Source organism: Meriones unguiculatus, chromosome 6 (assembly GCF_030254825.1).
Source record: "Meriones unguiculatus strain TT.TT164.6M chromosome 6, Bangor_MerUng_6.1, whole genome shotgun sequence".
Classification (NCBI taxonomy): Eukaryota; Metazoa; Chordata; class Mammalia; order Rodentia; family Muridae; genus Meriones; species Meriones unguiculatus.
Window position 1 is genome coordinate 64,435,412 of NC_083354.1, and position 109,285 is coordinate 64,544,696.

The 109,285-nt window shown below is 40.9% G+C and overlaps 3 protein-coding genes across 8 annotated transcripts; 1 reads left to right on the top strand and 2 right to left on the bottom strand.

Moving 5' to 3' along the window:
* Positions 1–977: 977 nt before the first annotated feature.
* Zscan18 (zinc finger and SCAN domain containing 18) lies at positions 978–13,441 on the bottom strand. The gene is made up of 7 exons (XM_021657631.2): positions 13,251–13,441; positions 6,714–8,575; positions 6,056–6,205; positions 4,967–5,073; positions 4,635–4,713; positions 3,724–3,813; positions 978–2,653 (listed from the first exon to the last, which is right to left on the bottom strand). The coding sequence occupies exons 2-7, from the start codon at positions 8,473–8,475 to the stop codon at positions 2,112–2,114; spliced, it is 2,730 nt and encodes a 909-aa protein (XP_021513306.1). The 5' UTR covers positions 8,476–8,575; positions 13,251–13,441; the 3' UTR covers positions 978–2,111.
* A 25,958-nt stretch (positions 13,442–39,399) lies between these two features.
* Znf329 (zinc finger protein 329) lies at positions 39,400–70,268 on the bottom strand. 5 transcript variants are annotated; one of them, XM_060385565.1, is made up of 3 exons: positions 69,815–70,084; positions 59,442–59,502; positions 39,400–46,326 (listed from the first exon to the last, which is right to left on the bottom strand). In XM_060385565.1, exon 3 carries the CDS (start codon positions 46,250–46,252, stop codon positions 44,705–44,707), a length of 1,548 nt encoding a protein of 515 aa, XP_060241548.1. In that variant the 5' UTR covers positions 46,253–46,326; positions 59,442–59,502; positions 69,815–70,084; the 3' UTR covers positions 39,400–44,704. The 5 variants fall into 5 exon arrangements, 4 of the variants coding, with proteins under 4 accessions (XP_060241548.1, XP_060241547.1, XP_060241549.1 ...); XM_060385564.1 differs by lacking the exon at positions 59,442–59,502 and having other exon boundaries at positions 69,815–70,083; XM_060385566.1 differs by lacking the exons at positions 59,442–59,502; positions 69,815–70,084 and adding an exon at positions 54,117–54,186.
* Positions 70,269–70,290: 22 nt separating this feature from the next.
* Positions 70,291–85,635, top strand: Znf274 (zinc finger protein 274). Of its 2 annotated transcripts, XM_021657633.2 has the most exons (8): positions 70,291–70,635; positions 70,811–70,890; positions 71,675–71,801; positions 72,626–72,721; positions 79,018–79,500; positions 81,572–81,660; positions 82,820–82,946; positions 83,832–85,635. In XM_021657633.2, the coding sequence occupies exons 2-8, from the start codon at positions 70,858–70,860 to the stop codon at positions 85,361–85,363; spliced, it is 2,487 nt and encodes an 828-aa protein (XP_021513308.1). In that variant the 5' UTR covers positions 70,291–70,635; positions 70,811–70,857; the 3' UTR covers positions 85,364–85,635. The 2 variants fall into 2 exon arrangements, with proteins under 2 accessions (XP_021513308.1, XP_060241537.1); XM_060385554.1 differs by lacking the exon at positions 70,291–70,635 and having other exon boundaries at positions 70,653–70,890; positions 71,497–71,801.
* The last annotated feature ends 23,650 nt before the right edge of the window (positions 85,636–109,285 follow it).

The window sequence follows — 109,285 nt, forward strand, 5'->3', positions numbered from 1 at the left end:
ACAAGTAACAAAAGAGAGCAAGCTCGTAGAATGCTGGGATTAACTGATAAACTGGAGGGAAAATCACTTTGTAAACTTCATGGTAAGGACTTAATTTGGGCAGTTGTCAATGAATGACAAATACAGGGCTGGAATTTTTAGTAGGATACTTAATCACAAATATCTCCCCATATATTGCCTGAACACTCCATACAGGTGAGCAAAGCAGGTATCACAGCAGGAGGCATATGGGCATTGCATACCCTCAAGACAGACAAGGAAGTATATACACACATAAAACATGGGTACACTGGGTAAAATGTTAGTCACGGCAGGTGTGGGTAAAGAATGCACCCATATCCTTTACACTCTTATTTTTGTGCCTTTCCTGGAAGCTCAACTTTAGAACATGAACACAGATCTCCCACTGATTTACTTCACAAAAGAAACTAAAAAAATGAAGTACTAGGATGTAGCACAGGAAAATCTCTCAATGACAGTAGGAAAAAACAGGATGACAGGTCTGTACTTGCAATGAGTTAAAAAAATTAGACTTTTATTTTTTAACTATATGAAAATTTACCTCAGCTTAGCAGAGGGAAGCACCTAAATAAGCAGTGCCATGATCCTTACAGGTGATGGGGCCATCTGATCAGTTCTCTCTAAGGCAGTGGTTCTCAACCTTCCTAATGATGTGACACTTTAATATGGTTGGTGAGCCCCAACCATAAAATTATTTGGTTGCTACTCCATAACTAATTTTTACTGTTATGAATTATAATGTAAATATCTGATAAGCAGGATATCTGATTGTGACCTCACAGGTTGAGAACACTGCTTTAAAGCTTTGTGAATGGAAGTGATTTGTGTCTTCTCCCAGGTAAAGGGAACATGTTCCAAGAGTCCTGTAGAAGAAAGCTACTGCAGGGAGGAGAATGTCCCTGTCAACAGCACTCTAGGAAACAGCTGCATAATCACAAAACAAATACAAAATAATATGAATGAAGAAATAAATACTTTATTAGAGTAAGCCTCTGATTTTGTGGTTACACAATTGCTTGCTCAAACAGAAAAAGACACCCTTTCTGTATCTGCAGGGCAATTACATTTATGGTAAGGCAACAGAAACAATGTTGTATTCTGAAGTCAAAAGGAAAGCCACAAGATCACCTACAAGGGCAACTTTTCATTGTGTTAGCTCAGATACAGACTTGTTCCTTAAACCTTTGTTAGTATTTTTGATGTTTTGATCATATCCCCTAACAAATACATTTAACATGGTAGCCTCCTCTCAGATACTCATCTGATAGGTTTCACAAAATAATACTTGCCTTTATTACATGATGCATTCTGATCTACTTTATTCTACTTTATTGTTTTGTAATGCCAGTGGCTACCCACAATTGAGTCTTAGGCTAAACCCTGTCTGAGATCAGCATAGTTTGTGATCTTTGTAAGCCACTCCATATATGAAAAGACTTGTGACTTGAACTAAGAAACAGTTTTTGCTCTTGAGGATTCAGAAGTAAACCTGAATCATGTATTTGCAAAAAGGCCAAAATAGATGGCAAGAATTGTGTGTAAACAAACAGAATGTTCAAGGAGAAGCAACTGAGGCAAGGAGGGATCAAGAAAGCGCCAACAGATAGCACACTTTAAGGCAACTCAACACTTTGTACAATGTCAAACGACCAGAGTATGAGTAGTATTAAAACACTGCAGAAATGGAGTCTTCCCTCACATCTGATGGCTTACAGGACAGAACATCAGCCCAAAGTGTGTTTTAAAGATGAGGGCTTCCTGTGGGCCCTGTCCTTTTCCAGGTGTTTTAGCACATTAGCATCCAGAAAATCAGTACAGATGTGCCCATAGAGATACCACAGGAAGCCGCAACCACACATGAACCTTAGGATCACTAATGCTACATGACACTCATGTCATGTCATAGGACACTCATAGGAGAGTTGCTCAGCCTTAGGTTGTATAGGGAAAACCACTCACACACTAGGAGCCACCAATCCTCCCACCAGTGACTTTTGCTTGTGGCAAAGAGGGACTCGGGGCATGGGTTTTCTTTTTTAGTATCTGACTCTTGTGGTACTTGACCACAACCAAGCTGAACTGCAAGGGTCCTAGCAGCCCTGGCTCACATAACATGTCTCACTGTTGTGGCTCTTGTGATGCTCCATAAGGTTCGAGATCCATGCAAAGGCCTCCCCACATTCACTGCATGTGTAGGGCTTCCCTTGAGATGCATCAAACTCGTCAGCTGCAGGGCATCCCACAGCAGAAGTTCCTGGGCTCTGCCCAGAATCACAACCATCCACATGAAGCACCTTCTCTGCATCAAATGGCAGCTGGTAGCTTCTGGTGCTGGAAACACACTCAGGGTCCTCTTCATCATCATCTGGATGGGGCCTCTTTGTCCCAGTGCCTTGATGAAGTGTATCCTCGTCCTGGGCTGACTGCTGGATGACTGATTGCCTCTGGGGACTAGCAGGGCTTGAATCTATATCCTCAGCATCCAGAGCCTTCTGAGGTTGCTGTCCCTCCTCCAGGGCAGTATCTATCGAAGGGCTAACAGGAACATCCCCTGAAAGCCTCACCATCAGTGTCTCCCCAATGCAGACTTCCTCACACACATTTCCTTTGCTTTCCTGCTGCCTGGTGTAGTCTGAAACAAAATCACAGAGACATGAGCAGTCCTATTTCCCAGGCTCTGAGAAAGAAACTGACTTGAGCAGAAATCAATAAAATAAAGTGTGAGGCCCAAAGGACTGAGCACAGGAAAAGGGGCATCAGATACGAACTCTGACATGCACAGCCTAACCCTCTTTACAACTCAGACATCAAACAGCGCTGAGTGCAGTCCTCACAAGCCTCACAAGACCCATTATCTGTTCTTCCCCCTTCCAATCCGCATGCCCTTCTCTGACACTCTGAATGTCTGCTGAGCCCACTGCTGACCATCATTCCCAGGGTGCTTTGTAGGTTAAGGCAGCCATGTGATTATATTCCTTCCTGCTGTGGTAGACTAAGATCTAGAGCAGCCTTTCTGACTGAGATGGTTTGGCAATGAAGGATGCAAAGAACTATCAGATAGTTCAGGAGACATGTCTGTCACCAAAAAAGGCTAAATGAGTCATGGTGAGCCATTCAGTTACACCCATGACCCTCAATGAACCACAGTAGTCTCCAGCTTGGCCTTGGAATCAACTGTGGCCAATAGCACAGTAGCATACACACGAAACATGCAGAGGTATGGTGTATGCTTTTACCCTCTGGGATTCTCACCATGAAACCCAGAGGCATCTGTGAGAAAACCAAAGCCAGCCCTTTGGAGAGGTGATGAGAAAAACTGTGGCCCATGGCTTCAACTCAAGCCAGTGTTATCGGACAGTGTGTGGGAGACCATTGAGACATTTGCACCCTAGACAGGCCTCTGAATGACTGTGGCTTTGTGTGTGGCCCTAAAATCCACCAAAAAGGAGTTGAGCTCAGTCAGTTTACAGATGACAAGTGTATAGTCTTTAGAGTGACATGTTTTATATGAGTTAGTTATGCAGCAAGAAATAATGAAATGGCATTCTGCCCCTACACGGTGAATGTGGAAATGAAGCAAGTCAACACTGGAGTCTCTGCTGAGGCTAATGGAAGTGTGAGGAGCCCCACTCACCTTAAGAGAGGCGTACACTTCACCTCCGCACCAGTCCCCCTGCCTATCACCACCTAACTCAACTTTACCTGGGAGGCTGCTCCCTGGCAGCTCTTCCACTGCACCATGTCCCTCTGTCTCCAGCATGGAGGATGAACCAGCCTGGAAAAACTGATACCCTGAGGTTTAGAGGGGAAAAAAAAAAAAAGTAAAGGAGACACAGACAAAGCGAAGAGGCTTCATGTCACATTGGGTCTCTGGGACATAGACTGCAACTACAGTTTACTCTGCATGAGGACAATTCCTGTCCCCACCACTACCACCAAAGCTGCCATATAGTCAGGGCCCCTGGAAAGCTGAAAGCTGAGGTTTCTAAAGAAGGCATCAGAGACAAAGAGGAAGCTCTTATGAAAGGATGGAGGTACTATGGAGCAGGTAGGAAATGGGGAATGTCCAGAGGGGTGCAAAGTTGAAAACATAGCCTAAAATGGGCTCAGTAGCGGGGCACATGCCAAGCACTTGTGAGATCCTAGATCAGTCCCCAGTACCAATAAAACTAAAATACAAAATTAGAACCAAAAAAAAAGAAAGAAAGAAAGAAAAAAGACCTCAGGAGTCTAGATATGAGCATCTTCACAAATAAAGATTCCAGAGTAAGAACTTCAGTGAAAGACCAGTTCCCTGCACCAGTAAGGTGGGAGTGCTAGAGGCTCGAAGCCAGAAGGCCTTTCCAAATCCAGATGCTTCCATTCTCACAGACCAGGGCTGCAAACAGAGAGCTCCAGAGCCCAGATGGAAGTCAAAAGTGTAGACCAGGACAAGTGGAGAACTTGGCAAACAAATCCTAGTTCAAAGACACTTAAAACATATTCAGCTTCAAACAGTTAAATCACCCTTGGTATCCCAACTACAGTTCCTGGGACAGGGTCAGAATCCTCCATGCCAAAGTTCTGTAAGAGGACGCAGGGTGGAACATGAGCCAGTGAGAGGTAGACCTCACCCCACAAGAGCAGCTTGCTGTAACTGGTCAGGTTATCCTCTGTGGGGTCCAGGTGGTCCCATTCCGACTGTAGAGGCTCCTGTGGAAATGATAATGGTTTCTGAAACAGCAGCGCTAATCCACCCCAAGTTGTACGGAGGCAATGACCTTCCTTAGGTTCTACGCTGCAGCTTTCTCAGCCACAGCAGTATAGACATTTTGGCCCATATTCTCTGCTGTGGCAGAGTATTAATATTGAGAGAAGGAGCAAAGTCAACAGTCAGAAGGGAAAGACCATGTGAGCTGCTGGACAAGATCAGCCTCCCAGGGCCAGCAGTCGCCCCTTCACCCACCTTCAGCTCAGCTCTGGCAGAGTTGGTCTCTTCATTCTTTTCTCCCCTTATATTCTCTTGATCCAGATGCACAGACTCCAGAGTAGGCCAGGCTGGAAGAAGGGGAGCTGAGGAGACAAGTTCTCAGGGGCTGTGTAACTCCAAAATAAGCATATCCCACTACCTCCCACACAGCCCCCCGGACAAATGTAAAAAGGCCTCCTACGACACATACCACAGGTCCCAAAGCTCAATAAACACAGCATTTATCTGCAAGTGACAGAGCAGGATAGACAAACACATAGAAAACAAAAAAGAACATTCAAGCTCATCAGTGACCCTAGAAATGCCAATTCAAATCACAAAGGAAGAACTCCCTTTTTGTGTCAACTAGATTGGTACAAATGTTAAACAACATGCAGGGCAAGTAAGCGCCCTCCTATGCTCACTTTGAATGTATCACAAAAGATTCTGGATAATCACATGAATGTTAAAGTGTATGTGCCCTCTGTCACATGTGATAGAGTGCCACAGTAAGGCATGATACTATAGCTTATTTAAAAACGCAAAATGAAAAACTGAGTATATGAAATGCTGAGCAACTAAGGAGCCAAAACTTTAACCACAGCTGCCCTATTTAAATAACAAATGAGGACACACGTACACCATGGTCCCACAGACCTTCTATACACGTGTGATGTGCAGAAAGACATGAAAGGACATGCTCTAGGATGGGGTAAGAAGAAAAAAAAAATTTTTTTGGCAGTACTGAGATTTTAACTCAGAGCCTAATGCTGCTAATGGGCACCATCGTACGCTGGCATTGAATTATACCCACAATGAAATTATTTCTTGGTTGATAACTATGTAAAGCTGACAAATTCTGCAGGGCAAATCAAGCAAAAAATACATCTAACATACACAAGGACCTACAGAAACAAGTCCCCAACTGCAGTACAGACATCCACGCCTTGCTACCTGGCTTCCCCTTGACTTTTATGGTGCCTCCACCAACCCACATGCTCCCTTCTCCAACCACAGACCCCTGTCCACCTCTTCAGTGAAAGCCTGCCAAGGCTAGAGAACTGTTGCTTATAAGAGAATACTTACAAGTATCACGGCGTACCAGGATGTCCCTAGATCTTAGATTTCTGCTTGGACTCAGCAATCCTTGTGGTAGCAGCAGGGGCTCAGGACACCTCTCATAGTCTCCCTCGCTGAATGAAGATGTTGAACCACCCGGGGAACACAACATCATTCCTGTATCCAATGGAAGCAATGGTGATTCCAATATGTAGTGACACATGCTAACAACCACAAAGCAAATACACAATGGGCCAGGTATGAACCCAAGATATGACCCGAGCCTCTAGGCTCCCAGAGGCCATCATCATCCATCTCTTAGGCCCCACCCTTAGTCATGGAGGAAACCTCCAGCTACCAATGCACCCAGAATATTTACCTAGTTTTTAAGAGCCTGGTACCTGCCTTTGATTGCCCTCCATTTCTCTTCCTTCCTAATACCTGGAAAACAAATGTGAGGGCAGGAACCCAAGGCAGTGTGCTAGTCCATGAGGCAAGACTGATGGAGATGCCATGGGGCACAGAGGTGGGATCCCTGGTGATTGAAGAGCTCCCTTACCAGCTCAGGTATGGTTGTTTCTGTGCCCCTTAACACATGGGGTGACTACACTCTCAGGAAAGCCACGGCTCCAATCCTTCCAGGACCTTCTCTAAGGCATGCTTTCTTCTGGGGTGGCAGTCTCACCTGGCTCCTCCAGGATGTCAGAGAGACCCTCCACGAGGGAGGCAGCCTTCTTGCAGTTCTCAGGATACTGGGCTACCACCCAAGGACGGACCCTATCTGGCAAGATGCCCAGGAACTGCTCCAGAACCAGCAGCTCCAGGATCTGTTCTTTGGAGCAGGCCTCAGGCCTCAGCCATTGGCGGCATAGCTCATGAAGCCTGGCCAAAGTGTGGTGAGGCCCAGCTGTCTCCTGGTAAACAAACTCTCGGAAGCGTAGGCGGGAAAACTCAAGGTCAGCAGCAGATCTCTCAGAGATGGTTTCTGTTTCCTTCTGCTGGCTAGGCTTTTCCTGTTGGTTGGGTTGATCCTTCTGGCTATGCTCTTCCTGCTGGCTAGGCTCTTCCTGTTGGCTAAATTCCTCCTGTTGCTTAGGTTGGCCCTTCTGGCTAGGCTCTTCCTGTTGGCTAGTTTCTTCCTGCTGGGTAGGTTCCTCAGGCTCACTGGGCCCTACCTGCTGAATGGGCTCCCCTTGATGAATAAATTCTTTCTTTTGGATGGACTTATCCTGCTGAATGGTCTCCTCCTGCTGGATCAGTTCCTGTTGGATGGAAGCATCCTGCTGAATGGGCTCCTCCTTCTGAATGAAGTCTTCCTTTTGGATGGACTTAGCCTGCTGAATAGACACCTCCTGCTGCAACAGTTCCTGTTGGATGAGCTCCTGCTGCTGGATCAGTTCCTGTTGGATGGACCCCTCCTGCTTCAACAGTTCCTGTTGGATGGGCTCCTCCTGCTGGATCAGTTCCTGTTGGATGGATCCCTCCTGCTTCAACAGTTCCTGCTGTATGGGCTCCTCCTGCTGGATCAGTTCCTGTTGTGTGGAACCTTCCTGATAAATGGGCTCCTCCTTCTGAATGAAGTCTTCCTTTTGGATGGACTTAGCTTGCTGAATAGACACCTCCTGCTGCAGCAGTTCCTGTTGGATGAGCTCCTGCTGCTGGATCAGTTCCTGTTGGATGGAAGTATCCTGCTGAACAGACTCCTCCTGCTGAGCAAGTTCTTCCTGTTGGATAGATTCCTTCTGCTGGATGAGTTCTTCCTGTTGGATGGACGTATCCTGCTGAATGGGCTCCTCCTGGTGGATGAGTTCTTCCTGTTGGATAGGCTTATCCAGCTGACTGGGTTCCTCCTGGTAGACTAGTTCTTCCTGTTGGATGAGGTTATTTTGCTGAGCTGGCTCCTGCTGGATGAAATCTTCCTGTTGGGTGGGTTTATCCTGCTGAATGGGCTCCTGCTGCTGCATGAGCTCATCTTGCTGCATTGGTTCTTCCCACTGGCTGGGCTCATCCTGCTGCATAGATTCTTCCTGCTGCCTGGGTACACCCTTTTGGCCAAGTTCTTCCCACTGGTTGGGTTCTCGCAGTTGGATGGACTCTTCCTCCTGACTGGGCTCATCCCGCTGATTGCATTCTTGCTGCTCACTGAGTTCTTCCCTCTGGTTGAGAGGACTATCCTGTTGACTGGATTCTTCTCCCTGCTTGGGCTCATCCCTCTGACTAGGTTCTAGAAGCTGGATGGGTTCTTCTTTCTGGACAGGGTCATCCTGCCTCCTGGATTCCTCCTGCTGGCTAGGTTCTTGCTGTTTAATGAGTACTTGCCCATGGCTGGGTTCTTCCTGATGGCTAGATTCCTCCTGCTGGGCTGTATCTTCTGACCTCAGAGTAGGTGGTTCTGAGTGCAGTGGCGAGCTTCTGGGGGAGGCCAACACCCTCTCCAAAGGCAGCATCTTCTTAGGCCTCCACAGAAATGCGACTGTGTTTAGCCAAGAACTCAGTAGAGATGGCAAGGATAACAAGGTACCCAGGAGATGTCAACAATACCAGGACCTGAGGAAAAGAAGTGGACATCAATAAAACAGATGCTCACATAGTGAGACCCCAACCATGGCACATTTGGGAAAACGAAGGAGGGTGTCTGAGTATAACCATGTACCCACAATACCCAGGTCTCATGCAGAATTATTTCTAAGCAATCTGCTCGATACTGTCAGTAGATTCTAGCCTTTTACTTGTATAATTAAAAATTAAAACAAGAATTAGGAAGAACACCTTTAAATAAGATAGGATTAAAAGGATTTTTTTTTAAGTCATGGATAAGATAAATATGAAAAATTTCAGGACCATTTCTATTGTAAACCTAGATGGATATACCATACAATATGAATGGATATACCATACAATATCAGTAAATTCATTCTTAATACATATATTGTATATATGATGAATGTTGCATCACACCAAATAGGATTTATCCCAAAAAATACAACATCAATTTAACATCTAAGTATGTGTTACTGGGACTTTAGTTCCCCAAAACAAGAAGGATCTAGGTGCAGCATTGTTCTTACTATAATAACAACTAAATGTCAGGGCTAGAGAGATGGCTCAGTAGTTATAAAGCACTTGCTGCTCTGGCAGAGTATCCAGATTTAATTCTCAGCACCTACATGGTGGCTCACAACCATCTACAATTAAAGTTCCAGGGCACCTGATGTCCTCTCTGACCTCTGTGGGCACTAGACATGCATGTACCACATACATGAAGGCAAAACACTGGCATACATAAAATAAATAAACCTAAAAACAAAAACACTGAAACCCATTATTACCATTGTCCTTGACAGAACCACACAAAGGAACCATTTTCTTCTAAAAAATAAAATCTGTCCATGACCATAGGGAACAACATCAAAAATATTATTACTGTCTCCCTACGTACCACTGCTTACCCTACAGGCACCTTTCTCTGTTTTCACAGGGCAGGACTCTGAAATGGTCCCTCAAGGTCATATTCCCTGCATGCCCTCTCACACACACTGCTATCATACTACTTTCTATATGCATACTGCTTGTTTCCCACATTGAAAGCTGAGCCCAGGAGAGCAGGGTTATTTACAAGCAGCTCACTATGGGCCCAGCAGTTCTAGCTTCTGTATTTGTTCACTATACCTTCTAAAAAATGCATTTCTCTGTTGAAGAGCAAGCTATATATGTTCAATGGCCAATATGGTATCTCATACCCATCTATCTGGGGTCATTTAAGACTTACTTGAAGGATAAATGGAGAAATAGAACACCCCAGCCACAGGGTCAACCTCACCCCTACCACCTACAATAGCAGCACCCATTCCTTTTTGCCCCTGGATCTGCACTGAGAATCATTAAGACCACAATACCCACCCACTACATCTCAGCATTTTCTTACGATTTCTTTATCTCTGAGGGTTGATAAACTGCTTGTTTTCCTTATAGCTGTCAGGTACAAGCTCTGCCTGGCTCCATCTTGTCATCACCTGTCCTTATCTTCATCATCCTAACATTTTTGTTTTAAACCTGTGTTTCAACCACTTAATGTTCTAATGGTTCTTATCAAATTCTACTACTTTAAAAACAGATTTCTAGTTTCCAAAACCGACTTTACTTTGGGTTACCATCACTATCCCAAGTTTAAAAAAAAACACTCATTCTCCTAGAACAAAGGTAGCAAATATAAGGCCTCAGATAACAGTTTAAGCCCTTGAGGTTGTCTTGATGGTGACTAATCACCTTTGTCCTACAGCAAGGCAGCCAGAACCCTACAACTAGCCTGACATGTTTCTATACAACTTCCTTTCAGCCAGCCTCCAAGATGATCTGCCAACCTCCATTCTAAGCACTTTTCTTTATCTATGTTCTATCTTTGATTCCTCTGGAACATCTTTTGATATGAGGTATAATGTCAACATAGCCACATTTTATTCCACCAGGCTGTGGATACAGAACTCTATATAGCAAATGAACAGTTATGTGGTCTTATAATTTTGTTTTCTTTCCACATCAGGCATGTTCATCCGACACAGATCCTTTGTCCACAACATACTGTGAACTTGCTAAGATGTTCACACACAAAGGCTCATCCTACCAGGCCCTGCTGTGGGCTCATGTCATCTTCAGATTCTCACAAGCCTCTAAGGGTGGACACAAGGAACAAACCCAAAGAGTAGGTGGGGAAAACATTCACAGACTGGGTGAGTGCTGGCTCAGGATTCTACCTGCAAACTGACATGGCTGCTCCATCCTTCTTGCTCCAGATTCCTCATTAAGTCCTTCCTGCCTGGAGCCTCTAACTGGGGCTCCCCACCTCCCCTTAACCACTGTGATCATCATATAACCATCACCTCTGCTACTTTTCAGGTGGCACAGCACCCCTCAGGCAACTGTTTGGGACTTTTCTCCTCCACGTCCTGCTCTGAACCAAGAAGAGGTCTAAAGCTCTGCAACACAAAGGACCAAGCAGAAGCACAGACAGGCCTAATCAGTGGAGGACCCTGGCAACACGTAGGAGTAGGAAGGAGTCATCTGTCCCCACTTCCTTTGCCTGAAAAGACTACTATGGCAACAGGAGCCAAAAGCCTGACCTGGACAGCCAGCCCCCTTCATAATGAAGCCTTGGTAGTCAGGACCAGGTTGAGACCATCTTGAAAATCTCAAAAGACCTCTAGTCCTAAGCATGCTTTACTTGATTTACCTGGCCCTACCTGGCTACACTGCTACAAGGACTTACTAGGCAGAAGACCCAGTAGAACCAAATAGCCAGAATGAGGCCACATTCCCAGTACAAATAAGACAGAGATTGTGGCATACCATAATGCAGAATGACCCCACCACTTGTGGCTGCCTAAAAGTTGCCCTGGATGGGTTTTCCTGGAGTCCAGCCCAAAGGCTTCAGGATATAGAGAAGTGTGGTTCAAGCAGGTATTGAGGATTGTATTCTGGGCCTGAAATACTGAAGCTGAAAAAAGGAACACTAGTGGGTTGAGTGGATGGCTGAGCTAGGGAAATCCCATGGAATCCTCATTCTAGGCTCTTGCCTTAGCTGAAAAAAAATTCACCTTCTCAGACCCTGTAAACAAAATACCATCTTTTCTAACCACTAGGATCTGATGAGAACCCATGAATGATAATCTCACAGGGACAGTGAGAACTAGTCACAGTCTTCCCTGTTCTCACACAGAGATTAACATAAATTACAAAAAGTGCAAACATACCTTTAAAAGAATGCAAATGCACATACAGGGATCATCACGAAAATGGTCCCTGCCAAAAATATACTACTCTATATTCTCACATGAGGTCACACAGAGTCAAACAAATATGCTAAACAAACTGACCTGTGTTTCTTAAAAGAAAACTTCAATATCACAGACCCAACATCAGAAGAAAAAAGGGCTCACTGCAATATGGGGCCCTTTTCTGGCTCCAGAGTAGGAAAGGGAACTTCCACAGGACACTGCTGCTAGAATGTGGAAGAACGATCTTGTAACATTCAACATGGCCTCCAAGAGGCTGCCTGAGATACAAACCAATGTAAGGGAGATAGGAGAGGATTGAGCATGGAAGCAGTGGTGAATAAGAAAGAAAACAGACAAAACACTAAAAGGTAGAAGCTGGGCACAGAACAAGAAGAATTTCTATACCTTTGAATTGTTCTGTGTAAAAACCAACCATCAGGGATCCACAGTGTTCTTTACCTGCCCCAACTAATGTTCTGTAATCCTCCCCTAGTCGTCCTCCCTGCTGTCCTCAGGACAGCACCTAAGAGACACCATTCTCACCCCTCTGCTGTGAAAGAAGTCCCTGGACAGAGGCCCAAAGGTGTCCTCTGCCCCATAACTGAATGGACCCTCACACTCTAAAACTCCTCGTTAACCCTCAGTCCAGTAGACTCTCTCCCAGGACCCTCCCCCACTTTCCCATTCTCCTCCTGCTCCCTATGGATACCCTCAACCCTATCTCTGCAGGACACAAAAACAGGTATCCTCCCCAAGCCAGCCCTAGCCTTTATACATACTCATTTTTTCCTCTCTGTGGACGTCCCATTTCTGCCAAAACCTGCACCTAGTGGCACTCACCCACCTTAACACCCTCCTCCTCTCTACCTGGGGCAGCCTCCCACCCTGAAGGGTTCTGTGGACTTTACCCCAGTCTAGATGTAAGAAGCAGTGGCACTGGGCCTTCACCAGTCAGGATATCTTAACCTCGGCTCCCTGTACACCACACCCTTCCCACGTGTCCTCCAGACAGCCCTTCCCGACATAACACTAGTGTACTGCGCTTCTGAGCCACAATCCCACACGTGACACTCCCCACGACACACGTTAGACCCACACTTGCCCCATCCCACGCCAAACTCACACGCTGCGTGCCCCACTCGCTGCATTCACCTACAGCACTCCGGAGCCACACCCCCACCCAAAAGCCTCATGTCTCCCTCACAGCTCGACATGTGGTAACCGTCAGTCCTGCCCTCCCGGGCCCAAATTCGAGCACAGCCCAAAGGCACATCCCCACGCAAGGGCCTTAGCTCTCTTCCAGCACCTAGGGCCACACTCCCAAGGTGGGACCCCAAGGTCTCTGCTCCAGGCCCAGCCCACAAAAGGCAGGTCGGTTCTTCCGCCCGACCCTCTACACCAGCCGAACGCCCACGGTCCCGCGTAAGAGAGCTCCGGACGGCCAGACCCACCTGCTGCGCAGCGTTGCTCCCGGAGCCTCGAACACCAAGCGGCGATGGCGGCAGGCTGCCGTACGCGTGCGCGGCCTGCAGCGCCGTAAATTGCGACCCCCAGCATGCCGCGGGGCCGTTGCCAGACCCGGGCGGGGCGAAGCTTCCCTGACTGCACTGCCAGTCAAGCAGAGGAAAGGTTGGCTCCGCTTCATCTCCACGTGCGCCTGCGTCACTTCCGATGCCATGGCAACGGAGTAAACAAAAAAAAAAAAGGCCCACCAGAACCTGAGAGGCGGAGACAAAGACCGGAAAATACAGGCTTAAGAAACTCGCAGGCACCTTAAGACCTAAACAGTGAAGATGGAGTCTGTAAGTCCAGAGATGAGACACAAAGAAACTGAGGAGATGGAGACCTACATACAAATAAAATGGGGACCAGCACAAATGCAGACTGAAGATCCTGAACAAAAGACAAGTACACAAACCCAGTATGGGCAGACAGAACTAAATATCCATTATAAGAAAAACACCCTGAGGCAGGATTCAGGGATGGAGATTCAGGCTTGGAGACACTGAGGTCAGGGACACTGACTAGCTGAAAACAGTTAAAGATCCAGAAAGCAAACTAAATTCAAACACCTTCCCAAATCTTTGCTAGTCACTACACTGAGGAACAAGAAAAAAAGATGGGACTAGAGGAGGCCATTCCTGCAGATATGGGAAGGAAGCTGCTTTTCACAGAAGAGCTTCTTAAAGTCATTTGTGTCGTCTGGCATGGTTTCTAAAATGTATACCTAAAAAGCTAATCACTGAGGAGGTTTCATTCCTTATTTACACTCACACACACTTTATACGGTTCTGATAATTTTAACTCATGCCAGAATCGGAATGATTTCACTACTCCCTTTTTAACCATCACACCTGCCACCACTTCTGAGCCCTGATGTGTGGTTCCTCGGTACAGGTAAAAGTCCCCTCCAGTACATGGCCTTTTGAGATCACTGCACGTAATTTCTTTGGGATCCATTAGTATGTGTGAAGTTTGTTCCTCATTATTGTTTAGAATTTGATATACCACTTTATAAACATTCACCAGTTGGGCTTTAGTCTTGTTTCCATTTTAATATTTAAAAAATGCTATGAAAATTCATGTTCAGGTCTTTGTGTGAATATTACTCACTTCTGATAGAAGATAGATGCCCACAACGCAGTTGTTATGTCTTAAAGTAAGCATATGTTTAATGTTAAAAACTAAACCAATGAAAAACTGCCATACTCTTTCCTATACCTGTGCCATTTTATAGGCCCACCACCAGTGTATGTAGGAATTCATTTTCCCACAATCTTGCCAGTATTTGGTGGTTATCAGTCTTTTAAGCTGTTCTGATTATACTGATAAGTTTTGTTTCCATTTCTCTAATGGCCAATAATGTTAGCATATTTTCATGGTTATTTTACTTTTTGTTTGTTTTGAGACAGGGTTTTTCTGTGTAGTCCTGGCTGTCCTGGAACTTACTCTGTAGACCAGGCTGGCCTCCAACTCACAGATCTGCTTGCCTCTGCTTCCTGAGTACTGAGATTAAAGGCGTGTGACACTAACAGCCCAGCCCATTTTCTAGGTTTTAAATGAATGTTGAATTTAAAGAGATCTTTATTTATCTTTACCTATAGGCTGTCAGATACAGTCTGCAAATCCTTTCTCCTGGTATATTGCTTTTCCTGTTCTTACCATGACTTTTCCCAAAGGATTTGTAAATTAGATGTGGAATTCATTACTATATCCGTGTTCTCAGGGTCCAGTTTAACAAACAGCTCATGCTGAGTTCTAATCCCTGAATGTTCTCCTATGTTTTTCCTGAATATTTTATAGTTTTACCTGTTACATTTAAGCCCATTATAAATTTTGAGGGTGTATATATATATATATATATATATATATTGTGACGTTTATGTTGAAGTTCATCCCCATCCCCCAACCACGGATGTTGGGATATCATTTCTTCTGACAGATCATGTTCCCAACACCAACCAATTCTCCAAAGCTAACGAAGTATCCACAATCCAAACCAGTTCTATTCAGAACTATTCAGAACTAATGCAGCTGAGCAGGCCAAGGACTTGATCTCACTTTAGACACAAACTACAAGAGCCCCACACTTTGTCAGGCTGACTATGCCCCTGTCCCCCAATTTTCTAGAACAGTTCACTTTGCTTGTTTAATAGTTTATGGTGAACAGCCCAATGAAGGCAATACAGTCATTAAGGTTTGAGTGGGAGAGTGAAAGGTGGTGGTAAGGATTGTGGAAGGTAAGATGGTGGGCAAGGAGAATTGGAGAGTGGAAGATGGCAGACCACCCTACCAGTACACACACTTGCCAAACCAACAGGATTTTTGGTTTTGTTTTAAACTGAAGGGACTTCAAGATTTCATCTGTTAATTCTCTGGTGACCAGGCCCTTTACTGATGCAATCTAGGGTCCTTATCCTGAGTCATGTATCAACACAGTGTGGTTGAAAGGGTTCCACTCTTTCCAAGAATGACACTCTTACAAAGAAACTCCAAGATTTACTCTGTACCAGCAACCAGGAACAAAGACAAATGTATTTTATACTACAGATGTAAACTGTTCTAGCACCATTTATTGAGAGGTTTAGCCTATCTATATTAAAAAGCTTTTTGCATCTTAAAAAAAAAATCTGTTGGAAGTATTTCTGTGGGTCTATTCCTGCCTCTGTTCTTACCATACTTTCTGGTTATTATAGCTTCAGAGTAAGAACACTTGTTCATTCTCTCACTTGTTTTTTTTTTTAATAGTTTTAGTGAAGCCTTATGCTTTGCCACAAAAGCTTGAAAATAAATTTGTCTATATTCACACACACACACACATACAAACACACAAATAAAGCTTGGGCAAGACATGCATGTTATAACATATGTCTGTTATTCAAGGACTTGGGACGGGAGTAGCATTTGGAGTCTGCAGACAGCTTAGGTTACAAACTGAGACTGATTCAAACATCTTCAAATCAACCAGCCAAACAAACAAAACAATCTTGCTCTGACTTTAAGGAGAACTGAACTATAACTCTTCTTTCTGTGTAGTTACAGACTTAAGAGTTTCTAGTGTAATACTCAGTAACAGAGGAAACAGTAGACAACCTTGCCTTGTCAGCCAGCAGACAGAAACAAATCTTCAACATCAATTAGACTACAAATTATTTGCCTATGTCCTTTCTAAGTAAAGAAAGAGCCCCTTTACTCCTAGTTTCATAGAGAACTTTGTTTTGTGCTTTCTGCGTGTAATAGTAACTCTGTGGGTGGGACAGATTATGACGGCTTTGAAATCCTAAGCCAGTCTTACACTGTCAGGGTGAACTCCTGTTAGTCTGTATTGTTCTCGTCTACTCCAAGCTTTTAGTAATATTTTTGAAAATGTTGGAAGTATCTTGTGGGTCTGTTTCTGCTTATGATCCATTATGCATATGCTTTGCCACATAAGCTTTAAAATAAGTTTGTCTAAGTTCACAAAAAAAAAAAAAAAAAAAAAAAAAACAGCTTGGCATATTAGTTTGGAGGGGTTTTTTGTTTGTTTGTTTGTTTGTTTGCACTATCTTTGGTATTAGTGCCCAGGTAGTAGTGGCTCCCAATGAATTGGGAGGGCTATGCTCTATGGATGGTGTTAGCACCTTTTTAAAAACAGATTGCCAGTGCTTGTTGGCTCCCTCCACACTGAGGACACAATGAGAGGACATTATTTTTAAGGAACAGGCTGTCATAGTATTATGGATTAGCCTACTGATGCTTTCATCTTGGACTTCCCAGACTCCAGAATTGTAATTTCTATTGTTTATAAATTACCCAGATTTTAACCTTTTTGTTAAGGCAGCCTGAACAGACTAAGACTATACCTTATCCTCAATGTTTGCTGGGTCTGTAATGGTACTTCTTTTCATTCCTGATGTTGGTAATTTATATTTTGGTCCCATTACCCGTAAGCTCATCAATTTTATTATATTTCAGTTACATGCTGACAACAATTAACACATGGAATTACAAATTAGAGTGCAAAAAAAATCATGGAAAGTCTTTAGGAAGCTGTTATTACAGTTTTGTTTTAAGAAGGACATCAGAATGACAGAAGATGATTTTTCTATATAAACATTTGTATAGTCAGAAACAAATCCTATGTGATATTATGGCAAGGCTTTGTAAATGCTATGAAATTACTTTATTATAACTATGGTGTATCTAACAGTGAAGCAAGTCACTAAAAGTCTAGAAAAAAACAAAATATGCATCAGACTATAGTTTAGAATAAATATAAATATAGAATTACAGCCCAGGAGAAAAGAATAATTGTTCAATAAACTGTCTTGATAAAAGTATGCAATGAAAAAGAGTTAAATTTCAGTATCTCAAACCTTATACTAAAATGAACTCCAGAATGATCTGAGATTTGAATGTATAAAATGAAACTTAGAGAAAACAAAGAAATTTTAAATCTTGGTATGGGCTTTGCTTAGTTTTCATTTGAGAAAGGTATCATAATCCAAACAGTGGCAAATGCCTTTTTTTTTTCCAAGACAGGGATTCTCTGTGTAGCCTTGGCTGTCCTGGACTCGCTTTGTAGACCAGGCTGACCCTGAACTCACAGAGATCTGCCTGTCTCTGTCTCCATGAGTACTGCGGTTATAGGCATGCGCCACTGCACTCAGCTGGCAAATGCCACTTTTAAAAGGATCCTGTTGAAAAACTGTAAGAGTTGGCCGAGCTGAGTTGACTAAGAATCTTGTCTTACTTTGTGTCCAGTGAACAAAGTTGAGTCAGAGAAGCAAAGAGAGGAGGAGTTCAGGGTTCCAGCTCCAAACTGAATAAGGATATGGGTCTTTATTTCCACGTTGGCAGAACCTGTCAAGAGCACTGTAACCATCATTCCTGCCAAGACTAGGGCTGTGGTCTTACACAGACCCAAATAAAAATAATATTCAAAAAATTAAAATCACAATGAAAAATTAAGAAATAGATACATTAGAAGCAAACTTTTGCTTTTGCTGGTGTGATGGGAATGTGTAGCCTAGCTACTTGTGAAGCAGAGACACAAAGAAGGACCCCAAGGTTGAGTCCAGTCTGCCCACACCACAAGGCTTTACATTAAAATAAAATCCATCTGAATTTCTGGAAGTGTTTTGTTATTTTTTTAATTTTTTTATTATGTATATAAATTTTTAAACATAGGAGTGCTTTGTCTGCATATATACATAAACGCCAGAAGAGGGCATCAGATCCCTTTATAGATGGTCGTGAACCACCATGTAGTTGCTGGGAAATCAACTCAGAACCTTTGGAAGAGCAGCTGGTGTTCTTAACCACTGAACTATCTCACCAGCCCAATCCATCTGAATTTTAAAAACTAATTTTCTTAGCACTGACAAAAATAAGATAAACCAACATGAAAATACTTTTTTCCATGCAAAAACAAAAAACAACCAAAAAAAAAAAACACACACCATGACCAAAACATTTAATAAAATATCTATAGGCAGAACAACTTTAATTCACAAAAAGCTCTTACAAAGCAGTAAAGAGGAAAACCAGTAACCCAAGATAAAATAATGGATGACAGTTATGATTTTTAGTGATATTTAGAAAAAACAATCCTGTGAAAAGATGCTTACCTTTCATAATAGACCAAACAAAAATAAGGCAAAATAACACATTCCATGTGTCAGATTGAGAAATTTTAATAGTATTCACAATAGACAAAAAGTGTGGGAAAATAATCACTACTGCTTAGGATATATGCCTGTTCAACCTATTTAGTAATTTGGCAAAATATCTTGGTTTCAATACAAAGATTATTTTTTTATGTGTTTATATGTACTCATGTACAGTTGCTCACCATTGTTCAGTGGCAGGGCCTTAGACAAGAGCTGCTTTGAAGAGTTTTGTTTCCCAACTCCCTGAGACAAGGTAGCATAACAACAAAGTTTCTTGACTGGGGTTTACCACAGACACATTAGATCAAACACTTCCACACAGGGCCACACGATTGCCAGGAAAAGCCACACAGAAAAGCAAGCTAATAGGCTGGACTGGGTGTAAGACATAAAGAAGGTTCTACTGTTTCTTCCACCCATGACTGTGGTTTCCTGAAGCCACAGGTCCTCTCAGTCTGGCTAAGCCAAGCTGCCGTCCTAAAGGGAAAGCACACACCAGTTCTTAAATGACTGGGGGGTGACTCACTGTGTATATTCTCAGCAGTCTTGCTCTGGTGGCATTCAGTGCGGATGGCACTGAGCCACAATGTGATACTGGTTGGGACAATTTGGTGGTATTTTATATGAGAAAAGTAGTCCCTACTATTTTTTGTCTTAAATGTTTCCCAAAGCAGCAAGTTTGGTTATTACCTTGTAAAGATGGTGGCCTGTCCCAGAAACACACTTTTAAGGTGAGAAGCAGCATTTCTCAAGCACCGAACCACCATGAAGACCTCAAGCCAGCTAAGTTCACCCCTTCTGCTCTGCACCTGTTTCTATAAAAAGTTTGCCCACTGTCCTGGCTTTCCCTCTCAGCTGCAGGGCAGTGCTGGCACACAGTCACGCTCTGTCGTGGTGCACTCATTCTTCCTCTGTTGTGGGAAGAGTCACCACTGGGCCTCTCCTGGCCTCTGTTTCCAATACTAAACTTTGGTGTGCACCCTAAGTCACCCTTCTCACTACGAAGTTGGGTTTGGATTTCAACGTTAGTACTTGGAGAAGGTGGACGTGCTGCTTGCCTCTGATCATCCTCTTTCCAGAGACTCCTTCTGACCCAGAAATTTCACCCACACAAATTAATCCAAGAAATATATTATGTTTGGATATAAAATGTTGACAAAGTTTCATGTGATGAAGGTTCAGGGCGCAGACAGTGGTGTTATTGAGAGGTGGCAGGATCTAGAGTATTGGCATCACCAATGAGTAAATCCATGGGTTATTAGGAGATAGATTCCAGCAAGAAGTGGGTCATGGGGGGGAGGTCACCGGTTGTACCCTGACTGCAACCTAGTCCTCTCACTCTGCTGTTGTAAGTGGTTATTAATATTTACTACCGGTTTATCTTTTAGCAATGCTTCCTGTTAATCCTCAGCAGCTGTATAACCAAATCACCACACAGAGACTGGGTTTTTAGTTAACGTAGAACACAATGCTGGGCAATATTTACTCCCTCCTAAACCTCCAAGCCCTCAGTTTCCTAACATTTAGATTTCCCACATTATACTTGCTTTTTGTGAAATCTTAGGTCTGGTTCACGCTCCACGACCTCCAAGATCTCCTCCATCTCTGCTCTCCTCTGTGCACTCCTCTCCTCGAGCTCCTCCCCTCTTTCCTGTCCTCTGGATCCTCCCATTGCACAACATTGTATCTAGTTGTTTTATTTGTGTCCTGTTTACACAAGAGTTGAGACAGGATGCTTATAGTGAGTATCACAATGCAATATCCAAATTGAAACCAGAGAGTTGGGGGTGGGGAAATCAGCATTTGAATTAACAAGGGTAAGGCATATACATTTTAAAAGAACATTACACCAACACTCTGCCTCCTGGTCATGAAGTGAGGAGTCTCCTCTGTTACACGTTCCCAAACTGTAATATTACATGTCACCTTGGACCCAAGGAAATGGAGCCAGACAATTATGGAGCCAGATGATTTGGGGCTGAAACCTGTAAAACTATCAGATAATATAAATCTTTCTAATTTAAATTGATTCCCTCATGTGTTTCGTAGCAGCAATGGAAAATTGTGACATCCAAGTATATATATCTGGGTACACTTGCATGTGTATAAAATGTCAAAAGGATGTTATACTGCAACATTTACACAACCAAATATCGATGAATGTAGTATCACCCTATATTCCTGCTCAATGACCCATGTAACAAAATTACTATGAGACCATAAAAAAAAAATTAGACACAAGTGGTAGAGAACCCATTAGGGCAGAATACAAAATGAATAGTTATGAATCCAAAACCAGAGCTCTCCAATAAATGTTCCTGGAAGGACTCACAACAAAGTATCAAAATTTGCCTTTCTCACTTTTCCTTAATAAATTTAAGTTGGCACTGCATACTCCTTGTCCAGGATTCCTTATTCTACTTGGACTTGAATCCAAGCCACTGTAAGCCATTGGCTCAAAATGGCATTAGGTGACCATTGGATCATCCATCACCCTGGCTCCCCCACTTAAACTCACCAAGAGCCAATAAACATACTCCAAGGACTCATATCATTTGGAGGACTCACCAGAGACATGACCAGAGGAGTATAAGACAGAGATATTTGGCCTCCCGAGGAATCAGATGCTCATGCAGATAAATAGAGGGTCTCCTTGTGAACAGAAGGTGCATAAGGGGTGGTCAGAGGGTCTGGCTTCATGAGCTTCATGCATTCTCATGGAGCCTACAGGTTCACAGCAGCACAGCATCTGATGAGATGGTTACCTAGAGAACTTCAGATACCTTGGTTATTAAGTAGCACCCCCAACATGCCCTCCATCACCTTTGAGACTGACAAAACCTCTCACTGGCCCACTTACACAAGGATATCTCAGAGGCATGGTCATGTGTGTTTGGAACACTTGTTTCACCCTGGAGGTCTGCTACTGCATCAAATGAGTTCCCCTGACACAGCCTTCACCACAGGCCCTATACTTCCTCTATGTCAATACTTACCTCAAGAAAGAATAAGTGAGCTGGGTGGTGGTGGTGCACACCTTTAATCCCAGCACTTGAGAGGCAGGTGGATCTTTGTGAGTTTGAGACCAGCCTGGTCTATAAAGGAATATCTAGGACAGCCTAGCATAGGTGCTATTTTTTCAACTCTACTTTATTTGGAGTTCCTTAAGCCTCTACCTCCCTTCCAACCCCCAACCCCAGGTAGGAGAGAAAGAACCATGGTTAGAAGACAAAGGGGACTTAGACCTCTTTAGACTTAGTTCCAGCTGGTTAGGGTCATCAGATTCATTGGGAAAATGCCAGTCTTAGTTATCAGGATATCTAGCAGTTCAGCAGAACCAGCAAGCAGACTTCTTTCTCCATCCATCTCCTCGAAGCCTTCTCTTCATCCACCCATCCATCTCCCCAAAATCCTCATAACTTCTCTCTCTCTCACTCCTGGACACTCGTATTTATAGCCTCTCTGAGTCATCAGAATTAAAATCTCTACAGCTGTTAAAGACCATGCCCCTCTCGGAGCAGCATAAGGCAGTTATCAGCTCTGAACAAACTAAAAAGCAATTCCATATCCCACACTTGGGATTAAAATAAAAACCTATTTATATAACATAACTGAGTTAAAAAAAAAAAAAAAAAAAAAAAAACTTTCCCTACTGCCAAGACTACACAGAGAAACCCTATCTCAAAAAACAACAAAAACAATAATTATAATAATGATCTTAATAATAATAAAAATAATGTGTTGGCATCCTCTATTTTGACTATGGATGTTTTATGTGATTCACTCTATCTGATATGACCTCCTGGATCCTTCTCATGGTGGATTTCTACTTTATTTCATAATCTATAGAAAGTAGGATAGCTTTCAATAGGCCTCTAGTTCAACATCTCAACAAGGGAGTTGAGTTAGCTCTTCCCTCAGCTAAGTTAACTCCTCCCTTCCCTAGGGCTGCTAATAACTGCTATTCAATCACTCCTCTTGGCCCACTACATTATCAAGCTAACAACTCACTTTATCTCTTCTAGATTTGGGCAAATTAAACTTGATGGCTTTACAAATGGAAAAATGCATAAAAATAGCTTCCAATTTCTATCATGTGGTCTCTAGGTCCATCTTCCCAACCACTAAACTTTTCTATTGTCCCCAGGCAGCAGAAAGCAAATCGGCAGTTTCCAATAGGAATTCTTCTCCAGAAAAAGGAATTAAGACAGGAGATTAAACTCTCCTCAGAAACTAAAGGCCTTCAAGTCATCCTGGGAAAGTGGAGGGAACTAGGCATAGGGTAGAGGTTCTTAATGGCTAGGTTTAGAAATTAAGAGCCTGCACAGTTCCAGGCTTTGACTGCTATGAGTACCATTCATATACACCCATGATGGTTAAGAACTGGGCATCATGCTCCTTCCTACCCCAACCTGCACTATCATCCCGAAGAATATATACCCGACAGCTAACCAACCATGACCTTACCTCAGTATCCAGAGCTTAGATACTGTATCTAAGTTTGTTCATACACACACACCCCAGTTATCATTACCTACCAGCCAGTACTTTTCATCTCCAATCTTCCAAATCTTCCCACCTTGAGGCCTCCAACCCATGAGCATCAGCTTTCTCCCGATACAATCATGTACATTACCATGTGGGAAGCAACCCTGACTATGAACTACCAGCAATAGCTCATGGAATCAACAGAGGGTCACTTGCATCCCTTCTCTTTCAGTCAGAGGAGAAGAGTTCTAACATTATCCCTAATAAAAACCATTAACATCGATACTAAAAACATAACCATTAGTAACAGTAGATGTAACAATAAGCTCAGGAATTGTAATATAAGAACAATAGATACCGGCTAAACACTGCATGATAGCTCTGTTAAGGTGGGAGTTATCTACACTTTGTGAGGATCTGAAGCCCAGAAGGTAATTCACTTCAGTTCACAACTACATTAGCAGTCTCACAAATAAAATTATTCAGTTAGATTGCTAACTGAAGTCCAAAGATGAACCTTCATTCATCTTGCTAAGACTTACATAAATGTAGTCCGACGTTTTCATACAATTTTAAGTTTCTTTTAGTTCAGATTATAGTTCTTGCAAAGGCCCCATAAAATAGGGATTCCCCATTTAACTGAGCACCTATTGTTGTATTAGGTCATTAATATTTACTATTGATATTAAGCAATTGCTCAACATTGTGGCTGGTTGTTTTAACTGACGATTTAGAGAACAAATGGTGGCTTGTTTACACAAACTTGAGACAGCTGATGCTTAGAATAATTATCACAATGCAATGTCCAGATTTAAACCAGATAGTGAGGGAGAGAAATCAGCATTTAAATGAACAAGGGTAAGGTGTATACATTCCAAAAGAACATTATACCAACAACATATTTACCAGACATTGTTTTCTTCACACCTAAAAACTTCTAAATGCTCACATGGATATTAGGTGTGTCTATGTGTGGTTGTGTGTGCACGTGCATACAATACTGATCGCAAAACATACTTCAGTAGAAACCCTGTAAGGACACTGATGCAGCTTGTTAAACCATGTGTGGTGACCTGTAATCCCAAGAGTAACAGGTTGAAACAGGAGGATCAGTAATTCAAGGCCTGCCTTCAAAAAGGAATTTTTTTTTTTAATTAACTGTTAAGAACCTATGTGGTCTTCTGCGCAGCTCCCTTCTACTAGACATTTTCAGCTTTCCAATAAAATCCTGAGAACTACATCTATATGCCAGTCATAAGAAGAAGACAAGTAATAGCCATCCAAGTGTGATAGACTGTAGCAAGCAGTGGCAGACTTTACATCTTTTGTTCCAATAGACCCACCAGTGTTGTTACCATTTCAGCAACATCCCTCTTAAGAGTTCTCAAATACAGGAATGTTAACAGTTGTTCAAATTCTCCATTTGATACTACCAATTCATCAGGTGACTAATGGGGAGATTTATGCTATATGTGCTACTAAGAGAAAAGACTTCTGACTTAAGCCATGATGTTACTGGGAAGTTAAAATGAAGGAAGCACTGAAGAGTAAATGAAATACAGTTCAGTCCTCAGAGGGCTAACTTCCAGATATAGGTCCCCTATAATTTACAATGGCACTGTGCCTCATAGACCTAATGTTCCAGTTGAAAGTATAAATTAAAAATACATGTAAGGTGGGCACTGTGGCTCATTCTTAAAACCTCAGCCCTAGCCAGGCATGCCTGTAACCACAGCACTCTGGGATGCAGAGGAGGGCAGATCTCTGTGAGTTTGAGGCCAGCCTGGTCTACAAAGAAAGTCCAGGACAGCCAGCACTTCATAAAGAAACCCTGTCTGGGGGCGGGGAGGGGACTCCACTGTGGAGACACTTGAGACAAGATGACTGCCGTGAATCTAAAAGCAGCAGGGCTACATACTGAGTTCCAGGTTAGCTACAGCAACAGACTGTTTCAAAAATCCAAATAAAAGCTGGTGAGATTGTTCAGCCTAGGTAAAGGAATCTAGCCAAGACAGACAACCAGAGTCTCCAAAAACCATGTGGTAGACGAGAAGAACCAGTTCTCAAAGTTGTCATTGGACATCCAGATGGACACAACAGCTTGTGCACACACAAACTAAATAAATATAACAACAACACAAAAGTAAAACAGGTAAATAAGTAATGCACTTAAGGGGCTTTAATGGGCTGAGGGTGTGGAGTAAGAGTAGAGTATGAGCTGGGCACAGTGGCACACGCCTGTAATCCCAGCACTAGGGAGGCAGAGATAGGCAGATCTCTGTGAGTACAAGGCTAGCCTGGTTACAAAGCAAGTCCAGAACAGCCAAGGCTCTTACGCAGAGAAACCCTGTCTTGGGGTGTGGAGGAGAGTAGAGCATGTACCTAGCATCCCATAAGCACCTGCATAAAAAAATGCATTTAATACACCTGCTAAATAGCTTATAGCTTAGCTCAGCCTATCTAAAACATGCCCAGAAATGGACATGTTTTATGTTAGCCTCGAAATGGAAAAAACTATCAAACACAAACCTGGCTAATACTAAGTGTTCAATTGCTTATTGTAATGCATATAAATACTGAAAATAAAACACAAACTGTCTGAAATGCTTTCACACCACAGTACAACCAAAGTATTGTTAAGTCAAACCACTGTAAATCAGATATAATTCACTTTTAAAAAATAAAAATCTACTAAAAACCTGTGTGGATTTGTACTGCAACAAATGTCCTTTAAGACAACTCTGTAGAACTCAGTCCCTAATGCACTAGAGATGTTTAATGCAGTAGCCACTTAGCTGTAATAACAGTGAATCTGAAATATAGCAAGTATCACAATGCAAATAGTACTGCTTAAGGAGTATAAAGGTAAAACAAAAATGTTACTGATAATGTCACATTTCTTATTTAGTGCATGTGTGTGTGTAGAGAGAGAGAGACAGAGAGAGAGAGATGTTGGCACCATGGTGCACATGTAGATGTCAGGAAGCAATTTCTAGGACTGATCATCCCTTTCCACCATATGGGTCCCAGGAATGAAGCTCAGGTCATCAGGCCTGGGCATGTACCTAACGTGCTGAGCCAAATCATCAGCCTGTCTTTCATCCTTCCTTCCTTTCTGTCTTTAATGTGAATGTTAGAAAACTTGAAGTTGTATATGTGGTTCATGCATTATTTTCATCAAATAAAGCAACTACGGAAGAACAGCTCTCTGGAAGCTTTCTATACAGTATAGGCTCTCTTCTGTTTCTAGTGTGAAGCTTTTTAATATTTATTTTTACTTTCTTCACATGTGTGTGTGCACACACACATTTGTGAGGCCAAAAGACAGAGTTGGATCTCCTGAAGCTGGAGTCAAAAGTGGTTGTGAACTGCCCAGATGTGGATGCTGGGAACCAAACTCAAGTCCTCTTAACCACTAAGCCATCACTCCAGCCCCATTGAGTTTTCTTAAAACACAAACAAATGCATCACCTTAAGAGGATTTCTCCGCATTATCACTCTATAGGTTAATTTCAAATGCATTCTTTGAATGGAAGCATTCCAGGAGATAACAGCTGATTGTGTTAACTGAGTCTACTAATAGGGAAAAAAGAGCCAGGGTTCCAATTGAAATGTTTTTCATACTTATTCAATGGTGCTGAGGACCAAACTGAGGGATTCACAAGTGCTAGGAAAGCCCTCCCTGCCACTGAACTACAACCACATTCTTAAAATAGCTTTTTTTGTAAATGTTTACATATCAGAAAGAAATGTAAGGAGAAATAAAGCCTTCTTCTTTTCTCAATTCTGTCACCAGCATTCAAATTTTCCTAGTCTTAGATATAATAAAGATTTAACTTAGACAGTTTTACCTTATTATGTTTCTAAGGTTCCTTTCTAGTATATTAGACAGTGGCAAAATAATTCTAATTTATCAGAGATACAATGTCTTATAGGTTCTGTTCCATGGACTATGGAATGAGCTGCTATATTTTCAAACAACTACTCTTGAGTATAAATTCTAACAGTAACTAAAGAGAATCTGACAATCACTGCCACCCATGTTCACTGTGCCCTCCCAATCACTCCAGTGTGACATTTCTGTGTCTAACCTGAAAAGATGGAGCACTAGAAATTTCCCCCCTGTTGAACACCCTAGCAAGAGACCTCGTGAGTGTGTGACTCCTGTTGCACTGTCAGGGAGAGGCTGTTGCTGAAGGCTTTGCTGCAGTGATTAAATCCACAGGACTTCTCAGCAGGAGTAGCATAAATCCGCAGGTGCCTTGGTGGGGCATTCTTTCTACATGTAGGGTTTCTTTGTTAAGGATTTTGGTTGCTTTGGTTTTATGTGGTTTTGTTTTTAATACTCAATGAGGTGACCACTGCAGTTGCAAGAATTTTCTAACTCTACACTTCACAGACTCTCCAGTGTGAATTCTATTTGGAGGCATTTTGTTTTGTTTTGTTTAGAGACAGGGTTTCTCTATGTAACCTTGGCTGTAGACCACGCTGGCCTTGAACTCAGAGAGATCTTCCTGCCTCAGCCTCCCTGAATGTTGGGATTACAGGTGTGCACCACTGTGCCTGACTGTGAATTCTATTTTTAATAAGGTCTGAGCTACCAATGAAGGCCTTCCTACACTCAGTGCATACATACAGCTTTTGTCCTGTGTGAATTATCAGATGGACAGCAACATAGGAGGCTCCAAAGTAATATTTTTTTCACACACATTACATGTGACCAGTTCTCCTCCAGTATGAGCTCTATGGTGAAAAACAAAGAAAGAACGGAGGCTGAAGAACTTCCCACACTGGACACATTCATAGGAATTCTCTCCCATGTGGGCCCTTCCATGCTTCTTGAAGCAGAGATAGCACTGAAGACAGTCCCATATAGTTAATTTGAACACTTTCCCACATTTAGCCTTACTTACATGACTCCTCTTCAACACATATTCTCTGATACACATTAGGTTGTAACTCATGAAGGATTCTCCAGTAATAGACCTCTTTTTACTGAGAATCCTCTGAAACCCAGTGAAATGAGACTTCTGACTGAAATCTCAGAAAGGTCTACATTCACAGCAAGCACAGGATTCACTTCCAAAGTAATTTCTGTTTTCCAGGATATGGTCTCTAATAAAAAAATCACCTCACATCTTTTTCTGCATAGTTGCCTTTCTGCAATAACTGCACCTTGTAGACAGAGATACACAGAATCCTTGCAGGAGGTACTGGTTCATTTCTGTCCAGCATGTTCTCTTTAGAGCCTTTCTGCCAGTGATCATATAACTGAAACATGTAGTAAGGCTTGCTGATGGCACTCTTCTTACAGGACTCTCCAACATGAACTGAGGACTAAACAGATTTACACTGTCCCCAGGTCTGTAAAAACTACAGCCTTTACCTGACCTCTCAATCGTCTGTAATGGATGACATCCTTCTCAAATGCCATTCTAGGTATAGATGGTAGATTTCTATCTGGTCCTCATATTCCCAAATATTTCTTAATGCAGATAAAAAGGAATCAGCCCTGATGAACCTTCCCATGTTCACAAAATTAAGTAGTTCTTGAAAAATGTCTTGAGTTGTTTCTTCCATCAGATTTTTATTTTCCAAGCTGTGGTTAAAGAGAAAAATATATGAATCCTTCTAGGTAAGGAAGTATTGGTATAAAATTCTTGTGGAGTCAAATGCTTTGTTCAAATCCTTGTTCATTCAAATGCTGATTTCTCTACCCCAATATCTGGTTTCAATCCGGACATTGCATTGTGATAACTATTCTAAGCATCACCTGTCTCAAGTTTGTGTAAACATGCCACCATTTGTTCTCTATATTGTCAATTAAACATCCAGCCAGTGCTGTGCAATGGAGAGAATCGGGTGGAACATCCTGGTCCGGAGGGGGAGAGAAGGAAATGAGTGAGAGGGAGAGAGGAGAGCAGAGATCGGCAGGCCAGGACTTGGAACCATGAGGAGGGTCTTGGAACCAGGAGGAGAGATGAACTGGAACTAATATATGACTAAAAGCAAGTATAATGGGTGAAATCTGAATGGAAGAAAACTATGCAGGCTTGGAGGTTTCGGGTGGAGTAACTATTGCCCAGTATTGTGCTCTAGGTTAATTAAATAAATCCTAGTCTCTGTGTGGTGATTTGGATATACAGCTGGATTAGGAATAACTGCTGCTTAACTAAAAGATTAATCAATAGTAAATATTAATAACCCACAACAAAAAAGGGAGAAAGAAATAAAGGAAGAAAGAAAGAAAAAAAAGCTAGAATTTAAAACAGTGCCATAAAACTACTTAAACAAGCCAGGCAAGTATCTACTAACCCCACTCTCTGCACATTGTGTAGACAATTCCCTTGTAGAGTCATACTGAAGAGGAATGGGTATACAAATTCACAGCAACCCTACTCCCAACATATCCAAATGTCCACCAACTGGACAAATCATGAATAAATTGTTAATATACATACTTCAACAAAAATAAATAACTGGTTAGGTATGGCGGCATATGCCTCCAATGCCAGACCTGAGAGTGTTGTAACAACAGGATTAGGAGTTCAAAGCCTGGTCTACACAAAAAGATCCTTTATTTTAAATAGTTAAAAGGACCAGGCAGTGGTGGTGCCCACCTTTAATCCCAGCATTCCGGAGGCAGAGGCAGGAGGATCTTTGTGAGTTCAAGGCTAGCCTGGTCTACAAAGTGAGTTTCAGGACAGCCAACACTGTTACACAAAGAAATCCTGTCTTGTAAAACAAAATCAAACAGAAGAAAAAGTTAAAATGAGAACTACAGGGATATGAAACAATTATTAGCAAACCTTCAAGCACATTTTTTTGTGAAAGATGGAAACCCAAAGTACACAGTGTGTTTACATTGTAAAAATTCTGAGACATGTTCTTGCCTATATTTTCATCATGTTTATTATATATGGAACATTTGGGAGAAATGCGAGTGTAAATACACACATGCACACACACATACACACTCATACACGAGCAAATTAACCAATTAGTTAGGTATCCGTAGATATATTTTTTCAGACATGCACCTACAGGATAGGAAGACATAAAAGATAGGAAAGACAGAGCCATTTTATAGGGAATAAAAATAGCGTTAGGGAGTTTTTAAAATAGTTTATTTAATTTTATGTGCATTAGTGTGAAGGTGTCAGATCCCTTGGAATTGGCAATTACAGACAGTTGTGAGCTGTCATGAAAGTGCTGGGAATCAAACCTGATCCTTTTGAAGAGCAGATAGTGTCCTTAACCTCAGAGCTATCTCTCTAGCCACCAGCTTTAGGGATTTTTAATCTTAACAAACAATAAATAATATATACCAAAGAAACCTGACCTCATAGAAGTTGAACAGATGGACTTTTAAGGAGCTTTCAGCCCCCAAGCACCAAGTTAACAGAATCCCTGGTCTTTTCACTGCATATCTGGAACAAAGAAGCCATTATTCTAGTCCTACTTGTAGCTACATGATCACCTCCTACCCATCTGGCAAACAATAGCTAACTATATCTCATAGCTGTTTCTGGGAAAGCTGTATCAGGTGAGAAACAGAGCTCCTCAACGGTGTCATGGACATTGGCTCCACCACCTTGTAACATATACTGAAGGCGACCCTGCAGTACACTAAAGACTTCCCATGACCCCAACTGTTACATGACTTTTTTAAATTAGTTAATTAATTTATTCACTTTACATCCCAATCATAGGCCGCTACCTCCTCTTCTCCCAATGTAACCCTTTCTCTTCCTCCATGCCCCATCCTCTGTTCCTCAGAGAATGGGAGGACCCCCTACCAACCTGCCCCAGCTCATCAAGTCGCATCAGGACTGAGCTCATCCTCTTCCCCTGTGGCCTGGTGAGACAACCCAGCCAGAGGGAAGTGATCAAAAAGCAGTAACAGAGTCCATGGAGCAAGTACAGAGACTCATGGTTCCTGGGGAACATCTGTTGTCCTTTTCAGTTCTCTCAGCTCTGCAACACAGCAGTATCCTTGGACCCAGACTCTCATGGCCACCTCTTCGGGGACCACATCCCTCCCTATCTGCCCACAAACCCATGACATCTTTTCCCATCACACTAATCTCTCCTGCCCTTGAATTCAAGCTTATTTTGTCTTTGTACTTGTTATCTATCTTCTCCTTGGGCCAAAAATGCCCAAATAATATGTTCAGACTATGCAGCTGTGAAGGTTTGTAAGTGAAATGTCTCCAACCCACTCTTGTGTTGAAGGTTTGCTCCCCAGCTGATAGGGCTATTTGGGGAGCTAGTGGAAACTCTGGGAGCTGGGGTGGGAGGCTGGTTGGGAATGGAACACTGGGGGTGTGCTTTTGAAGGCTATCTTGCCCCTAGCCCTTTTATCGCTCCTCCACCATCCTTTTCCTCTCCTTTATCCCCTCTTTTTCTTCCCTCACTCCATTTCCCTCTTCCCTTCTCTTCTTGGATTCTAAAAGATGAACACTTATACCATGAAGTTCTGCCCCAATCCAGACTCAGAAACAATGGCACCAGCCCATCAGAAACTATAACCCTGCAACTGTAAGCCAAAATAAATCTTTCCTCCCTTACAGTCATTTTATCAAGCAACAGAAAGTCTAACACAGCAGATAATATACCAGCCAAGATACTGGGTTTATTTTAGCTTGTAATTGCATCACACATTTGTAACAAAAAACAAAAACAAAAATAAAAACAAACAAACAAAAAACACTTCCTTCACTGGCCTGATATCTTTCAATAGATAAATGAACGGTTTAAAAACCCTAGCAACAAGCCAGGCAAAGTGGCTCGTGCCTATAATCCCAGCACTAGGGGAGGCAGAGGCAGACAGATTTCTGTGAGTTTGAGGCCAGCCTGACCTATAAAGTGAGACCAGGACAGCCAAGGCTACAGAGAGAAACCCTGTCTCAAAAGACATAAATAAATAAATAAATAAATAAATAAATAAATAACCCAGCAACTGAAAAATGGAGGAAAGATTAGGCTATGTAGACAGGCATTATCTACAAAAAAAAAAAAGGTTAATCCATAATTATTTAAAAAAAAATAATGATGCTTAAAAGCCTCCTGGCTGAAGAAACATAGATGTCCTAGGGAAAACTGCAAAAATCTGAACATAGATGGGTATCAAATGATAGTAAGAAACTACTGCTCATTTGCTTAGGTGTGGTAATGGTGTTAGGAGTTGTGCAAAAGAACTTTACCTTAAATACAAGTAGAGAAATATTTAGAGGTAAAGTGTCTTACTTAAAAATTTATTTCCAAACAGCATATACAAAAATTTAATATTTTATACATATACGCAAATGTACAGTCATATAATGAGAACATACATATATCTTATAAATATGTATATAATACACATATACAAAAATACATATAAACACAACACATATATGTTATACTCACAAATATACATATATGAGCATGTACACAACACATATAGTATCAGAACATAATATATAACTGTTATATATGACATGTATTAACTGCCAAATTTACATGATATGAGTGGATGTTCACTCCTCTTTTTCAGTTTTCTGTTATAATATTTCTGAAACTTGTCAAAGTACAAAGTAGATGGGAAAGATGTAAATGCTTCTGGGAGAAGTACTCTAAGGTCAGCATTCATTAATAACTTGGCAAGAATAAATTTTGTACCATATTTCTCATAAGGTAGATGTTTACAAATGAGCTAATGGGAGAAACCTTAAGAAATCCATCAGTTTACATAACCTGGGAAAACACCTAACTTGCAAAATCTTGAAGACCAGATTTTAAAGTAGCAAAGAACAGGAATTCCTATCATCTCAGCCTCTAGGAAGTGAAATTAGGGTACCCCAAGAGTGTTCAAACCACAGGCTACACTAGCCAAATATGGAATATGTTGGACTTCCAGGTGCTACCAACAGCTGACAAGTGATCCATGGTCAAGGCTATTTGATTTCTTTACTACATAAGCCAAATACACTTCTAAAAGTTCCAAGCAAATAAAAAGAGGGCACAGCAAGTCACATCAGAATTGAGCACATCCTCTTCCTCCATGGCCTGGCAAGGCAGCCCCTCCAGGGGGAAGTGATCGAAAAGAAGGCAACAACGTCCTTGCCAGAGACAGTCCCTGCTCCTCTTACCAGGGTACTCACAATGAAGACCAAGCTGCCCATCGGGTACTTAGATGTGGGGGTCCTAGGTCCAGTATATGCATGGTCCTTGCTTGGTGCTTCAGTCTCCACAAGTACCCTTAGGTCCAGGTTAGTTGGCTCTGTTGGTTTTCTTGTGGAGTTCCTGTTCTGACCAGGTCCTTCTATGCTTCCCCCAACTCTTCTACAAGGCTCTCTGCACTCCTCCTCCCAATGTTTGGCTGTGAGTCTCAGCATCTGTTTTGATTGATGCTAAGGAGAGGCCTCTCAGAGGACAGCTATGCTAGGCTCCTGTCTGCAACCATAGCAGAATGTCTTAATAGTGTCAGGGGTTGGCTCTCTCCTTTGGGATGGGTCTCAGGTTGGGACAGGCATTGATTAGATATTCCCTCAATCTCTGCTCTATCTTTGTCCCTGCACATCTTGTAGGTAGGGTAAATTTTGTGTGGAAGTTTTTGTGGGTGGGTTGTAGTTCCCTTCTCTCCACTAGGAATCCTGTCTGGTGGCCTCTTCAGTCTCCATGAACCCCACCACAAGGGGTCTCAAGCTAGAGTCATCCCCATATCCTCCCAGGAGCTTAATCTGTTACAGATCTCCAGCTTGTTTCAAAGATGTCCCCACCCATGGTTTCTCTTATCTCTGCAAGCCCTCTGATCTCCCATCCCCACTGTTCTCTCCACCTTCATCTCCCTTATCACTGTCTCCTATCCTGTTCCCTCTCTTCAACTACTTCCACTGTATATTCTATTTTCCCTTCTGAAAATATCCAAACATCCTCCCCTGGGCCCTCCTTATTATTATCTTCTTTTGGTCTGTGAATTTTAGTGTGGTCATCCTGTACTATATGGCTAATATCTGCTCATAAGTGAGCACATACCATGAGAAACTTCTTAATTACAAATAGAAACCTTATTTTGCAAGGACTTCACACAGGGAAAACAAGAACTTCTTAATTACAATTAGAAACCTCAGCTTGCAAGTAAGTAACATAGGACAAACAGGAACTTATTTTTAACTGTCTTAACTGTTAAGAGTTCTAAACACAACTCTAACCTGCAAGGTATATTGTTTCTGTTTTGGCTTCCTATTAACTTGCCAGGTATATTGTTTTGGTCTCACAGTATATCGATGGTAAAAGCACATTAACAAATGTGAAATCCAGTATTCAATCCCCAATACTGCAAAAACCAAAAGTAAAAACAAAATCCTGCAAAGTAATGTAATGCACACCCACTGCAGAAAATCTAGAAAATGTATAAAATGTTAAAAAGCATAAAAATCATCCATAATCTCACTATCAAGTCTTAAGTACTTTTAATTCTGCTCCTCTACCTAGAGGGTAATTTAACATAGTTTGAGGCCAAACTGTTTATTTAACTTGGATGTATACCACACTAAACATTTTCCATGTCATTAACATCTTTTGCTAAGTGTTAAAAAATGGTGAATTTTCCTTAGAATCTGATTCAGATGATTCCTAAGTACTATATTGAACTTAAAAAATTAAATGAAAGGTAACGTGATGAATTAACAGCCTTTATTGTACAATGATGCAAAATGAAATTCAAAGCATCAAAGAAGCTCATCTTTAGTAAATACTATTTCATCAAACATTAACTCTAGCTACAGTTCAATATGTAACTGTGCTTGTTTCAAATACATAACAATATATGTATATAAATACACAACATACATATGCAAAAACATTCGTACTCATACATATTATACATATGAACACACATATAAATATGTATGTGATACACATGTACACACAAAATTCCTTATAAGCCCACACATAAATATACATGTTACATACACAAATACAGACTTAAGCATACACACAACAACGTAATACATAATGGTTACATATTACATGTAGTAAATTTAGATGTTGGGCAAGGGGTCAAACTAATTGGAAAACCATCAGTAATAAGAATCCTATTTTACAAAGTATCTCCTAAAGTATACTGCTAGAAATGAGAAAAAAAAACACTAAAAACATGTTTATTTTGATGATGGAAATTATAATCCTGGCACTCTGAAGACTAAGGCAGAAGGACTGTGTACTCACGACCAGCCTGAGCCACAGACAGTTGTAAGCTAATCTGTGCTAAACAGCAAGCCCATCTCAAAACAAAGCCTGAAAATTGCATGTTCACACAGGGAAAGAAAGACAAAGAAATATGTCAACTCAACATCTTCATAAGGTGACTACTATCCCACAGGGAAAACAGAAGTGCTAAGAGCTCCAAGCATCACACAATTGATAAGAAAAGCAAGAGGCAAAGTTCAAACTACATCAAGCATGCCAACTCCACACATTCACACTCCATACTCCATACTGCTTGAGGCAATGTGTACTCTAAATGAGGAAACTCTACAATGGCGAGGGGATGCTAGAAAAATGCTGGATGAATTGCATACCCGCTCTGTGATCTTGTAGTTACAGACATGGCTTTTTTTTCATTCACTCAACAAAAGTCTACTGTACTCTTATTGTGTGCCAGGCTCTCTTCTAGTCAACGATGTTTAAGCAGTGGATCTGACTGATGGCACGGTAATAGAGGAGAAAGCAAAGAACAAAATATACCATTGTTACCATCTAACGACTCGCTCTACAAACTTAGGGTCTACCCAGACCTGGTATTTGTTTTCTGGTTTAGGGACACCTGTTCCAGTTTTTTGTTTGTTTGTTTGTTTTGTTTTTTTAACTGCTGTTCGGAAAACCAAGTGAACTTAGAATGCACTAAGGTAGCATTCTTGAGATCTGACTTCCGTTTTGATGCAGGCTGTTATCACATGTAACTCAGCAACGTGGTTCTGAGGCCAGCAGCCCAAGACTAAGCTTGTGAGGACTCTAGCAATTCGTGAAACGAAGTAGTAATGGGTTTAACTGATGGAAGGTCATGATTCCGACAAGTTCCCTGGTGACCTTGCGAGCGTCAGAGGTAGGGGAGCAGGTAGTGAGTTCGGAAATGAGAAAGTGGTTGGATTCTGGAAGTTTCTGGGAGGTAGAGGCACTGGATTTTCAAGACACAATGGGGGAGAGGGTGTGGATAATACAAAAACAAAAAACAAAGGTGAAAGCTGAGGACGGAGAGGAAAAAATAATTTAGGGAGAGACTACATTATGTGCTAAGTTTAGAACCCAACTAAATCTGGGATGTCTGACCCCTGAAAGGAGTGGACATTAGGGTCCTGTGGGTTTAGGCAACCGAGTCCAAGCCTGTAATGGTGGATAAGAGAAACACTGCAAGTAGTAGGGAGAGAAGCAAGACGGATTGACGGATTAAGAGACTTCACAGCCTCTAGGAAAGAGAAGCCGAACACAACAGGTGCAGGGAGAGGACGCTGTCTCTTTAAAAGAAGGAATGAAGGGGATGTAGAAAAAGGGTTGGTGGGCAGAAGGGTACAGGGAAGAAAGCTCGAGAGGAAACAGAAAACAGGTACTCCAGTGTCTAACGCCGGGGGGGGGGGGGGGGAGAGCTGCTTCGGCACGAGGATATGGAGGAAAGCAGCTAGATGCGCCCTGGGAGAACCGCATCTAGCTCAAGGAGTCCGACCCGAAGGAAGAACTATCATCCGCGTCCTGTGAGGTGCGAACACAAGTGGGATAGCAGCACAACTATGCTGCGATCGCCCAGCCCGAGTTTCAGACCCCAGGATGGCCAGAAACCCAGGTCTAGGGCTCTGTTCCGCCTCTGCAGAATTCTTTGAGGAAGACAGACTCGAGAATCCGAGACGCCCACTGACCTCCAGGCCACAACCTCCACGTCTCGCGCTACTCTAGCTGCGAGCCTGCGCATGCGCGCTAGGTTGCCGGGAGATTTTTCTTGAGTTGCCTGACCTCACTAAAGGCTGACTGTGGGCATCCGGGGTAACCAGACCCAAGACCCCCCAGGGCGGATGCTTCCTATTCCCTTCAGGTCTCGAGTTCTGAAGTTTAATAAGGTGAAAAACTCCAGCCACTTGTCCCAGCCTGCGCAGACCTCCTCTGTGAGGTCGTGGTCTTGCAATGGCACCTACCTCCAGAGCCTCGTTCCTCTCCGCTGCGGGGTGTGGCCCTGCGCGCCAAGCGAGGCCAGCGCCCTTCCATTTGTCACCGGCTAGGGGTTCTTTTCCTGGCTAGTTAGAGAATTAAAAGGCAGGAAAAATCTCTAGGATGACAGCAGCAAGGAAACTCTGAAACGCAGCATGCAGGATCAGACAGAAATCAGCGCGTCAAGAATGTCTTTTATTAGTTGTTAAGGGAACACACAGAAAAAAAGGGCCTCTGCAAAGCAGAAGCCCAGCTTGTTCTCCGAGACTGTTTTGTTGTTGTTATTGTTGTTAAAAGTCTTTGAAGGGTCTTCTTCCGTTAATTTAGGATCGGTCAGTTTGAACACAGACAGGAAAGCTGACTAACCTATTTCTGCTGTTTAAACATGTTTGGATCCAGCCTTGAACTTTTAAGCCGGTCTATCAACACAGGCCCTACTGGCAGAGAAAACGCTCATAAAGCCTTTGTTTAAGCTGCCAGGATTTTGTCTCGGGTGAGGAAGAAGCCAGCCATGTTGTAAATTCACCACCCCTAGTCCCTAACCACGGCCCCTCTCCCTAACTGCCTGCCCATCAGGAAGTGACTTCTTACTCCCTCACACTCAGCTGCACCCGCAGCATTTGAAAAAACATCTCCTAGTCCGCTCTCAAATGCTGTGGTACAAATGCTCTGGGTACAGGGGTGCCACATAAAGCAGCCAGCTTAAGGCTTCACTTTTATGTTGCGGTATAACTTTCCATGGTGCATCATAGGTGGACAATAGTACTGTTTTTCCAGAATTGTTAGAGGAAATGGCTATGTGCCAGGCTTTATGGCTCGCAGTTGCAACATCAGTACTCTCAAACCCAGTACTTGGGAGACCCAGGAAGGAGGATCTCTAAGTGAGTTCTCTGCCAGCCTGGCTTACTTAAAGGGTTACCACTCTGTCCTGGGCTACATAGTAAGAGACCACCCCACCCTTTTTAACTAGAAACTGCTGTGAATGTCCACGGTTTCTTGGCCAGGGAGTGCCTAGGACTGCAACTGTTAATGAAACTACAGAGTCACATAAAAGACTTCCTCCTCAGTGAAAAGCAAAATGCGGAGTTGCTTTGACATGGCCTTTGTCAACACTTTTACATTATTCATCCGTATACAGTATCCTGGGATTCCTAGAACATGTACTGAAACTGAACACTGCCGTGAATTTGTCGGCCAGTTGGATTTCTTCATTCATAATAGCACAGATTCAAAGTGTTTGCCAACACTTTCAATGAGTTTTCTTTGAGATGCTGGATCTTAACATATTTGAATACCATTCCTATGTAGGCTCCATGAACTGCAGTGGTCTTTTCTCTATTGCTTGTCTTTTCACTTACATAATATAGATTCTCTGATGGACGAGAGTTCTTAAATTTCCTATACCCTCTCCGATATTTACTTTACTTTAAAATGTTTGCATATGCCAAGATAAAAAAAAAGTTTGATATTCACAACTAGAAACTTTCTATTTAAATAGTTTGTTTACAGCAGGGGTGATCAAACTATAGTTCCTTGATAAAAGCTACTCCAAACCTTGTGTGTTTGGACAAGAAGTTTTTTTTGTTTTGTTTTGTTATGGTTTTATTTTGGGTTTTTGAGATTGAGTCTATGTAGTCCTTGCTGGCCTGGAACCTGTGGCAATCTTCCTGTCACTGCCTCTAAGTACTGAGCTTTACAGATGAGTACCACCAGGCCTGTCTTATTTTGTTAAATGACTTTTTAACATTGTATTTCACAGTGAAAATACAGAGAATTCAACTTTCAGAGTCCATAGGTAAAATTTTATTAGACACATTCACATTCATTTGCTTACAAGTCGTCTACAGTCACATTACAGTCATTTGTGGCTGAGTAGCTGCAGCAGAAATTATATGGTACACAGTTTAAAATAACATTTTTCCCTTGCAGAAAAAAATTGCTGATAGGATAGGATATAGATTTCAACTATATAAAATATTTTCCCCAAACCACAAGATAACACTTCACATCACTAGGACAAAAAATAACAAATGTTGGTGGGGACATGAAGAAATCAAAGCAGTCATACAACACTGGTAGAAATGTAAAATAGTTCGAGTGATATGGGTATCAGTTTTGCAAAATGCAAACAAAGACACAGTAATTTCACTCCTCCTAAGTATCTACCCAAGATTACTGAAACTATATTGGCATGAGTTTGTATATGTGTTCAAAGCAGCATTATTCTTAATAGCTGAACAGTGGAAGCTGAAATGTCCATCAATAAGCAAAATATGGTTTTAATCATATGGTAAAGGTTTTCAGCCACAAAAGGGTTCCTATTACATGAAGCTTGAAGACATTATTTTAAATGAAGTTACAAAAGACTATATGTTTTGTTTTTCCATTGATGTGCAATGTATAGAATTGGCAAATACACAGTGAAAATAGATTCGTGGTTGCCAAGGTCATAGGAGTGGGAGGATACTATCAGGTACAAAGGTCTTTTCCATAGTGAAAAATGTGCTGAAATTGAAGAATGCAGGTGATTGAACCACCTTGTGAGAGTAAAACCCACTGAATACTTGATTTTTTAAAGATTTATTTATTTTTGCATATGAGCACTCTGTATGTATGCCTATATGACATGAGAGTATCAGATCCCATTATAAATGGTTGTGAGCCACCATGTGGTTGCTGGGAATTGAACTCAGGACTTCTGGAAGACCAGCCACTGCTCCAGTACACTTAATTTTTTAAAACTTGAATGCTAGTCTATTTTATCAGAAATGATACTTAATGCTGAGTACCTTTGGTTATCAAGTCTACTCCTATGTATTTATTTTCTTCTGATAGGACTTGTTCATATTCTGAAAGCATTATCTTTCCACAATCATAGATCTTATTCTGCAAACGGACTTTTTCTTTACCAAAACTTTGTTCTCCTTACCTGCCTCTGCAATGAAGCCACTTCCTTAAATGCTGTTCATGAAGAAGTTTCACCTTGACTTAATTTCTCTTATGTGAAATTCACATCATGGAAGGTTTCTCCTCCCTAAATCCTACCCTCTTGTTGACATAACACATCACACATGCAATTGCCTTTTATTGTGAAAGGAAGTGAATGATCAAGCTTAAAGTCACAGGATTGGATATGCAACACACCTTGGGAAGAGTATCTTCAACAGTTATGCAGGTCATCATAGTTGTCTCTAATTTTTTGGTGGGAGGACTGACAGCAGTACTTTAATTAAGGGTTCCCTGTTACCTTCTGGCCCCATGCCACATCATGCCACTCTAGTCACAGTGGTTTCCTGGCTTTTCAAATATGGTATGTTCTTGCCTCTGTAGGAATAGTCTTCCCCCAGTAACTACTGATCCATTCCCTCGTCTTTCATTGGTCCTTATGAATCATCTCAGGCCTTCCCTAACCCATTTTTGACATCGTAATCACTTCTTTTCAAAATATAAACCCCATTCCTCTTCTCAGCTTTTGTCCCAGGCATCACAACCATCTGATACATAGTGGTACTTGTTTTTCTCCCCTGCTGAACTGTAAACAGTTTGTTCTGCTTTCTGCTATAGTACCAACTCTTCTCTGTACAGTTGCTAAACTAAGAGAGACATGAAGTTGGACCAGTCTAGTGAACAATCTGCAGGCATACTCTGCACTGACAGCATATGATAGCATCCTTTAAAATCAAAAGGATTTTAATGGAAACTAGTAAGACAGTGACCATAATTATAAGTGACCCCACAATCTCCATGTTGGATATGCACCCTGCTCTAAACAGCACATTCTTGGGCTCTGTACAAGCTTTATCATGATGAAATGTGCCTTCTTCTTGGGTAACCAAGTGAGAGGGGACGGGAGTAAAGTTAAGGAAAATCTACTCTATCTTTTCTGAGATTTCTTTTCACTAAGGCTACTCATTCACAGGATTTATTATTAATTTTTGTTGTTGCTTGGGTCAGGGGCTCTATATAGTCCTGCTGTCCTGGAACTTACTGTAGACCAGGCTAACCTCAAACTTAAGAGATCTGCCTGCCTCTGCCTCCAGAGTTCTGAGAATAAAGATAAGTGCCACCACCCAGATACATTCATAATGTTTAATTTTCCAAACTAGTACTAGAATTCAGAGCTGTTAAAATGATGAAAGCACAGCAGTCAGCAGAGCCAAGAGTCTTTTTCATTAAAAATGTAATGGGTATGGAGTAGAAGGGGTTGGTTTACTTAACTTGATTGCTAAGAGAACATATTCAGAATACTTCTGTCAGGTGTCTAAAAAGAAATATCAAGAGAAGTATATCAACTAAATATAACAAATTATCACAAAAACTAGTGGGTTAAAATCAGTTATGGACTTGAATCTACGTACTTTCACTGGACTAATAAGAACAGGAATAGCTCATTGGGGAGACGTTGGGAAGAATCCATTTTCTTGCCTCTCTGGCTTTCAGAAGCCACTCATATTGTGGATCCTCCAGCCTTAAAGCCAGGAACAGTAAACTAAGTGCTCATTAAAGCTTAGAATGGTAAATTAAGTGTTCATCAAAGATAGGAAAAGTAAATTAAATGTTCATTCTTTTAAATACTTCACCTTCACTTTTTCCATCTGATTTCAGCCAAAGTTCTCTGCCTAATTAAGTGCCTATGTGATTAAATGAGACGCATCTTGATAGTCCAGGACAGTCTTTGTCCTATTTTTCAGTCATTCAGGCTGAACACTGGCAATTGCCCAGGCTGCACTGGAAGTCATCTGGAACTCTCCCAATTCAAATCTCAGCTTTCCCTCTTGAGTCATATGTGTCCATGTCCTACAGATTAGTTATTTTCATTGCAGCAGTTATTCCTGATCATTTGAGAAAACTAACTTTAGAAAAGAGCAAGGGGAAACAATTCACACATCACACAAACCCCATGTGGACTCACTCACTTAATTTCATAGTTGACATCTCTTCCTTGGGGCCATAGCTGGCCTGGTGTTGATTTCCTGTTCAAGAATCTGGAATGTAGAATCAAGAAGCACAGACACTGCCAACACTAATAGTACAAGCATATTTTACTTGAGCACAACACCAAGTGTCCGTTCCTTGAGTGATGTAGACAGTCCAATAGGGTTTTATATTATCTTATTCATACACGTAACATTATAGAGACAATCTGTTTGTTACAAATGATAGTGCATATGAGAGGAACATATGACCAATCTTTTTAATGATAAGGCTGGAAAATAAGCCCCAATCTCAGCACTCTTAATATTCTGAGATGATAAATTATTTCAAGGGCAATTTTTGTAGGATGTCTGACATCTTTGGCCTCTATCCACTAGGCACCAGTAGCTTCCCACCAAGTGGATACTGGAAACCAAACTCAGGTTCTCTGCAAGAATAACAAATGCTCTTAACCATCTCTCCATCTCCATCATATGACAACCATCTTGCTGTTAAAGAAGGACATCCGTTCAGAAGACTGATATATCATACAGAAGACTTCTGTATGAATCTACTTTATGATTCTCCCTCCATTGGAATCAGAAGATAGAAAACAGGGTCAAGTCAAAATTTCCATGAGATCTACTCACAGGCCTTTGAAGCTATCAACCAAATTGTCTAGCTTTCAATCAGCCCGCATTGAAAAAGGGCATGCTAAGATTATTCCAGCTTTTCCTATAACATTCTCTTCCCTATCCTTAGATTCATACCCCTCTCCCTCCACAGTACTATAACCTCTATATCCAAGTTTCAAAAGATATGATTCTAGGCTTGAAAATGCTCTGATTCCAGAGAAGCTTCTGTCAATATACAGCTGTAGATGCTTACGGCTTCCTGTACCATGATCTAGCCTTTGTAGGATGTCTGACAAGATATTTGGCCTGTATCTACTGGCAGAGATCATTTTAAAAAATTCATTTCCTTTTAGCTTCACTTTTATATACATTACAATTATATAAAAATATATAAAAAAGGGAAACTACACAATCATAATCTTCTAAGAAAGCCCCTTAATTTTTATATTATCCACTGCTAACCTACAACCAAAAATGAGCATGCTTACATAGTTATAACAATAAATCTATTTTTATGCCTTCTTTTGCAATGATCTAAATGTTTTTAGTATGGCAATAAAACCTTTGAATTTTGCTTTAAAGGACGTGAACACTAAACAAATTTGTATCCTAAATTATCAACAATGGTGAAGGCAGGTGATAACTGAAATACAACAATTTAATATTTTCTTGTTCAACAACCAAAGCAATGGATCTATTTCTTAGAAGCAGCCCTTTCCATCAAGGAGAATATTTTAGTCTTAAAAGGGACTTCATTTCAATCAAAAGCAACTCCTATATCCAGTTTCACCTCATTAAATGAGTCCTCTGTGTTCTGGTGGGATCATAAGACAGAAGTGCATTCAAATAAAAAACTCAACCAAATCCTGTAGTTGCTGTGGGTGTCTGTGTAAGACATCTCAGTGCTATGCCTTTGTTGATACAGGAAAGACAGTAAAAAACATTACAAAAGCTTCTCTTCCTAATTACATTTACAAGCTTTGAGTCTAATTAGCATTTGATTGTACACAATAAGGTGTACAATCACTTTTTTTTTTCAATGCAGTTTATTCAGGAACCTTGAACAATCATCTGACCCTGGGTAAAGCCAGCCCACTTTAAATAGCCTCTGGGTAGCCAACCTCAGCATGCCACGTGGGCAATGCAGATAGGTCCACATACATGGAAGCAAGCCAGTACAATCACTATTAAAGATGCCTCCTACTAGTTACATACTAAATAAATTCACAGGTCTTTTCAATTCAAATATCCTGATATAAATGTAGATGGGTATCTTTAGAGAAATACCTTCCTCACTTCCGGTGCTTTATTTCAGTATAAGCACTACATGTTTGGTATAGGCTGAATCATCCCTGAAGCCTTTACTACACTGATTATCATTCAATCCTCTCTTCAGGAGTTCCCTAATGACAAAATTAATGGGATAATAGAATATCTTATATTTCAACTTTTTTGATAAAGTATTCTTTTCTCTTAAGAAGGAAAGTCACATGACATATCTCCTTTGTTTACTCAAGAAAGAATGGCCCTTTTTTATTATGCTTCCATGGGCTGCTCTTCAAGGTGTGTTCTCTGATGTCGGACAAGACACCAGCTCCTTCTAAATATTTTTCCACATTGAGGACACTGGCTAGGACCCTCCCTGTTATGAAGTCTCTGATGTACTACCAGGTGAGTGTTCTGCCTGAAGGACTTTCCACACTTCACACAGTGGTATGGGGTCTCCTTAGTGTGAATCCTCTGGTGCTTGGTCAGACAGGAGCTATCCCTAAAAGCTTTTCCACATTGACTACACTCATAAGGCCTTTCACCAGTATGAATCCTCTGGTGCCGAATAAGTCCAGCGATGTTCCTGAAGAGTTTACGGCACTGGTTACAGCAATAGGGCTTCTCGCCAGTGTGAATCCTCTGATGCCTGATAAGGTATGCACTCTCAATGAAAGTTTTCCCACACTCTTTACATTCATAGGGTTTCTCCCCAGAATGAATTTTCTGATGCACAATGAGGTGAGAGTTTCGACTGAAGGACTTTCCACATTCCACACATTCAAAAGGCTTCTCTCCAGTGTGTGTCCTCTCATGCTGGGTGAGGTATGAGCCATCTCGGAAAGCCTTTCCACATCTGCTACACTCATAGGGCTTCTCACCAGTGTGAATTCTGAGATGTACAGTAAGGTGGGAGATGTCAGTGAAGGGTTTCCCACATTCATTACATCTATACGGTTTTTCCCCTGTATGAGTTCTTTGATGCAAAATCAAGGATGAATTTCTGTTGAAAGTTTTTCCACAATCTAGACATGCATAAGGCTTCTCACCTGTGTGAATCCTCTGGTGTTGTGTCAAAGCTGATCCATCACTAAAAGCTTTCCCACATTTATTGCATTTATAGGGTTTCTCTCCTGTATGAATCCTTCGATGTACAATCAAGTTGTAGTTTTTGGAGAATGATTTTCCACAATCATTACAGGTATAAGGTTTCTCACCAGTGTGAGTTCGATGGTGTAAAACGAGAGAAGAGTTTCGTTTGAAACAATTGCCACACTCAGTACATTTATAGGGTTTCTCAGTAGAATGGCTTCTTTTTTCATTAAGAGATGAGCTCAGAGCCCCAAAGTCCTTACCTTTGTAAAATTTCTTGCTTCTTTTCTTAAATTTTTTATCACAGAGGGGAGTGGTAAAGTGGTTAATACTTTCTGCATATTTATAGGGTTTGTCTCTCATTTGGTTTCTTACAAGCTGAGTGACTTCCATGGAAGGATGGATGGCTTTTTCACAAGCATCATGGTCACCAGTTCCCTTAACTGTGTAACTTTGAAGACAACTAAGTAAGGTTTGCTCACAATAAGGTTTAATATCTGAGTTATGACCCTGAAAGCCATTTGTTGTAGGAACCCTCTGAGATGCCATGAGGGCTGGATTTGTACTCAAATGCTCCCCCAAATTAATATGGTCACAATTTACTTCCTGAGTCCCTGTTTTCTCATCAGTTAAAGGAGATTGCCTCAAATGTCTTTCCTGGTTCTCACAGTCCCAATTGTCACCTGAAATGGGGAAGCAGGGATCCTCTCTTGTAAAACCTTCCATTTCTACCTCAAAGGAAACTTCTTCTTCTTCTTCAGGAACATTCTGAGCTACTATTTTCAGTTTCACGTTCCATACTGAAAAGGAAAAGACACAGTAAACACAGATATATCTGGAAGAAAATGAAAAATGGTAATTAGCTAAGTGAGTATATTTTACTTGTTTTGTTTTTCAAATCCATATCCCTAAAACAGGTAGTTCAAATGAGGGCCAGGGGTGGAAGCTAAGAGCAGGTTCTAAAGCAGGAACATTACACTGTGGTACTCTCAGAGAAGAGGGCAAAGGAATGTTGCGTAAGGATAAATATAACCAAAATAATTAGCTTGGTACATGGGAGATGGGGAGCCAGACATCTCTGCTCACTCTGAAATACCATCTTGGACATTGCCTTCTTGTTCTCCAACACCAATGTCCCTCATCAGAAGTCAACACACGTTCTCCCAGCCCAGCCCCAATATCACAATGTATCTATAATAACATAGAATAAACAGATCTTGTCCCAGATCTATGATCAGAGTTCTGCTTTCATGGATGAGAAGACAACATAGGCTAGAAAAGATAGGCTTTTTAAAGATCTTTCAACATAGGCTGAAAGATCTGTGTCTACATCCTAAATCCATTAGAGACAATCCTACAAAGTTGTGAAAATTTGATCATTTCTAAGGCAAGATCCAAGGATACAGAATTAAAAGTATTTGGAAAACAGCTCCAGAATTCTCCACCATTGTTAATCTTGTTCTTACTACCTTTCTTCTCTCTCTACTTCGTAATATTAAGACGACTGGGGTCTAATGAGATGGCACAGGGGGTAAAGGCAAGTGCCACCAACCTAAAAACCTGAGTTCAATCCCCAGTCGCACCTGGTGAATTGAAAGAACTAACCCCCAAAAGCTGTCCTCTGACTGCCACAGGTAGGCAAACATACATGCCCAGGCCCACAAAAATGCAATCAATCAATCAGTAAATGTGAAAAAAGTTTAAAGAAAGGCAATTAGCTCTCTAAAATTTCTGAAGTAAAATTAGACACTTAACTCAGATCACACTGTATTTCAAGTTGATAAAGTCTTCCACATAAAACCAATGGTTGAAGTACAAAGGATGCTTTCATAGATCAGGCAGATTTTAAGCCACAGAGTTTAAGAAGCAAAAGCCATATACACAGACTTAACAAAATCAACACCAACACTTAAATTTTCCATAATACAAAATATAACAAAAATAATATACAAGTGGAAGGTGGAGACAATTATTAGTGATTAAGATTAGCACCCAATAGCAACAAAGAACTCATACAGAAATGCACAAAAAGACAAAAATGGTATTTTATCATAATGAGAAAACAGACATCTAGTAACAACAACAATCTTTTCATTCTGTCCATCATGCAATTATGTATTTTTGTTTTTGTCTCTTTTTTTTTTTTTTTTTTTTTTTGTTTTGTTTAGATTGGTTTGAGTTTTGTTCTGCTTTAGGTTTTGAGACAGGGTCTCAATATGTTGTCAAACTTCCTGGGCTCAAGTGATCTTTCTGCCTCAGCCTTTTCAGCATATGACTCATAATCTATAACTCTCTCTTGCTTATACTTCCAACACTTGGAAAAATGAAGCTGAATGACTTGAGGGGATCAGCCTGTGTTACAAATAAACAAACAAATAAATAAAAATACCCAGCAAGCAAACAAAAAACCAACACAAGATGTGTGTAAAAAGAAAAGGGAAATTCAGAAGTGTAAACCAAGTGTAAAGGCAGCACTTGGGAGGCAGAGACAGGAGGCTCAGCACAAGTATGAGGCTAGTTTACTCTATATAGCAAGTCTCAGATCAGCCAGGCTTACATAGTAAAACCCTGTCTATAAATTAATTAAATGAATAAATAGAAGTATGATAATGCAAAGCTCAGACTGGCATACACATATTAGTTTAAAAATGTGATTATGCAATGAGCATGGCTAAATAATTTGGTAGCAACTGTTAACACTGTTTTTCTTCATTTTCCCTTCTATCATGCAAATGGTCACCTCAGAAAATAACTCTTGATCAGGATAACTGAATAATCAATACACACCTCTGGAATGATCTTTTTTTGCTAATTTTTATTTTATTTTTATGTGAATAAGTGTTTTCTCTGCATATATATCTGGGCATCACATGCATGTCTGGTATCTGCAGAGGCCAGAAGAAGGTGTGGGATTCCCTGGAACTGGAGTTACAGATGATTGTGAGCAACCATGTGAGGACTGGGAATTGAACCCAGTCCTCTGGAGAAGCAGCTAGTCCTCTTAACCACTGAGCCATCCCTCCGCTCCCTATGAAATGATATTAAATAAAGGAAAAAGACAGACCAGTAATACTGAAGATGAAACTTAGTATGATTGTTCATGATTACTCAATATCAAAGTAGAAAACCAACAATGATGGAAGGTTTCTTTCAAAGAAGGGTGAAACTACCAGTTTCACCAAGATTCTGGGATGAGAGTAAAATAAAAACAAATTCAGAAAAACAAAAACAATTCTCCAAAGGAGGGGGAATTGAAGAAAGGAGGGAACAGAAAGAAAAAGAAATGATAACTGGAAGTTTAATCCAATGCTGAAAAGAATAAAAAAACAAAAAACAATGCTGCTTTGCTAGGGATCACAGTACAATACAGCAGTGGTAATGGACATCAAAGCACAGAGGAACGGCATCCACAATCAGAAGAAGAAATCAATATATACAAACACAGTGAAAGGCTTATTTCCTTTTCAGAATTGGAAATTCAGAGAAACTAGACAGAGACAAGCAGCAAAAACTTCAGGAGCCAGGCTTATCAAATAGCTGCATAGAAAGCCATGTACATTGAAAGCCAAATGTTTTCTAAGCACATGTGAAACATTTGCTTAAAATGACCATAAACTAAACCAAAGAACATATTGAACAAAGGCCATGCAACAGCAGAAGAGACCAGTCTGCTGATACATACAATGTAGTGAAGCTAACAATCAATCACTAGAAGAATATACCAAATTAAAAAGAAATATAGATTATATATATATATGTATGTATGTATGTATGTATCTCAAACTTGCATTTCTTTGGGAAAGTGATAACATGATAATCTATTACTCAGTGACAGACAGAGCCAAAACCTTGATAAAAATTACTATAAGCAAGTAAGAATGAAAATGCCCTGGGCAGTGGTGGTGCACATCTTTAATCCTAGTGCTTGGGAGGCAGCAGGAGGCAGATCTCTGAATTTAAGGCCATCCTGGTCTACAGAGCAAGTTCCAAGACACAGAGAAAATCTGTCTCAAAAAAAAAAAAAAAAAAAGAACATGTGGCAAACTGAGGCTAAAGTAAACTTAGTTCTTGGACAGACACTATTGGTCTTTAACACTTATAGTGAAGGGGGGGGAGAAGACCACAGAGCGAAAAATCTATCTTGGAAGAGTATTTACTTAGTATGTCTAGTTAATACCCTATGTTCTAGCCCTAGCATCAAAAACAGTAACCACGATAAACTCCCGGGCATCTTAAACTAGGAGGTTAATAGACATCAGGGCTGCAAGGTCTCTATGGATTTTCTCCAATCTGTCATGACTGATAGATTATATACAATTATATGAATAGCAAAACCATATCTGCAGCTGTGGGTAAAGCATGGTGTCCCCAAAATGTCTCCACTGGCTACAACAACACAATCATCTACTGCTTCTAAATTCATTTGGATGAACCATAAATTCCCATAAGGAGTGGTGCTCCAGAAAAATATAATATGCACCTTGCTCTTCCACTAAAAAGAAATCCAAGCTTGGGCACCACCTTCGCCTCCTTATAAGACAAAGGGGTGGGGGAATTGCTTGAATACATAAAAGTTGAGGCTTTTTATATAATCATACTCTTACCAGAATACTAGTGAGTTCACCTCTCATACTATACCCCATTTATACATAATGCCATGTGTTAACTAAATGAAAACCATGTATTTTTAAAAGAGAAAGGAAAAATCCCAAGAAATATTAGAGGACTTAAAAGCAAAACAAAAGTACTTGCTGTTCTTGCAAAGGACCTATGTATGGTTCCAAGAACCCAAATGAAGGCTTGGAACCATTTCTAACTCCAGTCCCAGAAAACCATATACTTTCTTCTGGTCTCAGTAAGCATTGCATGCATGTGGTGTACATATATATACACATATGCACACAGACAAAACACCCATACACATAAAATTAAAATAAAAAATTTAATGTCTGACAAGTTCTACCTAAACTCAGATCATTAACTGTCTTGTGAAGAGGGTAGGTAACTAATCTTGAAAATTAAAAATTGTTCCTGTCATTCATAACTGATATTTACTTTATCAAAGCCTAAGACTTAACACAACCAACAGAGTCAAAACACTGTCTCTCATCTCAGAAGGGAGACAAGGCTATATACATGATCTAGACTATATAAAACTTAGAAGCCAATAACAAAATGGGACAGGCATGGATCCCATAGAATCCCAGCTCTTGAAAGGTGGAGGTAAGAGGATCAAGAGTTGAAGGTCTAGGCCTCTTACATATTTATGGAAAAAAAAAAAAAGAATTGAAGGCCAGTCTGAGCTATAAGAGACCCTGCCCCTGCCCCCTCAATGATAGAAAGATAGATAGATACAGAAAAAAATGAGAACCCACTTTTTTTAAACAAACAAAGCAAAGCTCTTATCTTACTTTATATTGCTTTCTAAATTCAAATATACAATAGTCTCATGGTCTAAATGACAGAAATTTGTCACAGTCCTGGAGTCTGGGAGTTTGGGTAAGGGCTCACTTCCTTGAAAATGAACAATCAGCAAAAGAAAGGACTAGCCATGAGAAAAATGCAAATCAAAGCCATATCCACTAAGACGTGGTAATCAATTCTGCTTCTATGTAGCTATTCCATGAGACAGAAAAATTGTTTGTGACATCCAAAACAGAAATATATATATATATATATATATATATATATATATATACTGAAGAAATAGAGTATTACAAAACTATAAAACTGAACAAAGTACATATACATTCTATAACATGGATGAGTTTTGAAGACATTTTCTAAATCAAAGAAACCAGACACAAAAGACCAAATTCTACAACTAATTATATGGAATCTCCAAAACAGACCCCAAAAAAGGCTACAGCAAAGAGAAATAGAGAAGATAAAAGTGAGAGTTAATGAGTATTGGTTTCCTTTTGTGTGTGTGGGGGGGGGGGGTGAGAAAATGTTCCAGGCACGGTGGTGTTGGCCTTCAACCCAGCAACCAGGAGGCAAAGATGGGTAGATCTCCGAGTCCAAGCACAGCCTGATCCAAACTGCAAATTCTAGGCCAACCAAGGCTATATAGTAAAACCCTGTCTCAAAAAAGTAAAACCAAACCAACCAAACAAAAAATACCACTGAATTATATACCTTACAAGGATAAACTATGTGGTATAACCACATAGTCAGGTTTTTGTTGTTATTGTCATCGTTTTCAAGTGCGTTGAGCCCACCAGGGTCAGATCTATTGGCCTACTTGTCAGGTGGCACACTGATGGTACAGTACAAGTTCAGGAGAGAACTTGTGATAACATTGTATAAAATTGTTCATCTCCCAACTGCTGGGATTGCAGGAATGCATCACCATATTTCTCTTACTGCTTTTTCAGATGGGGAAAAATAGTCCAAGTCCTAATTAAAAACACATCCTCACACACATTTATAAAATTATGGAGAAGAGACTAATGGGTGAGGGAGCTTCATAAACCATAGGATAAAATAATGTAGCACAATAACAGTGATTGCCTAGCACATACAAGGTGCTCAGTTCAAAACTATACACACACACACACACACACACACACACACACACACAGTCAGGGGTGGAGGGGATGGGGTAAGGGAGAATACAGAGTTAAGAAAAGAGATAAAGCAAAATACAGAGCTAAGGATTTATCCATGTTAGTAGGATAAAGACAAATTTCTCTAAAAATCAAAGGACATAAAACATACCACCCTCAAAAGAAACCTTAAATGTCTGACTACATGAAAAGGAGTAAAGCCGAGAACAATGTCACACGCCTGTAATCCCAGTACTTGGGGAGGCAAAGGCAGGTGGATCTCTGTGAGTTTGACGCCAGCCTGGTCTGCAAAGTGAGTTCAGGACAGCCAAGGCTGCACAGAGAAACCCTGTCTCAAAAAAACAAAACAAAACCAACAAAAAAGATGAAAACCAGGAATATTAGGTTTTTGAAAATCAAAAAATTAACAAAAGAATTCAAAGTAGCATCCCAAAGAATGATTTACTAATGACAGCATGCACTTTAGCTACATGGTCAAAGAATGGCCACTTCATATGTTTTACTGAAAGAATTAATGTCAGTATGAATCGAACACAGGCATGCCCTACAAGATAACCAGCTATGTTTTTAAAAAACATCTGTCAAAACATTACAAAATTGTCAATAAAAGGAATAGCATTAATAGTTGAAGGTGACTGCAAAGACAAACTTAACACCACACATTATCCTAGAATGAATCTTAAAACTATTAAGAAAACAAACTTAATTTTACATATAAATTTGTGAAATGATTGGCCCAAACAACATTCTATCATAGGTCAGGTGCGACTTAGGAATTCTCTTGTCTCCTTCAGAATTAAAATGGGCAGTTAGGATTCTTTTATTTTTATTATGTGTACACGTGTGTCCATGTGAGTGAATGCCACCTATATTCAGATGCTATCTGAAGCCAGAATAGTACATTGGATACTTGGGTGAATCCCCTGGAGCTGGAATTACAGGCACTGTATGACTGGACCGACTTAAGTGCTGGGGGTAGGGGCGGGGGAGACTCAGGTCCTCTGGAAGAGCACAGTCTCTCCAACCCCTCAAGAGTGACATTTTTCTTCAGGGTGTAGCCAGAGAGGTTAGTAGGATACCTCTGCTCCTTCGCTCATGGCAAAAAAAAACAAAAATTAAAAAAGTATTTTAAATTTCATATTTTAAGGAGAATCTTTACTAACAAAATTTCAAAGTGTAATGTCACAATATCTACAGTACTACTTTTAGTAATCCAGCCACACACACACAAACACTATATTAATATATGCCTGTGTCTTATCTGTGTGTACTCATTGTGTGTGCAAAATATAGTGAGCTTGTTAACACAAGAGAAAGGAAAAGCTAATGTAGCAAAGTGTTAATAACCTGATAATCTGTATGGTTTTGTATCTATTAAATTATGCCTGCAACTTAGCTCTGGGTGTGAAATCTTTCAATTTACAAGACTAGGAAGAGAAGGCAGAGGGAGAATGAAGAATTACTAGAAAGGGCTGGACAAAGGCGTGTTTTTACAGGGAAATAAAACCACTGAAAACCAAGGAGGAGATGGCGAAACGGCTAGAAGGCAGGGGATGGACACATGAACCTTCCTGGATACAAACATATATAAATAAGATAGATTTTGCAAGTATCAGTAGAGGGAAGGGAAAACCACCTAGATTACACAGAAAACAGCCCCGCCCGATACAGAGGGCCCAGGCGCCCAAAGGATCTCGGGAACAGCTGGCCTCGAGACAAGAACACTGGGCCCATATGAATAACACAGAGGAAAGAGCCAGGACGGCCTCACCCGACAGAAGCACGGAGAAGCGTCCACACCAGCCAGGAAGAAACCCCTCCGACCCGGGGGCTTGCACACCCGCGAGGACAGCACCGCCCCCGGTCACACCCTTTGGGTGAGCCCGAAACGGCCACGACCCCCGTGAAGCCCGATGCAGACGCTCTGCACGCCACCCCTCCAACACCCTTCGACTTCCTCCTGCACAACACTCAGAGGGGAAGCTAAAGAACAGAACGGCGCCAGGTGCGACAGCACTCACTGCGGGCGGGACTCGGCAGCCATGGTTGCTGCGAATGCGCATGCGCATGCGCATACCCCGGTCCTGGGCTGCGCACGCATGCAGGCTGAAGCTTCAGCGCTGCTACGCACTGCTGATCTGAAAGCTCTGCAGGGTTCACTGGTCCCTGCAGCTCTCTAAGCTTGTCACCTACGGCACTGTGATCAGGAAAAAAATGTCTCTTCCCTTTAATTTACAGAGTTACAACTACATCATTGAGGACTCACGGATATTCATTTTCTACCATGATTCTGTCTTTTCAGAGGGCTGGCTCGGGATACAAGAGTCTCCCACCTCCGCATCTCCAGGACTCCCTTGATGTTATAATTTTAATATAGAGACATTTTTATTTACTGCATAATTTGACGAAAATACGATTACTGGAGAAATGGTAACATTCAGCCAAACTTACCTCTTTTATTGACAATCACTGGTGGAAATAAGGTATGTTTGTTTTTTGTTGTTGTTTTGGGTTTTTTTTTTTTTTTCTTCGAGACAGGGTGTCTGTGCAGGCTTGGCTGTCCTGGACTTGCTTTGCAGACCAGGCTGGCCTCAAACTCATAGCGATCTGTTTGCCTCTGCCTCCCAGAAGCTGGTATTAAAGATGTGAATCACAACACTTGGCTTGTTTGTTTGTTTCTTTAATGTGTATGGGTGTTTTGCCTGCACTGAGAGGACCAGGCCTGACCCCCTACCCCAAAAGTCATCAGTCCCAGGAACTAGGCCATAGGTCACCAATTCCAGGAACCATAAAATCCCCTACCAACAGAACAGCCTGGCGATAAACACAAAAAAGAGGTCTTATCTCAGGGTGGGGCATCTGTGCTGGCAGCCTTATCCTCAGGAATGCAGCCCATCAGACTCGAGCCAGTTAGGAGTTGACCATTGTAACTTCCCTGGAATTAACCAGGTTGAGCCAGTTTGAACCAGTTGAGATACACTACCACCCCCACCCCCCCCACCCCCGCAACCCCTAGTCAAGCCCTAGATGCACTCATACCCTTGCTTTTGACCTGCGCTAAATACAGTAAAGATGACCTAACTGTCCCTGAGATCCCCTCGTTTCCTATAAAAAGGCCTGCACAAACCATTCTGCCCGGATGGTGGCCCCGGCATGGTGGTCTTCTGCAGAATAAACGCCTTTTGTTGCTTGCATGCTACTTGAGTCTGGGATCGTTCTTTCATCTTCTGGATCCTAACAGCACCACACGCACATAGTGCTCTCAAGGTAAGAAAACAGTGTTAGATCCTCTAGGACTAGAGTTACAAACAGTGTGAGCCACCATGTGGGTGCTGAGAATTGAACCCCTTCTGGAAGAGCAGTGAGTGCTCTTAACCACTCTCTCCATCTCCCCAGGCCGAGGATATACTTCACCAACATCCTAGGTGTTTCTAAACCCAGACAATTTGATAATGAAGATTAACGAACAGAAAACTTCTAACTTGCTTTCTCCGTTTTGAACCAGAAAGAAGTGAGTTTTGGGGGTTTTTGTTGTTGTTTTTAAGAAAAAGAACAGGACTGAAGAGATAGCTTAGCAGTTAAGAGCACAGGCTGCACTTCCAGAGGACCTGGGTTTGATTACTAGCACTCACATGACAACAATCTAACTCCAGTTCCAGAGGATCTGTTGTCCTCTTCTGATGCATACAAGGACTGCATACAAGTGGGGCACAGACAAACATGGAGGCAAAACATCCACACACATAAAATAAAAATAAATAAATCTCTTTAAATTAAAAAAAAAGACAAGATAACCAACAAAATGCAGATTAGAATTATGAGTGGGAAGACAGAAGCTGCTACAAAGGGACTTTTTAGGGTGATAGCAGTATTCTGTTTTGTGTTGGTGGTTGTAGAGCTGTATTCAAAACACACTGAACTGTTGGGCATGCTGGTACACCCCTTTAAGAGGCAGAGGCAGGTGGATATCCTTAAGATGAATTCAGGCCAGCCTAGTCACCATAATGAGGTTCAGTTGAGCCAAACAAAAATCAACAGGATACACAACGGTTCCATGGGTATAAGTGCTTGTCACGCAAACCTGAAAATGAGTTCCTTTCTCAGACCCTACTTAAAATAAAAAGCTCGAAAGCCTAATACAGTGGCACACCTCTATGACCTCAGTACTCCCACTGTGAGATTGGAAAGAGGACAGAAGAGGCACCAGAGCACACAAGTCAGATAGGCTGGGTTTTCTGAGAAGGTAGCTTCTTGAATGCGGAAGATACAATGGCCTACGGCTCATTCTTCTATCCATCTACACAAGTATACAGGTAAAGCCGCCAGGCAATGTGTTTGATGCAGGCACCCATGATAAGACCTATCCTCTCTTTTTTTGATAGGCTAGGTGAAAGAAAAAGACATCTTAAGAATCTCCCAGAATCAGACTTTAGATGTGCGGTCTCCTTTGGGAGAGGTTTCCTTTTTATGACAACTTAGACTTGGCTGAACCATTCACACTTCAAAGAGCTGGACCAGAACAAAACAGGGAAATGAGCTGTTGTTTCTATTGATAAAGGAGGTGCCTGCAACCAGGATCTGTGCATGGCTGGTTGTGTGCAGCTGCCGCATCCCCTGGCCTGACACCTACTGTGGCATAGTCAATAAGAATGTACAATGTAGTGAACAACAAAAAACAAGGCTCCAGTAACCACCTAAGAGCTGAGACAGCCACTAGCAAGGAAGACCAACTACTGTAAGAGAAGACGAACGCCCTTAGCCCAACACAAATGGGCAAACACAGGAATTGCAAGTTAGAATAGAAAACTTTCTGTAATTGAACAGCCTGAGTCTCATATTTATAAACAGACAACTCTATTAAAATCTTCTGAAGCTGGATGGTGAAATGAAAAAAATAAAATAAAATTAAGAAGGAAAGTTTTGAATATTCTTACTAGCAAAGGTGAAAGATTTAAAGTGAAATATTAAACAGAGCATGGCAGTACCAGCACTTGCAAAGTAGAGGCAGGAGAATTGGGAGCTCAAGGTGTTAGGGCCAATCATGCACAGATTTCATATGAAAGAGGTTTATGGATGGAGATGATGAGAGAGAAGAAGAGAGCAAGACATGATAGAGAGACAGAGAAAGGGGAGAGAGCAGGAGAGCAACAGTAAGAAGGCAAGAGATAGACAAAGTGGCGGGTTGATCCTTTTATGGAGCAACTGAACCTCGATTGCCAGGTATGGGTACCTGGCAGGCAACACATGATGACATCACAGGTTGCTAGGCAACCCAGAAGCAGGTAGCCTAAATACTAACACAAGGTACCCATCAGGAATTCAAGGCCAGCCTTATAATATATAAGACCCTGACTAAAACAAATAAATAAACAAACAAAAACACTTAAGTCATGGGGCAATAGAATATTTGTGAAGAAAGCAAAGAAAAAGCTGGCACATAAGGGTATGTCTATAATTTTAGCACTCAGGATGTGGAGGCAGAACAATCAGGAGTTTAAAGCCAGCCTAGACTACAGGAGATCCTGTCTACAAACAACAAAAATAAGGAAAAACAAATCAAAAAACAGAACAAAGGAAAATAGCTAACAGAATATAATTTTTGTGGGCACAGAGGTCCTTGTACTCACAGAGAAGCACTAAAGAACTAGGAATCATGCAGAGGTGTCTCCTCAGTGGAGGAGATAAAATCAAATTATCTTTATTCTATACAGAAAGCTGGGAGTGGGTTTCATTAAAGACCTGGTGACCTTATTGCTATCTCTGGAGTCAGACCTCACCCACCTTTTGCTATAAAGGCAGACCTCACCCAAATTCCCCAGAACGATTATTTCAGACTCTTCCCCACCTAGGGAAGATGTCACAGGTACTTGGTGCTCTATGCTATTTGTATATAATGGACCACACTAGATTTTAACCTTTTAGCTATAGAGCCCACCCTCATGGTCACATGTACTTTGTAAAAGAGCTTCTTTGTAGTTATACCTTAAGCTTTATTGTGTACCTGGAATAGGACTGACTGGATTATTATTATTAATAGGATTATTGCCTAGAAACCTTTCACCAAATTGTCGTGTGTTTTAAATATGATGGCAACAAACTGCCTGGCACTGGACTCCCCAAAATCCAGGTTTATGAAATCAATCTGCGCCAGGTTTTCATTCTCATCTCTTCTTGGGTTTGTGTTCCTGCCTGAATACTTGCAGGAACCCCCTCAATATGGCTTTGATTTGAAATTGAAATAATAAGTAGGAATAAACACAATAGAAACAAAAAAATCCAACCAAATACAAAATGTGTAAATAAATAATGTAAAAAAAGTTATTATTTAAGTGTCTTCAATGCATTTTAGAATTGTTTCATTAACATGCTAGGAATTGAATCTAGGGCCTTGAATATGCTTGGCAATCACTCTACCACTGAAATACACCTCAACCCTATGCTTTAATATATTAACATTCTAGATCATTTGTTTTTCTCAATTTGATGTATTTTCCCCAAATTTATTGAAAAAATTTATAACCTATGTCTGCAAACCCTTAAAAGGTTTCTAAAGAAAAAGTGGTGAATCATAACATACACTTCAAATATATTAAACACATTCTCAGAAGTACTATAAATGCCATGAAAAGTATACTAAACGTCAACAGAAGAACTGTATGCCCCTAGTGTCAAATAATAAAAGTACAAAGTAAACAGACACACAATAATAATACATTAACATTTAACAGGAATAGAGAACTTCAACAAAAGAAGACTGGAATGGACTAAAAGTTTCTGAATGGTCAAATTAAAGAAGAAAGAAAAAAATTACTAAATATGTACAATATTGATCAAGCTTATTTATACTGAAGGGGATAATCATAAAAGTAACAAAAATAAGGCAAGAAAGGTGGCTCAGCAGGTAGTGAGCAAGCTATGTAAGCCTCCTGGCTTGAATTCATTCCCCAGAACACACGTAAGGGTAGAGGAAAATTGACTCCATAAAATTGTACTGATTTCCACATACACATTAATAAATAAAAACCAAATTAAAAAAATAATTAAATCCTAGCACTTGGGGAGGAAGAAGCAGGTAGATCTCTGAGTTCAAGAGGCCAGCCTTGTTTACAAAGCAAGTCCAGGACAGCCAATGGTACACAAAAAAATCCTGCCTGAAAAATAAATAAATGAATAAATGAATGAATAAATAAATAAATAAATAAATAGATGCTTTCTGAGTCATCAGACTGGCTACTAATGGGAAAGTGAAGTGGTACTAGTCACCAGGTAGCTCAGAAGGGAAGAGCACTTCCTGCTCTACTAGAAGACCCAACTTAGGTTTCCAGCATCCACATCTTGCAGCTCACCTGCAACTCCAGCTCCAGAAGATCTGATATTCTTTTCTGGCCTGGGCTCACAGGCAAGTACCTATGCACACATACATACAAGCAATTAAAGATAAATCTTCAACAAAACAGTCAATTAGACATAGTTTCTCCAAGCCCTCCACCTGTAAAAGTTAATCCACTGGAAGTATAAACATTCAAGATTCTATTAGAACACTCTGTACTGGGGGTGAGGGGGTCAAACAACCTAGGGACCATATATTATCTAATGCTCAGAAGGTTACAATGGGGAAAACAATGTGACCTACTGAATTTTATTTTATGCAGAATAATTGTTTATTGCATATACTGCAAAGGAATAGGGAGTACTGGGATACTATTGAACTTTTTTTTTTTGAGACAGGTTTTTTTTCTCTGTGTAGCCTTAGCTGTCCTAGACTCCTTTTGTAGACCAGGCTGGCCTCAAACTCACAGAGATCCGCCTGCCTCTGCTTCCCTGAGTGTTGGGATTAAAGACACACACCACCACAAATGGCTTTGAATTTTTTTAATGAGTTATAGAAGATGACCTTGAACTTCTGATCTTCTTGCCTCTTCGTACTAAGTGCTAGGATTACAGGTACGCTCCACCACAACTGTTTCTTTTTTCTTTTTAGAAATCATGTAAAGTAAATCTACGCATCAAAATTTTTATTGATGTAACACAAAACTCAGTACACACAGTATAAGTCCTGGAGGCGGAGCCCTTTTAAATATAAGAAATATGAGAATGGTTATATATAGCTCCTGCTATCTTTGACTCAACAAAATGAACGAGTGGCAGAAATACAGACATTCCAAGTGTAAAAAAATCTCTTCATGATATATACTTTGATATTAGAGAAGTCATACTGGTAGAGTTCATATAAATGAAAAATGGTCTTTACACAAGGCACAGCTGGGAACTCTCCAGAGATAAACTTTCTAAGTATGCTAAGTGTAAAAGAGTTTTTCCCAGGAAAAATTCCTCTCAATACATTTCAAAAGTCATATGGGAGAATCTGACACATTGTTCTTCCCTTAGCATCATGAAATATACACTATCGAGGAAGACAGTCATCAGTCATTGTAGGGAGAAGCTTTATACAATACTCCGTGTTTAAGAGACGGCATCACACTAGGAGAACTGTACTGTATAACCAGTGCACAAAATCATCTAGGTATTCTTGATTCTTGCTTTGTGTATTTCATGTAAGGAAATTCTTTATGGGTAAAATTAATTTTGTAATCTTTAAACTGAGCTTTTTTTTTTCTTCTTATACAAGGTCTCATGTATCTCAAGCTGGCTTCAAACTCACTATGTATCACTATGACCTCGAACTGCTCAGCCTTCTGCCTCACCCTCCTGCCTGTGACTCCTGAGTGCTGGGATTAAAGATATACCTTTAAAGACACAACTTTTATCTTAAACAAGGAAATTCAAATGTTATAGAAGTATCACCCTACATAATAAATATGGAAGTAACTTTGTGTTGTGTTATAAAAATGAAAATCCCAACCATTCTATTTTACCAATCAAGACTCAGGAGCCAGATGCTGGAGTAAAAACCTGCTAGCTCAGAGAGGCAGAGAAAGCACACAGCTGATCTTCCTTCAAGGCTCAGGTCTAGACAAAAAAAAAAAAAAAACCAAAAAGCTCACTAGCTCAGATGACAGCCCAGGAAAAAAAGGCCAAAAAGCCCAAGGCTTGCTAGCCCAAAGCCCAAAACGCCAGAGAGCTAGAAAGCTGAGGAGCTGAAGCATAAGCCAGAGCTAGAGCTAAAAGCTCTTTCTTCTTCTCCACTCTGACTTAAATACCCCTAAACTCAAAGTCCCTCTTACTCTTTAATCCCTGTCAACTGGTTTCTTGCTCCGCCTCTTGACCTAGGGTTAATTTTATTAAATCCTGTGTACAGAAAGCTCTTGGATTAAAGGAGTGTGCTCCAGCTGGCTGAACCACACCATAATCACCTGTTTACAATAAAAAATTCTTGGATTAAAAGTGTGTGATAAGTCTCAGCCACACCAAACAAGAAACAGGGTTTTACAGTTCACAATTCTGGAGTTCACAATGGGATCAAATATCCTGCAACAGAGTTGAAATTCTATTTTAGTTGCCATAAATAAATCATAAAATATATCATAAAATTTTCCATGAAATAAGTCATAAAGGTGAAAAAAAGCTAAAGTGATTTTGGGCCACAAATAAACATATCACCTAAGTGCACGAAGACTGTCAACACGGCTTTCTTTAGTCACAGACAAGCTGTTCTTTACTCCATGTCTCTTTGTTTTGCCTCAAAAACACCAACTAATGGGACTCACAGTCTGATCTGATGAGCAATGTCTGATAAAAATTATTGCAATTGGTAATCAATTTACATGTAAATGCTATCAACAACATATCTTTCTTCATCAATTGCAATCAGGAAACCACCAACTTTGAAGAGCCACACATAAATCATACATCCCTTAGCATACTCTTCAATGTACAGATGATTTTAAAACATATAAAGGCTGAAAGTTATATCATTAATTTCCCCTGAATATTCTATGTTCTCACTGCAAACAAATCAGACAGATTACAGTAACTTATCAGTGTGTTATCATAGCATTACACTATTTATTTAGGTGTGCAACTTCTAAGAGTACAACCAATATCTAGGCAGAATTTAAGATATACCATTGCCTTGCAGTCTTCAAATACCAAGAATAATGATAAACTCAACCAAAAACCCCTACAGAAAAATGGAGAGTAGACATAGCACTGGTTTCTGTTCAGAAATCCTAAGTACTAGAGGACAAGAAAGGATTCCAGTAACAAAAGGATACCAGTTTTAGAATATAATCCTCAACAAAGATAGCATTCATATAAAAGAGTAAACATTTTCAAACAGGCAGAGTCAAAAACTCTCCTATTTCAAGGAGAAATTCCCAAGGAGGAAATAACAACAATAACTCATAATGCTATGTGAGCCATGTCCCAAAAGAGGTGTAAAAAGGGTGTTGTCTATAGACATTTTAGTTGTAATGGAGAAAAAAAAAAATCAAGCACTCCAGCAGCCCTCAGCAGTTAAAGAGTGAACTACTGATACAATAACTAGCATAAACTTGAAACATTGTTGAGTGAAACCACCAGATGCAAGAAAGGAAAAACTATTTAATGGGAGATAATCAAGGTAGTGGTTACCTTTATACTCTCCAAAGAGTGGTACAGGATTTAGGAAGTTGTACAGTTGTGACCCATGTGATGAGCACATATATATTTCTATAAACTAAATACACTGAAGGGGCTTGGAAGAATGACTCAGCAAATAATAGGACTTGCTGCCCTTAAAGATGACCTGAGTTTATTTCCAACATCCATGCTTGGTGGTACACAGCTCCCTGTAACTCCAGTTCCAGGGTATCCAACCACTTCTTCTGGCTTCCATGGGCATCTACAAACACATGGTACACAAAAACTTATACAGGCACACACACATACACAGTATTAAAAATAGATTTTTAGAAAGTCCACTGAAGGGCTGGAGAGATAGCTCAAAGGTTATGAGCACTGACTGCTTTTCCAAAAAATCCACGTTCAATTCCCAGCACCCACATGTCAGCTCATAACTGTCTGTAACTCCATGATCTGACCCCTCATGCAAGCAAAACACCAATGCACATAAAATAAAATAAAAAAAAAATCAAATGAAGGTGGGTTTTGTGGTACAGGCTGCTAATCTCAGCACAAGGGAGATCAAGAGGATCAGAAGTTCATAGTCATCTTAGCTACATAGTAAGTTGAAGTCAACCCAGGCTACATAAAACTCTGTCTCAAAAAAAAAAAAAGTCATTGAGCTGTTAAGATGAGGACTTAAACCTGTCACATATACTGTATATACTATATATACTATATATCATATGTATGTATGTGTCATGTATTTTTAAAAAAACATTGTAGGGGGGTCGCCTGCATGTATGTCTGTATACTACATGCATGCCTGGTGCCCTTACAAGCCAGAAGAGGATGTCAGATGACCTGAGGCTGGAATTATAGTTGTGAGCCACCATGTGGGTGCTGGGAATGGAACTCAATCCCTCTAGAAGAGCAGCCAGTGTTTTTAACCAGTAACTAAATCCCTCAGACCTGGTGGGGTTTTTTTGTTTTGGTTGGTTTATTTGTTGTTTTGGAAGGTGTTGTTTTGTTTTGTTGTCTTTGAGCTGAGGGTTTATTTTGTATCACAGGCTAGCCTAAAGCTCTAGATGAAGCTCAGTTTGACTTTGAATTTGCTACCTTTCTACCTCAGTATACAAGTGATAGCATTCCAAGAGTGCACTGCCATGTCAAGCCATTTAAAACTAGATACCAGGACTAAGAGATGGCTGACAATTTAGGAGCATTTCAGCTCTATCAGAGAGCAGGAGTGAAGATCCACCATCTACACTAGGCTGTTCACAAATTCCTGTTTCAGGGGATTTCACATCTGCTTCTGGACTCCAAGGGCACGTGCACACACATGTGCACATATACACACAAACACATACACATAAAAATAAATCTTAACAAGCTGGAGAGATGGCTCAGTAGTTACCAGTGCATACTGTTCTTGCAAAAGAACCAAGCTCACTTTCTAGCACCCACATCAGGAAGTTTTACAACTCCCTATATCTCCCGGTCCAGTGGATATGTTGTCTCTGACCTCCACAGGCACCTGCACTCACATGCACATTCATTCATAAATACACTTACACACAGTTTTAAAATTTACAACTAAATACCAATTAGTGAGACAGAGATTCATGCTTCAATTTTAAACAAACCCAAGCAAAAAAGCAAACACAAAAATGGATCTGCCACTGTTATTTTTTGAGTCAGATTTTGTAACTATTAACAGCTAGCCCACCTCAGTCTAACTTTCATCTATATGCTTAGAGAATTAGATCACCAATACAGCTATAACCTCAGTATGATCTAGCAGTTCAGCAATCGTGCTAAACAGTCAATTTCCATCTTTCCCTTAGGCTACCTTCATACTGGTTATATTTTTTAATGTGTACGGGTGTTTTGCCCAGTTTCATGCCTGACTCCCCAAGAAGACCAAAAGAGGCTGCCAGATCCCCCTGGAACTGTAGTTACAAACAAGTGTGGGCCACACTGTAAGTGCTAGGAACTGAACCTGGGTCTACTAGAAAAACAGCAAGTGCTCTTAACCACTGATAAATCTCTCTAGTTCCATATATAAGCTGCTCTTAAATTAGCCCCCAATTATATTATAGCTGCCAGCAAAGACAGAATGTACTTCTTTTGCATTCCTATGGATACTTTAACTCCACTACTACAAACTTGCCTTAATTTTAAAAAATCCTTGTATTCTGGAAGCCATATGTATAAAATCAGTATCACTGAATGAATTAAGGAGTTGGCAGGGTTAAGCACCACAAAGAGGCTTCAGGAAAGGATTCATTCCATGCCTCTACCAGGCTATGGTGGATGCTCTCATTCCTTGGTTTATGGGTGCATAACTTCAACCTTTGTCTCTCTGTGGTAACAAATTTTCTTTTTGTGTATGTGTATGTGTATGTGTAGGTGTAGGTGTAGGTGTAGGTGTCGGTGCGTATTCAAATCTCTCTGCTTGCACATGGTTGCATGGGTAACCCAGGATAGCCTTTCCATTACAATTTAATACATATGCAAAGTCTCTGGTCCTTTGTGAGAATAATAGTCAGAAGCTCCAGGGATCAGGGCCTGACATCTTTAGAGGCCATTTTCCAACCTAATATATTTTCCAAATCTTTAATCAAAACTATAGGCTTCCCAGTTTATGCTCATTCGTTTAACCCAATTGCTTTCAAGAAACCTTTTAGTGAATGGTTCAGATCAGAGTAAGTTATAGGTCTGTGGATTAATCACATAGAGAACAGAAACAGAATGAACCCATATGGCTACATTGAGTAGATTAACCCCTGCTGCTGATGGCTAGGCATCCTCATCAATGGCTTCCTAACAGGGTACCTGGAGAAAGGATGAGTGAGCTAGTTTCACACATGAATCCTAAAGATATTCCTCTCACTCATTAAGAATCCTTTGAAATGCTGGCTTCCTTCCTAATTGAAGGAAATACTCACCTTTTTTTTTCTTCTTACCTACCATGGAAAGCCATCTTCCCTTTCAAGCACTCCCAATAAGCAAGATTCCCAGCTCGACTGTTCCCTTCCCATTGAGACTTAACTCAATTCCAGATCTCTACTATCAGTAACTTACACCATAAAGTACCCTCAGAAAACTCAACTTGAGAAGCTTCCCCTGAAACAGATGAGATTTACTCAAGCTAACCTCTGTATATTGACTGTGGCTGTTTCACCCTCATTTGGTGCAACAAAACTTGATTCCCCTATTACATGTCAAAATGCTGGCCATTCTCTTCCCCAGCTTCTCACAGCTAAGAAGCAGATGTGTCATGTGTGGCCAGTGGGATATAAGCATGTGTATAGAGGACACCTTTCCTATGGTAAGCAGAATGGAATGCTCCTCTTCTACTGAAGACCACCTTAGCCCACAGATAAGCATGTATACACATTACCTCACATAACAAAGGGAAATTTATAGGTGAAACTGTGGTAAATATCTTGAGACAGAGAGATTATCTTGAATTATTTGTGGGGGAGGGGGACCATTAACAGACTTATGACTGTTGGTTGTTAATTTGACTAAATATGAACTTAATTAAAACCCAAGTGGCTGGATACACCTATGAGAGTGAGAGATTTTTCTTAATTAAATCATTTGAAGTAGGAAGACCCTTTGTCTTTCTTTGTTTTTGTTGTTTGTTTTGTTTTTTTCAAGACAGGATGGGGAACAGCTCTGGCTGTCCTGGAACTAGCTCTATACACCAGGCTGGCTTAAAACTCATAGAGATCCACCTGCCTCTGTTTCCCAAGTGCTGGGATTAAAGGCATGTGCCACCACCCAGTGGAAAGACCCACTTTTAATTGGCATCTTTTGAGGTCAAAAGATCCACCTTTAACATGGGCCACACCTTCTGCTAGCAGCCTATATAAAAATCATGGAAGAAGAAAGCTCTCCCTCTTTGACTGTTTGTTCTTGCTCTCTCTGCTAAGTCCAATGCTTCACTGGCATTAGAGCCTACTTCTTTGGGATGCTAACGTATACTGAAGACTAGCTGTAGCATCTAGACTTCTGGATTGAACAAATACTGAATTCTTAGACCTTCCGTTGGTAGACAGCTATTGTTGGACTAGTTGGACCACTGTCTGTAAGCCATTTTAATAAAAGCCCTTTTATAGATGGATAGATGAATAGATGATAGATAGATAGATAGATGGATGGATGGATGGATGGATGGATGGATGGATAGATAGATAGCTAGATAGATAGCTATCCATTCATTCATTCATCAGTTCTGCTTCTCTAGAGAGCCCTGACTAATACAGTCATCAAAAGAGTCCTTCAGGGCTGGAGACATGGCTCAGAGGTTAAGAGCAGTCCTGCTGGCTGCTCTTCCAGAGGTCTTGAGTTCAATTCCCAGCAACGCATGGTGCTCATAACCATCAATAATGAGATCTGGTACCCTTTCCTTGGGCGCAGGCAGAATACTGTATACATAATAAATTAATAAATGAATCTTTTTAAAAAAAGAGTCCTTGTTGGAGCTGTCAAGATGGTTCATCACGTTTAAAAAAGAATATTTTTGAACAAGTAATTTTCGTGGACATTTCTCCTTAAGTTTGAATCCAATCTAAATCATTCTTGCGTAGGAGAGGAGTAGATTCCGTCCCTCTTTCCTTCCATCCCTCACATTTTTAGGAGAAAGGAGAAAGAAAGGTGAACAGACCCAAGATGCCAAGCCTCTCCAAAGCACCATTGTACTAATATTTGAAACTTTATTGAATCTAATGAAGAAAGGAAGAAATGACACACACTGGCTTCTAATTCTGGAACACAATTTTATCTATGTAAGTTTACTCAAGCATCTCAAAAGATATCCTCACAAATTAACCTCACACTCTATGTTTTTAATTCTAATGTTAAAGGACCCTTTACCCCAATATTGTTTAAGTTACTGCAGTTTTGTGCATATATATATATATATATATATATATATGAATGTTAGTTGATGAAGCTTTGGTTCTTACTATGCCTACTTTACTTTGATTTCTTTGATTTTGAAATTTTTTCCACTGGGCTGGCCATGGTGGTGCAGAACTTTAATTCCAGCACTTAGAGGCAGAGGCAAGCACTTAGAGGTAAGTAAGTTCGAAGCCAGCATGATAAACATGGATAAACATAGTAAGTTACAGGGCAGCTAGGGCTACATACTGAGACCCTATCTCAAAACGGAGAGAGAGAGAGAGAGAGACAGAGAGAGAGAGAGAAAGAGAGAGAGAAGGAAAAAGAAATTATATTGGATTTTTAAGTATGTTATTTATTAACATCCTTTCACCTTTTCCCCAATAGTTACAGCATATTTGTCTGTTTCATTATAAAACAAGAACTAAACTTTTGAAATCAAAATTGCTAATCTTCCTTTTGTTTTGGATGTGTGTGATCATTCACAAGTGTGTAACACATAAGTAAACAAGAAAAAAATTCCAGAAAGTAATATTTGATCCATGAAAGGTTCCACCTCCTGGATATGATCCAATCCACCACTAGAAGCACATCTTAACCTTGAGAGACTATGTAGTCCTGCCCACTCTACAAATGTGGGCACAATCACCAGAACCCACAGGTTAAAGGAGAGTTATTTCCTGACTTCAATACATATGTTGTGGTGCACGAATATACATATGTACAATAAATAAGTATACCCTTGTTTTGTTTTTGTTGTTTGTTTTTTCAGAGATAGGATTTCTCTGTGTAGCCTTGGCTGTACTGGACTCACTTTGTAGACCAGGCTGGCCTCAAACTCACAGAGACCCACCTGCCTATGCCTCCCTGAATTCTGGGAGTTAACCGAACCCAGTTAACTGTAAACTTTAAAAAAAAAAATCAATATTCGGGCCACTGAGATGGCTCTGTGATGGCTCCCTCCTACCAGCCTGTCCACCTAAGTTCTATCCCTGGAACCTACATGGTAGAAGGACAGAACTAATTCCTGAAAGCTGTCTTCTGACCTCCATATGCACACTGTGGTATATACACATACAGACACTAAACCAAACAAATATGTATTATTATTATTTTTATTATTATTCAAGACAGGGTTTCTCTGTGTAGCCCTGGATATCCTGAAACTCACTCTGTAGAGTAGGCTGGCCTCAAACAGAGATCCATCAACGTCTGCCTCCCAAGTGTGCTAGGACTAAAAGTGTGCACCATTGCCCAGCTTTAACTTTAATAATAAGAATTATTATTAAATAATAATTAGAGGTTTTCTCGGTGGTGCAAACCTGTAATCTCAGCACTCTGAAAGGCAGAGGCAAGTGGATTTCTATGAGTTGGAGGCCAGCCTAGTCTACAAAGTGAGTCCAGGACAGCCAAGGTTACACAAAGAAACCTTTTCTCAAAACAACCCGCCACACACCAAAAAAGAATTAACTTTTAACTGAAAAGAGAACTTGCCTACTTGAAATAATAAAGCTCCCTATTGAGCCATAGGGTGAGCCATCTGAATGCACACTGACATCTAAAATGAAACTGTCAATCAATGGCTATTTTACACAGCTTTGTCACATAATAATAGTCTGACAAACAGCCAGTTATTTAATTTGAAATATTAACAAAGGGACCAAATTACTTATTCAATGGGGATGCTCTATCTACTAGCTATGAAATTCCAAGGAGGGCTGAGGATTTAGCTCAGTCATCAGAATGTCTACCTAGTATGCACAAAGCTCTGAGTTCCAATACTAACGCCACATACAGATGGACATTGTGGTCCACATCTGTAATCCCTGCACTGGGGAGATGGAAGCAAGAGGATTAGAAATGAAGGTTAATCTAATTCAAGAAAAGTCTGGGACATATGAGATACAAGATGAAATGAAATGGATGGATGGATGAATGAACAACAAAAAAAAAAATTCCAAGGAAATACTATCAAAATAAAAGTAGCATGATAATCTGAGTCAATACTGATATCTAAAATTTAACTGAACAACTAAGAACAGTATGCAGCCTACCTCGAACATAAGAATAAGAACCATAACCACGGATATACACTGTGTTGCTGAGGCCCTGCTTCGAAACCTCGAAGGAGTACACAAGCCCTGGATATGCACGAATCACAATGTCTGGGTTTCCAAGTAAGACAAGATTACATCAGTTAGAACAGAATACAAAGAGACCATAGCAATAGAATACTAGATAGTATAAGGAACACAATATAATTCTTTGTCATTCAGAAATGTCAAGGAAGTTAAAAACATACCGGATTATGGTCAGAGGTAGACTTCGGGTTCCTCCTACTCCAGGCTGCCACTAAAAACAAACCTAATCACAGGTCACTGACATTAGCAGGTCCTACAACCTCTCTATCTGTAGAATACAACTAACCATGCATCTCTTCAGACCCTGTGTAGACAGTTACGTTTAGCCTCCCTGGGAGTGATGGAAATTTTAGTTCTCCTCACATACATCCGATCCTCCATTTCCCTTTGTAGCGGGTCTAACACCAGCACTTCTGGCCCAACCCTTGTTGAAAGAACAACTTCCGGTTCGTTCGTGAGCGTTCACTACTACTAATGGGTTCGACTCTCTCCCAGCCTCGGTCTCTGTCCACCGAGGTGCTGGAGCTCAGCAGCTTAGTATCCTCCTTCAAAGGCTTCTTCCTAGTTCTATAGCAACCAACAACACATCTCTACAGAGTTCAGCTTTGACAGCCAACAGGACGGATGCTGCCTGACTGCAGCCGCTCGACGCTGCGGGGGCGTCTGGGAGTTGTAGTCCGGACCCGTGAGCTGACGCAGTTTGGGGCAGACGGACGGGCCAGCGCCATTGTGTCTTTCGCGTGCATTCGCAGTGCTGCGTGAGAGCCTGAGGAAGACAGCACCCTCCTTCTGTTTTTTTTTTTTTTTTTAATTCACGACGTCTTGGAGTATAGGGTTTGTTGGTTCCACCTCTACGGTCCCGGGAGGAGCTGTGTAGTCGTGGACCCGGATCCTGAGGAGAGACTTCGCGCTCTGGATATAGGGCACTGTTTAAGAAAACCAACCGCGTCCTGCGTTGGAGGACATCAGCTGTCCCCTCTCGGTTAGAGGGGAACCTGCCTTGTAGGCGTGTGGGAGTCGGGGAGAGGACTCAAGTAGACATTTTCCAAGGTGGGGGTGGACTGATCATGTCCCGCTGAGGGACCGGGTATGGGCAGAGATGAGGGAGCAACGGGCCCACATTCCTTAGGGTCGCTCTACTCTCTTTCCATCTTCAGTTTCCTCAGCACTCTGCCTACTTTCACGAGAGAACGTTGAGGAAAGTATGGCTTCCACGCTTCCAGCATCCGGGTCCCATGTGAGTAGAGACTTCTTTCAGCTTTTGAGTCTGCGCCGGAGGTGGGTTGTCTGATCGTGAGAAGTCTGTTATCAAATAACCTAGAGTGCCCAAGAAGATGGCTAGAATAGAAGAAGAAAGAAAGAAACCTATTTTTGAACTGGGAACTCTGCAAGCCAAATTGAGGCTTTTCAATTAAATTCCGTATTTACATAATAATATTACATTTGTTTTTGTGTGGGGGTATGCATGTGTGTGCCACTGCCTTCGTGTAAAGGACAGAGGACAACTTCCCGAGTCGCAGCTCTCCTTCCAACGTGTGAGTCCTGGAGATACAACCCGGGCTTAGTGGCAGGCCAACGTGTGAGTCCTGGAGATACAACCCGGGCTTAGTGGCAGTCACCTTTACCCACTGAGTCATCTCGCCATTCCTTTTCAACCTTTTTTTTTTTGAAAGCTGGGGGTTCGGAAGAGAAACTGGCAAGTGTAGGAAGATAGGAGGCTCGTGTTTACTTTTTCAGCAGCTACTTTAAGGAAGTGACAATTCAATTCAATAACAAGAAAAGAGATGTAGATTGGAACCAACAGTCCTATCCCCTGGGTAATGAGAAATGAACGTTTTTCTAGACCGGTCTTAAGTGTCCTCCATGTTAGTGTGAGACCAACAATTTGCTCAAGGATTCAGATAAAGAAACTCCAGATAAGATAAGTAGAATGTTACTGTGTCGTCTTGGTCAGCCTTTCCATTTTTCTGTCACTGTGGAGGAGAAAGCCCCGTGGCTGAACAACATCGTTTGGGTTTTAGGAACCTATGAAATTTGAAGATGTAGCACTGACATTTACCAAGGAAGAGTGGGCACAGCTGGACCTCCAACAGAAGTGCCTATATAGAGAAATCATGATGGAGAACTACAGTAACATGATTTCAGTGGGTAAGGCAGCCTCCACTTTAATAAAGTTCTGTTTGGGCCTTGGGTGGGTGGAACATACTTGTAATTCCAGCACCAGAGGTGGAAGAGGATTGGAAATTAAGAGCCAGTCTTGACTCTACCTCTTTCTTCCCCCAGTCCCTCCTACCACCACCACTTGGTAACTTCAAATATGTGGTACCTCTGAACTGTTTGTGCTTGGGCTTAAGCTGGAGGGACCAGAGTGGAAGCGTCAAGGGAGTGTAGAGCTTGGTTGAGAGAAAAAGGGCAACTTTTCAGTATGTCTTCAGAAGTTTCATCCAGTCGATATATCAGAGCCCCCTGAACACTGGACAGAATCTATAAGGGATGTTTGTAGCTACAGTGACAGTTGCCTATAATTTTTATGGCACTTCCAGCATATGAGATGTCAGTGTCCAGCAGCTCAGGAGTATCATCAAAGATTGTGATTTCTTTGTTGTTCTTAAGGAGTTTTCTGCCTACTCTAGTATTATATAGCTGTAGCTCTAAGCTTTATGTCTGTGTTTAGGTAGAAACAAGAACAGTAGATAGTACTGACCAGTTCTTTCTGAACTGTCAAATTTAGTAGGGAAGCAAAAACTTTCCCAGAATACCCGCCAATTGAACAATCTCCCTTTTTTACTTGATGGAACCTCTGCTGTCAAGGAAACCCAAGAAATCCAGCAAAGGGAATGGATGTGTAGTAATCACTGCCCAAGGCCTGAAGCCATCATGTCACAGCATGGGGGAAGGAAAGAATAGAGTGCTATAACAGGACAGCAGTTTAAGCAGAATCCCCAAGCCCTGTCTCTTTTTCCCTTCAACAGAACATCACTTTTCCAAGCCAAATGTGATATCTCAGTTAGAAGAAGTAGAAGACTTCTGGCCAGTGGAGAAAAAAATTCCTCAAGATACCCTTCTAGGTAAGAGTCAGGCATGTGGGAGTTCCAAAATGGGATGGGCCTACTGGTTATTCTGAGACTAATGTCTTCCAAGCAGTGTGAGACCCCAGGTAGGATGTTGTAATAAGCATATTATTTTTGGATCTGCAGTCATCTTTTCTCATGGTGCTAGTGATTAATAAGCCCAGGGCCTTTCATGTGATAAGCAGAGCAGACATGCTACTGATGAACTAACACCCCCTAGCCTCAATCTTTCTTTGGGGATGGGGGAGGTAGTTGGGATTTGTGTGTGGTGGTAGTGGTGTTTGTGTTGGGAGTTTTGTTGTTGCTGTTTTGGTTTCTTGGTTGTTTTGTTTTGAGATAAGGTCTTATATAGTCCAGGCTGGCCTCCAACCTACTAATTAACTAAGGCTATATGAATTCATGATCATTCTTCTACCTTAGAAATTCTGGGATTAGAAATGTGTGCTACTACACTTGCTCCTGTTTTTATTTCTATTTTAAGGTTTTTGTTTCTGTTTTTAAGCACATAGACATATTGTCTGAATACTTGTGAATTCAAGCATTTTTTAACTTTTTTTTGTTCTGTTTGTCAGGTATGTATAAGTTCTTTCAGCCCCATAAAATTCTGATTCATTTTTCTGTTTGTTGGAAACACTATCTTTCCATAGACTAAATTACTATTGTCATTGTACAGAAGCTGCTTCTTTATTCTTGTACTTTGTTCTTCATTTTTTCCTCTCTAAGTACATACCACATTTTATTGTATATTAATGAGCTTCAGTAAATTTCTTTTCCCCTTGTAATTAAATAATAATAATAATAAGCCATGCATTGGTGGCACATGCCTTTAATCCCAGCACTGGGGAGGCAGAGGCAGGCAGATCTCTTGAGTTTGAGTCCAGCTGGTCAAAGCTTGGATATCTTTTGCCATCCGGTTCTCCAGATAAATACCAGTTTGCCTGGTTTACTTGAGCAAATCCTGTTAGAATGTACATTAAATTTGATTGGACTTAAGTTGTTGGTGTTACCTGTTCTGGTTAATCCTTTCTTGCACAGTTGTTCAGATGAGGCTGTCATCCTGTCATTCTCCTAAGTTCTTTTAACATGGGTGTTTTAATTACTTTTCTGTTGCTGTGAAGATATGCTATGACCAAGATATAAGAGAAAACATTTGATTGAGGACTTGCTTGCAGTTTTCAGAGGGTGAGTCCATGGCCATCATGGGGAGGAGCATGACAACAGGCAGGGCTGGCACTGAAGCAATAGCTAAGAGCTTACTTCTTAACCCACAAGCAGGAAGCATTGAGAGAGCTCAAGATAACTGAGAATGGCATGAGCTTGAAACCTCAGAACTCACCCTCAGTGACATTCCTCTTCCAAGAAGACCATACCTAATCTTTTCCCAACAGTTCCACCAACTGGGAGGTAAACATTCATATATATTAGCCTGGAAGGGGAATTCTCATCCAAATCAACACAATCTGCTTCCTGGCCCCCATAGGCCCATGGCAGTATCATAAAACAAAATGCATTCAGTTCAACTTCAAAAGTACCCATAGTCGTTTACAGTCTCAACACTATTTAAACGTTCAAAGTTTTGGGGCTATTGAGATGTTTAGTGGTTAGAATACTAGCTATTCTTGCAGAGAACCCAGTTTGATCCCCAGCATCCAATAGCAGCTCAGAACCATCTGTAACTCCAGTCTCAGGGGATCTGACACCACCTTCTGTCCTCCGAGGGCACTGCACTCACACATACACAAGTTCAAATTCTCTTCTGAGACACAAAGCAATCTCTTTAACTGTAACACCCTTTAAATGCAAAAGGCAAGTTATATACCTCCAACATACAATTATGCAGAATATATATTCCCCATTCCAGAAAGTGAAAGTGTGGAGGTACTGGATCAACACAAGATCAAAAGTAAGCATGGCAAACCCCAAATCCTGGATTGAGGGCTTACTTATAGTTTCAGAGGGTTAGTCCATGAATATCATGGTGGGTAGCATGGCCATAGGCAGGCAGGCATGGCACTGGAGCAGTAGCTGAGATACATCTGATCCACAAGCAGGAGGCAGAGGATGAGAGCATCAACTGGAACTGCCATGGGCTTTGGAAATGCCCCTAGTGACACAAGTTTTCCAACAAGGCCAAAACTTCTAATTGTTCCCCAAACAGTTCCACCAACTGGGGACCAAATAATAAAACATATGAACCTGTGTGTCAGTCTCCTTCAAACCACCCCCGCCTCTGAGCCATCTCTTCAGCCCTATGTTAATTTTTTTCTTTAGAAAATTATATCACATCCAAAATATCATGACTCTGAAAGTAAAGAGTGATTATCTGGCCTGACTTAATAGGAAAATTTCTAGGTTTTGATGAGCATGGTGCTAGATTCTTTGTTTCACATCAACATTCATCTGAATGAATAAATATTCATCTAGTGCTTTATAATGAATACAAATCAGTAATACTTCCTATTCCTTTGTAGAACCTTCCAAGGTCATTATAGTGGTTTTCCCCCTTTGAACAGTTAAAGGGGTAACAGAGTAGATATAAGAAATGCCTTACCATATGGGTGTATTTTTGTGTTAATATTCATAAATGACATTCTGGTTTTCACTGTTTTTGCTATCTTCAGATTTTTTATCTATATCTTGGTCATAAAGCAATCCATGTGTTACTAGATGCTTCTCTTTGTTTTGTTTTTTGTTTTGTGCTCTGGCAGAAGTAGCATTGGAACCACTGTTTCTGTCCCTGTTCACCTATTAGATCCTGGTGCAATCTTTGCTGATGACTTTTAGCCACAACACAAAGGGTCTGGAGTCAGTGACTTAACTACACCCTTTCTCTGGACCCTATTTTGTAGTTAGGAGTAGGTAACCAAAACAAGAACATGCAGAAGAGACAATCTAGCCACATTAGCTGTGAGGGAAGTTTGATTTTTATCGTCAAAGAATGGTGTGACATGGCTTTTCACTGTTCACTCTGGTTGGTTTGTAAAGAGCTGTGACAGGACACAGATGGAGGAAAGAAGGAGGCTATAGTAGTCTCCAGGCGTGAGATGAAAATGCCTGATGTGAGAAAGTAGTAACAGGTTTGGGGAGAATTAAAGGATATGTTTGAGTCAAAGGTAGACTGAATGGATTTGGCTATTAATTAGCTAAACTGGACAAAAAAAAGTGGGTGGGAATTCCTGTAAGTGAAGAAAGCTTTGAAGGGATTTCCTGTGGCTGTTGTTTATAATATGTATTTTTACTGTAAGCACTTTTTCTGGTGCTGGAGACTGATAACAGAGCCTTGTATATGCTAAGCAAGCACTCTGCCACTGGGCTACATCCCCAGCTGGGCATTGCAAGGAAAACTTAACCTGGATTTTTCGAATTAACTTGTTTTGAAGGTATGAAAAGCAGGTTGGAGAGATGCGTTAGGGGGTCATTCATCCTCTTATTCATTGACTTGAATAAGATCCTGTGAAGACAATATGGGAAAATAAATTAGTTTGTGCTCATATTCAGTTGTCATTCTGTAGCCATTCAAAAAAGCACAGCCACATGAATGTCCCTCAAGTGAGACACTTGAAAGTTAGCTAGACTTATTCATTAGAAAAACAATGCATAAAGGATATTATTAGCCTGCCTATTAGCCAGGCACGGTGGCATAAATCTTTATTCAAAGCACTTGAGAGACAGGAATGCTGATCTTTGTGAGTTCCTAACTACCAAGGTAGCTTAGTGAGACACTGTTAATTAACTAGTACATGAATAAGTCACAATCATAGGAGAGCCTCCAAAAACAAAACACTTTACATTTTTTTTCTTTGTGTATGTGTTTTGCTTATGTGTTTATCTGTACACTGTGCATGCAGTTCCCACATAGGCCAGAGGAAGGCATCTGATTCCCTGGGACTGGAGTTAGAGATGGTTTTCAGCCATCATATGTATATGTGCTGGGAATGGAAACCAGGTCCTCTGGAAAAGCAGCCAGTACTGTTAATTGCTGAGCCATCTCTCTAGCCCCAACTTGATATTGTCAACTTAAGAAATGAAGCATGAAGAGAACCCTATAAATCATTTCTTGTGGGCTGGGAAGTTGTGTTACACACCTTTAATCCCTGCACTCAGGAGGTAGAGGCAGGCAGATCTCTTGAGTTCAAGGCCAGCCTGGTCTACGTAGAAAAATGCTGTCTTGAAAAATAAAAGCAAACAAAAAGAATTGTTTCTTTTTTGTTTGAGGAAGAGAAACAGATAACTGCTGGATCATGTAAAACAATGTCCACATGCTTGAACAATCATGGAGAATGAAATAATTACTTACAAAAATTTTAGAATACAAACATATGGGAAATAAAGGAACATCATGTATACAGATATCTAAGGGCTCAGAGCTTTACAGATTTGTTTGAGTGTCCAAAATCTAGAGGCAGAGCTCTGAAAGTTCGAGGCCAGCCTGGTTTATAGAGAGAGTTCCAGGACAGCCAAGGCAACACAGAGAAACCCTGTCACGGAAAAATAATATTACAGTAAATTTGCTTAGTGTGAGAAAGCCCAATTTCAACTCAGCTTGTACTTCCTTTAACAATTAGATGGCTAAAACATGATATTAGTCTGGATGGGAGTCTTTTTGTGAAATTTCCAGTATCTGAGAACTCACTCAAAGGTAAGAAATCTCACAAATATGATTGTGGCAGGAATGGCTTTTCACTTAAGTTGATCTTATCTTGAGAGAATTTACACTAGACATCCACCAAAAAAAATTAGTTTTGTGTTTTGAAAAAATTTTATACCAAATAATATAATCTAAGAACTCTGAAACCATGAGAATGTGCATGATATAGAAGTACTTCCATGTGTAGTTCTCTTATTTGGCATCACAGTTGTGCTAGGGATAACCTTAAGAATGTAATCACTATTGGGAAGGCACTGAGTGTTATGAAACCCCTGACAGATTCCTTTGAGCATGACAATTTGAGAGACTTCAGTAGGAGTCCTCGTAGTATTCTATATCAGAGGACTCATATGGGCAAGGACCCTTTGGATGTATTCTATGGGGAGATCATCAGCTTTATTGCCTACATTATCTGAGATTGAGAAAATACTCAATTAGAAAGGATAACAGTTAGTAAGATAAGTGAAATGGAATGAGTTCAGGACATCCAGGACTACACCAGAAACCCTCTCTCAACAGAAAAAAAAAAAGTGAAATATCAGAAATTATTAAAAAAGAAAGCAAATTCTATAAATTCCAATTTGTTATCAAGCTTGGAGCTTAGTAAGAAGGTACCCACAGAGTGAATAAATATCTGAAGAAACTACAAGAAACAGGTATGTTTTCAAAGGGAATTCCAGTATGAGTCCAAGCTTTGAGAGAGCAAAGAGAAATTTTGAGGCAGGTAGTATTTCAGAGACATCTGAGGGCTCAGAGCCTTACAGATTTGTTTGAGTGTTCAGAATCTTGAGTGGCCATGTATTTGGTGTAGGGCAATGGTTCTCAACATTCCTAATGCTGTGATCCTTTAATATACTTCATGTTGTAGTGACCCCATCCTTTAGATTATTTTTGTTGCTACTTCATAACTGTAATTTTGATACTGTTATGAGTTGTAAATATCCAATATTTCCAATGATCTTAGGTGACCCCTGTGAAAGGGGTCATAACCTACAGGTTGAGAACCACTGGGATAGAGGCTAGTTAAGTAGTGTGTTTGCATGGCTTGTTGAATTTTGTTCAAATATACCTTTCTTCTCTCATGTATTTGTTCTCTGTGACCTTTGTATACTATCTGTCATCTCAAATACATACATCATGATTCTTTTAAGTGGATACTATTTTCTAGCATCCACAGTTAAAATATACAGTAACGGGAAAGTTTGTAATACATTGCTAAAACCAGTGAACAAAATTTTGAAGCAAATATTAGTAATGATGAGGGGGAGACATGTATCTCAAGCTGGCCTCAATTTTACTATGTTACCAGGCTTGACCTTGAACATCTAATCCTCCAACCTCTAACTCTTGTGTGCTGGAGTTACAAGGCATGCATTAATGCCTGCCTGGTTTTAATGCACTGCTGGTAGTTGAACCCAGGGCTTCCTGAATGGTAGGTAATTTTCTCCCAACTGAGTTACATACCCAGCCCTATTTTTGTTTTTTTAGATGAATCTGTCTCTGTGGCTCTATTTAGCCTATAACTCATCATGCAGATGATGCTAGACGCTTATTTGCAGTTTCCCCTCCTGCCCCTGCATTCCAAGAACCGTGATTACAAGAGTGTGCCACACTGCCTAGCTTTTGCTCTGGTTTTAACTTTTAGAATGTTCCAAACCTTCTCTGGACCCTGGAGTAAATTTCTTTCCTGCTGAGAATCCTCTGATGAATATCAAGGTTGTTGAAATCCTTACACTGAACAAGGATGTGGCTGGTCCCCGGAATGCCCTGATTCAATCTCTGTATCCTGAACATGGAGAAGACCTGAGCCCAGGTAACCTCAAGACAGCTCAGCAGGCTAGCAAGCATTTGGCTGACCCTGAAACTGCTCATCAGAAGTTCCGACATTTCCAGTATGAAGAGTCAGCTGATCCCCACAAGGCTGTGTCCCAGCTTCGTGAGCTGTGTCACCAGTGGCTGCAGCCCAATACACGTTCAAAGAAGCAGATCCTGGAGTTGCTGGTGCTTGAGCAGTTCCTTAGTGCACTGCCTGAGAAGTTTCGGGTGTGGGTAGAGTCACAGCACCCAGAGGATTGCCAGGCAGCAGTGGCCCTGTTGGAGAATGTGACCTCAGTATCTAAGAAAGATGGTGAGTGTCATGGAAGAATGAGGTGAAAAATGGCTTTTGAAGGAATGCGGAGTGCCGGGGTGATTAAGGATGGATTGTTTCCACTCCAGACCACAAACATCTGTGTCTTCCAGAGCTAATAGAAACCTGAAGTGGTTGGTATCTAGCCCTTTTCTCCCAAACAAAAATCTTCCGTGGGCTTCAATGGAATCTCATAGATGCAGTGGGGTTTTTTGTTGTTTGTTTTTAACCCTGTTGGGATCTCTGACAACAACCAACCTTCCAGTTCTTTGAAGGGGCTGTGAATGAAGTTGTAACTAAGGGAGGACTCAAAAGTTTACTGAGTCTGTGGAGCTACAGAAAAGATGAATGCACATGTGGTGGTACTAAGGTAGTAAAGAGGTGGAGTTTATGGAGGCTGTTTCTGTCACTGATACCTGCTGTAACTAGACTGATGAAGAAAGGCAGAATGGATGAGCCAAGAATTTTGGGTAGCCTGTAGAAGTTGAAAAGGCAAAGAATGGGTTCTTTGTTATATCCAAAAAGAACATAGCCCTGTTAAGTCTTGCTTATAAGGCAGTGATGATGATGCCAGAGCTCTGTTCTCTGAAATCTTAATATATTTTGCCAGACCTGATGGCATGGCTTATCAAGAGGCCAAGTCCAGTCACCAGTCAGGGCCTGCCTGGGCTACAAGTGAGTTTAAGGCCAGCATGATCAATTTATCATGACCCTCTCTCAAAATAGAAAAGGACTGGGGTTACAGGAATGGAACACTTACCTAGCATGCACAGCATTCTGGGTTTAATCCCCATGATTCTGAAGGGGGAACAGTTTATGACAGTTACCTGAATTTCAGTTCTGCCCAGAAGCTACATTTAAAAATATGGACATGGTCATGCATACCTATAACCACACTATTAGAGTGGGTGGAGATAGGAAGGTCACGATTTGCTGGCCTCCAGCCTGGCTTCAAGTTCAGTGAGAGACCCTGTTTCAAAGGAATATAGTAAAGAATGATGTAGCAAGACACCAGACATCCTCACCCGGCGTCCACATGCACCCATACACACATGCATATACCAAATAAAACCCAGTGAAGTACAGAGGAGGGCTTTGCAGCCAGTCCTGAAGATACCTGATAAAACAGGATCAGATGAATGGGGAGGAGGTCCCCCCTATCAGTGGACTTGGAAAGGGGCACGGTGGAGATGAGGGAGGGAGAGAGGGAGGGACTGGGAGGGAATGAGGGATCGGGACACGGCTGGGATACAGAGTTAATAAAATGTAACTGATTAAAAAAAAAAAAAAAAAAAACAGTGAAGTGGCGCTAAGAAGAAAAGTTTACTGGAAGAATTCCAGTGTCCTCTAGAATTAAAAGCTTCAATACAAGCTTTATTCCCTCTTATATGTCTCATTTGGCTGCCTTCAGCTGGCTTTATTCCCGTTAAGGCTTCCAAACAGAGGATTGCATTTTCCTAAGTGTTCCAGCAAAAGCTTCATTTTCTCTAAAAGTATGGTCTCCCATGTCTACCAGAATCCCATTTACTATGGCCAAGGTGAAGTGATAGCATGGTGGACCAGCCTGGGTCACATCATTTGTCCCCATGCTAGCTGGACTAGAATCAGCATTGTAAAAGCCCATAGAGCATGTGGAGACAAATGAGGAAGGCTAAACCTCAAGGAATCCTTAGAAGGGCTGTTAGTTCTGGCCAGGGATATAGAATGTGACCAGAAGCACAAAATGGCTGCACACTCATAACCAAGGGAAGATCCTTCTCTTCTCCAATGCAGCAAAAGGGAAATCACACAAGCATGATAAGGACTTGGAGACTTTACCACTAAGGAAAAGGTATGAAGCCATTGCCTCTGAAGCCAGAGCCTCAAACAGATGCTGGAATGGGAAGACTAAGTCTCCCAGTGGTCCATACAGTATAACACACTGGGCCCATCCATTTATGGGAATTGGTTACCCATTGTGAAGAAGTCACATGGGACATGGGTATGCATAGGTCAAGGGTTGCAGAGCCTGGTAGTTCTATCTGCCTGAGGGCTACCACCCTATTGATCCTTTATGTGCCATCTCCTCCAGCTCTGCCTGCCTGCTGTAATGAGGCTACTGGTCAACTGAAGGAGAAAAAGAAGGACTTGACTACCTTACCAATTATTGTACCACCTGAGGTAAGCAAGAACCTTACCTTTTGTTTCTTTGGTCAGAGTTTCCTTTAAGGGGCCTACCCCCTAAGATGTCCTCGTCTACACTAAGTTTTACTGAGGCTTCACAGAAGGTCTTTGTGAGTTTAACTTTAACTTTGTGAGTTCTTGGGACTGAGCAGAATTCTGAAACAACCCAAATGTAAAGGGTGACCCTGCCTCCTGACATTGTGACGTGAGTACAGAGAAAGAAAAAGGCAGGAAGATTAAGAGGACCAAGGCTGAGGGACATGAGAAGCAGAGCAATTACAGGTAGGCTATGAGAACCACATTGTACCCTAGCTAGAACGAGAGAGCTCTTGTCCTTCAGAGACACTTTATTGGGGAACTAGGAATGAAAGAGCACAGGCTTAGATCTGTTTCAGAACTGGGTGCTATGCATGCAGTAGGATTAGCCCCATTAGTCAGCATGATAGTGTGTATTTGGCATCAGTCAGTGCTGTTTGCTCTGTGTGTGGTTTATTGGCTCAGGTTTGTAATTGGGATTGTTGGCTCTCATGTAATGGGCAGTGAACTGTTGTACCCAGGCAAGGATGCTGCTTGGGAATGGGAAGAAACTGATTAATCCCAGACTCATTGTTCTGTATTCTGATCCTTAAAAGGTAGGCTCTGTTCCACCTTGGCAAAATACCTCCTAGATCTAAACAAGTTGATGAAGTGAAAGAGTCTTCCTTTCAGAATCCCTCACTGCTCATTAAAAAAAAAAAAAAAAAAAAAAAAAAAAAAAAAAAACTGATAGAGCATAGGTGAATACTTTATATAGGTCATGCTTGTCCATGAAGACAAGGACTTCATGTACATGGTGGGTTTTGCCCTATGGAACAAGGCTGTTTTCAGACAGAGAAAGTCCTTTGGTGGGATGTTGTCCTTATGGGGCAAGTTTGATATAGATGCTAATATGATGTGCTTATTGCACTTGTAGCTTTTTGTCAACTAGGAGCTCTGCCTACCAGATTGGGACCCAGACTTTGGTTTAGAGAAATACCCTATGGATCTCTTTTGGGCTTCAGAAGTCATTATCTCTAAGCAAACCACCAAAGTAGAGGAATCCCTATCTGTGGAAGGATGTCCCAGTGGCCTTTCTTCTGCCCCTATTGACAAATATCAAACTTCTATAACATTTCAGGAGCCAGTGACCTTCCAGGATGTGGCTGTGGACTTCAGTCAGGAAGAATGGAGGCTACTTGGTCCAGTACAGAGGACTGAGTATCATGATGTGATGCTAGAGACCTTGGAAAACTTGGTCTCTGTGGGTAAGGCTGTGCCTACATTTAGAATAACACAGGGTCCCCTCAGGTGTCTCAGTTTTTCTGTACCCAATGTCAGAACTAGCTGTGCTCTCGAGGGCCTCTTGCTCTGCTGCTGATTATTAATATTTAATATTGATTTATCTTTTAGTTAAACAGCAGTTATTCCTAAACTAGCTGTATTCCCAAATCACCCCACAAAGACTAGGATTTATTTAATTAACCTAAAGCACAATGCAGGGCAATAATTATTCCATCCTAAACCTCCAAGCCCACATAGCTTCCTTCCATTTAGATTTCCCACATTATACTTGCTTTTTAGTCATATCTTAGGTCCAGTTCATTTCTCCTGATGTTTCCATGTCCTCTCTCTGAGCTCTCCTCCCTCTTTCTCCTCCCCTCCCTCTCCGCTTAGCATTGGCTGGTTGTTTTTATTGGCAATACAGAGGACAAATGGTAACATGTTTACACAAACTTGAGACTGGTGATGCTTAGAATAAGTACTAAAATGCAATGTCAGGATTGAAACCAGATAGTGGGGTAGATAAATCAGCATTTAAATGAACAAAATTAAATTATATATATTCCACAAGAACATACCAACACTCTGTCCAAGACCTAATCTGGAACTGTGACATGGGAAGGGATCCTTGAATGCAAAGACAGCCTCAGGTTTAGTTTACATGGAGGAATGAAAGAAAGTTCCTTGCCCTCACCCAGTGTCTTGGTCACTAAACTGTTTGTTCCTGGTTTTGCTGCTTCATAGCTTGTCACTCCCTAGACTAAATGACTATTTGAGAAGAGCATGTAATCTCATTTTTTAATACTGTTTGTTACACTATCGTTCTGGCATTGTTAACTGCAATATACATACCTTTTCATTTCTTTCAGGGTGGGAGCCTACATTAGGAAACAGAGAGCTAACTCCAGATTCTCCCATTCCTGTGGTAGAACCAATTCGCCACCCAAAACCAAATGATTTCTCGTGGGATGGTAACCAGTCCACTGTCTTTGAATGTATTTCACAAGATGGGGTCCAAGAAATCCATACCACAGAAACAAATCTAGTACTTGTGCAGGAAAAAGCCTGCCCTCAGAAGAAGTTCTCTGAAAGCTCCGAGTCTCAGGAGCAAACTAGTCTTCACACAAGCCAGAGCTCACTCAGTGACATTCTTCCTAGAAAGCATTTGTGTGTAAAAATTAACCAGAGGGGCACCAGAAATCGGAAAGCCAGGGAAAACACCATTTCCATGACAAGAGATTTACCCATAAGAAATCAGCAAAAGGGTTCTGTGGGGTGGCAAGGCAGAGATGGCAGCAACTCCACAACAGATGGTTTACCTATAAAAAAACAACAGAGTTCCAAGCGGAGTAAAGTTGGGGACAGCAGAGATTACATTATACTTGCTGCACCTGCCAAAATGTGCCAGAAAGCCACTGGCTCTGTAGCAGGTAGAGTCAGAGACAGTAGCAATACCATTGTGCCTGATGCACATAAAAAAATCCATCAGAAAGGCTCTAAACGGGGTAAAGTTGGAAAAAGCACTTTTATGTCACAAGGTTCATATGTGCAAAATCACCAGGTGAGGTTTGGGGCAGGAAGAGCCATGGAGAGCAGCAGTTCCTTGAGACATGCCTTACCTGTAAAACCTCACCAGAAAGGCTGGGAAGTGGGTAAAGTTCAAGGAAACAGGAATTCCTTGAAACATGTAAAAACTCAACGGAAGGATTCTAAAGGAGGAATAGTCAGGGAAATTAGCACTTCCATAAAACACAGTTCCCATGTGAAAACTCATCTGAAGACCTCTGAAAGAGGCAAAGGCAGGGAAATCAACAGTTACATAAAATACAGTCCTCATGTGAAAACTTACCAGATGGGCTCTGAAGAGGGGCAAAGCAGGAAAGGCAACAATTGTGGAAAAGCCATCAAACGACATGCTCAGCAGATATTTTTTGTAAAAATTCACAAGGGAAGCCAACTTTGCCGGTGCAGTGAATGTGGTAAAATATTCCAGAATTCTAGGTACTTCTCTGTCCATAAAAAGATCCACACAGGAGAGAGACCTTACAGGTGTATGGCCTGTGGGAAAGCATTTGTTCAGAGCTCCTCCCTTACACAACATTATAGAATTCATAGTGGAGAGAGACCATTTGAGTGTCCAGAGTGTGGGAGGACCTTCAATGACCGCTCAGCCATGTCTCAGCACCTGAGAACTCATACAGGAGCTAAGCCCTACCATTGTCAGCACTGTGGGAAAGCCTTCCGCCAGAGTTCCCACCTTACCAGGCATGAGAGAACTCACACTGGGGAGCGCCCATATGTGTGCAACAAATGTGGGAAGGCTTTTACCCAGAGCTCACACCTTATTGGGCATCAGAAAACACACGGGATAAAGTTCAAGAAAAAGCAGCCCAAATTGTAGCCCTAGTGCCTTCCAATGCACTGCCTTTTTAGCCTTGAGATGAACTCTGCAGACACTGAGTAAGGAGAGTCCAGCACTCAGAACACCACCCAGTGGGCAGTGAGTGAAACTATCAGGGAATTCTTAGTTGCTTAATTTAGCCATTAAATGATATATGAAATCTGAAAATACCCCTAAGTTTAAAATGCCAATTGCCAAAAACTGCACTGATAATTATATACAGGGTAATGTGTGTTGAGTGACAAAAATTAAAGAGTATGTAGATAAGTAAACTATTTGTGTTGACCTTTTTGTTTCCTGCTGTGATGGCTATTCATGGTTGTCAACGAGGCTACATTTGGAATTAACTAAAATCACAGGTACTGTGTATACCTGTGGGGAATTTTTCCCCTAATTAAGTCATTTGAAGTGAGCAGCCCCACTTATAATCTGGATCTTTTGAGGTGAGAAGATCCAACTTCAATACAGATATTTTGAAGTGGAAAGAACCATCTTTTAATCTGGCCTGCATCTTCTACTGGCAGTATATATAAAGGACATGGAAGAAGGAAACCTGGCCCTTTTGCTTCCTTCACTGGCATTAGAGCTTACTTTGAGATTCTGGCATGTACCACCTGAGACAACCTTGTGAACTGAACCACTACTGGTCCTTCCATTGGTAGGCAGTCTTTGTTGAACTAGATCATAGCTTGTAAGTCATTCTAATAAATTCATTTGTTCACGTGTGTATCCATATAATAGAGAGATTCATCCTATCAGATCTGCTCCTCTAGGGAACCCTTACTTAAGATTTATTTATTTATTTTGGTTTTTCAAGAGAAGGTTTCTCTGGATAGGCCTTCCTGTCCTAGAACTCACTCTAAACAAGGCTGGTCTCAATTGCAAAGATCCATTTACCTCTGCCTCCCAAGTGCTAGGATGAAAGGTTTGAACCACCACTGTCCAGCAATTAAGAATCTTTTTAGTGTTGTTGATCTCATGTTTAAATGAGCAGCGTTAAAGCAAAAAGACTTATAAAACAGTTCTAGCAGATCTGTACAGGTCGGTAATCTTCAAGACTCACTGGAGTCAGAGGCTTAGAAGTCTATAGTGAATCCAGGGGCACATGGGAATGTCCTCTGGCTTTACATTATCATTTTTCCCAAAAGACCAGTTCTGAGAGAAATTTCCCAGCAAGTTGCTCACTATGTTAAGTAACAAAACACTGGCAACACCAGGGCATGTGTTTGATGCCCACTTCAAAATTTGATTAAAAAAAAAAATCCTAGTCAAAAATATTAATATGGCTCAGCTAAGGGGGCCTGCCTCTGAACCTGAGAAGCTGAGTTTAATTCCTAAGGACCCACACAGTGGGAAGAGAACGGATTCCTACAAGTTGTCCTCTGATATCCACATGTGTGCCTTGGTGTGCAATAACACTAAGGAAAACTAGAATTCTTTAGGGTTGGAGAGATGTCTCTGGTTAAAATTTCTTACTGCTCTTGCAAAGGACACCATTTTGGTTCCTAGCTTCCATATTTAAAGGCTCAAAGCCACTTGTAACTCTAGCTCCAGGGCATCTTAACACCCTCTGGACAATTGGCACCTGCAGTCATACCCATATAGGCACACAATTTTTTTTTTTCATCTCCAAATGTATGATCTCAACCCTTTTCCCAGGGTTCCATGCTGTTTTAAGTTTGTTGTGACATTGGAAGCAAATTCCAAAGCTGAGGTTTAGGCCCAGTCAGGGAGCATGTGCTTTGCATATATGAAACTCGGGTTCAACTCCCAACACACACCTGTAGGCTTAGATTTTTCAAACACCTACTTTAAGGTTCTTCAATGCTTTTACCTCCCAACCTTCCTGCCACCCAACCTTAGGTAGGAAAGAGGTTTTAGATCACTTCTATCTAATTCCTGCTGATTAGGGTTGGTGGGTCCTTAAGGAATTACCAAACCCAGTTGTAAGGATATCAACCATCTAATCAAACTGCAAAGCAGCAGCAGAACAATTCAGCTGAAATGGCTAGACTCCACCAAAACACAAGTCCGCCCAAGCATAAAAACTCCAAAGAAGCAGCAAAACTCTGCTAAAGCGGCAAGAACAGTTCTTAGAAGCATTTCTCTCTGTGAAGACCACTGAAGGATGGAACTGTTGCAAAGTGTTGTATTACAAAAGTGTAGAGATACAGAAATCGTGGGCTTCTATTTAACCCTTCTCAGTGCACATAAGGATCTTTTGCAGCTTACAAAAACCACACCCTTTGCTCATGGTAGCTTTCAACTGACCAATGTCATGGCCTCTCACTGTTTCCAAGGAGGAATAACATTGCCACATCCTACTTGGGACCCAAACAAAAAAAAAAAATAATAATAACATAACCACATGACACAACTGAGTTTCCAAAGAAACCAGAAACTTCCACATCACACCCCGAAGGTAAATGCCTCACCTTTCTCTAAAGCAAATAGGACCTGGAGCCAGGACCAGAGAAAACATGCATGCTGTAAGGTCAAGGGTGTGGAAAGGGGGTCACCAGGAGACACATGAGGCATAGTATGTTACTTTCAGGGGGTGTACTATTTATTTCAACCACCTGATAAGGTCTGTTAGCATTTTAGAAATAGGGCTTCAGTTTGCCCAAAAATGTGTTAAACTGGTAAATTACTCCACATTATTGCCTATCAAGTATGAAACAAGTGTTGGACTAGAGATCAAAACCCACGAATCTCATTTTTATGGCTTTCTAACACTAAGATGGGCCTGTCCAATGGTGAGGAGCTAAAAGCAGTGAAGAGATGGAGCTTTGAGAAACATACATCATAGGTTGTCTGGGTTAGAAGCCATGGCTCCTGAGACACTGTAAACCTACCAGTTCCTGAGAAACCAAGGCATTAAAACACTCTGGCTGCCTTAAAACCTTCTACCCCTGCCTGGTTAAGATTCATTTTTCATCAGCCAAATCAGGTAACCTTGGCCCACTGTAAGTAATTGCTGTCACCTACACTTAGCAGCACTAAAAGTCTTGCTACATTGTAAATTAAACAAGGCAAAATTGACTTACATATTTTTGAATTGAAGATTAATATTGTCCACTAGATAAGTCCTTTAATATGTTCATGATTTATAATAAATCAGGCTTCATCTAATCTTTTTGCTTTTATGTTTTCATGGTTAAGCCTAGAATGGGTAACTAAATATCAACACAGTTTGTTTGGCTCAGCTCTACTTAATAGATGGAAGGTCCTCGGGACACTTCAGAGATCTGCTGAATATGGCATCTAAATATTTAATGAAAAAGCTTAATATGACAGAGACCCCAGCTCCTAGGGGTGACTCTGAGGTCTCCAAGAAAATATGGGTATGATGACAAAGGACTGCACCCAAATTGTGGTATAACCACTTGGCAAGACTGCCCCACTGCCTTGCCTGCTGCTAGGCCCCGGCCTGAAATATGGACAAAGGGGACACCCAGAGAGCTCATTGTCTCACGTTGCTAAAAACGAGGTGAAGGCAGTCCGCCAAGTTTCTCCTCCACAAGAAGGTCTCAGATTTGCTGGACCTAGCAGCCAAAGACTGATGCTGCCCTGAGACTTGTGTCTCTACTGAAGCCATTAAAATGACTGGAGCCTAATGGGATGGCTGTCTAGATACTGGATAAGCCTCTATCATAGTAATTAATATATATATATATATACATATATATATATATGCCATTACACTGCAATTTAACCTCAGGTCTCTCGTAGGTTTTAGGATCAGTTTAACAGCAAAAACCAAGGCTTCAGCTGCTTTCTCAGAATATATAAAATTTATATAAGGTCTAAGGATTTTAAAAGATTTTAAAGTTGGTAAATGCAAGTTATAAAGGTTAGAGGAATTATAAAAATATTTGAGGGCCTAAGAAGGTGCTATGAAGGTCAGAAAAAATGTTTGGAGGTCTAAAAAGATGTTTTAAAGTGGTAACTAAAAATATGTTTTAATGTTGATATTAAGATTGGAAGACTAAAAAACATCAATAATGATAAATGATTTAAAATACTATTTTATTAAAAGTGTTCAGAACATTAACATTAATCAGATTTTTAACTGTTCCCCAAGCCATACTGTCTCCTTTTGTAAACTTTAAAAGATTCTTCTAAGCTTCAGAAAATGACTTGGATCCACCTGCCACAAGTCAAATATCCTCCAGATAAGTAATTTACCTGCTCCTGAAAATGGAAAATGTCCCCTGGTCTTGGGATTATTCACCTTCACCAATTACTAAGAAAATCTAATTCTGTCCCTAGTCTTATATTTGCCTCACCACATTTTCAGTTGGCAGATCCATTCAGGGATCACCTGAGGACTGCAAACTGCTGAGCTCTGGAAAAGTCGGCCAAGATTACATCTTAATGCTGAACACACATGCCCCAAATGAAAGAGCACCCACATTTGTAAAAGAAGCATTACTAAAGCTTAAATCACACATAGAATCCCCTCCATCAATAGTAGGAGACTTTAACACACCTCTCTCACCAATGGACAGATCATTGGTAGATGAAAACTAAACAACAATAAAAAATAATGAAACTAACCAACATTATTAATCAATTGGACCTAATAGATATCTACAGAACATTCCATCCAAACACAAAAGAATATACCTTCTTCTCATAACCTCATAGAACTTTCTCCAAAATTCACCACATGCTCAGACACAAACCAAGCCTCAACAAATACAAGAAAATTGAAATAACACCTTGTATTCTATCAGACCACCATGGATTAAAGCTAGACTTCAACAACAACAGAAACAACAGAATGCCTACAAACTCATGGAAACTGAACAACTCTCTATTTAATGACCATTGGATCGGGGAGGAAATAAAGAAATTAAAGATGTTCTAAAATTCAATGAAAATGAAGGCAAACACACTCAAACTTATGGGACACAATGAAAGCAATTCTAATAGGAAAGTTCATAGAACTAACTGCCTTCATAAAGAAAGTGGAGAGCACTCATACTAGCAACTTACCAGCTCACCTGAAAGCTCTAGAAAAAAAAAAAAAAAGGAAGCAAACTCACCCAAGAGGAGTAGATGGCAGGAAATAATCAAATTCAGGGCTGGAATCAATAACCTAGAAAGAGATCAATACAAAGAATCAACAAAACCAAGAACTGACTCTTTGAGAAAATCAACAAGATAGACAAACCATTAGCCAAACTAAATAAAAGACAAAGGGAGAGTATCCAAATTAATACTACAATCTACAGACATAAAGAAACTAAATAACAAGGAGGACCCTAAAGAAGATGCTTAATTCTCATTCAAAAGGGCAAATTGAAGCAGTTGAAAAGTGGGAACAGGATGGGAGCCTACCATAGATGTCTTCTGAAAGACTCCACTCAGCAGAGGCTCAAAGCAGATGCTAAGACTCACAGAAAAACTTTGGACAGAGTGCTGTGAGTCCTATGAAAGAGTGGGGGATAGACGGATCTGGAGGGGACAGAAGCTTCACAAGGAGACCAACAAAGCCAACAAATCTGAGCCCGGTGGAGCCAGAGACTGATGCACCAGACAAAGACCACACATGGAGAAGACCTAGACCCCCCTACCTCAGATGTAGCCAATAGGCAGCTCAGTCTCCATGTGGATTCCCTACTAAGGGGAGCATGGGCTGTCTCTGACATGGACTCTGATGCCTGCTCTTTATCAATTCCCCCTGGTGTGGTGGCCTTCCCAGGCCACAGAGGAAGACGATGCAGCCAGTCTTAATGAGAGTTGATAGGCCAGGGCCAGATGGCAGGGGAGGAGAGCTTCCTCTATCTAAGGACTAGGGAAACGAGATAGGGGGTAAGAAAGAGAGAGGATGAAACGGCAAGAAAAAAAGAGGGGGTTACAATCGGGATGTAAAGTGAGTAAATTATAATAAAGAAAATTTAAAAAGAAAAGAAAAATAGGTAAGGATGTGGGAGTTGGCTCAGCCATTAGAGCACTTACCACACAAACTTGAGGTCAGGACTTCAAATATCTAGGACCCACCTAAAGGTCAGATGGATGTGGCAGCTGCGGTAATTACAGCCTAAGAAGGTGGAGCACAACATGCCCAAAGCAAGCTGGCTACCAAGACTAGCCAGACAAAACTTAAAGCAGTTGCTCATTGAAACCCTGAGTATGAGAGCCAGGCGTGGTGGTGCACGCTTATAATCCCAGCACTTCAGGAGTCAGAGGCAGGCAGATCTCTATGAGGAAAGAAAGAAGGAAGGAAGGAAGGAAGGAAGGAAGGAAGGAAGGAAGGAAGGAAGGAAGGAAGGAAAAAGAAGAAAGGAAGGAAGGAGGAAAGAAGAAAAGAAGGAGGGAGGGAGGGAAAGAGGGAAGGAGGGAGGGAGGAAGAAAGAAAGAAAAAGAAAGAGAGAGAAAGAAAGAAAAAGAAAGAAAGAAAGAAAGAAAGAAAAAGAAAAGACTGGGGGAAGGAGGGAGGAAGGAAGGAAGGAGAAAGGAAGGAAGGAAAGAAGGAAGGAAGAAGGGAGGGAGGAAGGAAGGAAGAAGGGAGGGAGGAAGAAGAAAGGAAGGAAGGAAGGAAGGAAGGAAGGAAGGAAGGAAGGAAGAAGAGAGAGAAAGAGAGGGAAAGAGAAAGAAAGAGAAAAAGAAAGGAAGGAAGAAAGAAGGGAGAAAGAGAGAGAGAAAGAAAAGAGAAAGAAAGAGAAAAAAGAAAGAGAAAGAAGAGAGAAAAAGAAAGAAAGAGAAAGAAAGGAAGGAAGGAAGAAAAGAGAAAGAAAGAGAGAGAAAGAGAAAGAAAAAGAGAAAGAGAAAGCGAGAAAGCGAGAAAGAGGAGAGAAAGAAAAGAGAGAGAAAGAGAAAGAGAAAGAAAGAAAGAAGGAAAGAAAGAGAGAGAAAAGCGAGAAAGAAAGAGAAAGAAAGAGAAAGAGAGAGGAGAGAGAAAGAGAAAGAGAGGAGAGAGAAAGAGAGAGAAAAAAGAAAGGAAGGAAGGAAGAAGAGAGAGGAGAGAGAAAGAAAGAAAGGAAGGAAGGAAGAAGAGAGAGAGAGAAAGAAGAGAGAAAGGAAGGAAGAAGAGAGAGAAAGCGAAAGAGAAAGAAAGAAAGAAAGAAAAAGAGAGAAAGAAAGAAAAAAGAAAGAGAGAGAGAAAGAAAGAAGGAAAGAGAGAAAGAAAAGAGAGAAAGTGAGAAAGAGAGAGAAAGAAAAAGAGAGAAAGAGAAAGAAAGAAGAGAAAGAGGGAAAGAGAAAGAAAGAGAGAGAAAGAGAAAGAAAGAAAAAGAAAGAAAGAAGGAGAGGAGAGAGAAAGAAAAAGAGAGAAAGAGAAAGAAAGAAAAAGAGAAAGAAAGAAAGAAAGAAAGGAAAAAGAGAAAGAGAAAAAAGAAAGAGAGAAAAAGAAAGAGAAAGAAAGAGAGAAAGAAAGAAAGAAAGAGAACGAGAAAGAAAGAAGGAAAGAAAGAGGAGAGAGAAAGCAAGAAAGAAAAAGAGAAAGAAAGAAAGAGAGAGAGAGGAGAGAAAGAGAAAGAAAAAGAGAGAATGAGAGAAAGCGAGAAAGAGGAGAGAAAGAAAAGAGAGAGAGAAAGAAAGAAAGAAAGAAAGAGAAAGAGAAAGAGAAAGAGAAAGAAAGAAGGAAAGAAAGAGAAAAGCGAGAAAGAGAGAGGAGAGAGAAAGAAAAAGAGAGAAAGAGAGAGAGGAGAGAGAAAGAGAGAAAGAAAGAGAGAGAAGGAGAGAGAGAAAGAAAGGAAGGAAGGAAGAAGAGAAAGAGAGAGGAGAGAGAAAGAAAGGAAGAGAGAAAGAAAGAAAGAGAGGAGAGAAAGAAAGAAAGAGAGGAGAAAGAGAAAGAAGGAGAGAGAAAGAGAGAAAGAAAGAAAGAAAGAGAGGAGAGAAAGAAAGAAAGAGAGGAGAAAAAGAAAGAAAGAGAGAAAGAAAGAAGGAGAGAGAGAGAGAGAAAGGAAGGAAGGAAGAAGAGAGAGAAAGAGAAAGAGGAGAGAGAGAAAGAGAAAGAAAGAGAGAGAAAGAAAGAAAGGAAGGAAGAAGAGAGAGAAAGAAAGAGAAAGAAAGAAAGAAAAAGAAAGAGAAAGAAAGAAAAAGAAAGAAAGAAGAAAGAGAAAGAAAGAGAGAAAGAGAGGAGAGAGAAAGAAATAAAGATAAAGAGAAAGGGAGCGAGAAAGAGAAAGAAAGAAAAAGACAGAAAGAAAAAGAGAGAAAGAGACAGAGAAAGAAAGAGAGAGAAAGAGACAGAGACAGACAGAAAAAAAGAGAAAAAAGAGAAAAAGAAAAAAGAAAGAGAAAAAGAAAAAAGAGAGAAAGAGAAAAGAGAAAGAAAAAAAGAAAAAGAAAGAGAGAAAAAGAAAAAAGAAAGAGAAAGAAAAAAACGAGAGAAAGAAAAATAAAGGGAGAAGAAGGAAGGAAGGAAGGAAGGAAGGAAGGAAGGAAGGAAGGAAGGAAGGGAAGGGAAGGAAGGAAGGAAGGGAAGGAAAGAGGGCTGGAGAGATGGCCCTGAAGTTAAGAGCACCGGCTGTTCTTCCAAAGGTCTTGAGTTCAATTCCCAGCAACCAGATGGTGGCTCAAAACCATCTGTAATGAGATCTGGTGCTCTCTTCTGGCCTGCAGGCACACATGCAGGCAGAATAAGTATAAATAATAAATAAATAAATCTTAAAAGAAAAAAAGGAAGGAAAGAAGGAGGAAAGAGGATGAAGGAAAGAAGGAAAGAGAAAAGAAAAACCCTGAGTATGTATCAATGCCATGGTGCACATACCAAATTCTGCAACCTGAAAGACACCCATTTGTTTCATTTCTTCTGGTTCTCCTTGGGTTGCTTCCAGCAGATAACGGAGTCTGGTTATACAGAGAATATGTAGGACTTTTGTTTTTTTTCTTGTTGCCAAGTAATAGAAAAATTTTTTCTTCAAATCTTTCCTGTCAGCATGCTGTTTCTCATGACATTTTTGAGGCTTCTAACACATTTCCTATTTGTAATTGGTCAATTTCTTCATTTCCTCGTGCCAATGGACCTGGCAAGCCTGTATGAGACTGAATATGAGTAATACATAATGGATAGTTTCTACTTCTGATGGCCTATTGCAACTGCAAAAATATAATGAAGTTAATTCTGAGTTATCAGAAACAAATTCAGCAGTTACTCTATGCAAAACAACTCTTTTATGCATACAGAGAATCAGTAATTATATTAAGAGATTCAAGAAAATCTAATAATACCACATGGATTGTATACAATTCTGGGTTTGGGGTTTTGTTTTTGTTTTGTCTTTTGTTTTTTTGGCTTGCTTGTTTTGGTGGGGGGTTTTTGTTTTTTGTTTTGTTTTGTTTTGTTTTTTTGAGATGGTTTTTCTGTATAGCCTTGCTATCCCTTGACTCACTTTATAGATCAGGATGGCCTCAAACTCACAGAGATTCACCTGCTTCTGCCTCCCAGAGTGCTGTGATTACAGGGATGCGCCACTGCAGCTGGCTCAATTCTGAGTGTTGAACTGAGTTATATGGGCTTATTTCGTCTGATTTATAAACTGGTATTCCCATTTTGTTTGCATCAGTATGAAATGTTGGTGCCTCTGGAATTGGTGTTTCCTTTACAATACATAAAAGAATTCAATTCGTTCTTTTTATAAACTGTATACATTTGTTTTACAGGCATTTGTTACTAATTTCTCTCAAACAGTTACTGCAAGCTCTTTTCCAACCTTCACTGATTACCCACAATGACATAATCTCAGCATAAGTAAGAGGTACTACAATTTCTGTGGGGATCAGGAACTGAGGGGAAGAGGGGCAAGTGGCATCAGAGCCCATGCAGAATCCCAGGAATCAGACTCTGGAGACCAGACTCAAAGGTGCAGATCTAACTTTATTATCCAGTGGAACAGCCTTTAAATGAATGAAAGGCCAATCAGACCATCCCATGCTAGCCTCTAGCACCAGTAACAATCAGTCAGGTTGGATGAGACTATAAGGAAATGTGGGAGATGGGGGGGGGGGGGCCAGGTCACCTCAGGAGACTTCTTAAAGAAGGGGAAGCTGTCACCACTCTAGCCTCAGATCCATTTTGAGACTTCACTAGTGTGCTAGGAGTCCCAATAGATCAACGCTGTGTGCAGTGGATCAGGATCCTTGCAGGAGTCGTGGGAGTCAGTGATGCTTCACTCACCTTTCCCTCTGGGCCTCCAAAAGGCTAACCTCGACATTTCCCACAATTTTGACCAGGTCTGTTTCTGACAATTAATGTAGTCTTATTCTACCTTTTATAATTATTTCAGAAATCTTTTCTATATATGTCTTCAATTTTTTACTTTGCTTATGTGCTAAGAAAATCCATTCCATAATACTATCTTTCCTGTGCATAATGAGCCCAGTAGGAAAATGACCAAATTACAATAAAGTTTAGGATCAATTCGATCCATATATGCATCTTGCAGTCTTTGTTCTACCAGAATTATCTCTTTCTGCTTCAGCTGTTAGACATCTTGTACTGTTTAAATCTGAATGAAGCAAATTACTTAATTCATAAGTACTTAATCAAATTGTAGGCCTTAGCCAGTTTAATATCTCCCATTAATTTTTGAAAGTCATTTTAAGTGCTTGTAATTGATCTCTATAGATCTGTATATTTTGTGGTTGAATTTTTTCTTGACTTATTCTATAACCCAAGTAGCTAATTGAATCTTCTCTTTGCATTTTTTTTCTGGAGGAATCTGTAACCCCCAACATGGCAGAATCTTTTGTGTTTCCTTAAACATTTTCTCTGAAGTATCTGCATCAGAATCAGTGAATCCAGATGACTGAGATTAGTATTACCCTAAAGAACCCAAGGACCCTAATCAGCAGGAAGTACCTAGAGAGGCCGTTTCCTCTACAACATTAGAAACTAAGTTCACCATGATGCCTAAGCCACGTATGGACACCGCCTTTAGGCTTTGAATTTTCAAAAACCTACTTTATTTACAGTTCTTAAACACCTCTCCCTCCCTTCCAAAACTGTGTCCCTAGTTAGGAGAGAAAGCAGGTTGATAGAGACAAGGGATGCAGACCTCTCTAGCTACTTCCTGCTGGTTAGGGTCCTTGGGTTCTTTAGGGTAATACTAATCTCAGTCATCTGGATTCCAGAAGTCCAGTCAAACAGTGAACAGCAAATTGTAGCAGGAACCTCAAAATGTTCTTGGGAGCCTTTCTCTCTAGAAGCATTCCGGAGGGAAGCCAGGTGATGCCAAACAATGCTGCGCTGCCACTCTCTTACTTACATGCTCTCAGAGTCCAAAGACGTTTTCCAGATATCAAAACCATACCCCTGGCACGAGGTAGTTTCCAGCTGGAAAACATCACACATTTCTTGAGAGTCTGTTTTCATTGGTAGATAAAGCACCTCCATATCCCACATGTAACCAAACAAAAAAACATTCTTATAACACAACCAAGTTTTTAAAGAAACCAAAACTTCCACAGCAACTATGGAATGCCCAATCAGTGGCTTCAACAAAGACCCTGTGCCTGTGGCCATAATCAGATGGGGTCCAATTGACCAGGAAGTTTCCCAAATTTAGGCCTTGGGAAGTGAGATAACAGGTATTTGTGGTTTTGGAGAGGAGCTAAGGGCTCCCAGTAGGGGGAATGGATGATTTCCAATTGGGCCCACCTTCTTAGTCACTTGAGCCCAGCAGGCAAGGAAGAGGGAGTTCTGAGGCAGAGATGGGAGTTCTTTGAGGGTCTCAGTTTGCTTCCTGTTGCTGTGATAAAACACCAATACTAAAATCAACTTGGGGAGGAAAGGGTTTATTTCCACTTATACATTTATCTTGATCATAGTCCATCATTGAGGGAAAAACAAGGCAGGAACCTTGATACAGGAACTAAAACAGGCCATGAAAAAGTGCTGCTTACTGGCTTGCTCTTCACGGCTTGCTCAGATGCTTTCTTACATAACTCACAACCACTTGCTTAGAGGTGCAGCCATCCCCTGTGGGCTGGACTCTCCCACATGAACCATTAACCATGAAAATGTCCCCAACAGGCTTGCCTTAAATCCAATCTGTTGGGGACATTTTCTTGACTGAGAATCCCTCTTTCATAATGGCTTGTGTTTGTATTAAATTAAAATAAAAAAGTACACAGAGAGGGACTATGGTGGTTTGAATAGCTATAGCCCCTATGTGTTTGAATGCTTGGCCCATACGGAGTGAAACTAACTGTGCCACTTGTGGAGGCAGACTTTGAGGTCTTATATATGCTCAAACTATTCTCAGTGTGACACACAGTCTCCTGCTGCCTGTGGCTCAATATGAAGAACTCTTGGCTCCTCTAGCACCATGCCTGCTTGCACGCTGCCATGATTCCTACCATGATGATAGTGGACTAAATGTCTGAAACTGTGAGCCAGCCCAAATTATGAATTGAATTTCCCCCAAATTTTTTGCACAGTTTCACATTGCCCAAGCTAGCCTTGAGTGCATCATCATGCCTGGTATATTGATATCTGGACCTCATGTAAGGTAAACAAATACTCCAAAAACAACTACATCCTCAAACCTGTTAAGCATCATTGGTAGACTTAACAAGAACCAGTAAAAATTAAAATCCACATTTTTTAGTTGTTTTTTCATCTTTTTAAAAACATTTTTCTTTTACTTTATGAACATTGGTGCTCATCCTGCATGTATGTCTGTGTGAGGGCATCAGATCCCCTAAAACTGAAATTGAACCTGGGGCCTCTGAAAGAGCAGCAAGTGCTCTTAACTGATGAACCATCTGTCCAGCATCCCTCCTCTGCTCCCTCCCACCCTTTTTTTTTTTTTGGTTTTTCAAGACAGGATTTCTCTATGTAGTTTTGGTTGTCCTGGACTCATTTTGTAGATCAGGATGATCTCGAACTCCCAGAGATCTGCCTGCCTCTGCCTCCACAAGTGCTGGGATTACAGGCATGCACCACCATACCCAGCTAAAATCCACATATTCTTAAATATGGAAACCCACTTCTAGAACTCTGACAATAGAAATGAGGGCACTAGTTATGGATGTCTGAGGAAATTTACCATATAATTCTTTATAAAGTTTAGAGATGGAAGAGTGCTAGGTAAGTCTTGGCCTTTTACATTAAAAGAAATAAAAGTGAGAAGAAATAAAAATGAGTGAAGAAATAAAAAGTGAGAAAGAAATAAAAAAAAAACAGAGAAAAATAAAAAAAACTACCAAAAACAGCTAATGAAGAATATGAATGTAAAATTTATATTTGGAAAAACTGAGGCATGGTCACTCCTGGCTGTCCTTCAACTAGATAAATAGGTTAGGCTGGCTTTGAATTCATAGAGATCTACCTGCCTCTACTTTCCAAGTTCTGGAATTAAAGGCATGAGGAGACACCATGCCCAGGCACTTTTTTCTTTTTGGCCAAGGTGAGGTTCTTTTTTGAGACAGGATCTCACTATATAGCTCTGGATGTCCAGGAACTCACTATGCATACTAGGCTGGCCTCAAACTCAGAGATCAACCTGTCCAACTAAGATCCCAAGTACTTAGACTAAAGGCATGCACTATCACATCTAGCCAGCTGTGAAATTCTTAATACTAAATTTGAGTATACACGTAGACAATAATTAGAGACGGCCACAAATGGAAGCACTGATTAATTTCAAAGTGAGAATCTGAGTAAACGGCTTATCTTGTCTTGGTTTAACTTTGGTAAGTAGTATGTATTGAAAAAAGTATCCTTTATTTATTTATTTATTTTTAGGTTTTCCAATTTGGTAGAGTACAGGTTTTTAAAGTATGTCCTTATGATCATATGTTTTTTCTTTTGTTATGGCCCCTTTGTTTCTGGTTTTGTTAACTTGGATATTCTCTCTCTACCTTTTAGTTAGTTATTGGATAAGGGTTTGTCTATCTTATTGCTTTTCTCAAGGAACTAACTTTTCATTTCACTAATTCTTTTTATTGTTCTCTTCATTTCTATTTTCTGGATTTCAGTCTCGAGTTTGATTATGCCATCTACTCTTCCCATGCAGGTACTTTGGTGCTATGAACTTTTTTCTTAGAAACTGCCTTCATTGTGTCCCATAAATTGGTGTATGCTGTGTATTCATTTTCATTTAATTCTAGAAAGTCTTTAATTTCTTTCTTGAACCAGTAGAGAGTTATTCAGTTTTCATGAGTTTGTAAGCTTTCTATTGTTTCTGTTGTTGATATTCAGATTTAATCTGTGGTGGTCTGATAGGATACAGGAAGCTATTTCAATGACCAATGGTTGTTGATTCCTGTTATTTTGTTGTTGATAGTGATGATAATAATGATGATGGTTGTGGGGGTCATAGGAGTGGTGTGTTTCTTTTTTTTAAATTTTGCTTGTTGGAGATTATTTATTCCCTGTTTTTGTTTTGTTTTTTCCATTGATGTGATTAACCTCCTTGGATTGGAGTTTTCCTTCTATCACCTTCTGTAGGGTTGGTTTTGTAAACATTTAAATGTTGCTTTATCTTGGAACATATTTTTTCCATATATGGTTATTGAAAGTCTGGGCTGGCATCTGTGGTCTCTTAGAGCCTGCAGCACTACTACTTCCTCTTCTTCCTTCTTCCTTCTTCTCCTTGCTTCTGCTTCTTCTTCTTTGAGACAGGGTTTCCTTGTGTAGCCTGGGCTGTCCTGGACTCACTTTGTAGACCAGGCTGACCTCGAACTCACAGAGATTGGCCTGCCTCTGCCTACCAGAGTGCTGGGATTATAGCCGTGTGCCACTGTGCCAGCTGTCTGCAGCACATTTATTCAGGCCCTTCTGACTTTTAGAGTCTTCATCGAGAAATCAGGTGTAATCTTAAAATGTCTACCTTTATAGGTTACTTGATCTTTTTTCTTTGCAGCTTTAATATTCTTTTTTAAGATTTATTTATTTATTATGTATACAGTATTCTGCCTGCATTCATGCCAAGAGGCCAGAAGAGGCCACCAGCTCTCATTTTATATGGTTATGAGCCACCATGTGGTTGCTTTACTGCCATTTAATCAGCCACATACCACTGGCCACAGTGAGCTTCTGCTGTTCACCTTTGTGCAGAGCTGCCTTGGCAGCTGTTGACCTGCGTCCCACCAGAAATGCATCTCACCAGAATGGTTGGTTTTGGGCTTTCAACCACTTAACTGAATGGCTTACCTGAAGGGATGTAACACTACAGGCTTTTGGAACACCCAAGTTTCCATTGCCATCTGATACCAGTGATCTCACTTTAAAAGATTATTCCCAGTTTAATCATAATGTGACATCAAGAAAGATGGAAGAAACACTGTTTTGGGTGCTCAATATTTGGTGTAAAACTACTGATAGCTAATTCCCTTTCCCTGTGTTTTCATATCCAAGCTACCGTGTTCCTTAACCCAGAGGTTGCTTAGACTGCTCATAAATCACCGGTGAAGGATTTCCAAAAGAGAACTAGAATAAAATTCTGTCAATAAGTATGAAATTAGATCAAACAGGAACAACCAAACTCAAAGTAAGAGTAAGATTGGATCCTATGAAATACTTGTAGCAAGAAGACAGTTTCTTACAAAACAGTGTATTTACCAATGTCACATAACTTTATCAGTTTCCTTTACGTAAAAGGCCAGAGTGAGGGTAGTGGAGAACTTGGATTAAAGTTTGTATTGCCAGGCTGAGGTGAAATTTAAAAGTGATTGGGAAGGTTCTTAGTTCCTATTCTACTGCTATAAAGAGACACCATGACCAAGGCAACTCTTATAAAAAGAAGGCACTTAACTGAGGTCTTGTTTACAGTTTTAGTTAGTACACGATCATCATGTCTGGAAGTAGTCAGGCATAGTACTGGAGCAGTGGCTAAGAGCTTTACATTCTCATCAAAAAGCACAGATAGAGAATGAGACAATGGGCCTGGTGTGGGCTTTTGATAACTCAAAGCCCAACCCCCCAGTGACAAACCTACTCCAACAAGGCCATACCTAACCAACAAGGCCACACCTATGATTCCTTCCCAAACAGTTCTACCAACTGGGAACCAAGCATTCAAACATATAAGCCAATGGGACTGTTCTCATTCATGCCACCAAAGTAGAGCAAAAGAGATAGCTCAGTAGTTAAAAGCACTTGCTTCCTTACAGAAGAGCCAGATTTGGTTGCCATAACTCACACATTGGTTCACAACTACCTTTTACTCCAGCTCATGAAGATTCAATGTTCCTTCTTGCCCTTCTTGGGCATCAAGTATACACATTGTGTACAAACAAACACACATAGAAAATAAAGATAGTTATCTTTATGAATATATTCTTGGAGCAGGAAAGGTGGCTCAGCAGTTAAGAACACTGGCTGCTCTTTCAGAGTAGTGGAGCTTGACCCACAGCACCCACACGTGTCACCTCACAGCTGTCTGTATCTCATCCCAGTGAATCCAAGGGCGCCATGCACCCATTTTGTGTACAGAGATACATGTGTATGGGTATTTTGCCTGTATTTATGTCTATGAATCTGTGTATACAGTGCTCACAGAGGTCAGAGAGAGTTTGGGATTCCCTGGGACTGGAATTAAGACAGTTGTGAGTCAAAGCTGGGTGTGGCATTGCATGTATTTAATCTCAGCACTTGAAAGGCAGAGGCAGATGGATCTCTGTGAGTTCAAGGCCATCTTGGTTTACAAAGAGAGTTTTAGGACAGCCAAGACTTTAACACAAAGAAACCCTGTCTTAACACCTCCCCCAAAAAGGGCAGCTGTGAGCCATCATGTAGATGCAGAGAACTGAACCCAGGTTGTCTCCTCTGGAAGAACAGCCTGTACTCTAAAGCATTTACCATTCTTCCCTCACTCCTCAGTGGGGACTCTTAAGCCTCCTTTCCTTTTGATAACAGAACTTTTTCAATGGACATTAGTAATGACTATGATGAATATGGAAACTTCATTACTCACAGGACGATCTTAAAAGAACACGAAGTGAAGCCTTTGAGAGAATGTCTGGAAGCCATTCTAAGATCCACACCTTTTGCATATGGAAGGAATTAGGCCTTGGGTGGCTTCTTCTGTGTACAAGCATATATATATATATATATATATATATGAAACATATGAAACTTTCATATGTTATTCATCCCTTATTCAACATGAGAAAAGTAATGGACAAGAAACTATGATTAATCAAAAATGGAGAATTCCATTGCTACATCCTTTGCTAGAAATGGAACAGCTAGGGTTTAACTCTCAAAGCAGGATGCAATGATCACATGCCTCAGAAACACCTGGAATGTATGTTGAATCCACATTATTACAAAGCTCAAGCCATACCACTTCATAGGAATCACTCAGGAAAACTCAGAACCTTCTGTTTTACAAGCAGTAAAAGTGATTTGAGAAGTTGTGAATAGGGTAACTATGCTTTCACTAACAACTGACAATCAAGCCAGGCTTGGTGGCACACACCTGTATTCCCAGCGCTCAGGGAGGCAGGCAGATCTCTGTGAGTTTGAGGCCAGCCTGGTCTACAAAGTGAATCCAGGACAGCCAAGGCTACACAGAGAAAAACTGAATCGAAATAAAAACAGAAAGAAAGAAAAAAAAAAAAAAAGAACAGGGGACTGGAGAGATGACTCAGAGGTTAAGAACATTCGCTGTTCTTCCAAAGGTCCTGAGTTCAGTTCTCAGCAACCACATGGTGGCTCACAACCATCTATAGTGAGATCTGTTATGTAGGCAGAATGCCAAGTAAAAAACAAAAGAAAACAAAACCCTGAAACTGACAGTAATTATGGAGCTATTGCCTTCTGATAATTTTTGTTTTGTTTTGTTTTATTTTGTTTTGTTTGAGTGAGGATTTCTGTATAATAGCCCCAGGACTTTGTAGACCAGGCTGGCCTCGAACTCACAGATCTGCCTACCTCTGCCTCCCAAGTGCTGGGATAAAAGGCATACACCACTTTTTATTCAGATGGCAAACTAAATCAGAAATTATGGTAGGATGAAAGATATTTTCATACAGAGCATAAAACATTCAAACTAACAGAACCCCTGCATGGGAAATTGATGCTGAGTGATGGAATACAAAGCTAGCTATCTTGAATATAGCTCATTAATTTAATCAAAACTTGAGAGTCTTGAGAGATGACTTAGCCATCCAGCAAAGTGCTTGCCTGGTTTTCATCCTCAGAACCCATGTTTAAAAAAAAAAATAGATGGGATGGTATTTGCTGGTAACATAAGTGTTGGAGAGGTAGAGAGATTCCTGAGGATTAGGGTTCAGCCAGCCTATTCTATTTAGTAAGTTTCAGGCCAGTGACAGATTCTGTCTCAAAGAGGAGATGGGGGATGAAAAGGTGTGAGATAACTTGCTGCACAAGTGTGAGGACCAAACTTTGGGTCTCCAGAACCCACATAAGTGCCTGGTGGGCATGGTGATCTTTCTGTAATTCCAGCCTAAAAAGATGGAGACAGTTATCCCCAAAGGAAGCTAATCAATAAACCTATTTGTTACAATGCTAACAGATACCTAATGTGAGAAACAAGAGTTTATGTTTGACAGATGCTGAGTCTCACAGCCAAACATTGGGCAGAAGCACAGGGAGCCTGATGGAAGAGTTGGGGGAATGATAGAAGGACCTGAGAGGACGGGAGCGCCACAAGAAAACCAACAGAGCCAACTTAACCTGGGCCTGGGGTGCTTTTGGAGACTGAAGCCACAACCAAGGATCATGCATGCACTGGACCTAGGCGCCCTACACATATGTACCCAGTGGGCTGCTTGGTCTTCATGTGGGTTCCCTAGTAAGGAGAGCAGGGGCCGTCTCTGACATGGACTCTGTTGCATCCTTTTCTGTCACTTCCCCCTGGTGGGGCTGCCTTACCAGGCCACTGTGGAAGTGGATGTGCTGGGGTAGGTTAGTAGGAGGAGGGCTCCCCTTTTCTGAGGGGGAGGGGAGAGGTGGGCAGGCCTGGGAGGAGAGGAGGAAGTGGGGCTATGATTGGGATGTAAAGTGAATAAATAAATATTTTTTTAAAAAAGAGTATATATTTGAAATGTTCTGGAGAGCTTGAGAGTGGTATTTGTGTCTACTGCATACACAGAAAACATGTCCTAATTGATGAGCCCAGAGCTGTAGTCATGCTTTGCCTACCACATACTAAGGCCATACTAGATGAGAAACTGCCTGTCTGTCAATCAGAACACAGAGATTCTGTCTCTGGCAGTTCTGTGGTTTTCCTATTTCCCTGGTCAAACTTTCCTTTCCAGTGGAAGCCTTCTATTATGAGCCCCACCTTTGCAGAGATCCCTGAGCAGAAGCTAAAACATCTCACCACTGACACAGGATGGGAGAACAAGGAAGCTACCTATCATGCAAGAAAAGGCTAGTCACAGGCAGAAGGACTGAACAAGATGATTCTACCCTGCCTCCAACAAGAAAGAAGAAAGAAAAAAGGAAAGAAGCAGGACTCATTTGGGTTCGAGAACTCTATTCTCTAACAAGATCATGTTTTAAATATATTTTGAAATCACATTTGTGTGTGTGTGTGTGTGTGTGTGTGTGTGTGTGTGTGTAAGAGAGAGGGACAGAGAGAGAAAGAGAAAGGGAGAGGGAGGGAGGACAAACCATGAGAGTCAACTTTCTCTTTCCACAATGTAGCTGTCTACAATTACATTATCCTGATGGCAGGTATTTCCTGTGAAACCAAAACAGGAGCCACACTGTCATATATTAATATTACTTCTCCACACCTTACAAGAGTAAGTTTGTTTCCTAAGCTTAATGTATCCTGAAAACCATGTTTTTCAACCTATGCTGAACTTGTAACCACATGACATATACCCACCTCTTTTGCCTTGCTAAACTCCTGACTCCCCTTCTATATGATTTATTCTTGTACCTGAGGGGTACCACAGGTACCCTTGAGCCCTGTGTCCCCCCACACACACTTTTTATCCAAATGCTAACAGGCCTTGTTGCAATTGTACCTGTACTAGAAGTTGGTCCTGTTTTAATTTTTCATCACGAAGGGACCAATGATCAATCCATACTAAGTCATTAGAGATCCATTGTAATTATAAAGACTCTATGGATGGCCAATAATCCCAATTAGAGGAGTTATACTTTCTTGTATTATAATTATTAGATGATTCATTAGTAGCAGTGGTAAGTGCTGCTTGCATTTGTTGTAGTATAGCTCTTCCCCACAAGTTATATAAAAGTCCTGAGACAATATAATGCTGCACAGTGCCAAAAGAATCTTTGTCAATCCAATTTAAGACACTGGTACTTTTTACAGAATTTTACTGGCCTCCAACAGCTTGTAATGCTGGGCAACTAGACATTGGCCACTGTGGGACCATTGCTCTTGACTAATAACTGAATTATCTTCCCCAGTATCTAGAATGACTCTAAAGCAGTGCCTCACAACCTCATGCTGTGACCCCCAACCATAAAATAATTTCATTGCTACTTCACAACTGTGAGATCCCCAAAGAGGTTGAAATCCATGGGTTGAACACCACCATTCTAAAATTAAAGGAACACTTTTCAGTGTATAAGCTCAACCTAGAATGTCTATCTTCTGATAACAGTCTTGTCCATAAAGCTAAGGAATTAAACCCCATTGCATTATAACCTGTTTCTATTGCTGAATGACTAGATATTGATTTTGAGCCTGAATCATTCTTGGTTTGTCTGGGTCAATTTCCCTCTTTATTCTAGGGTTGGGTGTTGTCCCCTTAGGAGCTTAAAGGCTTACTATCCTTGTCAAATTTGTATCAACAATCCTTAACCTAATGTTTTCCTTTTTTACATCACAAGCAGTGGTGAAGGGGGAGGGGTTACTAGATTTTTTTTTTTTTTTGCACTCATTTTTTCTAATGTCCTTTACTTCCAAATTCAAAATAAGGTCCTTTTTGAAAAGTTTTTTTGAATAGCTTCTACAGTGACCTCTGCAACACGAGAGAAACCACCAATATCTTGAGTGGCTGTTACCCAATTTTTAAAAATCATCATATTTTACTGGTGCTATAGAAGCTCTACACTTTGGTGGCTCCATCAAGCCCAAGCTCCCTAATCAGGATTATCACCATAGAAATTTTCACCAAATTGCACTATGCTGAAATATACCTAAAACAAACTATTTGGGGTCAGACTTCCAAAGTTTGAACCAACATTAGCTACTTAGTTCTGTTTATCAAAACTACCTTTTTGCCTCCTGTGTGTTGTTACTCTGCTGGCTCTGATGGTTGCTAAGACCACTGGAGCCCCCAGGGTCATACTTCCTCCAGCAAGGATGCACCCCAAAGAGCAACTGGGGACCCCAACTGGGGACCAAGCATTCAAATGTCTGAGACTATGGTAAATTTCTCATTCAAACCACCACACTACTAATACTGAGGCAGGTGAGCATAGGAGATAGTTTAGTACCCTGAGCACCACCCCCATTTGGTTTTAGGTTATGTATACATAGTCCTCTTGTAATAACACACTTGGAAGCCTAGTTTCACATACACACAACCCATCCCCAAACAAGGCATCTAGTAATCTCAGAATCCTTCTCTATCTACATCAGGCTACCCATACTTCCATCTCTGAACAATGGTATACATTTCCCTGTCCTTGGTAATGTTCAAATTAGACAGTTTCAGTTCAAGAATATTCTCAACATGCCTGTGTATGAAGAATGGAAGAGATATTATGGACTGAACTAGTTTTGGATGCATTCGCAAGAAGGCAAAACAGTGTCTTTTAGTAATCTTTTAGGGAGAACTTCCTATTTACCACCTTATGCCTATGCATAATTAGATACATATATGTTTAAAATCACGTGCATTATAGAAGGAACATGCACAGTAGAGAAGAATGAATATATGGCTTAACCTATCAATCAATTTAGAGAACTACCAAAACTACATCTTTAGTAGCCAGCACCCTTTCTCTTGTGCCCCATAAAAGGAAGCCCTTAACAATAATCTGGACATTGAGAATCCTCATTCACATGACCCACTGTCAATCTTGAATAGTGTATCCTACACAATCTATAATATAACTTTGCGCCAAACAACTTTATCTTACTTCTTTTGTTCCTGTAAACTCTTATGTTCAATTCTTTGGAAAAGAGGTCAAGAACCTGTGAAGAGTTAAGTTAGCCTGGGTATAGTTAGCCTGAGTAAAGAGCCATCTTGACTGGGAGCTGAATTCAGGTACCAGGAAATATCACAGAATGTGCACTTGGCAGAAAACAAAGTTTAACTCTCCTAACAACAGCCTTCAGGAAATAATACAGAATAAATGCTTCATAGAAAATAGAGACAAACTCCCTGGCAATAATCAATGGGAATCAGTTGGAAATTGTGTGGGAAAATTCTCCCCAATGTTTCAGATATGGTTTAGAAAAATAGCCATTGTGATTATATATATGCCTTAGCCATTGTGATTGTGTGCCTCAGAAAAGGTCACCCTGCCCTGCTAAACTTTACCCAATTCTGTAACACCAAGGCTGTGCCCCCCTGCTTGCTGCCATGGAAACCCCCTGATCACAGGCTTTCCCTTTAAAAATCCTGTTCACTCAGAGCTCGGGGCCCCACTTCTCTACTGCTGCGTCAGTGAGACTTGGGTCCTGAGTTCAATCGCTCTCGTAATAAAGCTCTCTTGCTATTGCATCGAGTTGTCTCCTGGTGGTCTCTGAGGGTCCTGTGAACCTGGCATTACACCTGGAAATACCCAGTCCAGACCCAGAGCACCAGTTATAACACTACTATCATTGTCAGTCCCACTTATGTGGAAACTAGTGGAGAAGATGCCAGCAGCGAACAAAGGAAAGTAGACAGAGAAGGGAGTATGAGAATAAAAGGACCTGCTGTTGCTAGGACTGTAGTTCTGTAATAGAGTACTAGCCTCTCCTGCATAAAGACCTATGTTCAGTATCCAGCACTGGAGGAGTGGTGGAAGGGCAGACCTGCTGTTCCATCTGTCTCTTAGCGTGTAGTTTATTTTCTGACTTTTCCCACTACATCATCTTCTTCCTTTCTTTTTTTTTTTTCCTTTTTTCTTTCCTTGTTTTTTGCTTTGATTTGTTTGTTGTTGGTTGCGGGGGGGTTAGGTTTTTGGGTTTTTTTTTGGTTGGTTTTTCAATACAGGGTTTCTCTGTGTATCCCTAGCTGTCCAGGAACTCACCCTGTACACCAGGCTGGCCTTGGACTAAGAGATCGGTCTGCCTGTGCCTCCCAAGTGCTGGGATTAAAGGCATGCACCACCACCACAGCCGGCTAGTGCCCATTTTCTTTTCTTGCCTTGTCTTTTCCCCCCTCTGTTTGCTTTTGTTTTGGTTGGTTGGTTGGTTGTGGTTTTGTTTGTTTGTTTGTTTGTTTGTTTGTTTTGAAATAGGGTTTCTCTGTGAAGCTCTAGTTGCCTGGAACTCACTATGTAGACCAGGCTAGCCTTAAACTCACAAGAGATCTGAGTATGTGCCACCATGCCTGGCCCGTTTTCTTTTCTACTTATGCCTAGTTCTTAGTCTGTTAAAAAAAAAAAAAAAGTGAGCGTGGGGTGTGTGTGTGTTGTGTGTGGTTGGAATATGTTTTCTTTCTTTCATCCTCCATCTCTCCAACCCCCGCTTTCCCCACCCCTTCGGATTTATAGTCTTGAACGTGCTGTGTAGTGGAGCTGACCCTGAATTCCTATTGCCTCCATCACTTAAATGATAGGATTACAGGTATATCTTTATTTAAATGGTTGATGTTCATCTTACCTGAAGAAACGAAATCTGGGAAGCATCGTTTTTCTCTTTTCGGTCATTAGTCCTTTAAAGTCTATTTATATTAAGAAAGTTCCATGTAATTTTGTTTCGTGTTTCAGTGTAACCGGAGTACCCAGAATAAGAAGAGCTCTCTTCTACATTTAATTCCAGCAGCAGGTCAGAGCTAACTGCCTCGCGTTCCCCAAACTGCGCAGACGCAAATATGCCCTAAACTCAATGTGAGGGTGGGAAGACAATTTTC

Excerpts from the sequence above, each read along its gene's own strand:
- Zscan18 (XM_021657631.2), bottom strand. The coding sequence starts at position 8,475 with ATGCTGCCTTTGGAGAGGGTGTTGGCCTCCCCCAGAAGCTCGCCACTG. Across the intron at positions 4,714-4,966 it reads CTGCCAGAGCTGAGCTGAAG|GAGCCTCTACAGTCGGAATG; the intron begins GTGGGTGAAGGG and ends TCATTTCCACAG. Across the intron at positions 3,814-4,634 it reads CAGCAAGCTGCTCTTGTGGG|GGTATCAGTTTTTCCAGGCT; the intron begins GTGAGGTCTACC and ends TCTAAACCTCAG.
- Znf329 (XM_060385565.1), bottom strand. The coding sequence starts at position 46,252 with ATGGAAGGTTTTACAAGAGAGGATCCCTGCTTCCCCATTTCAGGTGAC.
- Znf274 (XM_021657633.2), top strand. The coding sequence starts at position 70,858 with ATGGCTTCCACGCTTCCAGCATCCGGGTCCCAT. Across the intron at positions 79,501-81,571 it reads CTCAGTATCTAAGAAAGATG|CTCTGCCTGCCTGCTGTAAT; the intron begins GTGAGTGTCATG and ends CATCTCCTCCAG. Across the intron at positions 81,661-82,819 it reads CAATTATTGTACCACCTGAG|GAGCCAGTGACCTTCCAGGA; the intron begins GTAAGCAAGAAC and ends ATAACATTTCAG.